Source organism: Oncorhynchus nerka, linkage group LG9b, assembly GCF_034236695.1.
Source record: "Oncorhynchus nerka isolate Pitt River linkage group LG9b, Oner_Uvic_2.0, whole genome shotgun sequence".
NCBI classification, from domain to species: Eukaryota; Metazoa; Chordata; class Actinopteri; order Salmoniformes; family Salmonidae; genus Oncorhynchus; species Oncorhynchus nerka.
Window position 1 is genome coordinate 15,317,638 of NC_088424.1, and position 144,179 is coordinate 15,461,816.

Consider the following 144,179-nt stretch of genomic DNA (forward strand, 5'->3'; position numbering starts at 1 on the left):
ATATGGCACACTTTCTCTCTCTCTCTCTCTCTCTCTCTCTCTGTCTCTCTCTCTCTCTCTCTCTCTCTCTCTGTCTCTCTGTCTCTCTCTCTCTCTCTCTCTCTCTCTCTCTCTCTCTCTCTCTCTCTCTCTCTCTCTCTCTCTCTCTGTCTCTCTCTCTCTCTCTGTCTCTCTGTCTCTCTCTCTCTCTCTCTCTCTCTGTCTCTCTCTCTGTCTCTCTCTCTCTCTCTCTCTCTCTCTCTCTCTCTCTCTCCTTCCCTCCCTGTCTTCCCCTGTCTTCCTCTATCTCACTCGTCCTCTCCTGTCTTTCACTCCTGCCCTGTGAGAGAGCTCTTTTGTCCCCACTCCTCTCTATCTAGCCCTCATCCCCCCCCCTCTCTCTCTAGCCCTCCTTCCTCTCAATTAATAATAATATATAATATAATATAAAGCAAGTGAGATTAGATAAGATATAAAGTGAATTTATAAAGTGAAATAAACAATAAAAATTAACAGTAAACATTACACATACAGAAGTTTCAAAACAATAAAGACATTACAAATGTCATATTATATATATACAGTGTTTTAACAATGTACAAATGGTTAAAGGACACAAGATAAAATAAATAAGCATACATATGGGTTGTATTTACAATGGTGTTTGTTCTTCACTGGTTGCCCTTTTCTAGTGGCAACAGGTCACAAATATTGCTGCTGTGATGGCACACTGTGGAATTTCATCCAGTAGATATGGGAGTTTATCAAAATTGGATTTGTTTTCGAATTCTTTGTGGATCTGTGTAATCTGAGGGAAATATGTCTCTCTAATATGGTCATACATTGGGCAGGATGTTAGGAAGTGCAGCTCAGTTTCCACCTCATTTTGTGGGCAGTGAGCATATAGCCTGTCTTCTCTTGAGAGCCATGTGTGCCTACGGTGGCCTTTCTCAATAGCAAGGCTATGCTCACTGAGTCTGTACATAGTCAAAGCTTTCCTTAATTTTGGGTCAGTCACAGTGGTCAGGTATTCTGCCGTTGTGTACTCTCTGTGCAGGGCCAAGTCGCATTCTAGTTTGCTCTGTTTTTTTGTTAATTCTTTCCAATGTGTCAAGTAATTATCTTTTTGTTTTCTCATGATTTGGTTGGGTCTAATTGTGCTGCTGTCACCTCTCTCTCTCTCTCTAGCCCTCCTTCCTCTCTCTCTCTCTCTCTCTCTCTAGCCCTCCTTCCTCTCTCTCTCTCTCTCTCTAGCCCTCCTTCCTCTCTTCCACTCTCTAGCCCTCCTTCCTCTCTCTTTCTCTCTCTAGCCCTCCTTCCTCTCTCTCTAGCCCTCCTTCCTCTCTCTCTCTAGCCCTCCTTCCTCTCTCTCTCTAGCCTTCCCCTCTCTCTCTAGCCCTCCTTCCCCTCTCTCTCTCTCTAGCCCTCCTTCCTCTCTCTCTAGCCCTCATTCCTCTCTCTCTCTCTCTCTCTCTCTCAATTCAATTCAATTCAATTCAAGGGGCTTTATTGGCATGGGAAACATGTGTTTAACATTGCCAAAGCAAGTGAGGTAGATAATATACAAAAGTGAAATAAACAATGAAAATTAACAGTAAACATTACACATAAAGAAGTTTCAAAACAATAAAGACATTACAAATGTCATATTATATTTATATATATACAGTGTTGTACAAATGTACATCTCTCTCTCGCTAACCCTCCTCTCTCTCTCTAGCCCTCCTTCCTCTCTCTATCTAGCCCTCCTTCCTCTCTCTCTCTAGCCCTCCTAACTCTCTCTCTCTCTCTCGCTAGCCCTCCTCTCTCTCTAGCCCTCCTTCCTCTCTCTCTCTAGCCCTCCTTCCCCTCTCTCTCTCTCTCCCTCTCTCTCTAAGTCCCCTTCCTCTCTCTAGCCCTCCTCCCTCTCTCTCTCTCTCTCTCCCCCATCCCTCTAGCCCCCTTCCTCTCTCTCTCTCTCTCTCTCCCCCCCCCATCCCTCTAGCCCTCCTTCCCCTCTCTCTCTCTCTCCCTCTCTCTCTAAGTCCCCTTCCTCTCTCTCTCTCTAGCCCCTCCTTCCCCCTCCTCTCTCTCTCTCTCTCTCCCCCCATCCCTCTAGCCCTTCCTCTCTCTCTCTCTAGCCCTGCTTCCTCTCTCTCTCTACCCCTCCTTTCTCTCTCCCTTTCTCTCTCTCTCAGTTCAATTTAAATTCAAGGGGCTTTATTGGCATGGGAAACGTGTTAACATGTGTTAACATTGTGTTAACATTGTAGATAATATACAAAAGTGAAATAAACAATAAAAATGAACAGTAAACATTACACATACAGAAGTTTCAAAACAAAATACATTACAAATGTCATATTACGTATATATACAGTGTTGTAACGATGTACAAATGGTTAAGGGTACTCTCTGTCACCGAGGGCCAGCTGTCAGACTGTGATCAAACAAGGAAAATGATGTTCCAATTCAATGATAGACATTTATATCATTATACAGTGCACTTCAGAGTATGGTTTTGTGCAAGTAAGCCGGTAGAGATGTATTTTATTGTGCTTCACTGGCCATTGAGCCCCATTCGATCTGTTAGCTAAAAAAAGATACAACCGAGAAAGAGATGTCGCTGAGTAAGACCGGCTTTAGAGAGGAAGGTGTGAGAGGAACGAAGGACTAAAGAACTGAAGTGTGTGATTACACAGCCGGCTGGCGAGAGAACCAGTGGGACGCTTTCTCACTGACGCATCCGCTCTAACGTGTACTGCCCTTAAAAATACACGGACATCACACTTACATAACCACACAAAGGGATACGCCGCCAAGAGAGGGGCATGAGAAGAAGAGAGAGAGAGAGAGAGAGACAGACAGATGGTAGGAGAAAGAGACAGACAGACAGACAGACAGACAGACAGACAGACAGACAGACAGACAGACAGACAGACAGACAGACAGACAGACAGACAGACAGACAGACAGACAGACAGAAGGGGGATTGGAAAAAGATACAAATCTGTCAAACTGAAATGTAGAAAACTCTTCAGGTATCCAAGACAGGTGATAAGGCAAGAGAGTATGAGTTTCTATGCATATCCCAATGTTGGGATAGTTACTACTTTGATATATTATGAAACGAATCATGTTGTTAATTTTAGAATAAAATATGTAATTTGCAACACATATTTAAGGAAAATTGAAATTTGCACTGTAAAAACCTAACATGAGGAACATGAATGACGTTTACTCTCACTTGTGAGCCAAAAATAACTATCTGAAAGCCACGCCCCCAATAGGCCATGCCTTTGGATTACTCAAACGTGTTCATTTAACCATCAGTTGGGTTTTTAAACACTTTCATGCTGGGTTGATCCAGCAGCTGGGTCCTTTTTATAGCTACAATATGTAACCTTTTGGGCGACCTGACCAAATTGACATAGAAAGGTGAGTAATAGATATGCAATTCCCATTTAAAGCAAGTCTAAGAAGTGGTAGATCTGTTCTATGTGTGATATTTTTATGCTTCCCGTTCTGAAGTTTTGTTTTTGTGTCTTTTACTTTCGGTTTTGTACACCAGCTTCAAACAGCTGAATATACACTCTTTTTGGTTATGAAAAATATATATCACAGCAGTTTAGAGGTGTACAATGATTCTCCACAAACGACTGCTTGTTTTGTCACAAACTGAAATAAAGCAAACTATTAGAATTTTTGAAACCAGGAAATGTCAGAGTGATTTCTGCAAAGTGCATCTTTAATGTCATCCATAGGTTATTTTCAGGTGCTGTGGCCCCTCTGTCTCGCTCTCTCTCGTTCTGACTCTCCGCCTCCTCTTCCTCCTCATTTTGGATGATCTCCGTTACTGCAATTTTACTGGACGCTCCTCTGCTGAACGCTTTCAAATAGGTATTGTGGGCCACCCGTGAGAGTAAATGTCATTACTTTTCATCATGTTTGTACACTGCAAGTTGACATTTCCCAAAAATATTTTTGCACATGACATATTTTAATATACAATTAATAACATTATTGTTTCAATATCATGTCAAAGTGGTAACTATCCAAACATTGGGACACATACTGTAGGTACTCGAGGAACTCAACTTGTGTACACCTCATTATGCTACAGAAGTGTCACTGCTCAACCTTAACATGTGTTGACAATACAACAGGACAGATTAACCAGGATGACATTTACTCTCACGGTTGGCCAAAAAGAAATATAGCAACTAAGCCACATGTCCAATCGTCTGATCTGACCTTTGGTTGTTGAGCTATGATCCACAACTAAGTGGCCCAACTGTCTGGGCCAAAAATAATCTAACGTGTCCACTATTTACCCAGCACTTGGTTGTTTTTAACCCATAATTTTTGTTTTGTGTACTTTACACATGCATGGATAAGTCCACATGTCCAATGTAGCCTCAGCTAATGTATTTTCTGTATTGCATTTAATCATTCAAAAATATGTTATATTGCGTAAAACGTCCCTAAAGACGAACTTGATCTAGGAATTTACCCCAGTAGACCAGACAAGTGAGTAAGGATGGCCTGGTGCCCCAGGGAACAGCTCACCAACCACCCAAGCCTAACTACCCATCATTAGGGGCTATTGCTGATCTCAGAACGGTTTTAGCGTCCTCATCGCCAAAACAAGGCCGTTTCTTGAGTCTGTGGCACACGTCACCAGAGGAATGAAGTCCGTTTCATTGGCCCGATCAACGGTTGGTTTGATGCAACATGCTGTGGGGAAGCTCCGTCGCAGTCACGAGCTCCGTGGTGTCCTCCAGCAGTCGGTGCCTCTCTCTTTCTCTCCCTCTCCCCCCTCTTTCTTTCTTTCTTTCTCTCTCTCTCTCTCTCTCTTTCGTTCTGACTCCCCGCCTCCTTCTCCTCATTCGACTGAGTGGCAGCGCCGGGAGAGCATCATTAACTTGAACTAGACTTGACGGTCTCCCTTACTGTCGTTTTACCGGGCTCTCCTCCGCTGAAAGCTGCCTCATGGGCTGTCATCGCCGGTAATACCATAAAGTGACGTTATTTTCCATTAATGTCACCTGTTGATTTTCTGGAATTTTGTAAATTCATGTTTTGGCTACTAATCATGTTTCTATTGCCTTTCCTCAGGTGACTGCACATTGTTAACGGAACTGTCTACGAGGAGGCGCAGATCATTTGTGTGAAATTGCTCCAGTGGTTGATTTATCTACACCGCGTCCAAAAAGGCCTGCAAGCTGCCCAGAGAAGAGACGGGACTGCTCTCCCCCTCCACACACACACACACACACACTCCCTCTCATTCCGTGCAGCACAGCGCAGAGACAGGACGCAGCGAACCAACCACGACAGTATAGCGAAGCCCAACGCAACTGAGAAGTTTTGACGAGCGCCTGTTATCGGGGCAGCGGGAGTGGATGTCTCCCGTTGTTTAGGACTTAACTCAATCACACGACACCCATCTCTCGGATTTGCACTTGGCCGTGTGGCTGTACTACTATATGATGGATTTCGCGGTGGTTATAGCTCTGGTGCTTTGCGCCCTGACGGTGCCGGGATTCGGGGATACCGGGAGCGGAAAAGCTCAGAGTTGTTCGGATATCCGACAGTTCTACAACGGCAATGGTTTTAGTCTGAAAGGAGTGCCCCAGTCGGAAATATCAGGTAGGTTAGCCAATCTCTGTCACTAAAATGATGCTTTGCGCACCGAATTGACTTTGTTTGTGTACGAAATATATGTAACGCCCCTGACCACCTGACCACCAGCAACTATGGATTCTTAACCGTTCTGAGAAATAGCTAACCTGGTAGTAAGTACCTGTCTGATAAAAATGATGTTCCAATAACAGAACCCCAAAAGTCCCATCCTCTGCAAATACACTAGGTTACTTAGGTTCACTCAGGTTTGCAGGTTCAATTGATAGTTATTGTGCCTCGGATTCCTTGTCACGCCCTTAGAAACGGTTGGCTATGTTCAGTAGTGTTATTAAGCGAGGATATGAATTGTCGTATATGGCAGTGGCACAAGTTAAACATGCGACATTTAAAACTATGTACATTAAATATTGTCCTTGACATTTTGTAGCCCACTGAAAATATTTCAGTGTGGCAGAACATTTCAGTTTCAAATTGAACCACACCTTGGATTAATATAAAGAGTAAGTCAACAAGCCCTCATTGACTTCCTATTGCAATCGGTGCCAGCAGTACTTCTTCTGATCTAGCCAGTATTGATCATGAATATCCTTCATCTTGCTGAGGAAAAAAAAATCTCTCTCGCTCGCTCTCTCGCTCTCTCTCTCTCTCTCTCGCTCTCTCTCTCTTTCTCTTCCCAGGAAACTCCCGCTAGCCAGACGATCACTTGACCACAAGCATAACCGCGCAAATATGATGATACACACACTAACCTCACACACTGACTGTGTGTGTATTGCACTGTGATGTCAGAGCTAGCTCTTTTCAAAGACACAGTCACAAGTCAGCATTCAGCACAGCTGATTATATGTGTGCCTTCCCAGGAATTCACCATGCATGGGCTGTCACAAATGGCACTTTATTCCCTATATAGTACACTACTTTTGACCAGAGTCCTATGGGTCCTGGTCAAAAGTAGTGCGCTATATATGGAGTAGGGTGCCATTTGGGACGTGACCATGGTGGTTAGTTACCACACTGTGCTGGCTCCGCAGTCCACACTCTAGCCACATTGAGAAAGCGATCACTAAATAATATACAGTAGGTTAAAGTCAGATACCATAGGGAGTAATACTTATATTCGATGCACTGGCCAACTATTTACAATTCAAAGACAATGTGCTTGCAATAATAGTGAATTGATAATTAACAACATGGGTGTTGTTAACCCCTGTCTATATCTCTTCCAAACACCGGCTTCGAGGGCATTATCACTTTTTTTACAACGGGTTACCATATTCAAATAATGATTAACATATTTTCATAAAAAAATGTTATGTTGATTAATTTATTCAAACTATTTCCTACTTCCACAAGATATAGTCCCGACACAAATCTAGGGTTGCTACCCAAGCCTGTATCTATGGAAGCGACCCAGTCGTTCAGTCTTTTTGTTCTGTATCTATGGAAGCGACCCAGTCGTTCAGTCTTTTTGTTCTGTATCTATGGAAGCGACCCAGTCGTTCAGTCTTTTTTCTGTTCTGTATCTATGTCTTTTGTTCTGTATCTAGCGACCCAGTCTTTTTGTTCTGTATCTATGTCTTTTCTTTTTGTTCTGTATCTATGGAAGCGACCCAGTCGTTCAGTCTTTTTGTTCTGTATCTATGGAAGCGACCCAGTCGTTCAGTCTTTTTGTTCTGTATCTATGGAAGCGACCCAGTCGTTCAGTCTTTTTGTTCTGTATCTATGGAAGCGACCCAGTCGTTCAGTCTTTTTGTTCTGTATCTATGGAAGTCGACCTGTATCTATGGAGCAGTCTGTTCAGTCTTTTCTTTTTTGTTCTGTATCTATGGAAGCGACCCAGTCGTTCAGTCTTTTTGTTCTGTATCTATGGACCCAGTCGACTTTTTGTTCCAGTCGTTCAGTCTTTTTGTTCTGTATCTATGGAAGCGACCCAGTCGTTCAGTCTTTTTGTTCTGTATCTATGGAAGCGACCCAGTCGTTCAGTCTTTTTGTTCTGTATCTATGGACTCGACCCAGTCGTTCAGTCTTTTTGTTCTGTATTTATGGAAGCGACCCAGTCGTTCAGTCTTTTTGTTCTGTATCTATGGAAGCGACCCAGTCGTTCAGTCTTTTTGTTCTGTATCTATGGAAGCGACCCAGTCGTTCAGTCTTTTTGTTCTGTATCAGTCGTTCAGTCTTTTTGTTCTGTATCTATGGAAGTCGTTCACCCAGTCGTTCAGTCTTTTTGTTCTGTATTTATGGAAGCTTTTTGTTCCAGTCGTTCAGTCTTTTTGTTCTGTATCTATGGAGTCTTTTTGTTCTGTATCTATGGACCCAGTCGTTCAGTCTTTTTGTTCTGTATCTATGGAGTCTTTTTGTTCTGTATCTATGGAAGCGACCCAGTCGTTCAGTCTTTTTGTTCTGTATCTATGGACTCGACCCAGTCGTTCAGTCTTTTTGTTCTGTATTTATGGAAGCGACCCAGTCGTTCAGTCTTTTTTCAGTCGATCAAGTTTATAAATTGCCTGGCTGGGCTGGTGAGACAGTGGATTGCGCAGTCAGATGGAACAGAGTAAACAGGCATTTTAACGTCATAGATTTAGCCGGTGGTAACTTGTGGAATAGACACCGGCTGGAATGTGCTTTTAACCAATCAGCATTCAGGATTAGATCCAAATTTAGGCTATTGGTACATATAGTATTCCATAGATACCGATACCCATAAGTTTACAGTAGTATTAGCATTATAGAGGTAATATTATGTACTTTCTTCCAATGCTAATATATTTTCAAGTACTTCTCTTCCTGAAAATATCTTTACCGCTATGCTCAATCCATAGTCTAATGCAAAAGTTTATCACTATGGGGCTGCGTTTCAAGCTCATAAAAGACACACCCTCCTCCACTTACCCTCGTTTTATGCCCTTGGGGGAATCCCCGCGGCCATCTTTGTCGTTGGACAAATGATTAGCCAAGCAAAGGAAGTTGGCAACGTAAACCCCTCAGCCCTCGTTTTTGATCGAGTTTGCGAGTGTAGAATTGTGTTCACTCCGGGGCCTGAAACTCCCCATAATTCAACTCGCGATGATTGTACATCCGCCAAGAAAAGTCTGCCAAAACTTAAAGCCAACGTTAATATGGAGAAGTCAACATACAATTGTAAGTAAAAACAAATGTAAATAAGTTAGAAATTGTGCTACTAATTACACGTGACGGCACAAACACGTATCATAAAATGAATGCTGTTTTTCTTTGGTTAGCTTTTGGAAACGTTAACTTGCTCACATAACTTTCCCTGACGTCACAATTATACATTGTCATTTTCAATTGACCTGATATAGTAGGATGGCTAACATTCACTGTCTGCGGATGCCTTTGTCTTCTAGCCAAAATATGCAACGCAATCATAATTGACTGTAGCGCATATAAGACACACACAGCAGTTCCATGATGACTGAAAACACAACCGCGGGATGAACGAGTGACACATTCCCGGGCACGAGCGGCCCGTTTTTTAAATGAATTCATTCTTCCCCCGCCCCTTGCCCTGCAAGTGTCAACTCGTCAGACGTCATGATACGTCCTCAGAATTCTCTACTTAATTTGAGGGCTGAGGGGAGAAGGTGTGTTTTTTTTCTAAGTGCTTGGAATGCAGCCACTATGTGATTGTGATTGCTTACAGGAGTCATGTGATGTGATAGATAAAATGGGATGGTGAAGTGATTGCAATGTTGCTGTGTTGACATGTGGAGAGAGATGTAATGTGGTGAACGTGTCAGCGGTCATGCATCATAAAGCCGGGAGGTCGCTGTGCTAATGGGACAGTCTTAATCAAGTTGATTAACCGTGTAAATCAATGGGCGGATTTAACACCAGTGACAACCCCTTTTTCTTTGAAATGTCTAATCCATAGGATGTCGAGAACAAATCTGTCTTGACAGTATGTGATTTATTTCTTATTTTTGGTGCTGTGGACTTTACTCTAGTCTGAGGTCAGAGAGAGAGAGAGAGAGAGATGAGATGAGAGAGAGAGAGAGCGAGATTGTGGGAGAGAGAATGAGGGAGAGAGGGGAGAGATGAGAGGAAGAGAAAGAAAGGAGGAGAGAAACTGCAAAAGAGTGGGCAAGGGAAGGAGAGAGAAACAAAGAGAAGAGTAGGAGTGAGAAAGACAAACAGAGAGAGAGAGAGAGAATGGGAGAGATAGTTTATATCAGTGCCCTCCATGCTAACACAAATAATGTCTTTCTCTGGCATATTAAACAGCTCAGTGAAGTAGTCTCCCAATTATGAGACACCTGAATGTTGCATCATGGCCATTCTTTCTTCCCAGGCAGGACAGTAAGACTGTGGGCTTGATCAGACTAATGTATTGTCTGAGGCTGGTTCAAGGTTGCACACCAAGTCCATCATTGTGATTCACTCTGGGAGAGAGAGGAGAAGGAGTGGTTCAAATCAAATCAAATGTATTTATAAAGCCCTTCTTACATCAGCTGATATCTCAAAGTGCTGAACAGAATCCCAGCCTAAACCCCCAAACAGCAACCAATGCAGGTGTAGAAGCACAGTGGCTAGGAAAAACTCCCTAGAAAGGCCAGAACCTAGGAAGAAACCTTCACACAGGACACCGGATAAGACAGGAGAAATACTCCAGATATAACAGACTGACCCTAGCCCCCCGACACATAAACTACTGCAGCATAAATACTGGAGGCTGAGACAGGAGGGGTCAAGAGACACTGTTGCCCCATCCTATGATACCCCTGGACAGGGCCAACCAGGCAGGATATAACCCCACCAACTTTGCCAAAGTACAGAGGCAGAGAATCCCAGTGGAGAGAGGGGAACCGGCCAGGCAGAGACAGCAAGGGCGGTTTGTTGCTCCAGTGCCTTTCCATTCACCTTCACACCCCTGGGCCAGACTACACTCAATCATATGACCCACTGAAGAGATGAGTCTTCAGTAAAGACTTAAAGATTGAGACCGAGTCTGGTTATAGGAGCTGGTGGCTGGGTCTCAATACTGTGATATGGACGCCTTTGCTTTTACTGTTTCTTGTTTGTCATCATTAGTACCTGGAGTTTTTCCTGGTCAGGTCATGGGGTAGGAACAGGGAAATCTCCTGTCCTTATTCTTTATCTCTGGTTGGTGAAGGGACTGGAATAGGTTTCCACCATGTTGCTTAGACCTGGCAGGTGTTGTCAGATCATTGATTGTGGAGTAAAGGACACAAGGAAAGGAGGGTAGTTAATACTATTCAGACACAGCCGCTCTCCTTCTCAGTTTTGATTGGAAGAGGCATCGTCAGATGACAGGATAGGCAGCATAGTCGTGAGCAGTGGGTTAGCAGATGTTTTGAGGAGTCCACTTTCCATTACGGACCTAGTAAAAACACTGAAATACACATGTAAGTAATACTGTAAATAATAATTACATATCAATAAATCCTACTTTAGTGTGTATTTCTAGTGTTACTAGCCTACTGTGTAAGATTTATGTCATGTAAAGTGCACATTATCATGCCTGATTATCATCACAGATGTTCACTGTGTTTACTGTGAGGGGAGGTAATGATTTTGTGTGGATCATTCCTCATCACACAGATACGCACACACACACACACACACACACACACACACACACACACACACACACACACACACACACACACACACACACCCTGTCCCTCTTTCTCATTACCCTCATGATGGCTTAACGATTGTTTTGTCTTTGAGAAGATGACATTATGACGTTTATCAAACTGATCGACGAAAATTAATGAGATTTCAGACCTTGATTCATCAAAGCTGTCATTGGGTGTCTGGTCTATTTTGTTTAGCCCTTAGTCACCTCTGGTGTTACTTGATGTAACCTTGTCTTTGTTGTTTTTATGCCATTCTTCAAGCACTTATGCCCTGACTATCACTAAACTAAAATGTTTGGAAGGCTAAATGCAATTGTCAGCTTTTCAGGATAGCGCCCCCTAGCCTTGGGAGAGGTGTGTGTGTGTGTGTGTGTGTGTGTGTGTGTGTGTGTGTGTGTGTGTGTGTGCGCATGCCTTTGTGAGCAACAAGATGTCATAGTTTCCCTATGAAATTCAACGTATTATGGAAGAATAGCTATTTTTGACGCATTAGTTCTGCATGGTTACAGGGTTAATTCCACATGTTTACAGGGTTAAAACAGAAACAACTTAAAAAGCTTAACAGTTTAGGTATTCTTTCCAAGTGGTTACGGTTAGAGCTATGGTTTGGGGAAGGCTTAACAGAATTGTTCAACTTCATATTCATCATCTCCGGCACCACCCCAACATCAATGTAAGGACAGACGCTGGGAGACAAGAAGCAAGTACAGGGAGTGAACATTTAATAAACAACGGACATGAAACAGAACACGGACAGAGTCTGGACAGGGGAAACAAAACGACAATAACGCTGACACGGGGATGAAACAGAGGAACAGACAGATATAGGGAAGGCATTCAAAACTTGAAGGAGTCCAGGTGAGTCCAATGAGCGCTGATGCGTGTAATGATGGTGACAGGTGTGTGTAATAATGGGCAACCTGGCTCCCTCGAGCGTCAGAGAGGGGGAGTGGGGGCAGGCGTGACAGTGCCCCCCCCCCGGGGTGCCGCGCTGCGTCCCACCTGGCAAGCCTGACGGGCCGGCCGAGGCATGGGCGCTGGACAAGCCGGCTGATGCGTAGAAGCCCGACGAGCCGGCTAAGGCGTGGGATCCTGACGAGCCGGCTGAGGCTTGGGAGCGTGACAAGCCGGCTGAGACATAATGTGGGGTGGGAGCCTGACAAGCCAGTTGAGGCGTAGGAGCCTGATGAGCCGGCAGAGGCGTGGGAGCCAGACGAGTCTGCAGAGGCATGACATGGGGTGGGAGCCTGCCGAGCCACCGAGGCAAGGAGACCTCTCGAGCAAGCTAAGGCATGGGAATCCCGATGAGCCAGCTGAGGCTGTTCAATCGGTGGTGGCACCCGGACCCGACGTCACCAACAAAATCAAACAAAAACTCCCTGGTGCTTCAAATTGTGGTGTCAGCATTCTGTAAGGACAGACGCTGGGAGACTAGAAGCAAGTACAGGGAGTGAACATTTAATAAACAACCGACATGAAGCAGAACACGGACAGTCTGGACAGGGGAAACAAAACGACAATATCACTGACACAGGAATGTAACAGAGGGACAGACAGATATAGGGAAGGCAATCAGAAGGAGTCCAGGTGAATCCAATGAGCGCTGATGCACGTAATGATGGTGAAAGGTGTGCGTAATGATTGGCAGCCTGGCGCCCTCGAGCGCCAGAGAGAGGGAGCGGGAGCAGGCGTGACTATCAACATATGTAAAAATGTCTTGTTTCTATGTTTTTTAGTAAAAAAAAGATAGAGAAAGATAACTGTTTCCAATGACATCATCAACCAATTTGTACAAAATCACAAGATGCACACTGATGATGTAATTGGAAACACATAGCTAGTTTCCCTTTAACCTTTTACTGCAGTGGGCTAAATTTAGGGTCACACAAGGTCAAACAAAAGTATAAACCTCCTCACAAGAAGACACCTGTACCATGTCAGATATAGAGTAGAACTGTATTATATTTTGAGTTTGCATCCCAGTATTACACTTTCTATACATGACAGAAGACTGAAATATAACAAAACCGTTTGACATAGAAACACCGGACTTTCGGAGGTAAAAAATAAATACATGTTTATTAATGATGAAATCCTGAAAAATATTATGAACATTCCATCCATGAGGTCCACTAGAGGGCACTTCTGGTCAAGGGCTACAACAAAATGATACAAAACGACGTGTTTGGTATCATCAATATTCATCGTATTTCCACGGCGTTCTAGAGCATTGTGAACTGCTGTAGTGCAGTGGAGTAAACAGCGCTCTCCGAGCATCATGAGTTCGTGCCCGAAGCAAGGCCTTTTTTGTTGTTGTAAGCGACTAGGAAGTCATATATTGACGTTCTTAGGACCTTTTCAAACGTCCGAAATCGCCGTCTATTTCCAGTGACCAGCCTGTCCGTGCGTGTTTGTGTATGCACGTGGCGTGTGTACGCGTATGCACGCTTGCGCAAGCTCGTGTGTGTGTGTGTGTCCGTGGTGTGAAGCATGAAGGAACAACACACACACTCCCAGTGGGCAGCTCAATTTCACCTCTTAGACTGGGGGCTAATGATATGCTAATAGTGTCTGTGTGTCTGCTGCCCTTACACACTGCACTCAGCCCAGAGGTTAAATACAGACATTTGGAACACTGCACACTGGCGCAACAATGAGGACCAGCTGACGACTCAAAACTAGTCAACTACAACATGCTATGAGGCAAATGCTATTAAGTATTGTAGCCTACGGATGTTGTAGAGCTTTTAAACTACTGTAAAATGTATTTTGAAGGAAGATTTCCTCAACTGACTCTCCCTTCTCTTTTGTGAGTGAAGATTGCTTACACTCTTTGACAAAAAAGGTGCTAAGTAGAGCCATGTAGGGGGAACTCTCTTGGTGCCAGATAGAACAAATGATTTACAATGTGTATTCACTAGATGACTGAAAGGGGGCTCTGTTCAGGTGTCACCGTCCACCATTATGTTACTCCTCATAAGGAACAGCCTCCATAGGAATTCATGGGAATTTACAGTATTTCAATGTAATGGTTCAAAAACACATGCATTTAAGTATGTTGTTGTTGTTGTGGGGACTGAAACATAAGAACTCTATATAAAACATTTTCCATTTTTATTGAGAAATTATGAGCATCTGTTTTGTGAATACAATACTATGTATTGTTTAAAAAAAAGTTTATTAAGTGTCTGTAAGGAAAAACAAAAAAACAAATTTATCTTCCCAAACCTGTAGCTATTGAAATGAAACCATGTAGCTTCGCTCTACACGACAAAGCAAACACAGTGTTGATTACTAGAATGTAAAGCTGGAGAAGTTTATGCATAATCCCATATTAACATGTTTTCAATACTGCTGACCTATTTAAGATCAATCTGATTTGAAGTTACTCCCCCATGAAGCCAGTAAAGTCTTGATCAATAAAGTACAATAAACCTAGGAACAGGTCCATTTTACATTCGCATAGTTTAGCAGACACTCTTATCCAGAGCGACTAGGGTTCAGTGCCTTCCTCAAGGGCACAGGCAGATCTTTCACCTAGTCAGGTCTGGGATTTGAACCGGCAACCTTTCAGTCACCGGCACCAACGCTCTTAATCGCTAGGCTACCTGCCACCGTCACACACGGACTGAAAAACACTGTTCACCGGGGCCCTTGTTGTATCGTGTCGCGTGGTACTTGGCTGGCTGCTAATGTTTTATACCACTGACTGTAACTCCTGAATCAACAGTAGAAATGTTACACAGATAATTCAACACTGGGTAAATCTGGGCCAATTTGTTGTCTACCATATAACACGCGGCTGGTTCAATCATACTCCCTCCTATTCTACCACTCTCACAGGCTTGAAATATCACAGAAAGCACGCTACAATAAAAAAAAGCTTATTCAGACTCAGAAGGGGTTGTTCTCTGTAGAACCCTTCACGCTTTCCAAAGAATCGCCAAAGAACACTTTCTTCCAAACAGGGTTCTTAGGATGTTAAAGGTTAAAGGTTAAAACAAACTTTACCTTACAAAGAGCCCTCGCCTTCCAAAAATGGCTCCTCAGATGAAAACAGAGTAAAACCCTATCCGTCTGCAAAGAACCCTTTTTCCCTAAGTGTACTTGATTTCAAGATAAGGATTAATGAGGACCATTTGAAGGTTAATGTTAGCATATGGCAATGTGTTCGGCTATAGACATCTGATAGATAGATGTGTGTTAGATAAAAGGACTTGTGCTATCTCACTGTCTGTCTGTTTTGTCTGTCTCACTGTCTGTCTAGCAATAAATCCTTCAGCAGTTCAAAGTCTGTGAGCTGGGAGTTGATGTGTGTGAACATGGGTGTTTGAGCATGTGTGTGTGTGTGTGTGTGTGTGTGTGTGTGTGTGTGTTTGAGCGTGTGTGAGCGTGCGTATTGTTGTCAGTCTCGTACTAAATCCTCAGTTGAAAGTCAGCATGCTGCTGTGCATTGGTGTGTGTGTGTGTGTGTGTTGAGACTGTCTGGTGGACGTGCAGGAGTTGTTAAAATGCTGGTGTCAATAGTCAAGTCTCTTGAAGCATTAAGCCGTGATGGTGTGCCGGGAGCATGAAACAGACCACTGTGTGTTTGATGTTCTCCAGAGGGGAACACAGGAGGTTGGGGAGCCCTGCTCTGCTTGGCCCTGTACCTTGGCCAGGCTCTGGCCTGGATATTGGGGAAGAGAAGACAGGAGGAAAAGAGAAGGGGGAAGAGGAAGAGGAGGTGGACGATCCTTGATTGGTCCAGCTCTATGTTCCACATTGGCGAAGAGAGAGGATAGGGGGAATAGATGAAGAGGAGGGATGAAGAAATGTTGTTTGGCATTGCTCTGGTGTTCTTTAACAAAATAAATAGGTTATGGAGGTGGTACATTTAATTTAATAAGTTGGTCAAGTTGTTTTTTAGTAGGTCATACCAAGGATTATTTAGCTAGTTGATTTGGAATTTGAAGACCCCTTAAGGTATCACAAAAATATATAAAACAAATATTGGGTTAAACATTGAATTTGGCATTACTGCTATTAGCCAATAGAAACACACTGAATAAGGGATTCACTACATAGGCAAAAAATAATCATCTAAAGGAAGTTTGTTCTGAAGTGTCCTATATCTGAGAGATACAGTGCATTCGGTAAGTATTCAGACCCCTTGCCTTTTCCCCACATTTTGTTACGTTACAGCTTTATGCTAAGGGTAAAAAAAAACAACCCTCATCAATCTACACACACAATACCCCATATGACAAATCAAAAAACAGGTTTTTAGAAATGCTTGCAAATGTATTAAGAATTGAAAACAGAAATACCTTATTTACATACGTTTTCAGACCCTTTGCTATGAGACTCGCAATTGATCTCCATTGATCAACCTTGAGATGTTGATCCAACTTGATTGGAGTCCACCTGTGATAAATTCAGTTGATTGGACTTGATTTGGAAAGGCACACACCTGTCTATATAAGGTCCCACAGTGACAGTGGATGTCAGAGCAAAAACCAAGCCAGGATGTCGAAGGAATTGTCCATAGAGCTCCGCGACAAGATTTAGTTGAGGCACAGATCTCGGGAAGGGTACCCAAGCATTTATGCAGCATTGAAGGTCCCCAAGAACACAATGGCCTCCACCATTCTTAAATGGAAGAAGTTTGGAACCACCAAGACTCTTCCGAGAGCTGGCCGCCCGGCCAAACTGAATCGGGGGTGAAGGGCCTTGGTCAGGGAGGTGACCAAGAACCCAATGGTCACTCTGACAGAGCTCTAGAGTTCCTCTGTGGAGATGGGAGAACCTTCCAGAAGGACAACCATCTCTGCAGCACTCAGCCAATAAGGCCTTTATAGTGGAGTGGACAGACGGAAGCCCCTCCTTAGTAAAAGGCACATGACAGCCCGCTTGAAGTTTGCCAAAAGGCACCTAAAGGACTTTCAGACCATGAGAAACAAGATTATTTGGTCTGTTGAAACCAAGATTGAACTCGTAGGCCTGAATGCCAAGCGTCACGGCTGGAGGAAACCTGGCAGCAGCCCTACGGTGAAGCATGGTGGGGGCAGCATCATGCTGTGTGGATGTTTTTCAGCGGCAGTGACTCCGGGGATGAGTCAGGATCGAGGGAAATATGAACTGAGCAAAGTACAGAAAGATCCTTGTTGAAAATCTTCTCCAGAACACTCAGGACCTCAGACTGGGGCGAAGGTTGCCCTTCCAACAGGACAATGACCCTAAGCACACAGCCAAGTCAATGTAAGAGTGGCTTTGGGACAAGTCTCTGAATGTCCTTGAGTGGCCCAGCCAGAGCCCGGACTTGAACCCGATCGAACATCTCTGGAGAGACCTGAAAATAGTGACGCTCCCCATCCAATCTGACAGAACTTGAGAGGATCTGCAGAGAAGAATGGGAAAAACTCCCCAAATACAGGTGTAGCCAAGCTTGTAGCGTCATACCCCAGAAAACTCAAGGCTTTAATCACTGCCAAAGGTGCTTTAACAAAGTACTGAGTAATGGGTCTGAATACTTGATATTTAATTTTAACATTTTTAATAAATTAGCAAAAATGTCTAAAAACTAGTTTTTGCTACGTCATTATGGGGTATTGTGTATAGATTGACTCAAGAAAAGAACGAAACAATTTTAGAATAAGGCTATAACAAAAATGTAGAAAAAGTCAAGGGGCCTGAATACTTTCCAAAGGCACCGTATAAGAAAGATCAAGAAACTATTTATATATTTTTTGACATGTATTTATCCCCTTATATTAAGCACTAAACTATCTCCATTTATACTTCCATTAATTTCTTTAACCGGTCTTTTGAGGCTTCTGGGCATCCTAGAGCAAAATGAAGGACACCATCGTGTAGGCCAAACGCTACAGATGTTTTGTGAGAAGACCGATTTTTTCGGGTGGTCTGACAAACACCCCTCTAGCTACCTTTCACCGCAGATGCGGAAGGGCGATACCGGCGGATGCGGTGGATTGAGACGCAGCCCATGCAACAACATAAAAAAACAGATATCTAGAGCTTAAACAGACAGAGCTTGCTGGGGATTTGTTATTATGTTAATTAGATTCCCACAGGCCGTGGAAATGGTAGGCTAAAGGTTAACTGACAAGTGGCCTGTGCAAAGCTGGACACCTCAAGGTCTGCTACTGTTCTCCTCTATTGGTTTTCTCTTCTATTCTCCTTCAATCTCATTGGCCCCTGTTGTTCTTCAGATGTGAGAGGGGGAGTTCACCGATACAGTTATGCCCCCCCTAGATGCAGACACACACACACACACCACTCACACACACACACACACACACACACACACACACACACACACACACACACAAAGCACAGAACAGCCCCCTGCAAGGTCACAGCAGTTCAGAGGAGAGCTGCCCAGCATGTCTCACTTTGTGTGTGTGTGTGTGTGTGTGTGTGTTTGTGGTTGGGTATCAGCGTGTTTGTATGTGTGTCAGTGACTGTGCCAGGGTGTGTGACTGTGACTGCATGTGTGTGTGTCTGCGGGGGTGGCAATGTGTCTCAGCTTTTTTCTTCAGAGGAATGGGTTCTGTCAAACGCAGAATTGTAACCCCTCATTACAGCAAGAGGGCTTGTGTCAACCCTGCTCCTCTCTGGCAAAGGGTTTGTGTGTGTGTGTGTGTGTGTGTGTGTGTGTGTGTGTGTGTGTGTGGTTTGCTTTAACAAGGATAATAAAACAAAGAAAATGTAGACAAGTGGGGACATTTCACCGGTCCCCACAAGGGAAAAGGCTTTTTAGGTTTCGGGGGTTAGGATTAGAGTTAGAATTAGGTTTAGGGGTTAGGTTTAGGATTAGGAGTTAGGGTTAGTTTTAGGGTTAGGATTAGGGTGAGGCAACCTTCAGGGGCTGACATTTTCCATAAAGTTGAGATGTGGGGGAAGCAGTAACTAGGTTCCAGGCAGGTTTAGCTTGCCTTGGCTCTCTCTCTCTCTCTCTCCCTCTGTTGCCCTAGAGAGTGCCTTGGCTCTCTCTCTCTCTCTCTCTCTCTCTCTCTCTCTCCCTCTTGGCTCTCCTCTCTCTCTTGCCCCCTCTGTTGCCCTAGAGAGTGCATTGGCTCTCTCTCTCTCTCTCTCTCTCTCTCTCTCTCTCTCTCTGTTGCCCTGCCCTAGAGAGTGCATTGGCTCTCTCTCTCTCTCTCTCTCTCTCTCTCTCTCCCTATGTTGCCCTGGAGAGTGCATTGGCTCTCTCTCTCTCTCTCTCTCTCTCTCTCTCTCTCTCTCTCTCTCTCTCTGTTGCCCTAGAGAGTGCCTTGGCTCTCTCTCTCGATCTCTCTCTCTCTCTCTCTCCCTTTGTTGCCTCCTTGGCTCTCTCTCTCTCTCTCTCTCTCCCCTCTGTTGCCCTGGAGAGTCCTCTCTCTCTCTCTCTCTCTCTCTGTTGCCCTTGCCTTGGCTCTCTCTCTCTCTCTCTCGATCTCTCTCTCTCTCTCTCTCCCTCTGTTGCCTTGCCCTAGAGAGTGCCCTGGAGAGTGCATTGGCTCTCTCTCTCTCTCTCTCCCTCTCCTCTCCGCATTGGCTCTCTCCCCTCTCTTCACTGTGCTGCTCTCTCTCTCTCTCTCCTCTGTTGCCTTGCCCTAGAGAGTGCTCTCTCTCTCTCTCTCTTTCTCTCTGTCTGTTCTGCTCTCTCACCTTCTCTCCATTCCCCCATTCCCTCTCTCATACAGACTGAAGAAATTGAATCAGATCCTAGGTAATTGTTCTGGGGACAATAATGTTGCCAGTGTGATTGATGATCTATCCTCTCTTTTTTGATTTTCTTCTACCTGGCTACATGCAGGTCTGTATTGAACACTTTATGTTGTAGCTACCTGAATGAAAACGGGGCTAGATTGTGTGTAAATAAGACTATGTGCCATATTCACGTAGTGTCTCAGAGTAAGAGTCCTGATCTCGGATCAGTTTCTCGTTTCAGATTGATAAGATCACACATGGACAGCGGGGACGTGATCCTAGATCAGGACTCCTACTTTACCCCTGATTCCATAGTCTAGACAGAGCTTGTATACAAACTGTTCTATTATGTAGATTGCATGTAGAACTCGACAGATTACATCATACATGCCCGCACGCACAGACACACACAGAGCATATGTTTTACTATCCTTGTGGGGACCTACAATGTATTTCCATTCAAAATTCCATTCAAATTTTTTTTTTTTTTTTTAACAAGTGTTGTGTTCGAGATGACCTAAAGCGAGACCGGTTCAAGAATAAGACCGGAGCAAATCGAGTCCGATTCAAGACTAAGACCGGGGGGTGGTAAATCTAGTTAGCTAAGTCAGTCATTGGCTAGGCCATCAATAAGCTAGATAAAGGCATCTGCCATTTGACTGAATTAGGGCAACATTTTGGAGTGACAGTGGAATCAACCAATCACATTTTGACTTAATGGGTGGGACCGTTTTTACAAAAACCTAGCAGAGCTGGTTAGAGCTGGTTAGACTGTTTACATGTTATCTAGAACGTTCTTGACTAACTGTAACTTTTTTTTCCTACGTTTACTGACACTGGTCATATTCAGCGGGTGTTGCCTGTTTGTAAATTCATCAGTTATTCTGAGTAACCTCAGTGACCACAGTGAATTTGCGAACATAAGAGATATGCTAACTGGATAGCAGTCGTTCAAGATCTTGCCAGCTAGCTAACCAAATGACACCTGCATCTCTAGCTGTGTATAGTTACCGAAAAACGATATGAGGGGAAAAAGTCACCCACTCCTTCAATGGCACCTTCCTAGCAGATAGCTGGGTATGGTCTAATGTTCCCAAACGGCCCACCCAGCAAAGGAAAGGCACCCTGTGCGAAAAATACAATGTTTTACTATAGTTTTTATGAGGTGTCTTATAGATTTTTCAGATGATTTTCACATCATACTTTTGTCAATGGAATAAAGACAAAATATGTTATGATCTAAGTCCACAACCATGCTTAACCCACATCTATCTGATCGAGGGGCCTGTGTCCACCCAGGCCCATCCATGTCTACGCCCCTGATGCAAATGGTGACAATTGCGCATCACAAATAGCCAACACTTCGGGATATAAACTTTTCAAATGTTAAATTGGTTTGCATTTACTGGTAGATATCATAAGTTGAAACGTCTTTCCTACCCTACCGGCTGCTGATGTCATAATTCTGTGAGCTGCTCCATGCCAAAACCAGCTGAGAGCTGCTCACTCTTGCTGCCTGCTGATGATTTTCCACTGAAACTAGGCGGTGTGAAACTAGGTGAATATGTTTCACATGCTTTGTGTTTGTGTAGGCTACTTTGTGCATGATTTCTCTATTGTACGACGTAATTGATAAGTCGTACATCTCCACTACACTACTTTGATACGCATCAGTAGGGATTAACAAGTGAGTATACGCAATGCCCACTGAAAATAAAGTGGGTACACGGTTTATACCTGCATATACCTTCCTCTACACCACTGACCCTTTGTGTTTCACAATAAGTGCACTCTCCTACATGAGACCTGTCACACACTCAAGGCCTCTAGGTTGGCCACTGCAGCAAACATGTCTATAATAGATAGAAAGGCTGTTAAGATATTCATGTTTCAAGAAAGGTGTGTATATATTTGGGCCGGAGAAGCAGTTTTATGCAGAGACATAATGGAAGCTTATAATTGAGTTTTTTCTTCGCTGGTCACGAGAAGCAATTATGAGGCTTCACTGTCTGAGACTGAGTCAAGACCCAGTACAAATGTATCCGACTAACCTCTAACCATAATAATAATCTTAACCCCTAAACCTAACCATAAACCTAACCCTAGTTCTAACCCTAACACTGATTCTAACCCCTAAACCTAACCCTAGTTCTAACCCTAACACTGATTCTAACACTGATTCTAACCCCTAAGCCATAAAATAGCCTTTGTCCTCATGGGGACCTGGGAAATGTTCCGAGGGAGAATTTTCCTTATTTTACTATCCTTGTCGGGACTTTTGGGGATTTCCAGTACCCATGAGGATAGTAATACACACATACACACACACACACACACACACACACACACACACGGCCATCATTAGAGGAGTTGTAAAGTGCAGACTCTCTCCGTTCCTAACCACTACTGCCCCCTCCTCTCTAAGACGACCCACGTCATTCCCTCAGTGTACTCTCTTTATTTAGTGTTGGTGTGTATGCCAAGCAGCTCTCCTCATTTTATTGAGTGCAGCCACTGTGATCCACCTCCCCCCCCCCCCCTTATGGTCAGTTTAATCAAATACCTTCACTGTACATCAAGTGTTGATGAATATTGTAGTTGTGTGTGTTCAATTAAATTACCAGGTGGCTATTGTAGACGAGAATAGATGATTTACCTGGCTAAAAGTTTTTTATTTTTTAAATCATTTGCAGGATGAAATCTCTTGAGATGCACCATCTCGTTTTCAAGAGTTTCCAAATGAAAAGCAAACAAACAATACCTAGTAACAAAAATAATATGACAATATGATGCTAAAAGAGTAAATGAATAAAGAAATGTGGGTCTCCAGGGGCAGGATTTAAGAACCTGGGTATAGTATACTGGAGGGCATGTGTTCCTGCTGTGTGATGGATGAGAGGAACAGGTTCGGACAGACAAACCCTCTGGCACAGGAACATACAGACATATAGTACAGAACTAGTGCATATAGACCTGTCTGAATGGACATCATTTATGTCTTCAAATGGACATTTCAAGAGATGTTCTTTCATGTGTCAGTTACAACTTTTTTTTGACACCGGAGGTCATTCTATTTTAATCTTTGCCTTTCACTTTCTGTCTCTCTTCAAACAGTCTCTCCTTAAAGGCCCAATGCAGCAATTTCTTTGTGTCACTATCAAATCATTTCTGAGTAACAATTAAGTACCTTACTGTAATAGATTTCCATTCAAATGTTTTTTTTTTTGCAAAAAACTATTTCTCAAGCAGGGATTTTGCTAGGACTGTCTGGGAGTGGTCTGATTGGGGAGGGGGAAACTGAAAACCAGTTATCAAATCAAATGTATTTATTTATTTAGCTGATATCTCAAAGTGCTGTACAGAAACCCAGCCTAAAACCCCAAACAGCAAGCAATGCAGGTGTAGAAGCACCAAAACCTAGAGAGGAACCAGGGTATGAGGGATGGCCAGTCCTCTTCTGGCTGTGCCGGGTGGATTTTCATAACAAAACATGGCCAAGATGTTCAAATGTTCATAAATGACCAGCATGATAAAATAATAATAATCACAGTAGTTGTCGAGGGTGCAGCAAGCCAGGAGTAAATGTCAGTTGGCTTTTCATAGCCGATCATTAAGAGTATCTCTACCGCTCCTGCTGTCTCTAGAGAGTTTAAAAGAGCAGGTCTGGGACAGGTAGCACGTCCGGTGAACAGGTCGGGGTTCAACAGCCGCAGGCAGAACAGTTGAAACTGGAGCAGCAGCACGGCCAGGTGGACTGGGGACAGCAAGGAGTCATCATGCCAGGTAGTCCTGAGGCATGGTCCTAGGGCTCAGGTCCTCCGAGAGAGAGAAAGAAAGAGAGAATTAGAGAGAACATACTTAAATTCACACAGGACACCGGATAAGACAGGAGAAGTACTCCAGATATAACAAACTGACCCTAGCCCCCCGACACATAAACTACTGCAGCATAAACTACTGCAGCATAAATACTGGAGGCTGAGACAGGAGGGGTCAGAGAGGTTTGGAAATCTCTTTGTTATTGTTTTATTAACCAATTTACCGCATGGTGATGTCACCTGGGAAAGCGTAAACTCCCACCCATGCTAACCTGCTGATTAGAAGGGCCTGTGTAGATTGTATTTTTAATCAGCCACTATCAGGAAATATCACTGATCAAATGTTGTCACACTATTAACATGCTACTTATAACAGTTGTTGTAGGATATGTTACGAAACACAGGAGAAACTGAATTTTGACTGCACTGGGCCTTTAACCAGTCATGCATTAGGGGGTGCTATTAAAATTTTGGGATGAAAAACGTTCCCGTTTTAAACAAGATATTTTGTCACGAAAAGATGCTTGACTATGCATATAATTGACAGCTTTGGAAAGAAAACACTCTGACGTTTCCAAATCTGCAAAGATATTATCTGAGAGTGCCACAGAACTGATGCTACAGGCGAAACCAAGATGAAATTCAAACAGGAAATGCCCCAGATTTTGAATGCGCTTTGTTTTCCGATGTCTCCTTATATGGCTGTGAATGCGCAAGGAATGGGCCTACACTTTCTGTCGTTTCCCCCAAGGTGTCTGCAGCATTGTGACGTATTTGTAGGCATATCATTGGAAGATTGACCATAAGAGACTACATTTACCAGGTGTCCGCTTGGTGTCCCCCGTCGAAATTATTGCGTAATCTCCAGCTGCATGCATTTTCCCATGTGGTTTAGAGGAGAAACCAAACTTCCACGAATGACATATCATCGAATAGATATGTGAAAAACACCTTGAGGATTGATTCTAAATAACGTTTGCCATGTTTCTGTCGATATTATGGAGTTAATTTGGAAAAAAGTTTGACGTTATAATGACTGAATTTTCGGGGGGTTTTCTTAGCCAAACGTGATGAACAAAACGGAGCGGTTTCTCCTACACAAATAATATTTTTGGAAAAACTGAACATTTGCTATCTAACTGAGAGTCTCCTCATTGAAAACATCTGAAGTTCTTCAAAGGTAAATTATTTTATTTTAATGCATTTCTTGTTTTTGTGAAAATGTTGCCTGCTGAATGCTAGGCTTAATGCTATGCTAGCTATCAATACTCTTACACAAATGCTTGTTTAGCTATGGTTGAAAAGCATATTTTGAAAATCTGAGATGACAGTGTTGTTAACAAAAGGCTAAGCTTGAGAGCCAATATATTTATTTAATTTCATTTGCGATTTTCATGAATAGTTAACGTTGTGTTATGCTAATGAGCTTGAGGCTATACTTAAGATCCCGGATACGGGATTGCTCGTCGCAACAGGTTAACATATATCCAAAGTGTGGATCTGGGTCTTGGAACCCAATGTATAATTCTGGTATGGATAGTCTAATTCTGGTATGGATGGTCACAGGGTTGTAGACATTATTCAGGATACAGAGAAAGACAGATAGCTGACGGCATGCCTTCAAAAGCACTAAAAGGGTCCTCTCCCCTTTCCCCACTCCACTTCCCTAAGTAAGAGGCGAGCATTGATCTAATGAACGTGAAATGCAACAAGCTCTCACAGTCTCACGTCAGAATTAGACTTAGATTCCGAAGTTGTTCCAAACGTCAAATTTCAACGTTTTTACGGTCAGGTTTAGGCAATAACTCTGAATTGTTAAGGTTACGTTTAACTTTAGGCATTGACTCCCAAATCTTAAGGTTAGGCATTAACCACAAATGGTTAAGGTAAGGGTTAACGTTTGGGACAGGCTTAAAACAAAAATCTCAAAAACAACTTTCTATCACTTTTTTCCAACACAACCTTTTTGCCCCAGATGCCAAGCCACCATCCGCGTCCACAACATCCTAGCAAAACAGAAACCTAGTTGAAGGTAACAGCGCTCACTGTTGCCCCTAGTGGCTGATTTCCACGTCACCTCCCGACGTCCTCAGACATGGATGGACGTCTAATACACGGGTGACCTGGCTGGCAAATGACAATGACTTATTCAGTGTTCATACAGTATCTTCTACTGTAACGCAGGGCATCTCAGCCTCTCTCTCTCTCTCCCAACCTCCCTCCCTCCCAGTTCATCTCAATTTTCATCTCATCTCCCCCCTGCAGAATTGTCTCTCATAAATATTTGAGAGAACTCAGGCTTTGTGCACAGCTGGGTGGCCTGTGTGTTTTTGGTATCAGTGCGTGTGTGTTCGATGTGAATGTGTTGATTTCTACTTTCTTAATTTCTATGCCTGTGTGTACATGCAATATGTTTGTAATATACCATGTGACTGTAGTGTGCATCTCTGTGCCACGTCACAGGTATGTACGCAGTATATATGCCATTGGCATGGTGTTAGAGCATCTAGGGAATGTGTGTGTGAGCGCGCCATTTGTGTGCAGTCGTGCGTCTTGTTGTGTTGCCAGCTCTGGATCGGGAGTAGCTGCTATATGTCGCTCAGCCAACCCTGCCCAATATGTGTATGTCTTAGAGGCCTAGGCTTTACTAAGAGCCTGTCTCTGTAAATCTTTGATGCTCTCGCTGCCTCCTCCCGAGACACATGGAGTGAGGGAGGAAGGTAGAGAGAGGGAGTGAGGAAGGTAGAGAGAGGGAGTGAGGAAGGTAGAGAGAGGGATGGAGGAAGGTAGAGAGAGGGATGGAGGAAGGTAGAGAGAGGGATGGAGGAAGGTAGAGAGAGGGATGGAGGAAGAGAACGAGTTGCGGCTCTGGCTCATGGTTTGGAGACAGCCTTTCACTACCAAGCTTTCTTTGGGTCCTTCTCTTTATCACCCTCTTCTCTCTGTGTCCCTCCCTCCACCCCTCTCTCCCTCTCTCTGAATTTTTAATCTCCACTCGCTCTTATCTTTCACATAATCCCTCCAGTTTTATCTTTCTCTCTTTCGCCAATTGTTCTTTTCTCTTACATTCTGTCCATCCCTCCTTTCTCAATCCTCCTTACCCTAGAGAGTACTGTATATCTCCCTTATAGCCCTCTCTCTCTCTCACCCTATCCTAATGATATTCCCTTTCTGTCTGCTTTTCTCTGATCCAGGATGAAATACTATTCTAGTTCTCTGACTATTCTGTGGGGCTATCTTAACTCTGAACTGTGTATGTGAAAGTGTGTGTGCGTGCACATACCTGTGTGTGTAAATCTTATTTCATCTCCTCTTCTCCCTCGGACTATAAACCAGTGCAGTCCTTTTCACCCTCGTCCCAACAACCCAACCCAACACCCCAACCCCCCAACCCAACACCCCAACCCAACACTCCAACCCAACACCCCATCCCAACCCCCCATCCCAACACCCCAACCCAACCCAACACCCCAATCCAACACCCCAACCCAACCCAACACCCCAACCCAATCCAACACCCCAACACCCCAACCCAACCCAACACAACACCCCAATCCAACACCCCACCCGACAGCCCATCCCAACAACCCAGGCCTGAGGACATCACTCAGATAAATTGAAATCCAGAGCTGTGCTAGAGGCAGAGAATAGAAAGATGAAAGGGCCTGCTGGTCTCACTGTCTGACGGCTGCACTGATGGATGGCTGGGTCTAGAAGGTCTTGGCATACTACTGAGATTTACTGGCGACTTTGCTGTAGGACTACTGTACTGTACTGTTTGGAGGTACCCGACCATACAGGCCTGCAGGCTCAGTGGCTAGGTTGGTTGAGAATTACAGTTTGGATGAGTAATAGATGTCTCCATTACTCTATCTCTCTATATGGGGTGGCAGGTAGCCTAGTGGTTAGAGCGTTGGGCCAGTAACCGAAAGGTTGCTAGATTGAATTCCCGAGCTGACAAGGTAAAAATCTGACGTTCTGCCCCCGAGCAAGGCAGTTAACTCCACTGTTCCTAGGACGTCATTGTAAATAAGAATTTGTTCTTAACTGACTTGCCTTGTTAATAAAGGTAAAAATATATATATACAGTTGAAGTCGGAAGTTTACATACACTTAGGTTGGAGTCATTAAAACTCATTTTTCAACCACTCCACAGATTTCTTGTTAACAAACTATAGTTTTGGCAAGTCGGTTAGGACATCTACTTTGTGCATGACACAAGTCATTTTTCCACCAATTGTTTACAGACAGATTATTTCACTTATAATTCACTGTATTACAATTCCAGTGGGTCAGAAGTTTACATCCACTAAGTTGACTGTGCCTTTTAAACAGCTGGAAAATTCAAGAAAATTCTGATAGGCTAATTGAAATCATTTGAGTCAATGTACCTGTGGATGTATTTCAAGGCCTACCTTCAAACTCAGTGCCTCTTTGCTTGACATCATGGGAAAATCAAAAGAAATCAGCCAAGATTTCAGATTTAGTTTTTGACCTCCACAAGTCTGGTTCATCCTTGGGAGCAATTTCCAAACACTTGAAGGTACCACGTTCATCTGTATAAACAATCGTACGCAAGTATAAACACCATGGGACCACGCAGCCTTCATACCTCTCAGGAAGGAGATGCGTTCTGTCTCCTAGAGATGAACCTACTTTGGTGCAAAAAGTGCACATCAATCACAGAACAACAGCAAAGGACCTTGTGAAGATGCTGGAGGAAACCGGTACATAGGTATCTATATCCACAGTAAAAGAGTCCTATATCGACATAACCTGAAAGGCTGCTCACAAGGAAGAAACCACTGCTCCAAAACCACCATAAAAAAGCCAGACTAAGGTTTTCAACTGCACATCAAATCAAATATATTTATATAGCCCTTCGTACATCAGCTGATATCTCAAAGTGCTGCACAGAAACCCAGCCTAAAACCCCAAACAGCAAGCAATGCAGGTGTAGAAGCACGGTGGCTAGGAAAAACTCCCTAGAAAGGCCAAAACCTAGGAAGAAACCTAGAGAGGAACCCGGCTATGTGGGGTGGCCAGTCCTCTTCTGGCTCTGCCGGGTGGAGATTATAACAGAACATGGCCAAGATGTTCAAATGTTCATAAATGACCAGCATGGTCCAATAATAATAAGGCAGAATAGTTTAAACTGGAGCGACAGCATGGCCAGGTGGACTGGGGACATCAAGGAGTCATCATGTCAGGCATGGGGACAAAAATCATACTTTTTGGAGAAATGTCCTCTGGTCTGATGAAACAAAAATATAACTGTTTGGCCATAATGACCATCGTTATGTTTGGACGAAAAAGGGGGAGGCTTGTAATCTGAAGGACACCATCCCAACCGTGAAGCACGGGGGTGGCAGCATCATGTCGTGGGGGTGCTTTGCTGCAGGAGGGACTGGTGCACTTCACAAAATAGATGGCATCATGAATTAGGAAAATTATGTGGATATATTGAAGCAACATCTCAAGACATCAGTCACCAAGTTAAAGCTTGGTCGCAAATGGGTTTTCCAAATGGACAATGACGCCAAGCATACTTCCAAAGTTGTGGCAAAATGGCTTAAGGCAACAAAGTCAAGGTATTGGAGTGGCCATCACAAAGCCCTGACCTCAATCCTATAGAACATTTGTGGGCAGAACTGAAAAATCTTGTGTGAGCAAGTAGGCCTACAAACCTGACTCAGTTACACCAGTTCTGTCAGGAGGAATGGGCCAATTTAAAGGCAATGCTACCAAATACTAATTGAGTGTATGTAAACTTCTGACCCACTGGGAATGTGATGAAAGAAATAAAAGCTGAAATAAATCATTCTCTCTATTCTTATTCTGACATTTCACATTCTTAAAATAAAGTGGTGATCCTATCTGACCTAAGACAGGGCATTTTTATTAGAATTAAATGTCAGGAATTGTGAAAAGTTTAAATGTATTTGGCTAAGGAGTACTATGTACTATTTGGCTATGTACATTTCCGACTTCAACTGTGGGCCAAACTGTGGGCCAAATACCAGCAACAGTGTGTGAAAACCGTGTGAAGACTTACAGAAAACATTTGACCTCTGTCATTGCCAACAAAGGGTATATAAACAAAGTATTGAGATAAACTTTTGTTATTGACCAAATACTTATTTTCCACACTAATTTGTAAATAAATTAATTAAAAATCCTACAATGTGATTTTCTGTTTTTTTCTCTCTCTCATTTTGTCTGTCATAGTTGAAGTGTACCTATGATGAAAATTACAGGCCTCTCATCATTTTAAGTGGGAGAACTTGCACAATTGCTGGCTAACTAAATACTTTTTTGCCCCACTGTATATATATAGTATATATACAGTATACATCTGTCCCTGTCTTTCACTTCTCTCCTTGTCTTTCTACTCACCCCACCCCCCTGTTCTTATCAAAAGTTTAAGGAGGTTTCTGTTCACCAACGGCTGATACCTCTACCCTTTCAAATCCCTCTCTCTCTCCTGTTCTATTTCTCTCTCTCTCCCTCTCTTGCTCTCGCTCTCGCTCTTCATCTCTCTCGCTCAGTCTCCCTCTCCCTTGGCTTTGTTCACTTGATTAAGCCCAGCTGTCACCCTCATCCGAAACCGTTCTTGTTGCATTGTTACATAAATTAGCTGTGGTTCTCAGGCTCCTAGCTAGCACTGTTGATTCGGCCTGACGTCACTCTCCCTTGTTTATGCATTTGACACACAGCTCATTTGCTTTCCACTGCACTTCGTCTCGGGCCAGCCAGTGTGTGAGTGTGTGTGTGTGTGTGCATGCGTGCGTGTGTGTGGATGTGTCTAACTGTGTTGTGTGGCGTACACCAGCCATTAAACTCAAGTCAATCATGTCCTCCTTCTCCAAACACGTCTCTTCCCTCCATTGCTTCTCCCAGAGTTGATTATTATCTTTCATATTTTGACAGGCCAATAAAATCAAACCCTGACTAAAGGATTGGTCTGGGTGGGTAGGAATAGATTTGGCTGGCGCTTCTGCTGCTGCTGTGTTTTGCCTTCTCAAATCTTCCAGGCAGGTTAGTGTATGTGTTTGTGCGTGTGCGATAGATAGATAGAGCGAGGGAGAGTGTTTATGCCCCCTGTGTGTGTGTAAAAAGTGTCTCGGAGTGTGTGTCTGTCTTTAGGGTGCCAATGCCTACAAGAAGACATCACAGTTTGACCAATTTGACTTCCGATTCCGACGTTTGTCCGTTGCTATCGCCTACGCCTCGCGGCTGGCTAAGTTTAGGTTTAAGTTAAGGGTTAAAGTTTTGGATAAAAAATAATTAAACAAGGGCCTATTGCTGGCTTAGGCCCACCCGACACCGCTGTACAAAACGCCCAAATCTACTTGATGGTAATAGCGCTCACTGCTGCCCCTAGTGGAGGAGTTGAAGGCATCTCTCAATGTCCTGGACGGACGTCGAATTTTGAAGTTGATCTTGTGCGACCTGGTTGGCCAATGCAGTGTGTGTGCATGTGCGTGAGTGCATTGTGTGTGTGTGTGTGTGTGTGTGTGTGTGTGTGTGTGTGTGTGTGTGTGTGTGTCCACAGCAGGGTGCCAAGACACTTAGCGCATGGTGCATGGGCCAGGGTGGACGTGGCTGTGACATTGAGGTGACGGCAGTGTAAATCATTTGTTGCTCTCCCAGGCTGGGGTAAGAAGTTTGACCTCTGGAGAGAGAGAGAGAGAGAGAGAGAGAGAGAGACGTTGGGTCTGTGTAGGGAGAAAGAAAGTAAGACTAGCCAGGGCCAGGAGATTGTCCTGACCACATGACTCGACAAGGAAAAACTCTGTACCCTAGTGTTGCTGATCAAGTTACATGGCCAGGGAAAAACTCCTGGCACTAGCATGAGTTACTGTCCCTCTGAACAGTCCGTATGAACCTAAAGCAGTGTGATTTTATTTTTCTGCTTTATTACACAGCGTCTGTTTCTCATTGTCTCTGGGTGGGTGTGAGCAGCATGCGGATGCCGCAGTGTTGTTGTAGACTACAGCGTTAGGCAGACAACCAAAGAAAACCTTCATTAAGTAGGACACTGCTACAAAGCGATGCGAAACCAAGACGTCTAGTGAAGATACTCCCCACAATGAACAACAACAAAAAAATACTCTACCTCTCTTTCCCTACCATTTTTCACCAAACCTTTCTTTACCTTTCCCTCAGTCCGCTCTCGTTTCTTCAGTTTTTAACGGACACACGCGCTTATTGTATTTGACGGCCTCAGAGTCTCCGTTGTCTTTCCTCTGACAGACGACACGCAGCCGCTGTTAGGAGCGGGAGGGTTGAACGCTAGCTACCCTAGGGCTGTCTCTTCACGCTGCAGGCTTCAATGTGAAGAGACATCTCGTGGGAACACAGCGCCTAATGCGCCGTTATACAACTAAATATACAGCAGACACAGACCCTAGATGACACTTAGACGCTCTCTGGTATATGCTGCTGCCATTAGATAATGATTCATTTCACAGTCCAGACCGATGTTCAGTGCTCTTCGATGCTGGCATGGGCCCACTTCCGCTCTCTGTCTGTCTCAGATTATGTTATTAGAGAGAGAGAGAGAGACTGTGTCTGTGTTAGAGGTCGTTGGATTATGATTTTTCAACGCCGATACCGATTATTGGAGGACCAAAAAAGCCGATACAGATTAATCAGCCAATTTTTTAATTTTTTTATTTGTAATAATAACAATTACAACAATACTGAATTAACACTTATTTTAACTTAATATAAAACATCAATAAAATCAATTTAGCCTCAAATAAATAATGAAACATGTTCAATTTGGTTTAAATAATGCAAAAACAAAGTGTTGGAGAAGAAAGTAATATGTGCCATGTAGAAATATGTGACATGTGAAAATATGAGCCATGCAAAATATGTACCATGTGAAAATATGTGCCATGTAAAATATGTGCCATGTGAAAATATGTGCCATGTGAAACATTTGTCATGTAAAATATTTGCCACGTACACATATGCGCCATGTAAAATATGTGCCATGTGAAAATATTTGCCATGTAAAATACGTGCCATGTAAAATATGTGCCATGTAAAATATTTGCCATGTGGAAATATGTGCCATGTAAAATATGTGCCATGTAAAATATTTGCCGTGTGGAAATATGTGCCATGTAAAATATGTGCCATGTAAAATATGTGCCATGAAATATGTAAAAATATGTGTCATGTAAAAAAGCTAACGTTTAAGTTCCTTGCTCAGAACATGAGAACATATGAAACTTGTTGGTTTCTTTTAACATGAGACTTCAATATTCCAAGGTAAGAGGTTTTAGGTTGTAGTTAATATAGTATTTATAGGACTATTTCTCTCTATACCATTTATATTTCATATACCTTTGACTATTGGATGTTCTTATAGGCACTATAGTATTGCCAGTGTAACAGTATAGCTTCCGTCCCCCTCCTCGCCCCTACCTGGGCTCAAACCAGGAACACATCGACAACAGCCACACTCGAAGCTTCGTCACCCATCGCTCCACAAAAGCCGCGTAACAGGCAGGCTACTCGTGGAGTGGAATGGTTAGAGCGTTGGACTAGTTAACTGTGCGGTTGCAAGATTGGAACCCCTGAGCTGACAAGGTAATAATCTGTCGTTCTGCCCCTGAACAAGGCAGTTAACACACAGTTCCTAGGCAGTCATTGTAAATAAGAATTTGTTCTTAACTGACTTGCCTAGTTAAATAAAAGGTATAAAAACTATATTTAAAAACATTTGAATTTAAAAAATAATCGGAAATCAGCGCCCAAAAATACAGATTTCCGATTGCTATGAAAACTTGAAATCGACCCTAATTAATCGGCCATTCCAATGAATCGGTCAACCTCTAGTCTGTGTCTGTGTCTGTGTGTCTTTGTCAGAGTGTGTCCCTGGCTTTGTCAGTGTGTGTGTTTGTGTGTGTCTGTAAGAGGGAGAGAGTGAGCGAGAGACGAAGAGAGGGAGAGCGTGAGCGAGAGACGAAGAGAGGGAGAGCGTGAGCGAGAGCGAGAGACGAAGAGAGGGAGAGAGTGAGCGAGAGACGAAGAGAGGGAGAGCGTGAGCGAGAGACGAAGAGAGGGAGAGCGTGAGCGAGAGACGAAGACAGGGAGAGAGTGAGCGAGAGACGAAGAGAGGGAGAGAGTGAGCGAGAGACGAAGAGAGGGAGAGAGTGAGCGAGAGACGAAGAGAGGGAGAGAGTGAGCATGAGCGAGAGACGAAGAGAGGGAGAGCGTGAGCATGAGCGAGAGACGAAGAGAGGGAGAGAGTGAGCGAGAGAGGGAGAGAGTGAGCGACGAAGAGAGGGAGAGCGTGAGCGAGAGACGAAGAGAGGGAGAGCGTGAGCGAGAGACGAAGAGAGGGAGAGAGTGAGCTAGAGACGAAGAGAGTGAGCGAGAGACGAAGAGAGGGAGAGAGTGAGCGAGAGACGAAGAGAGGGAGAGCGTGAGCGAGAGACGAAGAGAGGGAGAGAGGGAGCGAGAGACGAAGAGAGGGAGAGAGTGGGCGAGAGACGAAGAGAGGGAGAGAGTGAGCGAGAGACGACGAGAGGGAGAGAGTGAGCGAGAGACGACGAGAGGGAGAGAGTGAGCGAGAGACGAAGAGAGGGAGAGAGTGAGCGAGAGACGAAGAGAGGGAGAGAGTGAGCGAGAGACGAAGAGCGGGAGAGCGAGAGACGAAGAGAGGGAGAGTCTCCCTGGAGTTCTCACGGTATTGTCCAGTCTGATTATTCTCAAGTTGGATGGCAGTGGAGATCAGTTAGTGTTTTTCTTAACTGCCCCCCAGGGGATGAATAGAGTTTGTCTTGTATTATACTGTACTGCACTATATAATGTGCTTATGTTGTTGTAGTACATTTTTGTCAGTGTAGCACAGACAGGCAGTGAAGGTCTGCAGGCGCATTCCCATCTCAGTAAGCTCATTCTACTTAAGAAAAAGGAAACAAGGAAAGAAAACACACACACACACTGCGTTGGGTCAGGGAAATTGCCAGGCCACTCAGTCCATCCAGTGTTTACCATCGGATTAGACGCTCCATTTTCATAATAGCATTTTCCTGGGAACGCCACGGCTATAATCTGTGTCTAAAACACATACTTCACCCACCGCAGACGCACCCGAGGGTGCAGAAGTACCTACCTCATCTAATGGGAAGTAGCAACATGGGGTTTAGATGGCTAAGTGTCCTTTTATTGGTGTTTCTGGGCCCAAACGGATATTGGTTTGTTGGGTTGTAATGAGGTTTTAATGAAGAAATCTGTTTTGTATGTGCATGTGTGTGTGTTCATGTGTGGTGTGTGTGGATGTGTGTGTACGTACTTGGTGTGTGTGTGTTTTGTATGTGCTGTGTGTATGTGTGTGCCTGTGTGTGTGTTTTGTATGTGGAGTGTGTGTGTGTGTGTGGATGGGGTGTGTGTGTGGATGGGGTGTGGGTGGTGTGTGAATACGGTGTGTGTGGGTGTTATAAGCACATACGGTCCCCCTTTTCTGAGTGTGACTTACTGAGTACAGCATTTCTACTCTCTAATGAAAAGTGTCCTTTCTGTAAAGAGAAAGTCAGTGCTGCTGTAAAGAAACTCCAGAGGACTTTTAGGTAATAAAGACATCTGTCTTGGCTTGGTTGGTGTAGTTAAGGACTACTGCTGTTACAGTGATACAGTGGTGTAGAGCTGCTGGGAAGGAAAGTTACAAGTCACTTCGATGGCTGTACTGTTAATGAGACTCCCTGGGCCCAGAAAGTTAAAGGAAGAGCTGTTCTTTTTTTGTTAGGACAAGACTGTTAAGGAATCACCCCTTTTTTTTCTCAATTTTCGCCTAAAGTAACATACCCAATGTAACGGCAGATTTCCTCCTCTTCGTCTGAAGAGCAGGGATCGGACCAAAACGCAGCGTGGTAAGTCTCCATATCGTTTATCATAAAACATAAACTGAACACTAAGAAATACAAAACAATAAATGTGAACATGAATGAAAACCAAACCGAAACAGTCCCATGTGGCAACAAACACAGAAACAACCCCACAAACCAACAGTGAAACCCAGGCTACCAAAGTATGATTCTCAATCAGAGACAACTAACGACACCTGCCTCTGTTTGAGAACCATACTAGGCCGAAACAGAAACCTAAACATAGAAACACAAAACATAGACTGCCCACCCCAACTCACGCCCTGACCATACTACATAAAGACGAAACAAAGGAAAATAAAGGTCAGAACGTGACACACAAATCTAACTGCCTGTAGTTCAGGCCCTGATGCAAGGATATGCATATTATTGATACCATTTGAGAGGAAACACTTTGAAGTTTCTGGAAATGTGAAATTAATGTAGGAGAATATAACACATTAGATCTGGTAAAAGATAATACAAAGAAAAAAACAACAGTTTTTTGTATTTTTTTGTACCATCATTTTTGAAATGCAAGAGAAAGGCCATAATGTATTATTCCAGCCCAAGTGCAATTAGATTTTGGGCACTAGATGGCAGCAGTGTACGTGCAAAGTTTTAGACTGAACTAATGAACCGTTGCATTTCTGTTCAAAATGCTGTATCAAGACTACCCAAATGTGCCTAATTGGTTTATTAATAACTTTTCAAGTTGATAACTGTGCACTCTCCTCAAACAATAGCATGGTATTCTTTCACTGTAATAGCTACTGTAAATTGGACAGTGCAGTTAGATTAAAAAGAAAAGCTTTCTACCAATATCAGATATGTCTATGTCCTGGGGAATTTTCTTGTTTCTTACAACCTTCTGCTAATCGCATTAGCCTACGTTAGCTCAACTGTCTCGCGCGGGACCCACAGATCCTGTAGAGGTTTTAAAATCTGTTCTCTCTAACTCTCGTTTCTGTCTTTCATCGCGTTTCTCCCACATATTCTCTCTGACTTTTTACCTTTCTGATTCTCTGTTCTACTCTCTCTCTCTCTCCCCCCTATTGCTCTCTCTCTCATGGGCGTGGCCTGCTGTAAGCCAGTGCCCTTTCTCCCCTCTCCTCCCGTCTCTCTCTGTCCCCATCTCCCTCTGTTAGTCTTTGATCTCCAGTCCTTCACTCAGCACCACTGCTTCACCACTGTACAACAAAAAGGTTTCTCTCCAATTTAGAAGCTGCAGGTGGGAACAGACCTGTGCTTTATGGCTGGCCTTGTTATATGAGCACTGCTATATTATTCACACAGCAGGAGTGTTAAACTCAGGTGGAGCTATTGTATGCCAGCGCATTTTGTACCCTCATTATTTCTGGGCTGTTGGGGAAAAATGCATGTAACACTGTAGTTATGATGGCAAAACTGGAAAATTAGATGTTTAATGCAAAATGTCACGCTATGCCAATTTGCCTTTCTTACAATTGACCTCCTCTTGCATGGCTGTAAAGTTCAAACACTTAGGGGAAGTGTTACAAGGAGATACATTGTGACCCTACACATTGAAGAAGGCTGTAAAGTTCAAACACTTAGGGGAAGTGTTACAAGGAGATACATTGTGACCCTACACATTGAAGAAGGCTGTAAAGCCGAAACGTCTGTGTCCTCGATCCCCGATGCAGCGAGAAAATAAATCAAATGAAGTAAGCTTTATGCAAAAACCTTTTTTAGTGCGGACCCGTTACACCTTTTGTTTTGTTCCACGGGTTTTACGCACCAGCCTCTGGGAGAACGCCACTGTCCCCTTTTCATCAGATACAACGTGAACCAACACAAATTCTCCTCAACTCCTGTGTTAGTCTTTTGTATAGTAGCTTGACAAAGTGAATGAATGCGTTTTTAAAAAATGAATTGAAGTTAATTGAATGAATGAATGTTTGTAAATACCCAGAATACTCGCTGTGTGGCTGTGGATGATGGGGTTGATGGTCACTGTGTCTCCAGGACCTGTAATTGGTCTGAGCGTGTGCTGACATGCCGGTGTCTGTTTCCCAGTTGACACACTGCTCTTTGTACAGTTTCATCAACACATGTTAAGCTTTCCTCACTTCAAATGAACATGGAAATAATCCCAGTGCATTAAAGGTCCAATGCAGCCATTTTGATCTCAATATCAAGTCATTTCCGGGTAACAATTAAGTACCTTACTGTGATTCTTTTCAATTTAAATGGTCAAAAATAAACAAAAATAGCTTCTTATCAAAAAGCAATTTCTAAAGCAAGAATTTTGCTAGGACTATCTGGGCGTGGTCTGAGTGGGGAGGGGAAAACTGAAAACCAGCTGTTATTGGCAGAGAGGTTTGGAACTCTTCCTTATTGGTCTATTAACGAATTTACCACCTGGTGATGTCACCAGGCAGACCAAAACTCCATCCCACCAAAACAGGCTGAAATTTCAAGCAGTCTTTTCAAACAGCTTTTTACACTGAAAGAGGATTGTCATAATTTTCACAATTCCACAGTATTATTCCAACCTCATAGTGTGGAACTGTAAAGCAAAGGAAAGTTGTATTCTTGACTGCACTGGGCCTTTAAGTCATTTCATGTAGCCCATAGTGGCATTGATTGATGAACATTGTATAGAAAGTCTGGCTAGTTATCAACAAAGCATCAGTGAAGTCAGAGTTATGCCATCCAGTCTGGACATGTAGAAAGAGGCTGCTGTTTGAAGACATGTTCATTACTGTACTGTAGACACAAAGAGAAACACACACACACACACACACACACACACACACACACACACACACACACACGCATACTTGTGCCTGTGGGCATATTTTTGTGTTCATTGAAATCAAGTGCAACAATACAACCTAAGTAACCTAAACAAAAGAGATCGACCACAGCAATCTCTCACTGGTCACGAGACTGTATGAACTTCCTGGTTGACTTTCGAATCACCATCCCATCCTGCTCTCCCATAGACTCCCAAAGATAAAATCCCCCTAAAGATCAACTGTTGCATGATCTGACATGCTCTTTCTGGCATGGCTTGTCGTGTCTGACAGATAAGAAGTGAATTAAACGTGCTATTCTGTCCATTCAGTGTCATTCTCTGATGCCAGTGTGGCATGATCTCAGGGAGTGACTGGCGAGCCACGGTTGGAGAGTTTGACACACAAAGGAGGGCTTTGTGGCTGGCTGTGATGCAGGGGGAAGAGTGCAATGATGTCAGAGGAATACACGCCTGTTGTGTGTAGCTACACGCAACGGGCGATTCTCACGCCCACTCAAAACACACTTTCACTCTGCATCTCAGAGTGGTTGGGATGAAGATGATGATGATGATGATGATAATGAGGATGATGATGGTGATTTCATTATGACAAGGATTAACAAGATAGAGTTTAGAATACTAATGATGATGATATCAGTTTGACATGGATTAGGAAGAGTACTTTTCCCACCCTGCACTGTGAATGTTTACACGGTGTGTTCAATACAGACATGAAATACGTAGAATTGTTTGTGTGTTATTAGTTTAAGCAGACTGTGTTTGTATATTGTTGTGACCTAGATGAAGTTCAGATCAAATTTTATGACCAATTTATGCGGAAAACCGGGTATCTCCAAAGGGTTCACAATACAGTGGCAAGAAAAAGTATGCTTGGAACATCGAATCACAATAAAATCTTAGTATCGAATCACAATGCATGTCGTATCGACACCTAAGTATCGTGAAGTAGAGGCTCCTCAGAGGAGGAAGGGGAGGACCATCCTCCTCAGTGAATTTCATAAGAATAAAAAAGTGATATATGCTATATTCACGTCACCAAAGCATTTATTAAAACACACTGTTTTGCAATGAAGGTCTACAATAGCCTCAACAGCACTCCGTAGGGTAGCACCATGGTGTAGCCAGAGGACAGCTAGCTTCTGTCCTCCTCTGGATACATTGACTTCAATACAAAACCTAGGAGGCTCCTGGTTCTCACCCTCTTCCATAGACTTACACAGTATTATGACAACTTCTGGAGGACGTCCTCCAACCTATCAGAAATCTTGCAGCGTGAACTGACATGCTGTTCACCAGAGAATGAATCTAGTACTGGCTAGCACTGCAGTGCATATGTGGTGAGTAGTTGACTCAAACAAAGAGAAAGACAATAGCTTAACAATACTGAACAAATTAATATCTTCAAAAAGGAGGAGAGAGTTAGAGAGCTAGCTATATTTTGTTGTATTTTTTAAACTTTCACTTAGCTAGCAAATGCAGCTACATAGTTAGGCCTACTCAAACACCCGGCTCAAATAGAGAGGGATGCTATGTTAGCTACCTGGCTATGCCTATCCAACACTGGAACTCTTCCAAGTCAAGGTAAGCTTTTGGTTTTATTAATTTATTGCCACCCGGGGCCCGACAGTGTAACTGCTTGCTGTACACTGTACTGCATGATTGTAGCGGGTTTACTAACGCGTTAGTCCTAGTAACTATGTTGACTATGACGTTAGCTAACATGGTGACAACGATGTAGGCTGTGTGTGCTGTTAGCAGTTATGGTATGAAGGTTTGGCTTGGAAAGCTTTTCCCCCTGGTCACAGACAGCTGTTGTGTTGTGTACTGAAGTCCAAAAGTGAAGGGAAATGGTGATAGGAGCAGAGCGTAGATGTCAGAAGGAATTATACAATGAGCAAAGTGATCATGCTGTTGTATATAGCTGCTTGAAAGTGAACTGTGTTTGCGGGTGATCAGGGCTATATTCATTCGGCCAATTCTGTTGAAAAACGTTTCTGAAACGGAAGGAAACGATACGAAATGGGGATAAACATACCTGAAACTGTCCGATAGAAACTCTCGTCTGCAAATGTCTGGACTAATGATTACACCGTAGATCAGCTAGATGAAGGCAAGAGTGTCCAAGGCGGTATTGAATGTGTCAACGTCTGGCACCTTGACTACTCCAATTTGTCTGGCAACCTGTTCATCTATGTTCTAAACTGTCATTTGTAGGCTAGGTTGTGGCAACATCATGATGGGTATAGGACGAATTCGAGAATCATGTAGTAGCCTAAACCAATGTTACATTGACCAGGGTGAATGGAATATGAATGACCGTCATCCAATATGCTGTAATAGAAATAAGGCCGTGCTCATAGAGAAATATATAATACTCCCTCATCTTAAACTGCGCCGACCGCCACTGGCATCGTGGTTATATCGTATCACGAGGTTCCTGGTAATTCCCAGCCCTACTGTCTATTCTACTTCTCCTCTTTCTCTCCCTTACTCTCTCTCACACTATTTTTCTCTCTCTCTCTCTCTCTCTGTCGCTCACTCACTCTCTTTAGGTAAGGATAACCATCTACCCTTTCAGCAGAGGCCAGCTCTCTTTCTTTCATACTTTCTCCTTTCCCTCTTTCTCGCTCCGCTACCGCTCTCTCTCCTCTCTCCATCTCTTCCTCTCAGTAGAGAAAGTACAGAGGTAGATAACCATCTACCCTTTCAGCAGAAGCCATCTCTCAGTAATGAGTGTTTGGAGCATGGTAGTGATGGTGGAGAATACCACCTTTGTCCTCTCCACTGTAGTGCGTTCTAACAGCTCAGGAAAGGGGAGGTTATTTTCTGATTAATATTTGGGCAGCAGCGAGATAAGTTTGTCTAATTTTAATGTGTTGGTTGGATGAGACGGCGTGCTGTATTAACAAGGCTGATTGGTCTATAGATGAGCCTCTCGTGTAATCATTTTACAGGTCATTTTCAGAGGACAGGCTAGCATTGTTAGCATGGTTGCGCAGGTTTTGTCAGGTAGGCAGTAATGAATTAGCCTCATGGCTAACGCCTCATTCACCAGACACCATTGGAATATCAGTTATGTTTCATGAGCTAAAATAAAATATCAGATTTTCTTTTACATATGCACAGAAAGCTTATTTCTCTCAACATTTGTGCACACATTTGTTTACATCCATGTTAGTGAGCATTTCTCCTTTGCCAATATAATCCATCCACCTGACAGGTGTGGGATATGAAGAAGCTGATTAAACAGCATGATCATTACACAGGTGCACCTTGTGCTGGGGACAAAGAAAAAGGCCACTCTAAAATGTGCAGTTTTGTCACAAAACACAATGCCACAGATGTCTCATGTTGAGGGCGTGTGCAATTAGCATGCTGACTGCAGGAATGTCCACCAGAGATGTTGCCGGAGAATTGAATGTTCAGTCCAGGACCTCCAGGACCTCCACACCTGGCTTCTTCACCTGCGGGATCCTCTGAGACCAGTCACCCAGACAGCGGATTAAACTGAGGAGTATTTCTGTCTGTAATAGAGCCCTTTTGTGGGGAACATTTTTGGGTGGGCCCAGTGGGTGGACCCGCTCCCAGTGGGTGAGCCTATGCCCTCCCAGGCCCACCCATGGCTGCGCCCCTGTCAGGTCATGTGAAATCCATAGATTAGGGCCTAATTTATTTATTTCAATTGACCGATTTCCTTTTATGAATTGTAATTCAGTGAAATTGTTGCATGTTGCGTTTGTATTTTTGTTCAGTATAGTTACTTCATGCATACATGGCCAGGAGTTTTTCCTGATCACACACGGTCAGGAAGAACTCCTGGCCATAGTCATAGTCAAACAAACATAGCAGTGGCACACAAATGCCTCTGTTAGCTCGCTAGCAAGCATCTCACATTTTTTACCAGTGAGATCTATCTATCATATGTATTTCTATAGGGAGCAGGATCTGAGTCAGAAAGACAACCAGACGCTTTGACACTGCGAGCACGTCCTAGCATTTACTCTGCCGGAGGAAGGCAGCCACCTGGCTGTCAAAGTGCTAGATCAGACAGCTTGACAGGTACAATGAGTAAGGGGGAGGGAGAAAGAGAATGAGGGGGTTAAGAGAATGCAAAGCAAAAGAAACCCACAACAAAGGTACAGACCGAGATAATTCTATGTTTGGGAAAGATGGACATGAAACAAGCTGGAATAAAGGGACATACTGTATAGGGATACAGAAAGAGAAAGAGAGGACGGTTTGGAGACACAAATGCAAAAGAACGAGAAACAAAGTTAGCAGAAAGAGCATGTCACAAGGGAATGAAAGCAATTGTGAACAGAGGAGAACAAGGGAAATGAACGAGAGAGCGAGGGAAGAGCGGGCGGGAAAGAGCTGTGTTGTCATCCAGGTTCAGAATGAGTGCAGATTTGACAGAAGCGTTTAGTTTTTTTTCATCCTATGTTTTCATCCTTCCTCCGAAGAGAGCTCGGAGAAAAGCGTCTTTCAGCACGCCGTTGAAAGGGCGGATTAGCGAGAGACTAGGCCAAAGAAGAATGCAAACATTCTTCTGCACACCTTGTGCATTTACCTTGTCATGGTGTCTCAATAAAGTTGGATTCGTGTGGGCCGCAGGCCAATCTTTTGAACTCTACAGACTCGACAGAGATTTTCTATGGTTTTGTTTTTGAACACGGCTTTCTTTAGCCTCAGCTTTTCCCTATCTCCAAGTTGATGGAGAGGTCTTTGGCCCATGATCCTCGTGTGTGTGTGTGTGTGAGTCCCCCTGAATATGAACTAAATGTGGCTCTCTGAGGTTCTTCCCCTTTGACCCTGTGGTTCTGTGGATGATGTGGTCCCTGTGGGCATCCTGAAGAATGATAGGCTGCGGTTACAGCTGATAAATGTGTGACGAATGCTAGGATTGCGCTGCGCAGGACATTATTGTCACGCCGTACATAAATTGCAACTTTCGCTGCCAGCGGGATGGAAACGCATGACATGTTGCGCCGTTACGATCATTCAAGTGTGTGTGAGGGTTGGGAATTGCCAAGGGGCCTCACGATACAATATTATCACGATACTTAGATGACGATATGATATGCATTACGATTCTCGCGACTCTGTATGTAATGCGATTTGATATTGCGATTTGATGTTCCAAACATATTGCTCACTATATGTCTGCTGCAGAGGGACCATAGAGCATGAGAACATGAGTTGTGTTCAGTCATGGGGGAAAAAAGGGCTGAAAACCTGTTGGCTCACTATTTATAAAGGAGTTGGAGGATAAGCTATGAAGGTAAAATACCAGAGTTTTGCCTTAACAAATGGTTGAGTGGTCAGGACTCAGGGGGAGGATTTTCCCTGTGGAATGTGTGCAGGCTTTTTCTTCCAGGCAGGGCACACGGGTCTGGCTCTGACAGGTCAAAAGAAAGTTGAACCAACCCCGCTTGAGCTGGTGCTGCTGGGCTGGCTTGCTGCTGCTTCCAGGGAGGTTGGTTGGAGCTTGTTTTCACTCAAAGATAACTCAAACACCACAAAAACATTTGGGAGGAGGACTTATGGTCACTGAAGAGATTTCTGAGCAAACAACTGCAATGTATGTGCAGACTTGAGCTATGTAGGCCTAAACCTCATACTAAAAATAAGGAGGACAAACATACCAAAACAACAGTGAGCGTAGTGTACGATTCACATTGGTGCTCCCATATCAGAGAAAGGAATTGCAATGTTGAGAGCAATATCAATGGACTTTCCCATATGATGATGTCACTCTATGCCTTACACGATCACACTAAACCAGGGGTCTCCAACCCTGTTCCCTCCAACCCCAGTTGGAACTAACCTGGTTCAGCTCATCAAACCAGCTAATTATTACAATCAGGTGCGCTTCATTAGGGTTGGAGTGAAAACCTACAGGATGGTAGCTCTCCAGGAACAAGGTTGGAGAGCCCTGCACCAAACGATCTAAACAACAACCCTATCCCATCCAATCCCCCTACTGCTACCAAAGGTCAAATGACTCATCTTCCCAATTTTGCCTGGTATTTGCTCTGTGACCGTGGGGGAAGCTGGGAGTTGCGGTCTCTGAAACATGATTTTGAATTACTGGTCAAGCTCCACGCTGCTCTGCAATGAACATGAAGTGTTGTGGCTTACATTAGCTTGTGGCCTACATTGAACAATGGGCAGCGGTGGTGGCCTAGTATTCGGAAGTAGCTGCTGTACTGTGATGTTGTGTGCTGTTTTGGGGTTTGTGTCATTGTGGTTTGGATAGAAAACATGGTGTTTTACATTCTAAATGATCACTCTCTTTCTCTGTCTTTCTTTCTCTCTCTGTTTACCTCTCACTCGTTCTCCCTTTTATTCTGTATCTTTCTATCTCTCATCTCTCTGTCCCCCTCTCTCCCTACCTCTTTTTTTTTACTCTGTCTCTTCCTCTCTCTGCCTGTCTCTGTCTCAATCAGTGTGACTAATAGAAACCCGGAGGACTAGCCTGTCCTGACCCGTTTAGAAATGAGACCCCCCAGCCTGCTCCTCGTATGCAACACACTCACAACATTTGAACAACATTATTTTCAGTGTGAAACATGATTTCCCATGTCAGTGAGTCTCTCTCAACCGGAGGACGCTGCATGTTAGGATTCATCCTCTAGGACTGCTATGTCGAGGAAGCCACAGTACAACTGTACACAGGCGCATTTAAGACCGTCAAAGCGGTCTACGTTGGTAGTACCAAGACCGTTAGAGCCACTCATTTATTCATGTTTTGTTGTTTTCCCTGTTTAGAAATTGATTTAGGTGTGGGTTGTTGTATTCTGAACAGAGCTGCAAGAGTACCAAACACTGACATCCCTGCTACCAGACTACCCAACACTGACATCCCTGCTACCAGACTACCCAACACTGACATCCCTGCTACCAGACTACCAAACACTGACATCCCTGCTCCCAGACTACCAAACACTGACATCCCTGCTACCAGACTACCCAACACTGACATCCCTGCTACCAGACTACCCAACACTGACATCCCTGCTACCAGACTACCCAACACTGACATCCCTGCTACCAGACTACCCAACACTGACATCCCTGCTACCAGACTACCCAACACTGACATCCCTGCTACCAGACTACCCAACACTGACATCCCTGCTACCAGACTACCCAACACTGACATCCCTGCTACCAGACTACCCAACACTGACATCCCTGCTCCCAGACTACTGACATCCCTGCTACCAGACTACCCAACACTGACAGACTCCCAACACTGACATCCCTGCTACCAGACTACCCAACACTGACATCCCTGCTACCAGACTACCCAACACTGACATCCCTGCTACCAGACTACCCAACACTGACATCCCTGACATCCCTGACATCCCTGCTAGACTATCCAACACTGACATCCCTGCTCCCAGACACTGACATCCCTGCTACCAGACTACCCAACACTGACATCCCTGCTACCAGACTACCCAACACTGACATCCCTGCTACCAGACTACCCAACACTGACATCCCTGCTACCAGACTACCCAACACTGACATCCCTGCTCCCAGACTACCCAACACTGACATCCCTGCTACCAGACTACCCAACACTGACATCCCTGCTAGACCAGACTACCCAACACTGACATCCCTGCTACCAGACTACCCAACACTGACATCCCTGCTACCAGACTACCCAACACTGACATCCCTGCTACCAGACTACCCAACACTGACATCCCTGCTACCAGACTAGACATCCCTGCTACCAGACTACCCACACTGACATCCCTGCTACCAGACTACCCAACACTGACATCCCTGCCCCAACACCCTGCATCCCTGCTACCAGACTACCAGACTCCCTGCTCCCAGACTACCCAACACTGACATCCCTGCTACCAGACTACCCAACACTGACATCCCTGCTACCAGACTACCCAACACTGACATCCCTGCTACCAGACTACCCAACACTGACATCCCTGCTACCAGACTACCCAACACTGACATCCCTGCTACCAGACTACCCAACACTGACATCCCTGCTCCAGACTACCCAACACTGACATCCCTGCTACCAGACTACCCAACACTGACATCCCTGCTACCAGACTACCCAACACTGACATCCCTGCTACCAGACTACCCAGACTGACATCCCTGCTACCAGACTACCCAACACTGACATCCCTGCTACCAGACATCATCCTGCTACCAGACTACCCAACACTGACATCCCTGCTCCCAGACTACCCAACACTGACATCCCTGCTACCAGACTACCCAACACTGACATCCCTGCTACCAGACTACCCAACACTGACATCCCTGCTACCAGACTACCCAACACTGACATCCCTGCTACCAGACTACCCAACACTGACATCCCTGCTCCCAGACTACCCAACACTGACATCCCTGCTACCAGACTACCCAACACTGACATCCCTGCTACCAGACTACCCAACACTGACATCCCTGCTACCAGACTACCCAACACTGACATCCCTGCTCCCTGCCAGACTACCCAACACTGACATCCCTGCTACCAGACTACCCAACACTGACATCCCTGCTACCAGACTACCCAGACATCCCTGCTACCAGACTACCCAACACTGACATCCCTGCTACCAGACTACCCAACACTGACATCCCTGCTACCAGACTATCCAACACTGACATCCCTGCTCCCAGACTACCCAACACTGACATCCCTGCTACCAGACTACCCAACACTGACATCCCTGCTACCAGACTACCCAACACTGACATCCCTGCTACCAGACTACCCAACACTGACATCCCTGCTACCAGACTACCCAACACTGACAGCACTGCTACTTACAATATATTGACCCAACTCAAACCAAATACTGCCGCAAAGCATGACTTTCCATTTCCAGGTCTCCTTTGGGAAAGAGGCCTGATTGACAATGGGGCTTCCTGGTGTGGTTAAATAAAAGTTCAATAATATCCGTTATATACACGGATCAAAAATATAAATGCAACATGCAAAGTGTTGGCCCCATGTTTTACGAGCTGAAAATGTCCATACAGACAAAAAGCTTATTTCTCTCAACTTTTTGTCTGAGACCAGCCACCCAGACAGCTGATGAAACTGAGGAGTATTCTGTCTGGTTCACCAGCGGGTGGGCCTATGCCCTCCCAGGCCCACCCATGGCTGCACCCCTGCCCAGTCATGTGAAATCCAGGGCCTAATACATGTATTTCAATTGATTGATTTCCTCATATAAACTGTGGACACAAATTAGTGGATTCGCTATTTCAGCCACACCCGTTACTGACAGGTGTATAAAATCGAGCACCCAGCCATGTAATCTCCAAAGACAAACATTCACAGTAGAATGGCCTTACAGAAGAGCTCAGTGACTTTCATACGATGACATCTTTCCAACAAGTCACTTTATAAGATTTCTGCCCAGCTTGAGCTGCCCCAGTCAACTGTAAGTGCTTTTATTGTGAAGTGGAAACATCTAGGAGCAACAACAACTCAGCCGCGAAGTGGTAGGACAATCAAGCTCACAGAATGGGACCGCCGAGTGCTGAAGCGCGTAAAAATCGTCTGTCCTCGGTTGCAACACTCACTACCTAGTTCCAAACAGCCTCTGGAAGCAACTTCAGCACAATAACTGTTCGTTGGGAGCATCATGAAATTGGTTTCCATGGCAGAGCAGCTGCACACAACCTTAAGATCACCATGCACAATGCCAAGCGTCGGCTGGAGTGATGTAAAGCTCGCCGCCATTGGACTCTGGAGCAGTGGAAACGTGTTCTCTGGAGTGATGAATCACGCTTCACCAGTCCGACGAAAGAATCTGGGTTTGGCAAATGCCAGGAGAACGCTACCTGCCCCAGGTTCGGAGTAGGCCCCTAAGTTCAAGTGAAGGGAAATCTTAACACTACAGCATACAATGACATTCTAGACGATTCTGTACTTCCAACTTTGTGGCAACACTTTGGGGAAGGCCCTTTCCTGTTTCAGCATTACAATGCCCATTTTCACAAAGCGAGGTCAATACAGAAATGGTTTATCGAGATCAGTGTGGAAGAACTTGACTGGCCTGCACAGAGCCCTGACCTCAACCCAATCAAACACCATTGGGGTGAATTGGAACGCCGACTGAGAGTGCCCGACCTCAATAATACTTGTGGCTGAATGGAAGCAAGTCCCTGCTGCAATGTTCCAACATCTAGTGGAAAGCCTTCCCAGAAGAGTGGAGGCTGTTATAGCAGCGAAGGGGGGGACCAAATCAGGTCACCCTACCAAACTTCCCTGCTAAAACATACCGTAGGTCTGTCTGATCCCTTTTCTTCTTGTCACAGCCTAAATGCCAATCACAAACGAGGGAATTAATGCAAATGTGGATGAAATCGATTTTCGCACATGCTGTCAAGAGGCTACATTCTGGAATAGGGACAGGAGTAACAGCAACCTCATTTTGTTGACAACATTGTACATAAAACAATGCTACCGCGGTGCTCTTTTTACAGTTGTATAAACTCAGCAGAGAACGTACTCGCTCCTCATTCAGCTCCACTCTAATCTTGAGGGGCGTTTCTTTAATATGCGCATCCAATGCCCTTTATCCCTTACGTAACTAGACCATTCATATGCTTCAATGAACTGCGTTTCACAATGCTGTGGCAAGAAAGGACAATTATAGCGGGTCTGCTCGTAATGTTACATTTCAGGCGCAGATGCTTCTATTTCAAAACGGTTTGGAGCACAGTTGAAAAGGTAACGCACTCACTATACAATGGATTCATTCCACAAATGAAACTGGTGCTTTTCAATGCGTGAGATATAAGAGGTGTGGCGTGTAGGCGTGAGAAGATGGTCCAATACATGCGTCTCGCTTCTCTGACAGACTGTCCCCAGTCATGTGACAGGGGTGTTCAGTATGAAGCGTGTCAACCTGTGAGTCATGCTGTCTGAAGACCAGAGAACCATTCACGCCATATGGCAGGAGGAAAACAGAAACGCGGTCATCCCAGGCGGTTGTTGCTTTTTAAATGACCTAAGACAGACCGAAACTGTTACCAGTCACACACACCCACACACAGAGATAACACTGACACACACACTTGCCCAGTCATGTCTATGACCCAGAGGTTTGTTTATGAAGGGGCTAACTAGTACAGGATGGTGATTCGTCTGTTTTGGTGATGTTGTAGAGACCTAGGAAGCTGTGTTGCCACCGTGTCTTCTTGGTTCATCAAAAATACAATACGACAACACACTAGGTGACCTCATGTAGATGTTTTCATGCTGCTGTGCGTTGTGACTGGTTCCTGTTGTGTTTAGACACTAGACATACTGTCAATTTGACCCAGATCAGGGCTGTACGTTTAGACAAAACACCCAAACGCATGTGTGTCAAACACTTTAGAAGCCTGAGGAGCCCATTGACTGTGCACATGCTGTACACACACACATCTGTAACAGTGTTGCCTGCGCGGTGATGTTCACAGTCCCAGCTCATAGACCCATTGGTTATTCATCGGGTGACATTACCACTGGGATGTGTGTGTGTCTGTCACATGCCTGTCATGGAAGGCAGCCATGCATGTTTCTACAGGCTACAGCAACTTAATTACAAAACCTGTTATAATCCATCATATTCCTGATAATTCTGCCTCCTGTGTTTGAGCCAGTGTGTGTGTGTGCGTGTGTGCGTGTGTGTGTGTGTGTGAGTGAGCAAGTGAAGCGTATTGTGTGTGTGTGTGTGTGTGTGTGTGTGTGTGTGTGTGTGTGTGTGTGTGTGTGTGTGTGTGTGTGAGCAAGTGAAGCGTAAGACGAAGGTGAAGCAGCTAGCGAGGTACTGCTCCTTGTCAGCAGTCATGGACAGCCTTGCTGTACGGGGAACAAGGTGCTATCTCTTTCCCTAGGTGTCCAGATATCCCTTTCCGGAAATCTTTGAATCATTATTGTATGATTTTTGGATTCAAATAAAGTATGTCAAATGTGTATGTTCCGGTACGTGGTGTGTGTGGGTGGCCTGTGAGAAGGTGGATTGGTTTAGGTTGTACATAGCCCAGAGGTCAGCCAGCCCAGCCAGTCATGTGTTATGACCTGCTGCTATTGCTGCTGGAGGGAGGAAGCTATTTCTGTTGCCAACCTCTAGATCACATTACAATACCAACCTGGTGATCAGACACATGCACCAAGGGGATATTATTGCCTGGGTGGGCTGAAGTGGCGTGTGGGTGTGTGTTTGTGTGTGTGAGAGAGAGAGAGAAACAGAAAAAAATAGAGTCCAGTACACTAACCTCTCCACACTATATCCCAGTGATTTCCAAATGCCTATTCTGAACCCACTTATGAGTGACAGACAGTTTCTCTTGGGCCGCGGCTAAGGTCTAGGGACTGAGTTGTGGTTAAAATATATTTTTATTTCTATTACGTAGGTTACAGTCGCATTGGACAGTCTTTAGGTAAATCCCAGGATTATTGGACAGTCTTTAGGTAAATCCCAGGATTATTGGACAGAACTCTAGGTGGGTCACTGTGCAACAAGCTCAGTAACCACTGCTGTGACTTTCTGTCAACCCTGTGGAGTTTTCACCTGGCTTGTTTTATAATCCTCAGCAGGACACAGTGATTCTACTTCTGCGTTGGTTGCTGTTTGGAGTCCTAGGCTGTGTTTCTGTATAGCACTTTGTGACATCGGCGGATGTAAAAAGGGCTTTATAAATTTGATTGATTGATGGTGTCATCATCTCATCCCTGGTGATGTTGGGTAGTTCCCCTAGCAGTGACGTCAATGTGCCCAGCTGCGGATTACACACACACTGGCAAAAAATGTTGGGAAAGTTACCGGAATTTTACATTCAATTTTTGTTTTGTTTTAACCTTTATTTAACTAGGCAAGTCAGTTAAGAACAAATTATTATTTTTCAATTATGGCCTAGAAACAGTGGGTTAACTGCCTTGTTCAGGGGCAGAATGACAGATTTTTACCTTGTCAGCTCGGGGATTCAATCTTTCAGTTACTAGTCCAACGCACTAACCACTAGGCTACCTGCTGTCACAGTTTTGAGAGTATTACCAAATATTTTTATGAGTAAACAAAGATAGGCCACAGCCTGTCGTTTCCAATGGGAACAAATTAGTCATAGTGGGGAGAACAAGCAAGGAGGTGGGCAGAGTCAAGCATGAGCTAACGGGATCCTATTGGTGCATTTTTGTATACATTTGCATATTTCTGTTACTGAACGCCTACTCTGTGAAGTGCGCATTTGCAAAAACTCAATTAACTTTTGCATTCCCTCTAAACTCAATTTAAAAAAAAACTTTAGCAAAGGGTATTCTAGAAAACTTAGTCCCCTCTGTTCGTAACAAATTATAGTTTTGGGAACAGAAAACTGTATTATCAATGAGAAGATTGTCGGCCGAAATCCATCTCGTTCCACCTTCTCCCACTGCCGGCCACTGGGCTTCCTCTCACTACCATATTTGATAGTGAGAGGAAACACTAAGTGGAGGCTTCACAGTCCAGTGAAATATATGTCCAATTTTTCTATCTGAGGTATTACTGCTGAACTGATTCAAAACTTAAGTGCTATGGCTTTTCAACCTCTGCCATATCGTGGATTCAGAGCTACCTATCTAATAGGTTTTCTTTAATGGAGGCATCTCTGTCAAACATGTAAATTGTGGTGTACTGCAGGGCAGCTCTCTAGGCCCTCTACTCTTTTCTATTTCTACCTGCCACTGGCATTAAACAAAGCATGTGTGTCCATGTATGCTGATGATTCAACCGTATACACATCAGCAACCACAGCTAATGAAGTCACTGAAACCCTTAACAAAGAGTTGCAGTCAGTTTTGGAATGGGTGGCCAGTAATAAACTGGTGCTGAACATCTCTAAAACTAAGAGCATTGTATTTGGTACAAATCATTCCTAAAGTTATAGACCTCAGCTGAATCTGGTAATGAATGGTGTGGCTGTTGAACAAGTTGAGGAGACTAAATTACTTGGCATTACCTTAGATTGTAAACTGTCATGGTCAAACATATAGATTCAATGGTTGCAAAGATGGGGAGAGGTCTAGCCATAATAAAGAGATGCTCTGCTTTTTGACAAAGAAAAAGCAAGTTCTGCAGGCTCTAGTTTAGTCTAATCTTGATTATTGTCCAGTTGTGTGGTCCAATGCTGCAAGGAAAGACCTAGTTAAGCTGCAGCTGGCCCAGAACAGAGCAGCATGTTTTGATCTTAATTGTAATCAGAGGGCTGATATAAATACTATACATGCCAGTCTCTCATTGCTAAGAGTTGAAACATAAAATGTTTTGAAAATCCCAAATTGTTTGCATAGTAAACTTACACACAACTCTGACATACACACGTATTCCACCAGACATTTTCATAGTCCCCAAATCCAGAACAAATTCAAGAAAATGTACAGTATTATATAGAGCCCTTATTGCATGGAACTTCTATCTCATATTGCTAAAATAAACAGCAAACCTGGTTTAAAAAAACAGATAAAGCAACACCGCACAACGCCTCTCCTTTATTTGACCTAGATAGTTTGTGTATGCATTGATATGTAGGCTACGTGTGCCTTTTAAAAATGTATGTAGTTCTGTCCTTGAGCTGTTCTTGTCTGTAGTTCTATGTTTCATGTCTTGTGTGGACTCCAGGAAGAGTAGCTGCTGCTATTGCAACAGCTAATGGGGATCTTAATAAAATACTAAATAACAACTGTCCTTCAACAAAGCCAAAGGATTTTTCGGTAATCAGCGTCTGGGACAGTCTGTTTCAACAGGTCATTTTGTTGTTGTAAATCTCTGAGTAATTTGTCACAACGGGGCATCAGAGATAGGACACATTGAAGGACAGCTCTGACAAATTGCTCTTCCTGTAATTTGTATATTCTAGCAAAAAGGCAGACTGTTTGTGAAGGCGCAAGGCAACCCTTTCTAAATGTAGGCTATAGCCAGTGTCACTCCTTCAACTTTGTGTAATTTGTTCAATATGGAAGTTCTATATTGACAAGTATTATTCAAATCGTTTTTAGACAGCCTACTTGACTGGCCGTCTTAGACGGTGGTCCTTTCAAACGGGTCATTATTTCATTGTGGATCTCCCTTGGGCACCGCCTCCATCTCTTTTCTCTCTATCCCTCTCCCTTCCCTTCCTCTCTCTCTTTTCTCTCTATCCCTCTCCCTTCCCTTCCTCCCTCTCTTTTCTCTCTATCCCTCTCCCTTCCCTTCCTCTCTCTATTTTCTCTCTATCCCTCTCCCTTCCCTTCCTCTCTCTCTTTTTCCCCTGACTCTTGTGTTCACCTCTGTCACAGCAGCCCAGACCGATAATTGAAACAATCCGGCAATGAACCCCTTTGATTCTCTCTTTATTTCTCTCTTTTATTCCCCCCAACATCCTCCCATTCTTTAAAAGCCCTGTCTATCTGTTTCTGGACGGGTTTATTGGAGTGTGCGCAACATTATTTAGCCCCCCCCCAATTGGTTTTTAATAGTGGTTTTCCTCCCTGGTGGCCTATGATAAGTTAATGGCCTGAGAATTGTTCCCTGTTTAGTGACTCTTATGTGTGTGTGCCTGTGTGCGTGTGTGTGCAAGGAGGAAGTGGCTCGGGGGGAACAAGGAAACTTAAGTGCTTCATAACATCCCTCCTCTCGCTCACGCCCCCTCTAACACCCTCTCCCGGGGGGCTAAGGGGTGAGGTGGGGAGACACAAGGACATGGGAGGCTGCTGTGCTGGGGTGTGTAGGAAGGGTCAGACCAGGTCAAGTTTGTGTGTCTGTGCGAGTGTGTGTGTGTGTGTGTGTTTGTTGTCGTTACTCTGAACATAAATAACGTGCATGGCTGGCACAACGTCTTTGTGCTTATTCCTCCAACATTTGCATTTAAATATTTAAGAAGAAAGGTCACTTTTATAGAGCCATTCTATATACCCATCCCTTATCCTCATTTTCCCTGTGCTTTCCGACAGGATCATTCCACAGCTTTCAAAAGAATATAACTTGTCCGCAACCAATACCTCCCAATACCTCCCAAGCACAATACCTCCCAATACCTCCCAATACCTCCCAAGCACAATACCTCCCAATACCTCCCAAGCACTATACCTCCCAATACCTCCCAAGCACTATACCTCCCAATACCTCCCAAGCACTATACCTCCCAATGCCCTTTGAAAGCACTATCAATACCTCCCAATACCTCCCAAGCACTATTCCTCCCAATACCTCCCAAGCACTATACCTCCCAATACCTCCCAAGCACTATACCTCCCAATGCCCTTTGAAAGCACTATCAATACCTCCCAATACCTCCCAACACTATTCCTCCCAATACCTCCCAAGCACTATACCTCCCAATACCACCCAAGCACTATTCCTCCCAATACCTCCCAAGCACTATACCTCCCAATACCTCCCAAGCACTATACCTCCCAATGCCCTTTGAAAGCACTATCAATACCTCCCAATACCTCCCAAGCACTATTCCGCCCAATACCTCCCAAGCACTATACCTCCCAATACCTCCCAAGCACTATACCTCCCAATACCTCCCAAGCACTATACCTCCCAATACCTCCCAAGCACTATACCTCCCAATGCCCTTTGAAAGCACTATCAATACCTCCCAATACCTCCCAAGCACTATACCTCCCAATACCTCCCAATACCTCCCAAGCACTATACCTCCCAATGCCCTTTGAAAGCACTATCAATACCTCCCAATACCATCTTAAAAGCCGTGTGACTCTACGACAGAAAAGTATGTGTTCTTCAGTCAGAATACTGTTGTGATTGCTGTCCTCTGGGAAGGAAATGGAGTGTGAGTGATGACTGGTGAGGAGGGGACAGAGAGTACCGTTAAGGAACGCTGCTTCTTCAATCTGCTCTACCGTCTGATTGAAAGTGATTTGGTTGGCTTGCCCACGCACAGGCACGGGCACGGACAAATGCACTCACACACACTCATACAAACGTACACACACTCCTACACACCTTTGAGTGTATGAGTGTAATGCGGAGGTCTGTTCTGCTTCGCAACAAACCGACTGGAGAAACAACACTATTACAGATGAGCTGTGCAAGGTGGAGGTTTAGGAGGCTGTGTGTGTGTGTGTGTGTGAGAATGTGTGCCAGCTCACTTAGTTCAGATGTCCTTCAGACAGCAGGCAGCAGGCAATAGAGCAGGCAAACACATACCCACGCACACACAGACCCCCCCAACCGCACACAGCTTCACACACATGAGTCAGAGGAATGAGTGTATGAGTCCGCCGTGGTCTTGATGTAATTGCGGTGACATGGTAAGATGAGGGCTGCTCAGTGTCACTCTACCTTCCATACTGAGGCAATCTCCTCGCCAGTACCTCGAGAGGAAAATAACAGCTAATTCATACACTGACATAGGACTGAAGAGACACTCCGGGACTATATACACACACCGTGGCAACAACAACACATTCGCTCACATGAACACACAAGTCACACACGCACACAAGCACACACACACACACAGTCTTGTTTATTAACTAACCTTGTTGGGACACACAATTGATTCCCATTCAAAATCCTATAACCCTAACACTAATTCTAACCTTAACCGTAAACCCCCTAGAAATAGTCTTTTGTCACCGGTTGGTCAAATTTGATTTTGTTTACACTCACGGCGCAGCACACACAGTCATAAATGTAGAAGCACACACACACACCGATTAATGGCAGGCTACAGCTAAATAAGGGCAAAATGATTGGCCTTAACAGTTGAGGTCCCGCACAGCAGATCAGTATCTTTGATCAGTAAAACTGTTGGGCTATCATTCTGATATTCCCCTCTGTGGGCCAAACATACTCTTCTATAGATGCCAGCCTGGTCACTGGAAATAGAAGGCGATTTCAGACGTCTGAAAAGGCCCCGAGAACGTCGATATACTGTATACCTTCCTCAGTGCTCATCACAACAACAAAAAACCATTGCCCAGCACTGGTGATGCTCGGAGCCGGAGCACTCTGTTTAGGCCACCGCGCCACCACAGTTCACAATGCTCTAGCAAGGCGCGGGAATACTTGATGATAGTTGATTGGAAAACAGCGTGTTGTTTTTAAATGATTTCCTTTTACGCCTCTCCCAAACCGAACTTAACCCTTTGAGTTGTTTCAGTTTAAACCCTGTCAACCACGCGGAATTAACCCGGTAACCATGCGGAATGAATGCGCCAAAAATAGACGTTTGTCAGTAATAGGGGAACTATGAGATCTGGTATCAGCAAGATACAGCATTTGCATCCTAAATGGACACTATTGGACACCTGAAATGGACACTATTGGACACCTGAAAGAAAATCACTACCACAAGCACTTAGTGTGTGTTTTCTACGTCATATTCACTGTGTAACGTTGTGTAATAGACTATCATTGATCAGTGTGCAGCCAGGTGTTACTCAATCGACAGGCAGTCTCTGCGTGTCGGTCCCGGTGTGAGTGTGTGTGTGTGTGTGTGTGCGTGTGCGTGCGTGCGCACGCGCGTGTGTAGAGCTTTCTGTATACACTATGAGTCACAGAACAAAAGATTTCCAGTCATTTAAGAGTTGTTGGTGAGCCAGACCTCTGTCTACTTTAGCGAGAGAGAGAGAGCAACATGATGTGAATACAAAATGGTTTTCTTTGTTAGATACAGCCCACACTCTCTGTCTCACCTTGGCAGGACTAGAGCAGTGATCAGAGAGGGAGAGAGAGAGAGAGAGAGAGAGAGGTTTGTGTGCCAGAGGCTTAATACAGCCTCTTAAGAAAGGGAATGTAATTAAACAGTGAAAGGATGTTGACATGCTCCATCTGACAGTATGCATAGCGTGTGGGTGGATGTGAACACGTTCGGAATGTGATAAAGAATCTATTCAGTTGAACCTCTTAAATATTGTATCTATTTTTGATTGGCTGATAACTGTTCCCAATCTCCACACTGTGTGAGGCCTATGTGTGAATGTTTGCAGAAGGTTTATTGCCTGAGGCCAAATAACAGCAACGTGTATAATACGTCATATACAATTGAAGTCGGAAGTTTAGCTACACCTCAGCCAAATACATTTAAACTCAGTTTTTCACAATTCCTGACATTTAATCCAAGTAAAAATTCCCTATTTTAGGTCAGTTAGGATCACCACTTTATTTCAAGAATGTGAAAAGTCAGAATAATAGTAGAGAGAATGATTTATTTCAGCTTCTATTTCTTTCATCACATTCCCAGTGGGTCAGAGGTTTACACACACTCAATTAGTATTTGGTAGCATTGCCTTTAAATTGTTTAACTTGGGTCAAATGTTTCGGGTAGCCTTCCACAAGCTTCCCACAATAAGTTGGGTGAATTTTGCCCATTCCGCCTGACAGAGCTGGTGTAACTGAGTCAGGTTTGTAGGCCTCCTTGCTCGCATACACTTGTTCAGTTCTGCCCACAAGTTTTCTATAAGATTGAGGTCAGGGCTTTGCGATGGCCACTCCAATACCTTGACTTTGTTGTCCTTAAGCCATTTTGCCACAACTTTGGAAGTATGCTTGGGGTCATTTGCGACCAAGCTTTAACTTCCTGACTGATGTCTTGAGATGTTGCTTCAACATATCCCCATATTTTTCCTTTCACGTGATGCCATCTATTTTGTGAAGTGCACCAGTCCCTCCTGCAGCAAAGCACCCCCACAACATGATGCTGCCACCCCCGTGCTTCACGGTTGGGATGGTGTTCTTCAGCTTGCAAGCATCCTCCTTTTTCCTCCAAACATAATGATGGTCATTATGGCCAAACAGTTCTATTTTTGTTTCATCAGACCAGAGGACATTTCTCCAAAAAGTACGATCTTTGTCCCCATGTGCAGTTGCAAACCGTAGTCTGTCTTTTTTATGGCGGTTTTGGAGCAGTGGCTTCGTCCTTGCTGAGCGGCCATTCAGGTTATGTCCATTTTGTACTCGTTTTTACTGTGGATATAGATACTTTTGTATCTGCTTCCTCCAGCATCTTCACAAGGTCCTTCACTGTTGTTCTGGGATTGATTTGCACTTTTCACACCAAAGTATGTTCATCTCTAGGAGACAGAACACGTCTCCTTCCTGAGCAGTATGACAGCTGCGTGGTCCCATGGTGTTTATACTTGCGTACTATTGTTTGTACAAATGAACGTGGTACTTTCAGGCATTTGAAAATGGCTCCCAAGGATGAACCAGACTTGTGGAGGTCAACAATTTTCTTTCTTTGGTCTTGGCTGATTTCTTTTGATTTTCCCATGACGTCAAGCAAAGAGGCACTGAGTTTGAAGGTAGGCCTTGAAATACATCCACAGGTACACCTCCAAGTAACTCAGATGATGTCATTTAGCCTATCAGAAGCTTCTAAAGCCAAGACCTAATTTTCTGGAATTTTCCAAGCTGTTTAAAGGCACAGTCAACTTAGTGTATGTAGACTCCTGACCCACTGGAATTGTGATACAGTGAATTATAAGTTAAATAATCTGTCTGTTAACAATTGTTGGAAAAATTACTTGTGTCATGCACAAAGTAGATGTCCTAACCGACTTGCCAAAACTATAGTTTGTTAATAAGAAATTTGTGGAGTTGTTGAAAAATGAGTTTTAATGACTCCAACCTACGTGTATGTAAACTTCCGACTTCAACTGTACGTCCATACCTTTTTCATGTAAAGAACAATGTATTAATTTCAAGGTTGTAGTGGAAGCTTTTCTTGACCGTATATCCCCGTTGACATGAGTGCCTGACCCTATCCCATCCATCCATCCATCCATCTCACTGCGATGCTTCCAGAGATGAAGCATCTCAGAGTAGCATTTCACCTTTTAGATCACAATGAATAATATTGTAACGACAGGTCCTAGATCAGCACTCTTACTCTGAGACACTTTGCGGCTACGGGCCCTGATCTTGGTGTTCGGTATGCTGTTTCTGCTTCATCGTCTAGGGCTCGTGAATAGTAAACAAGGGCTCGTCCATAGTAAACAAGGGCTCGTCCATAGTAAACAAGGGCTCGTCCATAGTAAACAAGGGCTCGTCCATAGTAAACAAGGGCTCGTCCATAGTAAACAAGGGCTCGTCCATAGTAAACAAGGGCTCGTCCATAGTAAACAAGGGCTCGTCCATAGCGTCTGTATCGCAGTACAACTTGCTGTCGCTTCAGTAAGGCTCTTGCCGTGCTGTATGTCCTTAGATATAACGGAAATGTTTTGTGTTGATCTGTGGACGGTACCAGATAATCAATCAATCAGTCAATGACACGGACAAGACTAAGCAACTACAGTGTGGCCAAACCGTACCTGTCAAACCTGTGATGCTAAGTGACCTATAGTGTTAATCGACTCTCTGCTCTCTCTCTCCCTCCACTAGGAGAGCACCTGAGGATCTGTCCCCAGGGCTACACGTGTTGCACCAGTGTCATGGAGGACAGCCTATCCAATCTGAGTCGCACCGAGATGCAGGGCCTGATCAGAGACGCTGGACGAGCCCTGCAAGCCTCCCTCAACGGACAGTACAAGGCCTTCGACGGTGAGTGGGGGAGATTGATCAAGGTGGGGGGTGCAGAAGGAGGGAAAGAGACAGATGGAGGGACTGGTCAAGCATCCCTTATTGGCTTTACAAGGCATTAGACCCTGAGTAGGAGAAAGGGAGGGAAGAACAGACAGAGATTGAGAGGGAGAAGAAACCCTGTGTCTCTTTCCCTCCACATCTCTGCTATCTCAATCAGGCCTGTGTCATCTCTGTTCTCGTTAATGAATTTCTCCATCGGTCTGATTGGCTCGGATCACTGTGTGTTAGTTAACCAAGATGTCGGAAGGTCTGTGTGTGTGTGTGTGTGTGTGACAGTGAGAGAGGGGCTGTTTGACTACATGTATATGTTTGTATGTGTTTGCCTCTATGTGTGTCAGACTGAGTGTGTGTGATTGCTTTGCGTTCATGTGCTTGTACGTCGCGGTATGTGTCTGTATATAAATACAACCAGCTGGTTGTCAGTACATCACTGTGAGCTATTTACTGTGGAACCATTCAATTTATTTCAGCGGAAGTGTTTTTCCTAGCGCACTCTTTGAGTAATGCTGGTACGTGTTGTTCTTGGTCCTCAAGTCCAGACAGGACAGCTGGGCTGTCTCCCCTTCCACTCCCTCCATCCCTCCATTCTAACCCGCTCTCCATACACAACACACTTGACAAATCATCCCTTGCTTTTCCTCTCCTCCGCCTACTCGAGTCTCAACTGTCACTCTACTATCAAGCCACATAGGGTTTCTCTTAACCGCCTTGTGTCCTGTCCTATGGAGGGAACCCCCCCACACACACACACTCGCTCCAGAGTATTCCTGTGTGTGAGAAGATAATATTGCTTTAATCCTCCCTGATTGATGAGGAATCTCACACACACACTCATGGTCCTGCGGCATAACTGACTGATCAATGCAGAGTAAAGAGGTTCCATAATATCAAGCCATCTAAAGTACACGAGAGAGAGAGAGAGAGAGAGAGAGAGAGAGAGAGAGAGAGAGAGAGAGAGAGAGAGAGAGAGAGAGAGAGAGAGAGAGAGCATGTACAGTATACCGAAGTATGATATCATTCCATATTAAATACATTGATATCCTACCATTTTATATACATTCATATGATTACTGTATGTTTAATGAACAGTTGTGTATTTATTTTTAGTGAAGGTAAATTTCAAGCTGTTCTGTGATTCAGGGGTCCGACTGAACCCAGATTAAAGTGATTAGAACGTACAGTGATTGGGACATTGATGATGTGATTATTTACGTTTAATGTTACAGTACAATCTGTTCCAGTCGACAGGAAGTGACTAAGCATCAGCCTCTGCTCCACTCGTTCCTCTGGTTGATTGATCTGTCATATGGATCTGTTTGTCAGCCTGACCTTTCTGGGCCCATCCTGATTAGTGGATGAGTGACATCTGTGTACAGGGCATTCTCTCTCTCTCTCTCCCTCTCTCTCTCTCTGTCTCTCTCTCTGTCTCTCTCTGTCTGTCTCTCTGTCTCTCTATATGTCTGTCTCTCTGTCTGTCTCTCTGTCTTTCTCTGTCTCTTTCTCTCTTTCTAGCTCTCTCTTCATCCTCTTTGTACCCAGGGTGGTATAGCAATGCCAGAGCAGCATCCGTCTCATTTCATGGACAACCTGTCCAAAACGTACAAATACGCACACACACACCAACATGGCCCATCCAAGACACACAAACACGTTTATGTGCTTGAGAAGTATCATGCAGGAAACAACTCTTCCACAATCACACAGCCCTGATAAACTACACAAAGCACACAGAAATGCTCCGTCAAGCATCACTCACTCAGCTACGTAAACAGACTAACGAAGTGCTTCAAACACACACACACACACACACACACACACACACACACACACACACACACACACACACACACACACACACACACACACGTACAGTCGTGGCCAAAAGTGACACAATGAGACACGAATATAAATTTACATACAGTTTGCTGCTTCAGTGTCTAGATATTTTTGTCAGATGTTACTATGGAATACTGAAGTATAATTACAAGTAGTGTCAAAGGCTTTTATTGACAATTACATGAAATTGATACAAAGAGTCAATTTGCAGTGTTGACCCTTCTTTTTCAAGATCTCTGCAATCTGCCCTGGTATGCTGTCAATTATCTTCTGGGCCACATCCTGACTGATGGCAGCCCATTCTTGCATAATCAATGCTTGGAGTTTGTAAGAATTTGTGGGGTTTTGTTTGTCCACCCACCTCTTGAGGATTGACCACAAGTTCTCAATGGGATTAAGGTCTGTGGAGTTTCCTGGCCATGGACCCAAAATATCGATGTTTTGTTCTCCGAGCCACTTGGTTATCACTTTTGCCTTATGGCAAGGTGCTCCATCATGCTGGAAAAGGCATTGTTCGTCACCAAACTGTTCCTGGATGGTTGAGAGAAGTTGCTCTCAGAGGATGTGTTTGGTACCATTCTTTATTCATGGCTGTGTTCTTAGGCAAAATTGGCTGAGAAGCAACCCCACACATGAATGGTCTCAGGATGCTTTACTGTTGGCATGACACAGGACTGATGGTAGCACTCACCTTGTCTTCTCCAGACAAGCTTTTTTTCCGGATGCCCCAAACAATCGGAAAGGAGATCCATCAGAGAAAATGACTTTACCCCAGTCCTCAGCAGTCCAATCCCTATACCTTTTGCAGAATATCAGTCTGTCCCTGATGTTTTTCCTGTAGAGAAGTGGCATCTTTGCTGCCCTTCTTGACACCAGGCCATTCTCCAAAAGTCTTTGCCTCACTGTACGTGCAGATGCACTCACACCTGCATGCTGCCATTCCTGAGCAAGCTCTGCACTGGTGGTGCCCCAATCCCTCAGCTGAATCAACTTTAGGAGACGGTCCTGTCGCTTGCTGGACTTGCTTGGGCGCCCTGAAGCCTTGAACCTCTCTCCTTGAAATTCTTGATGATCCGATAAATGGTTGATTTAGGTGCAATCTTACTGGCAGCAACATCCTTTTTTGTGCCCTTTTTGTGCAAAGCAATGGTGACGGCATATGTTTCCTTGCAGGTAACCATGATTGACAGAGGAAGAACAATGATTCCAAGCACCACCCTCCTTTTGAAGCTTCCAGTCTGTTATTCGAACTCAATCAGCACGACAGAGTGATATCCATCCTTGTCCTCGTCAACACTCACACCTTTGTTAACGAGAGAATCACTGACATGATGTCAGCTGGTCCTTTTGTGGCAGGGCTGAAATGCAGCGAAAATGTTTTTTGGGGGATTCAGTTCATTTGCATGGCAAAGAGGGACTTTTAAATTAATTGCAATTCATCTGATCACTCTTAATAACATTCTGAAGTATATGAAAATTGCCATCATACAAACTTAGGCAGCAGACTTTGTGAAAATTAACATTTGTGTCATTCTCTAAAACGTTTGGCCACGACTGTATGCATGCAAACACACAAACATTTGCGTGAAAACCCAAATGCATGTGCAAACACACAAGCATGCACCTGCACAAAGACAAACTTTCAAAATATCAATTTTATTGATATAAAATAGACAATAGCCTTACTATACTTATGAATCTTATCTTTCTACTACTTTGCCAAAATAAATCAGAGATCAGAGAAGGCCATCTCGGGAGCCAACTCCAACCGTCGGTAATGGCTTCCAGTTTCCCCATCTCTTCATCAGAAAAGAGCCACTCCTCACTCTCCTGGAAAACGCCATCTTGGGTCTCATCTCCGTGTGCTTGTGGAAAAGACATTGTTCTCCTGCTCAGGCATGTGCTGATTGTGGTAGCGGAAGCTGCCTATGTTTAGGGACTTCCAGTATCACTCACAATGCAAGATCTCTGAGACACCTGACCCAAAGGCACACAAAGATCCATTTGTAGATGTACCTAAATTCATTCAAAATAAGCAATTAACCAACTCATGTTAAGAATTTACTTTTTGATTCTTACCATTGATGATGGCAGGAAGATACTGATACTGTCTCTGTGCCACTCATTGTCCAGACTGGTTTAATCCCTGGGTGTTGAAGCTCATTGTTGGATATTGAAAATCTTGCATAGCAGAAGCAAGTCACATGTCTAGGCTTGGGGGTTGTTGCCACCAAAACTGAGTTCCAAATCAATATTGCCTATCAACCGAACATTCTAAAATTCAAGTTGCTCTTCTCAATTGTGATATTATCATAACTGTCATCTTATGAATTAAATCACCATGGAATGAGTTTTTAAATCTACACTGTTGCTCTTATCAACCACACATTCTACCAACTTTGCTTTGCATGATTTTGTATTTTTAGGATTCTGAATTGCCATGGCAATGTAAAAGAGAAATTAATTGGTGTGATGTGTATCATCATGTAAAATCATTTTTACATTGGATCCACCATATAAATATTTTGATTTCTAAATTGATGGAAGCCACTAACACCACAGCTAGCGCATAACGTTCTGAGAACCATATGTGTCTTAGATCTTGGTGAAAGAGTTTTTGCCCTATGGTTATTTTGCGTACAACCTTCCCACAACTTTCTAGGAATGGTGCAGAGTAGTTGCTTGTCTTTTGGAACATTCTCAGCACATTTAAGGAACTCGAAAAAGTATATTTTTCTTGGTATTTCATTACTTTAACAGAAGGTTTCCAAAGTGTTCAAACATGGTTACATTTCATTTCAATGATGGTAATGTTCTAGGAACGTTATCCAACTGGTTTGACATAGTGTTCAAAGAACGTTAAGAAAAATCGTGGGAATTTCAGTACTTCAGCATAACGTTTCCTACAGGTTTCCTCATGGTTCTATTTAAAGTCATGTTCTCAAATTGTTCAGAGAATGTTAAGAAAGCATATTTTTATGATTAGATTTATGATTTTTTTTTGTTCAATACCAAACATACATATACATACAAATGACAAAATACAGATGCACACAAACATCCACAACATCACCCCTGCCCAGACCCACCTGCTCACACCCACATCTCCAGCACCCGTATCACTCTTCACCACATGGCCTCAAAATGCGCCATTTTGTTTCTCTCCATCACCAACACGCTTTCAACATTTAGATAATCAAGCATTTTACATTTTCATTGTGTTAACAATGGAGGATTGGTTGATTTCCAGTTTTTTAGAATACGTTCTTTCAAGATGATTGACGAGAAAAGTATCGTCCAACCCGTCGGGTATCTCACTGCACCGTCATATGCCATGTCTTTGTCACGGATGAATAGGAGTGGAAGGTAGGAGTCAGGTGCAGAGAGCAGAGGGTTCAAGAAAAAATAGGTCATTTATCCCGGCACAAACGGTCGTGCCCAAACACAGGGCTGAACACACTGACCAACCCAAAACACAGGGCTGAATACACTGACCAACCCAAAACACAGGGCGGAAAACACCGACCAACCCAAAACACAGGGCGGAAAACACCGACCAACCCAAAACACAGGGTAAAACGGTCCAGACCACAAAACCACCTCCAACACTAAACGTGAACACAAAATAATCCCGCACAAACTAGAGCGGACCTAACAAGCTTAAATAGACTAGAAAATCAAGAAAACACAAATATGAACAGGTGCAACTAATACGACTAAATGAACAGAAAAGGAAAAAGGGATCGGTGGCGGCTAGTAGGCCGGTGAAGACGACCGCCGAGCACCGCCCGAACAGGCAGGGGAGCCACCTTCGGCGGGAGTCGTGACAGTCTTGAAATATTTATTTATTTATTTTTACTTATTTAACCTTTATTTAACTAGGCAAGTCAGTTAAAGAACACATTCTTATTTACAATGACGGCCTATGCAGGCAGACGGACTAAAAGTACATTTACAATGTATTCTGACAGTCAACTTTCTAACTCTGCCCATAACTTTTGAACTTTATAGCATTCCCAGAAGGCATGGATTATTGAGTCAGTGTTAGTTTTACACTTAAGACATGACTATGCCGTTGTGCTGTAGAATTTGTCTCTTGTATAATACATTCTATACATTAGTTTATACTGGATTAAGCATGCATTTTTCTAAACTGTAATTTCGTTAGTTATGTTCCAACATTCCCTCCACATTCCCTCCAATTATAAGTTATCAGTTCCAGCAGTTTCCAGCAGAGATTGTCAGTTGGATAGGCTCTCTTCAAGGTTTTGTCAATCTTACCTATCATATAAATACAATTGTATTGTCCAAAATATTTCAATTTCAAATGTCTTGATATGAAACTATTAAGTTGCATGTATTTGAAAATATCTTACAGTCCAAAATAGCTTTTTATTTCTGTCATGGAAATATATTGATTTCCTATTACCAAGTCATTTGCATTTTTTTATGCCTTTGGACCCATTTATCGGCTAGCCTCTGGATTGATCCACTGGGTTGTGTTTTTAGGGCGTATAATTAATTACATTTTCTTCCATATTGTTTTAGTGTTTTTAACTATGAAGTTGTTAATGTTCTTAGCTTTATTCTGAGAAAATCGACACTTTAAAAAGGTTCTGGGGATACAACTCCAAGTCTGAAAGGTTAAAGCCATCCTCTGACATAGGAAGATGTAAAACTTTACTTTTTATTCTATGAGTTTTATTTGCTCATATAAAGTCTGTTATGACCGAATATACTTTTTTAAAGAATGTCTTCAGTGGGATAATTGGTATTACCGAGACTAATTATATAAACTTTTGGAGCCATTCCCTTCTGAAGAGGTTTATTCTACATGTAAGATTTATGGGAAGATTGTTCCATTTAATTAGATCTGATTTCACATGGTTGAGTAATGGGATAAAGTTATCTTCATGTATTTGTTTGTTGTCACTTATTAAGCATCTTAAGTATTTTATATTTTTTGTGGTCCACTTAAAGTATTTCTGTAGATCATGAGTTATTCATTAGTATTACTCACATTCATTTGAAATCATTTTAGAGTATTCTGAAAATATTTTTAGCAAGGAGGGCATTGTGTTTTCAATATTGGTCAGGTATATCAGAAGATCATGTGCAAATAAGTTTAGTTTATTGTCATGTTTACCAATTCTGATACCTGTTACGTTTGGGTCTATCAGCACACGATTCAATTGCCAGTGCAAACGAGGGGGGAGAGAAGACATCCCTGTCTTGTGCCCCTTTCTAAAGCAATTTCATCAGATATACAGTACACTACCTTTCAAAAGTTTGGGGTCACTTAGAAATGTCCTTGTTTTTGAAAGAAAAGTAAATGTTTTGTCTATTAAAATAACATGAAATTGATCAGAAATAAAGTGTAGACCTTGTTAATATGAAATATCTACATTGGCGTAAAGAGGCCCATTATCAGCAACCATCACTCCTGTGTTCCAATGGCACATAGTGTTAGCTAATCCAAGTTTATCATTTTAAAAGGCTAATTGATCATTAGAAAACCCTTTTGCAATTATCTTAGCACAGCTGAAAACTGTTGTTCTGATTTAAGAAGCAATAAAACCGGCCTTCTTTAGACTAGTTGAGTAACTGGAGCATCAGAATTTGTGGTTTCGGTTACAGGCTCAAAATGTCCAGAAACAAATAACTTTCTTCTGGAACTCGTCAGTCTATTCTTGTTCCGAGAAATTAAGACTATTACATGCGAGAAATTGCCAAGAAACTGAAGATCTCGTACAATGCTGTGTACTACTCCCTTCACCGAACAGTGCAAACTGGCTCTAACCAGAATAGAAAGAGGAGTGGGAGGCCCCGGTGCACAACTGAGCAAGAGGACAAGCACATTAGAGTGTCTAGTTTGAGAAACAGACGCCTCACAACTGGCAGCTTCATTAAATAGTACCCGCAAAACACCAGTCTCAATGTCAAGAGTGAAGAGGCGAGTTCCTCTGTCCAGTGTCTGTGTTGTTTTGCCCATCTTAATCTTTTATTTTTATTGGCCAGTCTGAGATATGGCTTTTTCTTTGCAACTCTGCCTAGAAGCCCAGCATCCCGGAGTCGCCTCTTCACTCCAGTTGTTAGAATCACCTTTGGCAGAAATGACAGATGTGAGTCTTTTGAACACCTGGAGTGTACAATATTTGCACATTATTCTTTAAAAAGATATTCAAGCTCTGTCAAGTTGGTTGTTGCTAGACAGCCATTTTCAAGTCTTGCTATAAATTTTCAAGACGATTTAAGTCAAAACTCTAACTAGGCCACTCGGGAACATTCAATGTGGTCTTGGTAAGCAACTCCAGTGTATATTTGGCCTTGTATTTTAGGTTAATGTCCTGCTGAAAGAGGAATTTGTCTCCCAGTGTTTGTTGGAAAGCTCTGTGTTGTCTGTTCACACTGCTATGCTTTATCTTGGCCAGGTCGCAGTTGTAAATGAGAACTTGTTCTCAACTAGCCTACCTGGTTAAATAAAGGTGAAATAAAAATAAAATGAATAAAAATCTTTGAAAGACAGGGTCCTGAAAAAGGGACATATGTGTAGGGTACAGAGATGAGGTAGTAATTCAAAATTATGTTAAACACTATTATTGAACACAGAGTGAGTTCATGCAACTTATTATGTGACTTTACTCCTGGCTTACCACAACAAATGGGATGAATACTTAATGACTCAAGACATTTCAGTAAAAAAAAAAAAACATTTTGCTTTGGCATTATGTGTGGGCCAGTCATACACTATTTCAATCTGATGCATTTTAAATTCAGGCTGTAACACAACAAAATGTGGAAAAAGTTAAGGATTGTGAATGCTTTCTGAAGGCACTGTATGTATTAAGTCTTGCCAAGACTTTTGCCATTCTGTGTTGTTATTTTATAGTCACAATGTATTAAACGTATGGGTCTGTAATCAGCAGGGAACTCTTCATATTTTCCTGTTTTTAATATAGCTGAAATAACTGTATAACACATGGAAGTAGAAAGCACTGAATTGAGTGACATGTGTTGTGTAAATAGGGTGCTTTTTGTGTACATTGGGTGCTTTTCTCTGTGCTAATGTTTTGTGTCAGATTACTGACTTGTTGGAAAGGTGGCATCCGATGTCACTGACCTCGTTCGTAAGGCCATTCTACTGCCAATGTTTGTCTATGGAGATTGCATGGCGGTGGGCTCGATTTTATACACCTGTCAGCAACGGGTGTGGCTGAAATAGCCAAATCCACTAATTTGAAGGGGTGTACACATTTTTTGGAATATACTGTACAGTGCATTCGGGAATTATCCCATAATGACAAAGGGAAAACCATTTTGAGAAATGTTTTTTAGAAATACCTTATTTAAGTAAGTACTCAAACTCTTTGCATGAGACGCGAAATTCAGCTCAGGTCCATCCTGTTTCCATTGATCATCCTTGAGATGTTTCTACAACTTGATTGGCATGCACCTGTGGTAAATTCAATTTATTGGACATGATTTGGAAAGGAACACACTTGTCTATGTAAGGTCCCACAGTTGACAGCAAAAACCAAGCGATGAAGTCGAAGGAATTATCCGTAGAGTTCCGAGACAGGATTGTGTCGAGGCACAGATCTAGGGAAGGGTACCAAAACATTTCTGCATCATTGAATGTCACCAAGAACACAGTGGCCTCCATCATTCTTAAATGGAAGAAGTTTGAAACCACGCTTCCTAGAGTTGGCCGCCTAGCCAAAATGAGCAATCGGGGGAGAAAGGCCTTGGTCAGGGAGGTGACCAAGAACCCAATGGTAACTCTGACAGAGCACCAAAGTTCCTTTGTGGAGATGTAAGAAACCTTACAGAAGGACAACCATCTCTGCAGTACTCCACCAATCAGTAGCCAGACGGAAGATACTCCTCAGTAAAAGGCACATGACAGCCCGCTTGGCTCGGAGTGCTGCATTGTGCCCGACTCCCTGAGTGGTGCGTGCTCTGAAGCACCTCTCACTCACTGGCTCTCCATCACTCGATCGGGTCTTTCTCACAGGCTACAAGTGAAGACATAGACATCGGTGACACAACTGCGCGCGTCCTTATCCAATTCAGAGGTGCATATTGAAGATATTGGAAGAACTGTCCACATTTAGTTTTCGTCAGCCAACAACATGAGTAGACCTAACGAACAGCAAATGCACTAGCCTATGTCAATCTACTATCCCTCATAGTACAAAAGTTGATCTATTCTGTGCGTTTGTACAGATGAACGTGGTACCTTCAGACATTTGGAAATTGCTCTCAAGGATGGACCAGACTTGTGGAAGTCTACAATATGTTTTCTGAGGTGTTGGCTGATTTCTTTTGATTTTCCCATGATGTCAAGCAAAGAGGCACTGAGTTTGAAGGTAGGCCTTGAAATACAACAGGTACACCTCCAATTGACTAAAATGATGTTAATTAGCCTATCAGAAGCTCTCTAAAGCCATGACCTAATTTTAAAGGCACAGTCAATTTAGTGGATGTAGACTTCTGGAATTGTGGTACAGTGAATTATAAGTGAAATAATCTGCCTGTAAACAAATGTTGGGAAAATGACTTGTGTCATGCACAAAGTAGATGTCCTAACTTGCCAAAACTATAGTTTGTTTACAAGAAATGTGTGGAGTGGTTGAAAAACGAGTTTTAATGACTCCAACTTAAATGTATGTAAACTTCCAACTTCAACTGTAAGTGGTCGTTTGTCAGAAAATGTTCCTTAATTAAGGGGGTGTAAATGAACAGATGTGAATAAGAGTTCATGTTGCTACAACTGTATGTGTGAAATTTGTTTTGATTTAGAATGTACCGTTATCATGCACCTGTCTCGAAACAGGTGCAGGGAGGACGCTTTTTCTGTGCACTTAAAATGGCGAATGGAGGACGCTTTTCCTGTGCACTTAAAATGGCGAATGGAGGGCGCTTTTCCTGTGCACTTAAAATGGCGAATGGAGGGCGCTTTTCCTGTGCACTTAAAATGGCGAATGGAGGACGCTTTTCCTGTGCACTTAAAATGGCGAATGGAGGACGCTTTTCCTGTGGCTCATTTTCATGCCGGCCAGGTCGGCTATACTCCTGTTTTACAGAGATACAATGTGCTTTATATAAGGAAAGTTGATAATTAAATATAGTAGGTCTAGCCTATCGAAAGCTGATGATATCCTCCTGTGTGTAATAGAGGCCGTCACTCTGTTTTCTCCTAATTACATAGCCTATAGAAATGTTGAGCAACATGAGCTTATAGGCTCTCATGAAGTGTTTGATTCGATTTTCGATTACATTTGCACTGATGTCAGAGTGATTAAATGGACAATATAGTGCTGAGTAGCAGACCGTTAGCAAGTTTGGTTGGCTAGTAATGACCATTAGCAGCATCAGAGCTTGGAGATGTCTAATTACCGTGACTAAACAGTCACATGAAATGTAACTGCCTTCATGACTGGTGACTGCCAGTGTGGCGGTAATACGGTCACCACAACAGCCCTAACCTACACCCCTGCTGTTACTGCAGTACTTGGCAGCATAGACCTTTCCAACCCAGCGCCTCTTTAAATTTTAAATTTCTCCTTTTCTGAAATGTAACTCTTGCAAGAAAACCACATCTGCTGACAATCTCTTTAAGTGTTCACATTCCATGTAATAATAAGTTGGATTTGTTTTGTTCTTCACTTGTATACAATCAAAGTTAAACTGTTCCGTCTATCACTGAAGAACCTGACAAAACATTTGAGTAGCGTTCGGAGAATGATCTAAGAATCTTATTTAAACAACAGACATTCCGTTCTCAGCATCAACAAACTCTCTCTCTCCTCTATCTTGATAATTGTGTTCAGGTGGGTTGGCTGCAACCAGTAATTGGCCACACCTGATCTTAATGAGTGCTTGTTTCCTTTGAAATTTGGTCTGTTTGAATAGACTAAAATGAACAGCTTTGTATGAGTAAAAAAACAAAACACGGCATGCTAGCTCCACCCTGGTGGCGCCGTGAACTAATTCCACGGATAGAGAACAGAAGATCACAGGTTTGAATCTCATTGAAGCTGTGCCGCCACAACAAATAAATGTGTTTGGAAGATTAATGCCTAAGCAACCGATTTTTTCATGTGCCATATCTGTGCCTGGAGTTTAAACAGTTTACCCAAACTGAGCTGGAAGTGTTAGTAAAAGTCTTATTGTAACACGTCTGTACTGGTGCATCAAAGCTGGGACCCGAGAGACTGAAAAACTGCTCCTATCTCAAGGCCATCACTAGCTGGTCTCCACCTAGTACCCTGCCCTGAACTTAATCACTGTCACTAGCTGGCTACCACCCAGTTACTCCGCCCTGCACCTTAAAGACGGCTGCCTTTATATACACTGCTCAAAAAAATAAAGGGAACACTAAAATAACACATCCTAGATCTGAATGAATGAAATATTCTTATTAAATACTTTTTTCTTTAAAATAGTTGAATGTGCTGACAACAAAATCACACAAATATGATCAATGGAAATCAAATTTATCAACCCATGGAGGTCTGGATTTGGAGTCACACTCAAAATTAAAGTGGAAAATCACACTACAGGCTGATCCAACTTTGATGTAATGTCCTTAAAACAAGTCAAAATGAGGCTCAGTAGTGTGTGAGGCCTCCACATGCCTGTATGACCTCCCTACAACGCATGGGCATGCTCCTGATGGCGGATGGTCTCCTGAGGGATCTCCTCCCAGACCTGGACTAAAGCATCCGCCAACTCCTGGAGAGTGTGCAATGCTGTCATCAAGGAAAATGGTGGCTATTTGAAGAATCTCAAATATGAAATATATTTTGATTTGTTTAACACTTTTTTGGTTACTACATGATTCCATTTGTTATTTTATAGTTTTGATGTCTTCACTATTATTCTACATTGTAAAAAATTGTCAAAATAAAGAAAAACCCTTGAATGTGTTCTAAAACTTTTGACCGGTACTGTATATATATGTTTATATTTATACTCCGGACTCCGACATTGCTCGTAGTAATATTTATATTTTTCTTAATTCCATTGTTTTTGCTTATAGATTTGTGTGTGTTGTTGTGTGTTGTTAGATATTACTGCATTGTTGGAGCTAGGAACACAAGCATTTAGCTACACCCACAATAATGTCTGCTAAATATGTGTGTGACCAATACATTTGATTTGATTTATTTAATTACCTTCAAATAACTGATCATTTCCGTTCTCAGAACGTTAATAAAACCTCCCAGGAAAACTTTCAGGGAACCATAGTAAAACGTTTGCAGAACCTCTCTGCAACCTAAAAATGTAAGTTCAATGGGAAACCAAAAACATACGTTCCCACAACTTCCAAGGAACGAAATGTTCTAGCTGGGACAGTGGCAGAATATTAACACAGAAATAACACGTACACACAGCCCTATTAAAGGCCACTCAAGCGATCAGTAGCTCAAAGCAGGAGCGGGGTTTCATCAGTCCACTAACACTGTAGATTTCTTATTGGGATTGCAGTGTACTGCATACACCAGATGAGTGATGGATGTCATCATTTTGGTTTGGTTTGCAGGTCAAGTCAAGGTCGTTTTCTCTCTGTTGATTGTTTTTGTGTCGTGTTCATGTAGTGGTTAAAGTGTACAGCCCTGTCCATTCTCTCTCATTACTTCCAGTCATGCGATCTCTCCCTTTTTGTGTGCCCTCTCTCTGCTTGTTTCTCCCCAATGGATTGTGTGTGCGTGCCACTATTCGCAAAACATTAAAATGCATCATTACTAGACATCCTCAACCTCCCTAACCTCCCCTTTCTCCCCTCTTCTTCCTTCATTCCTAACTAGCATACTTTTCCCTTCTCTGTGAAAAAGAGTGTTTGACCCTACCTGAACCGAAACAGTGACCAGACCCATCCCCTCCACCCTCCTTCCCACCCCCTCATCTATCTCACTTCCCTGAGCATCAGAAGTAGAAGACAGCAGGATGGGAGGGGGGGGGGGATCACAGAGGGATGGAGGGATGAGAGCGGAGAGAGAGAAAAAGAGAGACGGTCAGATGTAAACCATCTGTTGTTGAGTTTCTTTTATTATGAGATTAGAAGTGGAGCGTGTTAATTGGAGTGTGATAAGCCACATTAGATACAGTATCACAGCTCATCACTTCCCTGTCTTCTCCTAGTTACCTCTGTGGACACATCAGACTGTCTGGATAGACATTTGATTTGATTTGGCTATTTTGAATAGATTACAATGTTACACCAGGCAACAGATACAGATACCAAAATAGCATAGGACCTCTGCATCTATATTTATGTAGCCAACGTTTGGGAGGAAAGACCACACCCAAAACATTCTCAATCCCTCCCCTCTAATAATTGCCTGCATTTATACTTTTTCTACCACTAACCTGTGTGTTTGCTTCCTGCGTTATACCAGAAGTCGCAAGCTTTCGTAGTTCGCTACTCTTGCCTGCCCGACAGCTTTTGCGATTGCCATTTCTATGGCTAATTTGACCAACTAGCCACTTCAACCGCTAGGTCTTTGTTTTCACAGTTTCTGCTTAGTTATTCAATAATGATTAGTTTGTTTGTTACTCATCACCTCCGCCATGGAACAGCTCTCTCCTTCCGGTGAAGACCTGTTCTAGGATACTCAGTTACAGCGCTCAGCCAGACCGAGCCAGCCAGTCCAACCATCCACTGGCTCCCCCACTAAACAAAACCGACTTCAACACCGGCGCCCCCGTCACTCCAGACAGACACTGGGAGCCAACGAAATCTCCACGATCCACCCGAAAAAAAGCCATGCACCGCCGGCTTCTTCTGAGCACCACTTCTGAGCACCTGGGACCCCAGGCCCAGATACCCAGCCAGACCTTCCAGACCCATCCGCCAGCCCCGTGAATCCCTGTCGTCTCAAAGCGACTCCCAGCCTCCTCCACTTGACTCTCTTGCCAACGCCGCACATCCCCGGTGTTGCCTGACAAGCGCCACAAGGCCCACCACACCAGCTACCTTGGCTAACTCCTCTTGCTACTCTCGAGGGCGATTTGCGGCCTACAGCGGCAACAAGTGCAAGCCACTAGCCATCACAGACTGGATGGTGGTCGGCCTCAAGAGGTTCCTCTGCGAGCAAGCAATCAATTTATACCGGGGAGCGGTGCTGTTTTCGTTCTACAACAGGTCCATCTGCGGAGAGGGCCCCACAAGCACATGCAGCATTGAACAACGGACTGCCGACGATGTCATCATGCCCTACAATCCCATTCGCCGTGAAGTCACCTACCAGTCTCCAGATGGCAGCGCCGCAGTGTCTGTTTCACTTGCTAGCCTAGCTGTTTCCACCAATAACTCCACAGCTCCCTCTACCGGTCCGGGATGCAGGATCACTTCCTGACGATTCTGGAACTGCTCCCCCTGCTGGCCAGGAGATTGCAGACAACACATCGGTGTCTGTCTTCCCCCATGCTTTCTCCCCTCTCCATATTGTCTTCTCTGTTGTCCGTTCCTGCTGCCTCTTCTGGCTCTGCTCCCCCTGCTGGGTCAGAAGGTGCAGTCATCTCGTTCTCATGCCTGGAGGCCAAAACTCCATCCTTCCTCACCCCCAGCACAACACGCAACACACTCCAACCCCAGAGCAAACACCCCCCTGCGCATCGCGCAACACCCCACTGCAATCATTAAATCTACCTCTCTTCCTTCCAATCTCTCTCGGGTACAGTTCCTGACACCACCACCGTTCCAGCCTTCCTCTCTCCATCCCCTGCCTATCCCAGATCTCTCTGTCCCTAAACTCTCTATATCCAATATTCCCCTCAACCCTTCTTCACAGGCACCCTCCACACCTGAACCCACTACCGCCGCCATTTCAACCACAGCCGACTTCTTCAACATGGAAGTGAACCACACATCAACAGCTTCACTATCCCAACCATCTCCCAGCTCACCTACGTCTTTGACCCAGCCTTCACCAGTCTTCAACCCAGCCCAATCTTCCACACAGCCTTGTCGGTGTTCGACACCAGCCTCGGCCCCGGCCCCACCAGTCTTTGTCCCAACCTTTAACCCAGCCTCAGTAGCCGTAGACCTAGCCTTTAGCAGTCTTCAACCCAGCCTCATCGTTGTTCAACACCAGCCTCCTCAGCCTTCAAACCAGCCCCATTGGCCAACGACCCAGCACGTCATCCTTCATGCCCACAGCCTCCGAATTAGCCTCCAACGCAAGCCCACAGGCTCGGATTAGCCTCGGACACGACCTCTAAGTTAACAACCTATTCCCTGCTCTTGGCAGGCCACACCGCAAAGCAACTTCCTCTGCTCCACGTACCAACCATATCCTGTCCGTTTGTGATCACACTCCTTGGTCCTTTAACCTCCCAACGTCCTCCTCACACTTCACTGAAGCCTGTCCATCCTGTTCACCCGGTTCACATCCGATAAGCAACGACGTGTCTCTCCATTCCCCCACACAGCTCACCACCATCCCTCAGCCGGCCCCTGTCTCAGCCTCCAAAGCCTTCTTTTTGATGGCTTCATACCAAATCTTCCATCATCTGGTGCCCTTGCTTGCAACCTGCCAGAGAACCACACCCCTCCACCAAAAGTTCCTGCTCTTCATTGTCCTACGGACAACCACGCACCTCCACCTCCACTGGCGCTCTTCATCGTCCCACGGATAAAAACACCTGTACCTACCTCGATCATTACGATCCCCCCTTCACCAAGCTACCTCAACTACCACCCCATTCCCTTACAAAAAAATCCTTAAAACTATTGTGTTAAAGGTGTGGTCTATATCTAGTGAATATACACAAAATAAATCAAAAGACTTGCTTCCATTGTGGACCTCTATTGGTAGGCAAGGGCCCCCTTTGACTTGTCCAGCTGTACCCTACCATTTCTGGACTGTCCATTGGACTGGACAGAGTCTTAGCTGTACCCTACCATTACTGGACTGTCCATCGGACTGGACAGAGTCTTAGCTGTACCCTACCATTACTGGACTGTCCATTGGACTGGACAGAGTCTTAGCTGTGCCCTCCCATTACTGGACTGTCCATTGGACTGGACAGAGTCTTAGCTGTGCCCTCCCATTACTGGACTGTCCATTGGACTGGACAGAGTCTTAGCTGTGCCCTCCCATTACTGGACTGTCCATTGGACTGGACAGAGCCTTAGCTGTGCCCTACCATTACTGGACTGTCCATTGGACTGGACAGAGTCTTAGCTGTGCCCTCCCATTACTGGACTGTCCATTGGACTGGACAGAGTCTTAGCTGTGCCCTACCATTACTGGACTGTCCATTGGACTGGACAGAGTCTTAGCTGTGCCCTACCATTACTGGACTGTCCATTGGACTGGACAGAGTCTTAGCTGTGCCCTACCATTACTGGACTGTCCATTGGACTGGACAGAGTCTTAGCTGTGCCCTACCATTACTGGACTGTCCATTGGACTGGACAGAGTCTTAGCTGTGCCCTACCATTACTGGACTGTCCATTGGACTGGACAGAGTCTTAGCTGTGCCCTCCCATGATAACAATAACTCATTTGTCTTTTTGAATGTGCAGAGGGCATGAATTGTGTGTATCATGAAACGTATGAGGTTTGAGGACTTCAGTGACTTTTACTCCGAGCAATTCATCATCTGGTAGTAGTTTAGTATTTTTGCTTGCTGTGGTGATGGTTAAGTAGTTAAGTGACAGAAGTGTTGATGGAGGAATGTACAAGTGCATAAGATTACAAGTGGCCTAGTCGGTTGTTTCCACATCATTTCAACCAAACAATTCAATGTGATGACATTGAATCAACTAAAACTAACATTGACATGACGTCTGTGCCCAGTGAGGAAGTGTATAACTTATGTCCTAGTCCCGTTTGGAGTCTCTCCTCATCAGTGTGTGATTAGCAGGGTGTGGGCCTGTGCCATGTGGCTAAGTGTAGGGTGTTACCGTCCCAGCCGGGATAGGCAGGCAGGCTGTACTGTAGACCCAAAGGACTGTGGAGGTCTAACTCTAACCCATCGAGTTAAGAGCAGAGCACATCTGTTTCAGAAGACGCTATTCCACACTGCAAGTGTGACTCTCACCAAGAGGAAATATAGATGTGCTTCTCACAGCAGGAAAATCATTTTGCAGCAACAGTAGATGTGAATTATTATGTGGACGATTTGCATTTCCTGCCGTGACAACGGAGGGATCAAATTAAGATAGCAGATCTGTATTAACTCGCCAAGTTTCAGAGAACTGTAACATGTAAAATGTCTGTGTGTGCGCTCCTCCTTCCTCTGCCTGAGTCACCTGTGTGTGTGTGTGTGTGTGTGTGTGTGTGTGTGTGTGTGTGTGTGTGTTTGTGTGTGTGTCTGCATGCGTGTGTTTACAACAGATCCACCCTCCTTTGTATCACCATAAACACAAATCGAGAGACATAAACAATTCGTCAGGCTTGGGCACATATATCTGTTGAATAGATTTGCACCGAAGCATCAGCTTAGCCAAAACCTCTAATTCTTCATAAATGAGGGGTTTATCATAGTTTCCCTTCTCATGGACTCCTCATATGGTCCTATGGAAAAGACTGTGGAGCCGTGGAGGCAGAAGAGCGTGTGTGTGTGGAGAGAGAGCAGTGGGTGCTACCAGCTGCCAGCTGCTAACAATGGAAAGAAATGGACAGCAGGGGTCAGCTTCCACTGCCCACAGAGGAAAGTGGGTTGGAGCTCTGTGACGAAAGAGAGAGAAATAAATCACGATAGAGGGCGAGTGTGTGTGTGAGGATGAGAGGGAGTCAGAAAGTGACAGGCGAGGCCGAGTGACAAACACCTGAAGAGACCAAACGAACATTGGCGGCTGAAAGTCAACGAGAGAGAGAGGTGGAGGAGTAGAGGTCAAAGAGGACGTCAAGGAAAGATACCTAAGGGAGAGGTGTTGGATGGCGGGCAGCTGTGCCAGACAGAAGGTGCTGTTATCCTGGCAGGTGGTGGAGGGGCTGATGGTGTCATGCCAGGCATGTGAGAGTGAGTGAGAGAGTGAGAGTGAGAGAGAGAGAGAGAGAGAGAGAGACCCTGCCACTTTGAACAGCAGCCCTTCACACACACTCGTCAGACACAACACTCCAGTATCACTAGCCAGTGGGTTATTGCCTTGTATATGTCAGCCTATTTGATTTGGTTTGCCTGCGATGCAGATTACTCCTCATTTAAGTAGATGTGATCACAGAGCTCTGGCTGACGGGCACACTCAGTTCTACACTTAGAATAAAGGGTGACTCCGTGAACCCTGGAGATGTTCAATGCTTCCAGCGCGTTCCACAGCTCTCGACACGACAACCAATGGCTGCGTGCCACTGTGTGATCGACTAACAAACTGCTATAGCATATGATGTGGCTAGCTGACACTTAAAATAACCACACAGGCGTTCTAAGATCTGTCAGGCGTCGGCAACGTCTAAGCTCTGCAACACGGCCCTTATTAAAGAAGGTTCAGAATGGAACCCCTCGCGTTACGTAAAGGTCCAGTTTTGAACCTTTTACACAGGGGTTTCCCTGAACACCCATTTCAGAGTTCTTCGAGGAACCTTTTTGAACTGGAAGGATTCCCCGTGTGACTTTTACATTCATGATATGTCGATATCGATTCATGAAGGTTATAATTTAGAAATGCCTCTCGGGCTTAGTTCAGCTGTCTTACCCCGATCAGAGCCCCCAATATCAGCTTGTTTTATTCCTTTGTTTGTAAAAAAAAATAAAATGTAGACCTAGTTGTGAACAAACACAGTACAGCCTCAAAAGATGGTTCAAAGTATGCTGATATCACGGATGGTCAGCAATTGCATCCGTAGTTCTGTCTGTGAATTTCAGAGGGCTTACATTTCCAGCCCCATCCCCCAGTATTTTTTTTAACGAAACAGTGATGGGGTAACCACTGTGATATGGTTTAAACTGCAGATTGCCCCGTTAAGAAACTCCGTTTCAAATTGGGTTGGCTGGGATTGAATGTCCCTAAGAAGTTGTTTTCATGGTTGTCTGAGCAAAACAGTGGGCTTTCATCTAATGACGAAGTCGTTATATAGTTCTAGGATTATACCACCTAAAAGCAGAAAGAATCATATCATAATCTGTTATGATTTATAAGGAGTTCAATTAGGTTTAATACATGAATTGTATCTTGGGACCATCAGTAAACATTAGGATTGTCCACATTACGTGATTTTTTTCCCCCCTAAATTAGCATGCCGTTTATTTTGGCACCAACACATTTGATTAATTCTCAGACAAATGTCCTGCTTTCAGGGTCACCTCTGCTGATGTCATAAGTGCCAAGGACATATGCTCCATTATGCCGCCTGATTGGCTCGTGGTCTCAGCATGCAAATCACGTCGGGCAGCAGCCAGTGTTACAGCTTTCTTAATACACCAAGCACATTACTTACTGCGAAAAGAGGATGGCGGGAGGGAGAGGAGGGACGCAGGCGGGAGACAGAGAGAGGAAAAGGAGGAGAGAAGAATATGGAGAGAGGAAAAGGAGGAGAGAGGAATATGGAGAGAGGGACGGGAGACGGTTAGGAGAAGAGGGAAGAACGGAGAGACAGGAGAGAGAGGAAAGAGGTAGAGGAGAAGGAGAGAGTTGGCAGAAGGAGAAGAGCGAGGGGGAAAGGGATGGACAGCGAGCAATAAAGGGGGAGAGAGATGGAAAAATATGACATTTTGGAGAGGGACAGTGAAAGAAAGAGGGAGTGGAGGAGGGGAAAACAGATGAAAAAAGAGGTGGGAGTGGATAGAGGGAAGAGGAGGGAGTGGAAAGAGGGAAGAGGAGGGAGTGGAAAGAGGGAAGAGGAGGGAGTGGATATGGGGAAGAGGATGGAGTGGATAGGGGGAAGAGGAGGGAGTGGATAGAGGGAAGAGGAGGGAGTGGATAGAGGGAAGAGGTGGGAGTGGATATGGGGAAGAGGAGGGAGTAGATAGGGGGAAGAGGAGGGAGTAGATAGGGGGAAGAGGAGGGAGTGGATAGGGGGAAGAGGAGGGAGTGGATAGGGGGAAGAGGAGGGAGTGGATAGAGGGAAGAGGAGGGAGTAGATAGGGGAAGAGGAGGGAGTGGATAGGGGGAAGAGGAGGGAGTGGATAGAGGGAAGAGGAGGGAGTGGATAGAGGGAAGAGGAGGGAGTGGATAGGGGGAAGAGGAGGGAGTGGATAGAGGGAAGAGGAGGGAGTGGATAGGGGGAAGAGGAGGGAGTGGATAGAGGGAAGAGGAGGGAGTAGATAGAGGGAAATAGAGACAGACAGAGTGAGAAACATAGTTTAAGAGATAGAGAGAGAGACTGAGGCATCGGAGTGTGGTGTTTCAGAACAGCTCTCCATCCATCACAACACTTATCAGCGGTGCGGTTAGCGCCATTAGCAGAGGAGTGCAACGGCCCCTTAAGAAGCATTTAGACCGCATTAAAGACCACTATATTAAACAGACACACACACACGCTGAGAGACACCATTCATCAACTGATGTCTGCAGGCTAACATCTCCCTGTTGTCTCGCTCTCTCTCTATTTATCTCTCTCCGTCTCTCACCACAACATCCTCTTCCACTGTCTGACTATGGCCTTGGGAATGTGGTCCATTGTTTAGGCAATAGGAATATACAGCTGGAGGTAGTTGAGACTCATTGAGATGTATGATTTTGACAGAATTATGAGGGCGTTGAAGCATCAAGGGTCATTATGGTAGGCTGTTGTGATGGAGTGTTTTGTAACAGAATAGGTTACATTTGGCCCCAACCAAGGCCCAGGGTAAATTTGTTGGTTGTGTTTGTTGTGCATGAGTGAGAGAGAGAGAGAGAGAGAGAGAGAGAGAGAGAGAGAGGCATCAATGAACGGCCAAGCTAGCCAGGGCTAAAGCAACCACATGCATCCCATCCAACTCTCCCTCCTCTCTTCCCTTGATCTCCTCGCTGACTCACTCAGTCCATCTCTCTCCCTCCTCTCTTCCCTCGATCTCCTCGCTGACTCACTCAGTCCATCTCCCTCCCTCCTCTCTTCCCTCGATCTCCTCGCTGCCTCACTCAGTCCATCTCCCTCCCTCCTCTCTTCCCTCGATCTCCTCGCTGACTCACTCAGTCCATCTCCCTTCCCTCCTTCCCTCAGCCAAGGAGCATACTGTTAATCTGATCATTCACTTGTCAAACTAGACAAATGCAATTAGGAGTACAGGATACATTGGCGCCGAGGCCTCGACAGTTCACTCCCTCTCTCCATTTATCTCTCTCTCCCTCTGTGTCTCCATTTCCTGTCTCACCACAAATTAATGCACAGGCTATCCGTGTCCAGAACCATACAGAGCTATTACAGTGTGTGCGTGTGCGTAGGTGCGCGCATGTGTGTGCAAATGTGTATGCCAGTTTGCTACAGCGGGAAAGCAATCCTGCAGCAATAAGAAATTTGAATGATTATGTGGATTATAATTCATGGACATTTTTGTAGGGTTTGAAAACCTAGTCTGAAATGTTCAACTGGAAATCGCATAGTTCAGAAGAGTTTTTAAACCTCAAATACACGATACGTTTTAAATGTCCTTCATCGCAGGAAAGTTCCGCTGCAACAGGGTGATCCGATGATGATCCTACATCTGTACATGTGTGTGTGTGTGTGGTGAGATGGAGAGGTTTCAGATGACCCTCATTAGTGCTGTTCTGTATAGGACAGAGTCGGGAGAAGGGCCTGACAACAGATACAGCTAGTCTGTTTCTTATCCAGGGAATGGCCTGAGAATGACCCAGGAGGATAACATGCCTTGTGCTGTCCTATTTTTACACGAGGTTACACACACAAACACAGGCACGCACACACCCCTCTGGATATAGCTCTGGTGGTGGTAATGTCATACGGTATCATGATGTCAGAGTGGTGAGTGATCAGATTGGGATCATCAGGTTATCACATCAGGATCACTATGTATAAGGCTCCTGTGGGGGACAGTAATCCAGGATCATTAGGATGAATAGCAGTGGTGCAGTACACTGAGCCCCCTGGGTCAGAAACTGATTCAAAATCAGTTGTTTGTAGCCAGGCCACAGTAAGCACTCTGAGGGAGAAACTGATTCAGGATCAGCCTGCAATGAGCAGACGTGGTACAGGGTAGGCCCAGTAAGCTTTCAGTAGGAGTAATTGGTAGTGGGAGGAGGATCAACATCAACTCTTAAACACAAAGGCACTGAATCCCACATCAATACCAGGGCTTATCTTGTGCGGGGTGAGAGGAGAGAGAAGGGAATGGAGGAGAGAACGAGAGAATCAACAGGATTATGGAGAAGGATAGAACGCGTAAACTACTGAGAACACTGTGTGTGTGTGTGTCTGTGGGTGCATGTTTTTGTGGACTATGCAAAGTGGCTGGTATTGAGTATGTGGTTTCCAGTAGTCAGGTATGAAGGGTGAATATTTCAAACAGAGAAAGGGAGTTAGTTACACTACCGTTCCAAAGTTTGGGGTCACTTAGAAATGTCTTTTTTTTAAAAAAAAAACAGAAAAATTGTCCTTTAAAATAACATCAAATTGTACAGTGTAGACATTGTTCCAGAAGAAAGTATTTGTTTCTGGCCATTTTGAGCCTGTAATCGAACCCACAAATGCGGATGCTCCTTATACACCAGCATCCCAAAGTCGCCTCTTCACTCTTGACATTGAGACTGGTGTTTTGCGGGTACTATTTAATGAAGCTGCCAGTTGTGAGGCGTCTGTTTCTCAAACTAGACACTCTAATGTGCTTGTCCTCTTGCTCAGTTGTGCACCGGGGCCTCCCACTCCTCTTTCTATTCTGGTTAGAGCCAGTTTGCACTGTTCGGTGAAGGGAGTAGTACACAGCATTGTACGAGATCTTCAGTTTCTTGGCAATTTCTCGCATGGAATAGCCTTAATTTCTCAGAACAAGAATAGACTGACGAGTTTCAGAAGAAAGTTATTTGTTTCTGGACATTTTGAGCCTGTAATTGAACCCACAAATGCTGATGCTCCAGTTACTCAACTAGTCTAAAGAAGGCCGGTTTTATTGCTTCTTTAATCAGACCCACAGTTTCAGCTGTGCTAACATAATTGCAAAAGGGTTTTCTAATGATCAATTAGCCTTTTAAAATGATAAACTTGGATTAGCTAATACAACGTGCCATTGGAACCCAGGAGTGATGGTTGCTGATAATGGGCCTCTGTACACCTATGTAGATATTCCATTACAAAATCTGCCATTTCCGCTACAATACTCATTTACAACATTAACAATGTCTACACTGTATTTCTGATCAATTTGATGTTATTGTAATGGACAAAAAAGTATGCTTTTCTTTAAAAACAAGGACATTTTTAAGTGACCTGAAACTTTTGAACGGTATACTGAACAAAAATATAAACGCAGCATGTAAAGTGTTGGTCCCATGTTTCATGAGCTGAAATAAAAGATCCCAGACATTTTCCAAACGCATTAAACGTTTATTTCTCTCAAATGCTGCAGAAAAATTTGGTTACTTTCATGTTATTGAGCATTCCTCCTTTGCCAAGATAATCCATCCACCGGTCAAGTGTGGCATAAGAAGAAGCTGATTGAACAGCGTGATTGTTACACAATGCACCTTGTGCTGGGGACAATAAATGACCACTCTAAAATGTGCAGTTTTGTCACACACTAACGCCACTGATGTCTCAAGTTTTGAGGGAGTGTGGAGTTGGCATGCTGACTGGATGAATGTCCACCAGAGCTGAATGTTCATTTCTCTACCATTAGCCACCTCCAATGTTGTTTTATAAATGTTGGCAGTACATCCAACCAGCCTCAAAACCATAGACCGTATGTAACCACACCAGAACCTCCACATCCGGCTTCTTCACCTGCGGGATGGTCTGAGACGAGCCACCCTGACAGCTGATGAAACTGTGGGTTTGCACAACCAAAGAATTTCTGCAAAAACTGTCATAAACTGTCTCATGGAAGCTCATCTGCGTGCTCATCATCCTCACCAGGGTCTTGAACTGACTGTAGTTCGCCTGGTTCACTAACTACTTCTCCGACAGAGTTCAGTGTGTCAAATCTGATGGCCTGTTGTCCGGGCCTCTGGCAGTCTCTATGGGGGTGCCACAGGGTTCAATTCTTGGGCCGACTCTTCTCTGTATATATCAATGACGTCGCTCTTGCTGCTGGTGAGTCCCTGATCCACCTCTACGCAGATGACACCATTCTGTATACTTCTGGCCCTTCTTTGGACACTGTGTTAACAACCCTCCAGACGAGCTTCAATGCCATACAACACTCCTTCCGTGGCCTCCAACTGCTCTTAAATACAATTAAAACTAAATGCATGCTCTTCAACCGATCGCTGCCCGCACCTGCCCGCCCGTCCAGCATCACTACTCTGAACGGTTCTGACTTAGAATATGTGGACAACTACAAATACCTAGGTGTCTGGTTAAACTGTAAACTCTCCTTCCAGACTCACATCAAACATCTCCAATCCAAAGTTAATTCTAGAATTGGCTTCCTATCCTTCACTCATACTGCCAAACATACCCTTGTAAAAGTGACCATCCTACCGATCCTCGACTTTGGCGATGTCATTTACAAAATAGCCTAGAACACTTTACTCAATAAATTGGATGCAGTCTATCACAGTGCCATCCGTTTTGTCACCAAAGCCCCATATACTACCCACCACTGCGACCTGTACACTCTTGTTGGCTGGCCCTCGCTTCATACTCGTCGCCAAACCCAGTGGCTCCAGGTCATCTACAAGACCCTGCTAGGTAAAGTCCCGCCTTATCTCTGCTCGCTGGTCACCATATCTGCACCCACCCGTAGCACACGTTCCAGCAGGTATATCTCACTTGTCACCCCCAAAGCCAATTCCTCCTTTAGTCGCCTCTCCTTCCAGTTCTCTGCTGCCAATGACTGGAACGAACTGCAAAAATCACTGAAGCTGGAGACTCATATCACACTCACTAGCTTTAAGCACCAGCTGTCAGAGCAGCTCACAGATCACTGCACCTGTACATATGCCATCTATAAATAGCCCATCTATCTACCTCATCCCCATACTGTATTTATTTATTTATCCTGCTCCTTTGCACCCCAGTATTTCTACTTTGCACACTCATCTACTGTCAAATCTACCATTCCATTGTTTTAATTGCTATATTGTATTTACTTCGCCACCATGGCCTATTTATTGCCTTTACCTCCCTTATCTCACTTCATTTGCTCACATTGTATATAGACTTATTTTTCTACTGTATTATTGACTGTATGTTTGTTTTACTCCTTGTGTAACTCTGTGTTGTTCTATGTGTCGAACTGCTTTGCTTTATCTTGGCCAGGTCGCAGTTGTAAATGAGAACTTGTTCTCAACTTGCCTACCTGGTTAAATAAAGGTGAAATAAAAAGTTGTAAGCAACTTCAGTGGGCAACTGCTCCCCTTCGATGGCCATTGGAACACTGTAGAAATGGGCCCTTCAAGGGTTAATCCTGGTTTCAACCCCTCTTTCCTTTTAACAGGTAAGTTGACTGAGAACACATTCTCATTTACAGCAATGATCTGGGGAATAGTTACTGGGGAGAGGAGGGGGAATGAATGAGCCAGTTGGAAGCTGGGGATGATTAGGTGCCAGATTGGGAATGTATCCAGGACACCAGGGTTAACATCCCTACTCTTACGATAAGTGCCATGGGATCTTTAGTGACCACAGAGAGTCAGGACACCCGTTCAGCGTCCCATCCAAAAGACGGCACCCTACACAGGGTAATGTCCCCAATCACTGCCCTGGGGCATTGGGATATTTCATTTTAGACCAGAGGAAAGGGTGCCTCCTACTGGCCCTCCAACACCACTTCCAGCAGCATCTGATCTTCCATCCAAGGACCGACCAGGACCAACCATGCATAGCTTCAGAGGCAAGCCCGCAGTGGGATGCAAGGTGTGTGTGTGTGTGTGTGTGTGTGTGTGTGTGTGTGTGTGTGTGTGTGAGAGAGAGAGAATATATTTAACCTTTACTTTGCTAGTTATGTTAACCGTTTGCCGTCCAGTGTACATATGCTAGCTACCATTGGTATAGCCTATTATTTCACATCAGCAGAGTTATTTAGCATGTTAGGTGCTTGGAACAGTGCACTTGAACTTATATGCTGTATTTCTGTATATAACACAGCTGTCAGCTAAGCTTTTCAATCTAACAGTATTTGGCGCTAGCTATTCCTGTTATGTATAGAGAGCTTGTCGGGACAATGCTTTCGTACTGGATCTATCTTTTTTCAGTTTCACTCCGTATTCATTGACTTCCCGTATGACTTCAACAAACCACTGGAGGTAGGAGGCTATTTTCTGACCCATGTCACTTGGCTGGCTGTCTAATTTTGGTTAGAGACACCTCAAGGAGGACAGTACACTACAGATTGAGGACCTTTTTGATGAAGAATGTGTTCTTAAATTATCCTGTTTTGTATTCCTGTTTTGCATGTTGTAGTTGATGTGTATCATTGTATTTACAGGGCTCATTTACAAAAGAGACCTTGGTCTCAACATGGCTCCCTATCAAAGTAAAGGTACATAATCACAATGTTCTATTGGTGGCCTGACCAATGTGCTTCATCAAACGAAACACTTCCTGCTTCCTGTTTTACAGCGCCACAGAACAAAGTCCCATAGAAGAAATACGAGGTGCCATACATGAAATGGGCAGCAAATGGCGCTAAATTACAAAGTGCGTACAAAACATGACTGAGAGGCAGAACAAGCAGTCTGAAATTGGCCTGGACGTACCAAAATGTAGAAGTGTGTGAGCAGGTGCATGTGCGGGTTATTATATGCATGTGAAATAATATTCCTAATTGTACATTATACCTGGGTTATTGTGTTAGCATATGCCCAGTAAAGAGCAGCGTATAGCTTTACAGCGCCTACCTGTAGGCCCTCTCCTATCCCTCTGGTCACCACAACCCGGTGCTCTGTCACTGGGGATGATTATCTCTCAACCCCCCCCGGAGGTCATGGTGCTGATGAGGGAGAGGTGGAGGGGGAAAGGTTGAGAGGGGGATGAAGGGGAGTTGGAGGGCTAGATTGTGGTCCCTCTGGGGTCCCTTAGAAACAAAATGGAAGAGCAAGGTCATACACACACACATGTTCGTGCCCGGGCACACACACACACACACGCACACACTGTGTCATGTTAATGATGGTCATTAGTCACCAGGGCTGAAGGGCACTGGCTGGGGACTGGCTGCCCTATGGAACAGTAGGAGATTACTAAACACTCGCCCTGTCTTGGAAAGAAATGTCTAGGATTTCTTACATGCCCGTGTGTAAATCTTATCTGAAGGGATACCATGTATTGTCTGACTGCTATTTACTCTGTTGTATAAAAAATATACATGACTTTGAGCCAAAGCATGGCTGTTCTGTATTTTTCTATTTTAGCCAGTGTGTCTTCCAAGCCAGCTAAGACAACCGTAAAACCCCAGCAACAGTCTGCTCGTGTCACAGGCTGTCAGTCTGTAAGTACTGTTTACTCTTGGACAGGGCTCTCCAACAGGTCTCGCAGCCTACCTATGAGGAGCTCGCCAAACCATTCTGAAAGTGCATGGAATGTACACGTGTTCCACCACAAACTGTCATAAACAAATCTCACGAGTATCAGACACAGCCAAGCACCCAGCTACTATCTAATCGACGCAACACTGGCATCATCCCACCCCTGTTCAGCCACTATTGGCTTAAAAAGCCAAACCTAACACAATATCTGCCAATTCAGTTCCAACAATATTTCCCCTGTCTGTCTGTGTGGTGCATTTTGTCGATCACTCTGTGTACAGCCAGTTGATGTGATAACCGTCTTGTGGGTTGACAGAAAAACGATCCCCAAAACCTTAAATGTTACCTGCAAAGTAGACTTTCCTGGCAGAAGTATATCATGAGTAAGTATATCATTTGAATGTATTATTTGTTATTTGGTAACTTTGCCATGAAATGAGCAGCAGCTGTACAGAACCATCACTAGACCGGCACGGTAGATGCACATTCCTCAGTTGCTAGATGTGCAATTAAAGGGAAATTACAATCAAGAATCAAAAGTCTTCTGATGTGATTTGAGCGAGGACATGGACTCAGAACATCACATTTCTGTTGTTTCTCTATGAGCAATTGGAATTTTAGTAAGACGGAGAACATCATTTGTGAAAATATAAAACAGAATCTGCAGGGAAAATCAACGATTTTATAGAGGCCTCTTTAGAGTTGTTTATTAACCATTATTTTACGAGGTATATTTGCAGAAAATTCTCTTGTACACTAAGGACCCGGAGAGGAGTTGACAACATAGTGCACTACTTTCTCTTTTACACTAAGGACCCGGGAAGAGTTACAGGGGAGAGGAGAAGAGATGAATGTGCCTATTTGAAAGCTATATACAGTATATATATATTTTTTCATTTAAAAAATAGCTCTCATGCTACAAAAGGAGACCCCTGCCCTAGGATAAACACACAGACAGTGTCAGTCTCTCTGAGATTTTAGTGTGTGTGTGTGTGCGTGCGTATGCTCTTAGAGTTCAGTGTGTGTACGTGTGTGCGCATCTATGTGAGTGTGTGTGTGCGTGTCTGCCTGCGTGTGTGTGTGTGTGTGACAGCAGAGCGGCACTCACGGCTAATCCTAACAGACACAGAGTTCTGGAGAAGTCTGTCTGACTGGCATTGGGTCAGGTGGCAGGGGAACGATCTGTCATCCAGACAGAACCACTGCGACCAAGCGCTGCTGGAATATCAGGCCTTTTTGTGTTGTTTTTTTTTTTCCCTGAGCGTTCAGGTAGCTGCTGGGGATACCGTATGTTGTTGTTGTAGGTCTTCTCGCGGTGTCTGTGTCTCAGTCGCCCACCTGTCCCACTGTGTAGGCATTTGGTTGAATTCAAAACTAAAGCCTTTAGCGATGCTTACTGCTAGCTTAGAATCCGCTACACATCAGTTGCATTATACAGCAACGTTTGCATTGCCTTAAAAAGCTCAACTTTGTCCCCCAGCTAGCCCTGAAATGTCACCATAACAAAGCCCATTATCAGTCAAGACATCCAGTAAACACTCTGTTCGCCTCTAGTCATTATGTCTCTCTGTTAGTAGTGTTGGCTTTAATGAGGATACTTGATACTTTCCCAAAAATCTAACTTTTCCCCCCATTTAATGTCTAGTAATAATGAGTAGGACTATAGGAGAATAGTGACACATCATCAGACAAGGCCATGCTTAGATAATGCTGAGCAATTGATGACCATTATATTCTATCATTTATTCAACACTGTCGTATCATCTTCAGGCAGTGTGTCTGCGTGTGTACTGGATGTGTGGTGAATGTATGCTGTGTGTGTGTGTGTGTATGACCCCATAGGGACCACAATCTAACAGGGGTGAGTGTTTGAGTGTGTGAGTGAGAGAGACAGAGAGAGAGCGAGAGAGAGAGAGAGAGAGAGAGAGAGAGAGAGAGAGAGAGAGAGAGAGAGAGAGAGAGAGAACAAAACATTACTATAGGTGAGGTAATGTTTTTCCACTCCTAAATTGTCCAGTGTTGGAGATCACGTGCCCAGTGGAGCCACTTCTTGTTGTTTTTTAGCTGATAGGAGTGGAACCCAGTGTGGTTGTCTGCCGCAATAGTCTGCCGCTCCGAGATGCTGTTCTGCACTCCACCGTTGTTCTGCGCCGTTATTTGCCTGTTTGTGGCCCCGCCTGTGAGCTTGCACAATTCTTGCCACTCTCCTTTGACCTCTCATAAACTAGCTGTTTTCGCCCACAGGACTGCTGCTGACTAGATGTTTTTTTTGTTTGTTGAGCCATTCTCGGTAAACCCTACACACTGGCCCAGGAGGCTGGCTGTTTCGGAGATACGCCTGGCACCATGCTCAAAGTCACTTAGGTCACTCATTTTGCCCATTCTAATGTTCAATCGAGCAGTAAGTGAATGCCTCAATGCCTGTCTGCCTGCCTTATATAGCAAGCCACAGCCACCTGACTCACTGTCTGTTGGAGCGATCCATTTTTGTGAATGGGTGGTGTACGTAACAAATGGGCCAATGAGTGTGTGTATGTACACTGATCATACAAAACATTAGGAACACCTGCTCTTTCCATGACATAGACTGACCAGGTGATTCCAGGATAAAGCTGTGATCCCTTATTGATGTCACCTGTTAAATCTTCTTCAATAAGTCTAGATGAAGGGGAGGAGATATTTAAGCCTTGCGACAATTGACACCTGGATTGTGTATGTGTGACATTGAGAGGGCAAGACAAAATGTTTAAGTGCCTTTGAACAGACTAGGTTAGTAGGTGCCAGGCGCACCGCTTGGAGTGTCAAGAACTGCAATGCTGCTGGGTTTTTCACGCTCAACAGTTTTGCTATGTGTATCAAGAATGGTCCACCACCCAAAGGGCATCCAGCCAACTTGACACAATTGTAGGAAGCATCGGAGTCAACATGGGCCAGCATCCCTGTGGAATGCTTGTAGAGTCTATGCTGTTCTGAGGGCAAAAGGGGTGTCAATATTAGGAAGGTGTTCCTAATGTGTTGTACACTCGCTGTATTGTATGCAAACAAAAAAGGGAAATTATATTATTTTATACCAATACAATTGCTCAGAGAAAGATTTTGTTTAACAATTAATAAAAACAATTCTCAAAAAGGTAGGGGTCAAAAAGATTGTGACCCCTGTTTTCCATACATGTCAGTACCTCACCTTGCAAGGATACCAGTACTGAGCCTGTTCTAAAAAGGTTTTATGAGATTTGGAGAACACATTGGGAGGGATCTTGCACCATTCCTCCATACAGAATCCTTCCAGATCCTTGATCTTTTTCATCTGCCCTTATGGACTGCCTTCTTCAATTCAAACCACAGGTTTTCAATGGGCATCATGTCTGCAGTCTGAGTCGGCCATAGGCAAAATGTTGATTTTTGTGGCCAATTAACCATTTCTTTGTGGATTTAGATGTGTGCTTGGGGTTATTGTCTTTCTAGAAGATCCACTTGTGGCCTAGTTTCAGCCTCCTGGCAGAAGCAACTCGATTGGAGTGGATTTTAACAAGTGACATCAATAAGGGATCACAGCTTTCACCAGGATTCACTTGGTCAGGCTATGTCTTAGAAAGAGCAGGTGTTCATAATGTTTTGTACACTCAGTGTAGTTCAGTATGTGAATTCTTTGTTTTATATTGTAATTTTTGCTCATATTTATCAATAATTTTGGACACCACTGTTTTATTTTTATTTATTTAAACTTTATTTAACCAGGCAAGTCAATTAAGAACTAATTATTATTTACAATGATGGCCTATCAACCTACAACCTAAGCTTGATGCCCTCAATCTCACACAAATGATCAATGAACCTACCAGGTACAACCCCAAAGCTGTAAACACGGGCACCCTCATAGATATCATCTTAAAACCAACTTGCCCTCTAAATTACACCTCTGCTGTTTTCAACCAAGATCTCAGTGATCACTGCCTACATCCGTAATGGGTCTACGGTCAAACGACCTCCCCTCATCCCTGTCAAACGCTCCCTGAAACAATTCAGCGAGCAGGCCTTTCTAATCGACCTGGCTCTGGTATCCTAGAAGGATATTGACCTCATCCCGTCAGTAGAGGATGCCTGATTATTCTTTAAAAATGCAAGAAATTTAGAACCAGGAACAAATATAGACCTTGGTTCTCGCCAGACCTGCCTGCCCTTGACCAGCACAAAAACATCCTGTGGCGTTCTGCATTAGCATCGAACAGCCCCCGTGATATGCAACTTTTCAGGGAAGTTAGGAACCAATATACACAGGCAGTTAGGAAAGCCAAGACTAGCTTTTTCAAGCAGAAAATTGCTTCCTGCAATACAAACTCCAAAAAGTTCTGGAACACTGTAAAGTCCATGGAGAATAAGAACACCTCCTCCCAGCTGCCCACTGCACTGAGGATAGGAAACTCTGTCACCACCGATAAATCCACTATAATTGAGAACCTCAATAAGCATTTTTCTACGGCTGGCCATGCTTTCCATCTGTCTACCCCTATCCCGGTCAACAGCCCTGCACCTCCCACAGCAACTTGCCCAAGCCTCCGCATTTCTCCTTCTCCCAAATCCAGTTAGCTGATGTTCTGAAAGAGCTGCAAAATCTGGACCCCTAAAAATCAGCCGGGCTAGACGATCTGGACCCTTTCTTTCTAAAATTAAGAAACCTTTGTTTGCAATTACAGAGAGCATACGTTTCCTGTAGTTCTTGACCAGGTTTGCACACACTGCAGCAGGGATTTTGGCCCACTCCTCCATACAGACCTTCTCAAGATCCTTCAGGTTTTGGGGCTGTCGCTGGGCAACACAGACTTTCAGCTCCCTCCTAAGATTTTCTATTGGGTTCAGGTCTGGAGACTGGCTAGGCCACTCCAGGACCTTGAGAATCTTCTTATGGAGTCACTCCTTAGTTGCCCTGGCTGTGTGTTTCGGGTCATTGTCATGCTGGAAGACCCAGCCACGACCCATCTTCAATGCTCTTACTGAGGGAAGGAGGTTAGAATTGGCTTCCTATTTCGCAACTAAGCATCCTTCACTCATACTGCCAAAAATACCCTCGTAAAACTGACCATCCTACCGATCCTCGACTTCGGCGATGTCATTTACGAAATAGCCTCCAACACTTTACTAAATAAATTGGATGCAGTCTATCACAGTGCCATCCGTTTTGTAACCAAAGCCCAATATACTACCCACCACTGCGACCTGTACGCTCTCGTTGGCTGTCCCTCGCTTCATACTCGTCGCCATACCCACTGGCTCCAGGTCATCTACAAGACCCTGCTAGGGTTAGGGTTAAAGCCCCACCTTATCTCAATTCGCTGGTCACCATAGCAGCACCCACCCGTAGCACGTGCTCCAGCAGGTATATCTCACTTGTCACCCCCAAAGCCAATTCCTCTTTTTGGCCGCCTCTCCTTCCAGTTCTCTGCCGCCAATGACTGGAACGAACTACAAAAATCACTGAAACTGGAGACTTATATCTCCCTCACTAGCTTTAAGCATCCGCTGTCAGAGCAGCTCACAGATCACTGCACCTGTACATAGCCCATCTGTAAATAGCCCAAACAACTCCCTCTTCCCCTACTGACTTGATTTATTTATCGTGCTCCTTTGCATCCCAGTATTTCTACTTTGCACATTCATCTTCTGCACATCTACCATTCCAGTGTTTCATTTCTATATTGTATTTACCTTACCACCATGGCCTATTTATTGCCTTACCTCCCTTATCTCACCTCATTTGCACACATTGTACATAGACTTGTTTTTCTACTGTATTATTGACTGTATGTTTGTTTACTCCATGTGTAACTCTGTGTTGTTGTATGTGTCGAACTGCTTTGCTTTATCTTGGCCAGGTCGCAGTTGTAATTGAGAACTTGTTCTCAACTTGCCTACCTGGTTAAATAAAGGTGACATTTTAAAAAATGAGGCAGAATGAATCCTGTGAGGATGAGGCCTGGGATTCAAAATAAGAATGTTGAACAAAACGCACATCACGACAAAGAGAGACCTAAGACAGCAACACAAAATGGTAGCAACACAAACATGGCACAAACATGGCACAGACAACATATACATATATACAGTTGATGTCAGAAGTTTACATACACTTATGTTGGAGTCATTAAAACTCGTTTTTCAACCACTCCACAAATTTCTTGTTTACAAACTATAGTTTGGAACGTCAGTTAGGCCATCTACTTTGTGCATGACACAAGTACTTTTTCCAGCGATTGTTTACAGACAGATTATTTCACTTATAATTCACTGTATCACAATTCCAGAGGGTCAGAAGTTTACATACACTAAGTTGACTGTGCCTTTAAACAGCTTGGAACATTCCAGAAAATAATGTAATGGCTTTAGAAGCTTCTGATAGGCTAATTGACATCATTTGAGTCAATTGGAGATGTACTTGTGCATGTATTTCAAGGCCTACCTTCAAACTCAGTGCCTCTTTGCTTGACATCATGGGAAAATCAAAAGAAATCAGACAAGACCTCAAAAAAAATTGTAGACCTCCATAAGTCACAAAATAGATGGCATCAAGAGGAAAGGAAAGAAAATTATGTGGATATATGGAAGCAACATCTCAAGACATCAGTCAGGAAGTTAAAGTTTGGTCGCAAATGGGTCTTCCAAATGTACAATGACCCCAAGCACACTTCCAAAGTTGTGGCAAAATGGCTTAAGCACAACAATGTCAAGGTATTGGATTGGCCATCACAAAGCCCTGACCTCAATCCTATAGAACATTTGTGGGCAGAACTGAAAAAGCTTGTGCAAGCAAGGAGGCTTACAAACCTGACTCAGTTACACCAGCTCTGTCAGGAGGAATGAGCCAAAATTCACCCAATTTATCGTGGGAAGCTTATGAAAGGCTATCCGAAACGTTTGACCCAATGTTAAACAATTTAAAGGCAATGCTACCAAATACTAACTGAGTGCATGTAAACTTCTGACCCACTGGGAATGTGTTGAAAGAAAGAAAAGCTGAAATAAATAATTCTCTCTACTATTATTCTGACATTTCACATTCTTAAAATAAAGTGATGATCCTAACTGACCTAATACAGGGATTTTTTTTTTAACTAGGCAAGTCAGTTAAGAACAAATTCTTATTTTCAATGACGGCCTAGGAACAGTGGGTTAACTGCCTGTTCAGGGGTAGAACGACAGATTTGTACCTTGTCAGCTCAGTGGTTTGAACTTGCAACCTTCCGGTTACTAGTCCAACACTCTAACCACTAGGCTACCCTGATGCACTTTTTACTAGGAGTAAATGTCAGGAATTGTGAAAAATTTAGTTGAAATGTATTTGGCTAAGGTGTATGTAAACTTCCGACTTCAACTGCATATATAATAGAGAGGGAGAGAGAAAGACAGAGAGAGACACACACAGAGAGAGACAGTACTGCTGAGTTACGGGAATTCTCTAACCCATACTTGGGGGTTTCATAGAGGCTCAGTGATTCCTCTCCTCAGCTGCTCCCCATCTGGGGTGTATGGCGGGCCGGAGGAGATAAGAACGCCTTCAAAGAAAACGACACAGTCAGACACACGCACACGCATTAAAGACAATGCAATGAAAATGTATTCTTGAACAGTGCAGTCGCTGCGCAGCCTGTTATTGTGTAGTGTGGTTTTGGTCAGAGCCATGGTACTGACAGATTGGAGAGTCCCATTCCAGCAGGACTGGGTTTATCTGCTGTCGATTTTGCTCTCTGCTTTTTGTTTGTGTGTGTCTCTGCAGGCCTGTATGTGCCTGTGTCTGTTGGTGCCAGTTTATGCTGCATGCCTGTTTTTTCTACTGTCTCTGTATCCCACTCATTGTGTTGTATGTGTTTGGCGTACAGTATCTTCCACTGCACATCCTATCCTTATCCTGAGAATACATTTGAAACACTTCCTCTCCGGGTTCATCTCTGTGGCATCTTTTCATACGCAGTACAAAGCCATGAGACGCAGACAGAGAAGTGGTGTAAAGTTTCGGAGAAGTCGGTGCAGAGCCCCAGTCCTCACAGCTAAACTACACTAAACGGCAGGGAGCTGTATCATAGGCAACACCGCTCTTTGAGTCTGACCTTTGTCCTACTGTTGTTTGTCGCAAGGGGGATTCTGGGAAAGAAAATACATAAAAGGGAAATTATACCCTTTCATTTTTGCATTTACTCTGCTTCCAAACCCCCTGTGAAGAGATGACTGTGTCATGTAAAGAGGGTGAGAGAGAAAACAGAACAAGGAGGAAAACATCGATCAACAGCTCAGCTAAGAACCACTAAAGATATGCACATCAAAGTAAAGCACTACCACTGCCTGAACGTGACGTCTGTAGAGAACATAGACTGCCTATCTAAATCCTCCTACTAGGACGGCTAGTAGCCTAGTTCACTGGTTCTCAATCCTGGTCCTGGGGACCCAAAGGTGTTGCACATTTTTGTTTTTGCCCTAGCACTACACAGCTGATTCAAATGATCAACTCATCAAAAGGCAAAAACTAAAATGTGCCCCCTTTGTGTCCCCATGACCAAGGTTGAGAAGCACTGGCCTAATTGTTTAGAGCATTGGGCCAGTAACCAAAATGTTTCTGGTTTGAATCCCCAAGATGACTAGGTCAAAAATCTATCAATGTGCCCGTGAGCAAGGCACTTAATCCTAGTTGCTCTGGATATAAGTGTCTGCTAAAGTGTAAATGTAATCCCACCAGATTGGACTTCCTGTTTTACACTTCCTGTTTCCTGTCACATTCCAGATTACCTCCTGGAGCTGCTGAACCGTTCTGAGGTTGTCCTGCAAGAGTCCTACCCCCCAGTGCTAGGTTTCCTGTACACCCAGAACACCCGCGTGTTCTCTGACCTGTACACGGAGCTGAGACGGTACTACCGCGGTTCCAACATCAACATAGAGGAGGCGCTCAACGAGTTCTGGGCCCGCCTGCTGGAGAGGCTGTTCAAGGGAGCCAACGGACAATACGTCATAGGTACGTAAACATTACACATTGAACTTAAATATGATCTTTGAAATATTTCACTTTTAAAATCTCCATTGAAATCAAATTCTGCTTTTTTCCCCCCCAACTTATCCAAACATTAAGTAGAATAATAATAAAAGGATTTCATCAATCTGACTCCAATGTTATGTGAATAAATGCAACCGGCCCTGTGCGTCTCTGGAGGATCGAGCAAGATAGCGAATAATTGCATCAGTGACTCAGTATGTCTATAATGAACATGTGCCTGTCTTGCACGTTATGCAATTATTAAGAGGCTGGGTACAAACAGCTAATCCCTGCGACCAATGTTCCAGCATGAATTGTTTGCGGCTAGCAGCTCAGAGATGTTAAGTTGGTACCCAAGCATGTGCTCTGTGTGGAGTGGAGTTAATTTAACAACCATCAAATTATAAGCATATAGCCAATCAAATAATGACTCTGTGAAAGGAGGAATGGATTTACCAATAGAATGTATTAGTCACAAAATAATTGACACTCAAACAATTACAGTGCACATGAAACACCACTCAGAATAAATGACTATAACCAATAGGCTCAGACTTTTAGTTAACCAGGCAAGTCAGGTAAGAACAAATTCTTATTTACAATGACAGTCTACTGGTTAACTGCCTTGTTCAGGGGCAGAACGACAGATGTTTACCTTGACACCTCGGGGGTTTGATTTAGCAACCTTTCGGTTACTGGCCTAACGCTCTAACCACTAGGCTACCTGCAGACTTAAAGTGGTTCCACTTGTCTTCAGTTCAGAATATTCTGTAAGACACACAACAACAAAAAGGACACGTGTCTGAAATACACAGGAGCTTAGTAGCAAGTTCTCAAGGTATGAGCCAATTCACGGCTCTTTAAACCACATTTCAAATAGCTCAAGTGGGAACCCAACCTGAATGAACATTTCTTTCTAACATTAACTTAACACTTTGCTAGTGAAAGCAAAAGAGAGCAAAACACCAGGCAGATTCTAATCGAATCATCTCAATTTGAATGTTATGACCAAACAACACAAATGTGCCTGACAACCAGTCAACCCGACATACCATTTCAATTCCAGTCAGACATCGGCCAGAAGACACAATGCCATAAGACATATTAACATGTGCAGCCCTTGGAACAAACCCAAACCCAACTTAATTCACACGGTAACACAGTAATTTGTTTTGAGTTTTCATCAGTCATCACACCTCTCCTAGAGCCAATGTCGGGACGTCTCTTTCCCGAGATTGCCACGGCCAAGGTGTTGACTCTCTCCTATGAGATGCAAATATACAGCCGTCCATCCAGACAATGCCAAATTGTATGAACGTGCCGCTGTCTATCACTGGCCTTCGTCATCGTTCACATTTGTTCACTCTCTATTTTTCCGACCCCACAAACTCTTGCGTTGAAATTGAATAACCTCAACCCTGGTAAATATTGTCATGATTTTCATCTTGTTTGCTGTCAACTTTTATTCTATGTGAGGTTGTTATATTGCTTTAGCTGTTATGATGAGTGAAGTATGAAGGGTGTTTCACTAATAAAGTTGTTTTGATTGTAGGTGATGACTACCTGGAGTGTGTGTCCAAGCAGTCAGAGACGCTGCGACCCTTCGGTGACACCCCCCGCGACCTCAAGTTGAAGGTGACACGTACATTTGTGGCGGCACGCTCCTTTGTCCAGGGACTGGTGATCAGCGGGGAGGTGGTTCGCAAGGTGTCACAGGTAAGACAGATTATGTTTCTCCCTCTTATGTTTGCCAGTGTCTTTGTCTCTCTCTCTCTCTCTCTCTCTCTCTCTCTCTCTCTCTCTCTCTCTCTCTCTCTCTCGCGCTGTCCCTCTCTCATCCTGTCAATTAAACCTACCGTACATCAATCTGCCACTTTATACACCAAGTATCTGGAGCTTTGAGATACGTTTTGAGAAACGTTCTACCAAACTAATGCCACGGCATGAGAGAAGAATCCCCGGTGCCTCTTCTTCTAATGTAAACAAAGCACCCACAATACAGGCAGCTAAATGGACGGCTCAAATCCTCCATGAATCCTACAGCATCCGGCATTTATTTTGTCGTGTTGTCTGTGGCTTCGGACCTTTGTAGCGGCTGTGCGTCACACTGTGTACAGTAGTTCTCTGGCGGCTCTGTACTGCTTCTCTAGAACAGTGTGTGGTAAACACACTCAGTCACGGGGCCCATTAACAGCCTATAAATAGGGCTGTGCGTCTCATTACTGGTCAATTAATCTCTGATAGAGTTACGGCGCATCAGAGGAGGGAGAAATCTAAGAGCAGAACACTAGGTCGTTCACACATACAGTGTGTACAGGAGAGAAGGGAGAGAGTGAGCCACAGCTCTGGACAATGTCAATGGAGCTACCTGAGGTAGAGGAAGGGGAGGTAGGAGAGTAGAGGAATGGGTTGAGAGTAGAGCAATGGAGGAGAGAGGAAGGTGAGGAAGGTGAGGAGGAGAAAGGGGAGATTTATGCATTATGTGGAGTTTCGAGTCTGATTGGACCAGCCAGGGAGGCAGCGGGCTGAGCAGAATGCCAGATGGCATGCTGGGATATGGGTATGCCCCCCCTCTCTCTCCTCCCTGTAGTTCCAATCAGACTGTAGTTGGGATTGTGTGGTTAGGAGAAAGGGAAACAGAGAGAGAAAGAGCGGGTAGAGAGGGTTTAGATGAGGTAGAGAAGAAAGAGCGAATGGAAGACAACGGTAACAGAGGAGGGAGAGTCGGAGTGAGAGGGACACTCATGTACACACATGTTGACCTTGGCTGTGACAAGAGATCACTGTGAGATGTACACCTTATCTCCCCCCCTCCCCTGCCATCAAATCACACCGTATCCCAGAGTACTGTCTGTGTGCCTGTGTTAATGCGTGCCAGAATACTCCCTGACCTCATTGAGAATAGCAACGGTTGCCCTGCGCCCCGGCATTAGTGCAAGGATGACATTTTGTCATTTGTAAGAGCCACACTAATTACTTACGCATTTTCCCCAGCCAATGTCATTTAATGGACACATCGCTGCAGCAGCAACACGGCTATAGTCAGGAAATATGGATCAGATCAAGCAGCTCTGGGGGAGAGGAGGAGAAGGGAGGGGAATAGGTGTGTGGGGGTGAGATAGCTAGCAACTGCTTATCAGCCTGACACCCTGCGGGCTGGCAGTGCTCTGTAGTCCAGCCTAGCAGGTCTGGAGAGTGGATCCACAGGGTATACGTCATAAATAGAAATGCCAGCTTAGCGTCTGGCTGTCTGCCCATGCTAATACTATTCCTTGTTCCCCTGCTAGGCTAGGCTACACTAACTGTTGCCATGCTAATGCCTGGCCTTTTCCCCTTAAGCCCATGCTAACTCTAATGCCCACTTACAGTATGCCTGTGGCATGGCTAGGCTAACTTCTGCCATGCTTTCCCTTATTCCCCCGGCTACGCTAGGCTACACTACGCTAGCTGTGGCCATGGTAATTCTGGGCCTTATTCCCTTATGCTCGCGGCTTCGCTTCGCGAGGCTTCGCTACCTGTGGCCACTGTAATTCTAGGCTTTATTCCCTTATGCTTGCAGCTAAGCAATGCTACGTTGTGCGCTTAATTGAGTTACCCGAAGGTCCCTCTGTGTGGGCTGTGTGTCTTATCCCCTCTATAGGGACACACTTAGAGAGGTGCATCACGCTAACACGCTAACCTTCACATCAGCACAATACCCTCACCTTGCCTTATGGAGAGGACAATTATATAGTAGTGAACACACTTTTAGTAGGCTATACCTCCTCATGACTGTTGCAAAGAGATGACCTCAAACAGTTTATAAAAGCCTCATTTCACTTTAATAACTGCACTTTCCGTATTTCAGAATAGGAGAGTGTGAACTGTGTCTTTCCCTATTGCGGTAATATCAACAAATGTCATTGGTGCGCTGATTATAACACTGATTATAACACTCCCCTTGCACTATGCATGACGGGGGGACATTTTTCACCATCGCATCAATATTGACCCCCTACAGAAGAGCGGATGTTTCTCGGTAGTAGTGCTCTGATTTTAACCTTACTCTTGTCTTGTGTGTGGAGGGGGCCATTTCTCATGGGTGCGTTGACATTAACTGCTGTAGCAGGAGCTGATTGCCTGAGCCCAGGGCTATACTTTATGGTGCCTCTCCTTTCCAACCGCCTGCAGATGTGTGTGTGTGTGTGTGTGTAATCTGTGAGTGTGGGTTAGTGTGCACACATAAAGGAACGGGAAAGATTGAGAGAGAGAGAGAGACAAAGAGAGGCTCAGAGGTAGTTCTCTCTCTCCTCCCTGTGTGTGTTCCCTACCTTCCAACATCACCACCAGTTTTCAGGGACGCTCTCTGTCCTGATGGTACAGTACAGTAGGAAGTAGGCCACAGCACGCGCCACATATATCACTACGAGGCTTGGAGTCTAGTACGGCTAACGCAGGGGGAAGAGGCTACTCATATATCTTCATTAATTACACAATGAGAGAGAGAGAGAGAGAGGCCAGCCTATTCCCAGGACCTCTGACATGTATACAGTATATGGAGATGTAGTGTAGTCAGGGTCACAGTGGTAAGGTTGAATAATGTACTGTTTACATGTAGTACTGATAATGTCATTGGTGTGGCACGTGCGCGCACACACACACACACACACACACACACACACACACACTTGCTCTTAATTCACAATTCTCCAAAGGTTACCTAATTAGTGTAAGGTCGGTGTGTAGAACTGTGTAGTTTGTGTCTGTGTCGGTTAGCCAGGCCCAGCATCTCTCTCTCTCTCTCTCTCTCTCTCTCTCTCTCTCTGCTTGGTGTGCATCCAAAGAATTACAGGGAGGGAAACTGTGAGCATTAACCTCAAGCACACAGGGCATGGATGATTTGCTCACTCCATTAAGCCTATTGTCTATGGTTTGGGATGTCAGAGCTACAGTATGCTAGCCTGAACCCAGATTTGTTTGTGTCCCTCTCATTGCCTCATTGTTTGGCATGACAATTAATGAAAAGGAGTTGACAAAGACAGCACAAACAGATCTGGGATCAGGCTAAACAGTATAGCGTCGCTGTCTGATGAAAACCTCTCATCTTTGACAGTTGACATTTTTTATTTTTTATTGAAGGCAATGACTCCCTTCCATGTACTCTGAATATTTCAAGACTCTAGGACCAAGAAAATGTATGGAAAATAGCTTCTGACGTTTCAGAATTGTATGTTCTGTAATGGGAAAATATTTGTCCATTTCCTGAAAAGTCTCTGTTTTGGAGATAAGAGTTTTCCATCAGACGGTGACGATAATAGGCTTCTCTGGCTGCAGTCGTGCTACAAAGCCCTCACTTCATTGAATGTGTGCAGGATGATAACATTAACTCAAATGAAGGAAAAATCCTTCCTTTCAAATATTCTGTCTCTTCCTTTGTGTCTACTCCCTGACTCTAGGTCTTCGTGTTCTCTCTCCCGTCTCTCCGTTTGCTTTCTGGGACTTTATTATAGTCAACTCTTTCCTTCGGGCTCCACATACGCCCCCCCCCCCCAAAAAACATCTCTCTCTCATCAAAACAGTGATTGCCTGACTCATTTCTTTGCCTAACGAGCGGAGGAGGAAAGGAGTGAAGGAGGGGGGACGCGGGGGCGTGCTGTCGAGTCAGGATGTGAAACCAACACTATTTTATGTCATCACCAGAACCCTGCATTCCCATTGATTCATATTGACTGTTTCCTAATCAATAGATAGTCACTGACCTGCTGTCAACATCAATATCATCAACAGTCTATTTTTATGTAAAGTCAACTGTCTCCTGGTACGATATCAGTAGCAGGTTAACAATCCCATTATAATTAGTAGATAAGGAACCTAGCTCATCAGTGCCATCACTGTCAGGTAATCATTAGAGGAAGAGGCTTCTGTCAGTGGTCCTGAGACCATGTTCATTTGTCTAGAACATTGGATACTGTTAGCTAATGTCTGCATGTTTCTGCTAACTACGCTTTCTCTGACTTTGGTATGACACGGGTGGCGGTTTCCAGGAAAAGCATCACACCGCCCCCGATGTCAGCTAAGAGGAGTTTGGTATTCCGAGCTGAGCTCTCAGTCTCCCTCTCACACAGATACACACACACACTTATACTGGAGTTTTGTATGCGTAGCCGGGGCTCTCTTACTAGCAGGGCTTACTGGTATTAACCCAGTTTCAGTCATAATGCACCAAGGCCCTTTCCTGAGGGAACATCCCAGTGGGAAAGCGAGAGAGAGAGAGAGAGAGAGAGAGAGGGAGAGAGAGAGAGAGAGAGGCAGAAGAAAAGAAGGATGGAAGTGAAGACGGATGTGTCATGCAGTGGGGGAAAAAGCTCATTCTCTCGGCTGATCAGTTTCCACGGTAACCAGGTTGACTAAAACCTACAAGCGCGGCGCCAGCGTAAAAGGATGGCCATGGGAAGTGAACTCCCGCTGTATTGTGTGTGTGTGTGTGTGTGTGTGTGTGTGTGTGTGTGTGTGTGTGTGTGTGTGTGTGTGTGTGTGTGTGTGTGTCGTTTGTTCGCCCATCGCCAAGGAAACTCGCGTATTCACAGGATCTTAAGCTGTTCTCCTTTCCACATATCTCAGGACCCATGATAGCGAATGACAATAATGGAACTATTGTAGTAGTGGCAGAAGCAGTAGTAACCGTTGGAATGGCAGGGACAGTCACTGGAGGGCCTGATGCATTTCTTTCAGTCTTGTTTGTCATTGGAACATATATGCTATTGCTCATAGAGATGTTGGAACGGCCAAGGCTTTGTATGAAAAGAAACCATAAGAACTCACAGGGACATTCATTTCATGATTGAAGGGAAACATGTCGGTCTGTATTTAGCCTGGATGCCAGGCTGTTTCTGGCTCTGATTTGTCAATGCTCACAGGGGCATTTGTGTCTTTCCTACACTGTGTAAAGTACCTCAATTAAGTGTATGCATTAATATTGAGAGGTATTTATGATATACAGTACCAGTCAAGAGTGTGTTGGGTCATTGTCCTGTTGAAAAACAAATGATAGTCCCACTAAGCGCAAACCAGATGGGATGGCGTATCACTGCAGAATGCTGTGGTAGCCATGCTGGTTAAGTGTGTCTTGAATTCTAAATAAATCAATGACAGTGTCACCAGTAAAACACCATCACACCTCCTCCATGCTTCACGGTGGGAACCACACATGTAGAGGTCATCCGTTCAACTCCTCTGCGTCTCACAAAGACACGGCGGTTGGAACCAAAAATCTCACATTTGGGCTCATCAGACCAAAGGACAGATTTCCACCAGTCTATTGTCCATTGCTCATGTTTTTTGGCCCAAGCAAGTCTCTTCTTCTTATTGGTGTCCTTTAGTAGTGGTTTCTTTGCAGCAATTTGACCATGAATGACTGATTCACGCAGTCTCCTCTGAACAGTTGATGTTGAGATGTGTCTGTTACTTGAACTCTGTGAAGCATTTATTTGTGCTGCAATCTGAGGTGCAGTTAACTCTAATGAATTTATCCTCTGCAGCAGAAGTATCTCTAGGTCTTCCTTTCCTGTGGCGGTCCTCATGAGAGGCAGTTTCATCCTAGCGCTTGATGGTTTTTGCGACTGCACTTGAAGAAACTTTCAAAGTTCTTGACATTTTCTAGATTGACTGACCTTCATGTCTTAAAGTAATGATGGACTCTCGTTTCTCTTTGCTTATTTGAGCTGTTCTTGCCATAATATGGACTTTTACCAAATAGGGCTATCTTCTGTATACCCCCCTACCTTGTTACAACACCACTGATTGGCTCTAATGCATTAAGAAGGAAGCAAATTCCACAAACTTTTAACAAGGCACACCTGTTAAATTGAAGTGCAAGAAAACCTTTTGAATGAGTAGGTGTGTCCAAACTTTTGACTGGTACTGTATGTGTCATCTGTTTTGTTGTGTGCTTCCTCTCCCAGGTGCCCCTGAGCCCAGAGTGTGTGCGTGCCATCATGAAGATGACGTACTGTCGCCACTGCCGTGGCGTGCCCTCTGCCAGGCCCTGTGCCAACTACTGTGCAAACGTGCTGAAGGGCTGCCTTGCCAACCACGCCGACCTGGACACAGAGTGGAGAAACCTGGCTGGTGAGACACACACACACACATTTGCACACTCATTTAATTCAATGCCTATAAGCATGCATTCGCATTTTAATATTGTATCCCCCCCCCCTGTCTCTGTAGATGCCATGCTGCAGGTGGCTAACAGGTTTGAGGGTGCATCCAGTGTGAATGTGGTGTTCCTCTCTCTCCCCAAGCGCATCTCAGAGGCTATCACCACCATGATGGAGAACATAGACACCTTTAACACCAAGGTCAGTACAGCAGTCAGCACACTCACACACGCGCACTCACACACGCACACTCACACACAAAACACGCACGCACACGCACAGATATACTACCGCCAGTCCACACTTTATAATATTATTACCGATCAAACTAATACGGTGTTGATCAGGGCTCATAGCCATATCACGTATTCAGAGCCTGATGTTGAATACCTGTGCTGATTTAATGTAATAATGTTCCACATACCTGAACAGGGACTCATAACACAGTCTCAAGGCCAGCCATTAACTTCTCCTTTTAATGGTGTACGAGCACCACTTTTATGTGCCTGTTAAAAAGCATAAGGCGCCATGAAATCTTCTTTTTTTTTTTTGTGAAGGTGGGAAAATATGTAAATAGTGTTGGGGAACAAAGGCTTCTCTGTACTGCGCAGGTGTCGAGGTCAGATTTGGCCTGAGGCTCTGCCATGACCTGGCAGACTAGCCTTCACAACACCAGACAGGATCAGATTACATGATTCTAACCTTAACCACTAGGGAGGAAACCAGCTGACCTGAGATCAGTGTCTAGGGACAGCTTCACCTGCTTATTGACAGTCTTCTATCGATGATCGATGATCTTCTATCGATGATGTATAGGCCTATTCGTCCTACCAGGTTTAGAAAGTCAGTTTGATTCATAAAGTGTTTCAATGTGCAACTACTGCTATTGCAGCTGCTCTGGTTTCATTAGTTATCACGTCAACAGAGTTACAGTTAGGATTGGGAGTAGGACAAATTTGTTCAACATCCGTGAGTAGGGGCACCTTCTACCTCAGGTTGGTACCATACAGTATATCATAGATGTGTGTTTACGTGTTTTATAGAACAGTTATTTATGCAGGAGAGGCAGAGAGCCTCAGAGCTATCCAAAACAGACTAAACAAGAGGCCAGTTTAACTTCATTCTGAAGGAGCGTCGGAGGTGTGTGTGTTCTTGGCATTGAAATTCTTAGGTTACTATATGATGTTAAATCTGAGTCCTCTGGCATTGTATGTAGTGCTAACTACTGTAAGTGGTGCTAACTACTGTAAGTGGTGCTAAGTAGTGCCCAGTACTGTAAGTAGTGCTAAGTACTGTAAGTAGTGCTAACTACTGTAAGTAGTGCTACAGTAGTAGTTCTTAGTGGTGCTAGTAGTGCTAACTACTGTAAGTGGTGCTAGTAGTACTAACTACAGCACTACTAATTAGTAGTGCTGGTACTACTAACTACTGTAAGTGGTGCTAGTAGTCCTAGTAGTGGTAACTACTGTAATTAGTTCTAGTAGTGCCAACTACTGTAAGCAGGCTATTAGTGCTAACTACTGTAAATAGTGTTACAGTAGTAGTGATAGTAGTGCTAACTACTGTAAATAGTGTTACAGTAGTAGTGATAGTAGTGCTAACTACTGTAAGCAGGCTATTAGTGCTAACTACTGTAAGTAGTGTTACAGTAGTAGTGATAGTAGTGCTAGTAGTGCTGTAAGTGGTGCTAGTAGTCCTAGTAGTGGTAACTACTGTAATTAGTTCTAGTAATGCTAACTACTGTAAGCAGGCTATTAGTGCTAACTACTGTAAATAGTGCTAGTGCTACAGTAGTAGTGCTAAATTCTGTAGTTCTACAGTAGTAGTGCTAGTAGTGCTAACTACTGTAAGTAGTTCTACAGTAATAGTGCTAGTAGTGCTAACTACTGTAAGTAGTGCTACAGTAGTAGTGCTAACTATTGTAAGTAGTGCTAGTAGTGTTTACAGTAGTAGTGCTAAATTCTGTAAGTAGTTATACAGTAATAGTGGTAGTAGTGCTAAATTGTCAAATTTTAGTATCATTATTATTATTTATTTTTTCTTGTCTATAAGGCATTGTTTGGTCCATTTGCAAGGTGATTTCATAGGAAGTCAAAAGTCGAAAATGTGAAAAGAAAATCAAAAACTTATCACCCCCTTAAAAAAGTGTTTTCTGGACCATTTTTCGAAATTCTTTTGATTTTTTTGTCAATTACACATGTATAAGAACTGTATGAACATACTTTTGTCATATTTTATTATCATAAAAAAGTGTTTTACTTGTCCATAAGGCATATGTTTGGCCATTTGCAATATGATTTCATAGGAAGTCGAAGTCAAAAGTCACTTTTTTTGTTGCCAAATGCCATAAGAAATGTACAAATGCATTGTGAAAGATTTGAAAGTGCCAAATCAGGATGTTATATCTATTTGCCATGTATGATCAATGGAAGTCGGTTTGCAAACACAAAAGTCAGTGAACCATGTCCAAAAGGCATTTATACTGCCCACATTATATATAGCACTATGTTAAGCCATGAATCAACCTAGATGGTCTATTTGTCATGTATACTGAGGGAGAAGTGGTAACCCATTCCAATCACCAGGTGCACGGCTGTCCATTTGCAATATGTTTCAATGGGCAGTTACCATCACAAATTTGACATGCTCAAAAATTCTGCAGAAATGCAAAATTGACTGGCATGATGAACTCGGGATGGCCGGGCAGTGCTAGTGGTACCTCTCCATCGCTCGATTGTGACATGAGAGAAGTGGGACTCGTTTTTTAACGTTTTTTGAAAAACGTCCAAAATCCTCCATCTCTCATTGGTGTTGATTTCAGAATGTCATTTTGGTGATTTTACCTCACTGTTTAAACATATTGCAAATGGACAAAAGTCAGCCAGCAAGTCACCGTCCATCAGTAAATTAGATCTCATTCTGACACCAAACTGACACCACACCCACTTCTCCAACTCGTTTAGAGGCAAACTATCACATATTTCAGGGCAGGCCCAAAATTCACAGCGCCTTCTGTTCAAACCATAATAAAAACATAAACCACGTAGTTACGTTCTAGCTGCGGGTCCAGTTCTGACATTATATGTAGGCCTAGCTGAGGCAACCCCGAATCCCAAGTTTCGGCTCGATAGGTCATTTGGAGCCTGAGTAACGACCTTAATTGGTGTTGAAAATCCATATTTTCCATATTTGACCCCAATTATGGTACTTCCGGTTGGCACAGGAAGCTAAAAGTAAACACATATCCTCATTGGGGTAGGCTTTTACGGAATCCTGAGTTTTAAGTCTATATATTAAGAACTGACTGATTTACACAGGGTTGAATGCACTATTTCTATCAAACTGCAGGTTGGGCATGGCAAAACACTTTTAGGGTGATTTTAACCACTTCCGGTTGCTTCAGGAAGCTTAGAATCGACACAGGTAGACCTCATAGTGGCCTGATGGATTGTCATCGAAGACAGGTTCATAAGGCATTCATAACCCACATAGGCTACAGGTTGAATTTAGAGGAGCAGGCAATGTATTCCTATGGGGAGAGATGTCATTGTAAACTATTAGATGAAAAAACCCTGTTTTCACTGTTAAGGGTTAAAGCCACATGGTCACGGTTTGCACAGATCGGGAGGACCTCAGGAACGTTCCTGAGGTCAAATTGTGCTTCTAACCTTAACGGTTCTCTCTCTGTCTCCCAAAAGCACTTGAAATTTAGGTCCAGGCTTCATTTTGGGCCTTCTTTTTTTGACGGTCACTGCACTCAGACCAAGCGAGCTACGGTCAAGGTGGGCATCTCGTTGAACTCGGCACAGCCTAGAGATAATGGTAATGCCATTGCAGGCTCTGAGTGTCTTTAAACACCGCACTTTTTCACTCCATCCTTGCTGTGTGTGTGAGAGAGCTTTTCTTTGACATTTGTTGGGAGAAATGACAGATTTACAGCTCATGAGGGTTGCTTATGAAGTTTTGAAAAGATCTGACCTTTTTAACCCTTCGAAACTGCACCTATGACACCATTTTAAGGCACTTCTGGTTGACACAGGAAGCTGAAAGTGAACACATATCCTCCTTGAGGTAGGCACTTGTAGAATTTTGAGTTTTAAGTCTTTATGTTAAGAATTTATTTATTTACAAATTACTTAAAAAATATTTGTCTGAACACGCTGCAACTGGATCTGTAACTTTTTTGGAAAAAAAACAAAAAAATTTGAACATCACCAATTGTACATTGTACGATTTCTCTTAAATTACGATAGATAAATGGCTGGTTCTTTTTTCCCTGACACCGTAGGTTTATGTACTTTGATGTGAAGGGGTCAAATTAGTGCTCTATTTTAGTTTTTGACCTTTAATCCCAGAAAAATGGCCATAACTCAAGTGTTGAGGCCTCGATGCCATCTTGTTTGGGACCAACTCCCCATTATGCCAAACCTATGCTCACCATGTTTCGTCCTCAAAGTCTTTTCCTTTTAGGAGAAAGGTGATGTGTTGTACATTTGCAATATGATTCCATTCGCCCTCTGGCGGGATTTACAGGGACAGCGGAAAAATGAAAAAATGTGAACATTTTATAAAATGGAAACCGAATGTCCGAGAGACTTCGTTCGATGACTTCCCGGAAGATCTGGCCCAGATCTGGTCCGCCGCCAGATTTTAGAAATATTCGCGGACGTCTAGTAAGGGACCGTACATTTGCAATATGGAGTTTCTCATCAACCATATGGCAAATGTCAAAATGTTCCCTTCATGTATGTAAGTAGTGCTAACTATTGTAAGTAGTGCTAGTAGAGCTAACTATTGTAAGTAGTGCTAACTATTGTAAGTAGTGCTAGTAGTGCTAACAACTATACGTGGTGCTAGTAGTGCTAACTACTGTAAGTGGTGCAAAGTAGTGCTAGTACTACTAACTACTGTAAGTAATAGTGCTGGTAGTACTAACTACTGTACGTTGTGCTAACTACTGTAAGTAGTTCTAACTAATGTAAGTATTGCTGGTACTACTAACTACTGTAAGTAGTTCTAACTACCTTAAGTGGTGCTGGTAGTGCTAGTAGTGCTCACTACTGTAAGTAGTGCTACAGTAGTAGTGATAGTAGTGCTAACTATTGTAAGTAGTGCTAGTCGTGCTAACTACTGTAAGTAGTGCTACAGTAATAGTGCTAGTAGTGCTAACTACTGTAAGTAGTGCTACAGTAGTAGTGCTAGTAGTGCTAACTACTGTAAGTAGTGCTACAGTAATAGTGCTAGTAGTGCTAACTACTGTAAGTAGTGCTACAGTAGTAGTGCTAGTAGAGCTAACTATTGTAAGTAGTGCTACAGTAGTAGTGCTAGTAGAGCTAACTATTGTTAGTAGTGCTAACTACTGTAAGTAGTGCTACAGTAGTAGTGCTAGTAGTGCTAACTACTGTAAGTAGTGCTACAGTAATAGTGCTAGTAGTGCTAACTACTGTAAGTAGTGCTACAGTAGTAGTGCTAGTAGAGCTAACTATTGTAAGTAGTGCTACAGTAGTAGTGCTAGTAGAGCTAACTATTGTTAGTAGTGCTAACTACTGTAAGTAGTGCTACAGTAGTAGGGCTAGTAGTGCTAACTACTGTAAGTAGTTCTAACTAATGTAAGTATTGCTGGTACTACTAACTACTGTAAGTAGTTCTAACTACCTTAAGTGGTGCTGGTAGTGCTAGTAGTGCTCACTACTGTAAGTAGTGCTACAGTAATAGTGCTAGTAGTGCTAACTACTGTAAGTAGTGCTACAGTAGTAGTGCTAGTAGTGCTAACTACTGTAAGTAGTGCTACAGTAATAGTGCTAGTAGTGCTAACTACTGTAAGTAGTGCTACAGTAGTAGTGCTAGTAGAGCTAACTATTGTAAGTAGTGCTACAGTAGTAGTGCTAGTAGAGCTAACTATTGTTAGTAGTGCTAACTACTGTAAGTAGTGCTACAGTAGTAGGGCTAGTAGTGTTAACTACTGTAAGTAGTGCTACAGTAGTAGGGCTAGTAGTGTTAACTACTGTAAGTAGTTATACAGTAATAGTGCTAGTAGTGCGAACTACTGTAAGTAGTGCATTAGGGATAGTAGTTTTAACGACAGTAAGTGTTTGTGTTGTGTGAGATGTTAAAGAGATCTGTATTGTTTCGTCATGTATAAGGTGGCTAAGTACTGGGTTTAGAGTTTTCAATTCAGAAGGGGAAGTTTCAGTACTGGAGAGTAAGAGTTTAGAGGACAAAGTTTCATTACGATGCTGAAAGTTGAGTTCAACTGTCATTTTGACAGTAGTTTTTGTCCCTAAATATTCAACCGAATATTTTTCTCACTTTCTCCCTCTATTCTCCCTTTCTCTCCTTCTTACGCTCCCCTTTCTCCCCTTCTTACTCTCCCCTTTCTCTCCTTCTTACTCTCCCCTTTCTTTCCCCTTTCTCTCCTTCTTACTCTCCCCTTTCTCTCCTTCTTACTCTCCCCTTTCTCTCCTTCTTACTCTTCCCTTTCTTTCCCCTTTCTCTCCTTCTTACTCTTCCCTTTCTTTCCCCTTTCTCTCCTTCTTACTCCCCCTTTCTCTCCTTCTTACTCTCCCCTTTCTCTACTTCTTACTCTCCCCTTTCTCTCCCGTTCTCTCTACTCTCAGGTGTTTCAGGCCTGTGGGAACCTGAGGGAGGGAGGAACCAGCAACATTGGGTTGGAGGAGGTGAAGAAGAGGGGGAAGGTTACAGTGCAGGACAGCCCAACCTCTGGGGCCAGACTGGAGAAACTGGTCAGTGATACTGTCGATAGTACTCTCTCTCTCTCTCTCTGTCTCTCTCTCTCTCTCTCTCTCTCTCTCTCTCTCTCTCTCTCTCTCTCTCTCTCTCTCATTTCTCAGTCACTTGAGATATGATACTGTTCCTGTTTAGTCATGTTTATTCTTACTCTGTGAAGAATGCATAAATAGCAAAGCTACAGTCAAGAATGCAGTGAGTCAGATGCATATCAAATGTGAGGGAATGGAAACAAGCATCATTGTTTTCCAACAATAAACAAACTGTTTGTTGCTAATACAGAAGCTGTCTGCAGAAAATGTAAATGCTTGAACAAACTTGATATCGAATAGCTTTTGATAGCAGTTTCCAGTACACAGGTTGTTTTGATTAGGCACCAAACGAAAGAAAAGGGACTGAAACAGGGAGGGTCTACCTGAACACATGTCCAATAAGAAATGCTCATTGTCATTTTCCATTGTAAAACGTTTTGCTACTGTATGTACTAATGACATAATGTCATGGTCCCCAGGTTTCTGATGTGTCGAGAAGGCTGAGGGACATGCAGTCCTACTGGGTCTCGTTACCCAGCACCCTTTGCAGCGACAGGGTGGCCACCAGGGCCCAGGGTGACGACAAGTGCTGGAACGGGATGGCTCGTGCCAGGTATGACCTTAAACCACGTCTGTGTGTGTGTGCGCGCAAGCATGCTATATGTGTGTGTATACTCTATGTATATGTGTGAGTGAGTGTGCATGCTTTCGGGTGTCTCTGTGCGTGTGTGAGTGTGTGCATTTGTGAGTGTGTGTGTATTTGAGTTCTCCCCAGTCATCCTCTCTCCTTGTCTCCCAGGTACCTTCCAGAGGTGATGGGTGACGGCCTGGCTAGTCAGATCAACAACCCTGAGGTAGAGATCGACATCACCAAGCCAGACATGACTATACGCCAACAGATCATGCAGCTCAAGATCATGACCAATCGCCTCAGAAACGCTTTCAATGGCAACGATGTAGACTTTCAGGACACCAGTGAGTACAGACCTAGGATCAGCTAATACAATGTGAATACTGATTCAGGTACAACATCCTCCAGCTATGAAAGAGATTGTGTCATGTTGACATCATACGATTGCCTGGAAATATTTGATATGCTGTTTTAATTGTCTTCAGCTTGTTGTTTTGCGTAGAAAATAAATGGTCCCTTTTATAGCTATTCTGAAAGCTATTGTTCTACACGATAAAGGAGGCCTAGAGAAAGAGAGAATATTTAACCGTGAAGAGCTCACTTTCCTACTTCTGTGACATGTGTTCGATTTAAATAGACAGTGCAATTTCAGTTTTTATAGGATGGAGCTGGAATTAAGTTACGGAGAAAATAACTTGGCCTAAATTGTGATGCCGTTTCTAATAATTGAGGGCAGATTTTTGTGCTGCATTACTGTCAGTCTTATTTCCTTATATCTGGGGCTTGAACCCGAGTGCCCTCTTCCTGCTTCTGAGGTGTCTATCAAATGCCTGATTTAAATGCTGTTTGTAGTTACTAGGAATTATAACAGGATAAGGTATTAGAGAATATATGTCTTCATTTTGGGAGTCCAGCCAATGAAGTATTCTACATGTACAAAGTGGGCTCCAAATGGAAAAGCACCTTTCAGCCAGCAGAGCTTGCATGTATTATCAACTCTTTAAAGAGCAATTCCACCACTTTTTTACTCATATTCATTATCTCCAGCACAATATCAGTGTCTTCATATGTGAAAACGGCGCATTTGTATGTTCTGTGGTTATAAAGGTAAGAAAGGTCCTTAAAAAGTACTTCTCAATGACATCAAAGTGGGATTAAATGTAAAAAACAGGGATTTTCGAAACCATGTAGACACTGGTATGGTGCTGGGACATTATGAATGTAAGATTGAAAAGGGGTGGTATTGCCCTTTTGACTTAGTGCTTACTGGCACATAAGGCAGAGACATTTTCTTGCTATACCATACAGATCAGATTATTTCTCTAAAAATGTATTTTATTTTTCTGCTCTGTCCCCAGGTGATGATGTCAGTGGTTCAGGAAGTGGCATGTGCGCTGACGATAACTGTGCTCGGGGCCCACGCCTCATGGCCCCAAACACAGACAGACCCAAACTCTATGCCTACCCCCCGGAGAACAAGAAGGTTGTGAAAGCCTCAGCCAACCACAATCTCCCCTTCATCGCCCTCTACCTGCTCTCATTGGTCACGTTGTTGCTCCGGCGGTAATTGACAGGGGATTCCAGGGGATTCCACCAATCGGGACTGAGTTTGGTACATGGGGGGCAGGACGAGGGGTGGGAGGAGAGGCGAGGAGACGATGTCGGAGGTTTACCTAGTTAATTTGCCAAAATAAAACTAAAATAAGGAAAAATACTTCCTTTTGGTCTCAGATCAGAACAAAAATGGAGTAATGAGTATTATATTATTCATAGATTTTGGGGTTCTGTTCTTGTCTTTTATTTTACAGTATACGGCACCACTACAGCTGGTCTTTTCACATTTTTCTTTAGTTTTGCTTTCTGGTGTTTGGGTGCTCTAACATATCTGTACCGAAGACATGTTAAGAGTCAGTCTATAGACCATAGCGATATAGAGGATGTAAGTCTTGGTTGACACTGTGTAGGGGGGGGGGGGGGGGCTTTTCAGCCACGTTGAGCCAAACGTCTGTTTTCCCACTCTTTTAAACAGTCTTTATGTCTGAGGACATCATTTATTAAAAACAGAATATCAAACCCCCTGGAGCATCTTTGGGGCGAAAAAGTGTTTCTACCCCAAACTCAAGTGAAATAAAGTATTGATGAGTTTTAAGGAGGATAAGCTGGCCCCAGGGGTTTTGGTAAGACCCTGAAAACGTCTTAGCGTTAAACCCACACAACATCACAGGGCACAACAGTGAGAAAATGAAAGAGCTTTGCATCAGCAGTTTTTTTCCCCTCCTCTGCTTGGTAATGTAAGCTGTAATATTAGTCGTGATCATATTCACAACGACTTGATCCTCTGCTGTGGGAGTAACATGACCCTTCCATCCCTCTATCCATCTTTCCTCCCATCCCTCCACCCCTCGTTCTATCTCTCCCAAAGCAGATATGTCTCTCTAGGCTTTAGTTGGATTGGGGAATTTGTTGGAAACATAAAACATATTTGTGTCAATGTGACCACAGTAGTCCTCAGTATCGACACTATATTGGCAGTATATGGTAGAACCTGTATTTAGGTTGAAGTTTGTGCTCTATCTTACAGAAAGAAGGGAAACTAGGAGAGGGATGGGTGTGTGTTTGTTCTGTCTTCGGGTAATGGAGCTCAGTTAGCATTATAATGTGTTACTTTGTAGCTAATGACTGAGTTGTTATGGTACCAATGACCAATATTTTCAGACTGAGCCAGTCAGCTACAGTGGAGGGGTTATACTGCACTCGAACCACATGTTGCAAAGCAGACTGTTTGCATGTCTGAACGACTGCTTCTTTGCTTGGACTAGTTGACTTAGCGATTGGAACTCCGTGACGCTGACTTGTTTGTCTCCAACCCCCCCCTCTCTGTCTTTTCCGTTGCATCCCAGCTCCCTCCGTCCCCGATCTTGCTCCCTTCCGTCTTATCTCCCACGTTCTTCTCCCTCTTCTCCCTCACACTCCCACCTCTCTTTTATCTCTCCCTCCCAGGCTGTCCTTCATGGCATACTATTCATTCGCAAATGACGACCTTCTGTGCTCTCCGAAGCTTTGACGTGACAGCGTGGCTTCATGACAATGACACAGTGCTTCATTATACTGCAAAAGTGTGTGGTCGCTTGACAAAGAATGTCTATTTGGGCTTATTCGACAAGATGGAAACGGATAGAAACGTTTTGCAATAAGAACTGATTCCGTGTTTTACTCCGCATGATATTAAAAGCATTCAACAGCCATAGATTCTTACACAATGTTGCAGGCATTTCCATTAGACTGAATGGGCCCCCTGAGGGTCAGATGGAGAGCTTTTGATACGGACTGTGCTCGTCAATAGCCAACATCGAATGAGGAGATTGGGGAGAGTTAGGGCTCCAGAGATATGGTCACACACTATAATTGAGGGTCTTCAGTCTATGGCCGTACACCAGAACCGGGGAAGCTAAGCGACCCGTCCGCTAGGCCTGTACTTCGGCTTCTGAGGCAGAAAATGCTGAGAATTCAGGAGGAACACACAGGAAATAACATGACCCCATTCAGAACCATAGAGTTCAGAGCACTCACGCAGGAGGACTGCAGCTGTTATCAAAGCCGGTCCCGGTGGAGTCAGGAGTTTTTGCATCCAGGTTTTCCTTCCAGCCTTCACACAATTCTATTCCATTGATCTGATATGCACTTCATTATTCAATCAATTGGCTCAATTGAACATAATTAAGTAAAGGTTGGGTGAAAACCTAAGAGTCCTCTCGGACTGACTATGAACCTTGGTCTCAGAACACATGTATTGAATAGGTGAAAACGCCTAGAAACAAGCATTATGATAGTGACACTGGGTAGTGATCTGATGAACAGGTTATTATGTGAGTAGGCATAGGGTTCCCTGGAGCGTACCATGTGAACTGCCCCACAGTGACATTCCAATGCAAAAACACAGTTAACCACTCACTCACGCCGACTTCACTCACTTTTAATGGCCACGCCTCTCAATGCCACTGAACAAAATTTGCACAGCACCCCCCCTCCCCCAGCACCCTTCATCCCCCTCTCCTGTCCTCCTCTAACCCCTCTCCCGCTCTCGTCTGTATAATTCAAAATCCCCCTCTTTATAAACGCTGCACTTTTATGACGTAAGAGGCCTAGGAAGTCGATAAGATGGTATTGTCTGCACAAAGACTGAGATCAGAGATCACAAGATGACGGATCGATAGGTGAGTCGACACTCTCCATAAACGTCTATCGATGAGTGTTTGTGTATGCAGATAAATATGGACCACTGAGATGGCTGCAGTTTGAGACGGGTGAAATAGCATAATGTATAACTTGAACCTGGGTTCAACTACTATTTGAAATCTTTCAAACACTTTGTGTTTGCTCTACCCTGCTTTTGTGTTTGCAGATGGGTGGGGGTTGCAGTTTTAGGACTATTCTATTGGTCCATTAAGCCAGGCCAGCTCAATCAAGCACAGATAAAGTATTTGAAATCATTTCAAATAGTATTCGAACCCAGGTCTGATATAACCAGGGGTCCTGGACATGTTTATTTCCCCTTTATGAGTTGAATGTGGCAGGCATTTCTGAAAGGTGCCAATTTGAAAGAAAACCATTGGAATTTAATTTTTAATTTTTGGGGTTCTATTTGTTTTCAGAAAAAAACCTATGGAGTTTTTGTGTTTATGGTGACGATAGATGCAAGAAAAAACAGGTTGAATAAATATGTGTAATTTGCTGTTGTTTGTTCCTGGAACCTTGTGTCAATTATATGCCTTGTAAGATTTTAAAGATGCCCTGTGTCATGTTCATTTTGTGGTGGATGTTTGTGTGATTGATGAACGAATGAATGAACTTTATCAACCCGCAGAAGGGAAATTCCAAGACAGGACAAACCAACAGGAGAGCAGTCAAAGAGAGAAAAGCAGGGTTCACACAGACACAACAAAAATCTGTATGTTTAATAGTCAACAATGCATTTTATTCTGGGCTTTTTTTTTAGGGAGTTTGCCAGCCTCACTCTAAACTATACTGAACAAAAATATAAATGCAACATGTAAAGTGTTGGTCCCATGTTTCATGAGCTGAAATAAAAGAGAAGAACTTTCCATAAGCAGAAAAAGCTTATTTCTGTCAAATTTTGTGCACAAATGTATTTACATCTATGTTAGTGAGCATTTCTCCTTTGCCAAGATAATCCATCCACCTGACGAGTGGCATATCAATAAACTGATTGAACAGCATAATGACTCTAAAATGTGCAGCAGTTTTGCCACACAACACAATGCAACAGATGTCTCAAGTTTTGAGGGAGCGTGCAATTGGCATGCTGACTGTATGTCCACCAGAGCTGTTGCCAGAAAGTAGAATGTTAGAGAATTTGGCTGTTCGTCCATCCGGCTTCACAACCGCAGACCACATGTATCCACGGCAGCCCAGGACCTCCACCTCCAGCTTCTTCACCTGCGGGATGGTCTGAAACGAGCCACCCGGACAGCTGATCAAACTGTGTTTGCACAACTGACGAATTTCTGCACAAACTGTCAGAAACTGTCTCATAGAAGCTCATCTGTGTACTTGTCATCCTCACCAGGATCTTGACCTGACTGTAGTTCGGCGCCATAACTGACTTCAGTGTGCAAATGCTCACCTTCGATGGCCACTGGCCTGCTGGAGCAGTGTGCTGGTCACGGATGAATCCCGGTTTCAACTGTACTGGACAGATGGCAGACAGTGTGTATGGCATCTTGTGGGCAAGCGGTTTGCTGATGTAAACATTGTGAACAGAGTGCCCAATGGTGACGGTGGGGTTATGGTATGCGCAGGCATAAGCTAAGGGCAACAAACACAATTGCCTTTTATCAATGACAATTTGAACGCACAGAGATACCGTGATGAGATCTCGAGGCACATTGTTGTGCCATTCATCCGCCACCATCACCTCATGTTTCATCTTGATGATGCACAGCCCCATGTCGCAAGGATCTGTACACTATTCCTGGAAGCTGAAAATGTCCCAGCCTGCATATTCAACAAGACATGTCACCCATTGAGGATGTTTGGGATACCTTGGATCGACGTGTACGACAGCGCGTTCTAGTTCCTGACAATATCCAGCAACTTCGCACAGCCAGTGAACTGGAGTGGGACAACATTCCACAGGCCACAATCAACAGCCTGTTCAACTCTATGCGAAGGAGATGTGTCGCGCTGCATGAGGCAAATAGTGGTCACACCAGATACTGACTGGTTTTCTCATCCACAACTCTACTTTTTTTTTTAAAGGTATCTGTGACCAACAGATGCATATCTGTTTTCCCAGTCATGTGAAATCCATAGATTAGGGCCTAATTCATTTATTTCATTTGACTGATTTCCTGATATGAACTGTAACTCAGTAAAATCTTTCAAATTCTTGCATGTTGTGTTTATATTTTGTTCAGTGTACATCACCATCTCCTATCAGATTGGGATGAGCACTACAGATCATTTTGCCTGTAACAGGAATCCTTAAGTCCTTTTCCAATCTGTCTGTTCTGTCAGCGACTCAGCGATGTCAGTGAACAGTTTCCATTACCATTACAATACATCTACTATACACCGTGTTGACAGTAAACTGGGTTGGAACGCAGTGTACGTTTCACTGCCTTGCGATGGTGAACTAATAAAACCCATACAGTCTGATTGAATGTGAAATGCACTTTGCCATTTTAATAACACCACAGTCCTCACCTATGACATATTTTGATATCCACAGTAAGGTTACAGACGTGTGTTTACTTGGATGTAAGAGAGAGAGAGAGAATGAGAGAGAGAGAGACAGAGAGAGAATGAGAGAGATATAACACAAACAGTAGAGCTCCACGGGACATCCCAGACAGCCCTCGCCACCACAAAGACAAGCGACCAGAGAGGGAGAGAGGGGCAGAGCAGTTCAACGTCTAGTTTTGCTATACATTTGGTTGAGTTGTCAACTAACGTGAATTTAACGTGAAATCAACCAAAAAAAGTCACCATGTCTTTGGATTTAGGTTCAAAGTTGGGTGGAAAAAATGCGATATGCCCTTACGTTGATGACTTATTGCAAATCGAATCAGTTTTCCAAGTTTATTCAATGTCATCACAGGTTGTATGGGTTGAAATGACGTAGAAACAACATTGATTCAACCCCTTTTGCCCAGTGGGAACAGCAAGAGAGACAGGAACACAACACACGTCAACACACGCATCCGCTCAGTGGATGATGTCAGAGATGACATCTGCTTTAAGGTCTATCTGGTGAACAGGGACTTGCCGGTAGCTACACTGTGTGCTAAGTGGTTTGTCTTATCTGTGTGGATGGACACTTAAGTGGCCAGTCAAGCCACTCGCTTTCCGTTCATCCCCAAGGGAAGTTTTAGCACATTTTATTAGTCGATGATGCTCTGAGAGACTAACAAGTTCTAGTTCATAGAAAATGTATTCTCTGTGTTCCTCTGAGAACCCAGGAGAATACAAAAACGTGTGCTGTTACTCAGTGGAACATTGAAGAGCTTAGATACAGGTTCATGAGCATTTGGACACTTTAGAAAGTTTGATGAACAAATGTCTGAATGTAACCTAACCAGCTCTCTATCTGCTAGTGAGAACATATCAGTCCCTCCCAGGACAGATCCCAGGACAGATCCATTGCTCACAGCAAAGAGAGACATTGTTTGATGTCACAACACCAAAGGAATTTGAACGAGCCAGACACCAGTTGATAGCCTCATTCTGTGGTATAAATAAAGACTTCTAAAACCATTACACGGAGACTTACCACACCAGCGCCATACTCTTTGGTTATTTTTCTCCCAGACAGATGAGACAACCTCTGCGTGACCCTGGCCAGGCCCAAGGGAAAGAGTAATATCCACTCTTCTGTCCACAGGTAGGTGCTAGACAAGACGTAGGGTTGCAACGTTGTAACTTTCCAAACATTCTTAGGTTTTCCAGAAATCGCGTTTTGGAAGATTCCCCGGGAATAAGCAGGACATCCGGAGTCTTCCAACCAGGATTTCCGGAGAACCAGCAAGTTTAGGGAAAGTTACCAGCATTTGCAAACCGAGACAAGAATCACTCATGACAGGATCAAGCTGAATCCTCTAAAGCCTGGAGAGATTATTTGACAGGAATGCATGTCGGCTCAAACCACATTCTGCTACAAAAAGTATTTATATTGTAAGTACAAGTATTTGATACATTGCCGATTTTGCAGGTTTTCCTACTTACAAAGCATGTAGAGGTCTGTAATTTTTTTTTATCATAGGTACACTTCAACTGTGAGAGACGGAATCTAAAACAAAAATCCAGAAAATCACATTTGTAAGTAATCATTTGCATTTTATTGCATGACATAAGTATTTGATACCTTAGAAAAGCAGAACTTAATATTTGGTACAGAAACCTTTGTTTGCAATTACAGAGGTCATACGTTTCCTGTAGTTCTTGACCAGGTTTGCACACACTGCAGCAGGTATGTTGGCCTAGTCCTCCATACAGACCTTCTCCAGATCGTTGAGGTTTCGGGGCTGTCGCTGGGCAATACGGACATTCAGCTCCCTCCAAAGATTTTCTATTAAGTTCAGGTCTGGAGACTGGCTAGGCCACTCCAGGACCTTGAGATGCTTCTTACGGAGCCACTCCTTAGTTACCCTGGCTGTGTGTTTCGGGTCGTTGTCATGCTGGAAGACCCAGCCATGACCCATCTTCAATGCTCTTACTGAGGTAAGGAGGTTGTTGGCCAAGATCTCGCGATACATGGCCCCATCCATCCTCCCCTCAATACGGTGCAGTCGTCCTGTCCCCTTTGCAGAAAAGCGCCCCCATAGAATGATATTTCCACCTCCACACTTCACGGTTGGGATGGTGTTCTTGGGGTTGTACTCATCCTTCTTCTTCCTCCAAACACGGCGAGTGGAGTTTAGACCAAAAAGCTATATTTTTGTCTCATCAGACCACATGACCTTCTCCCATTCCTCCTCTGGATCATCCAGATGGTCATTGGCAAACTTCAGACGGGCCTGGACATGCGCTGGCTTGAGCAGGGGGACCTTGCGTGCGCTGCAGGATTTTAATCCATGACGGCGTAGTGTGTTACTAATGGTTTTCTTTGAGACTGTGGTCCCAGCTCTCTTCAGGTCATTGACCAGGTCCTGCCGTGTAGTTCTGGGCTGATCCCTCACCTTCCTCATGATCATTGATGCCCCACGAGGTGAGATCTTGCATGGAGCCCCAGACCGAGGGTGATTGACCGTCATCTTGAACTTCTTCCTTTTTCTAATAATTGCGCCAACAATTGTTGCCTTCTCACCATCCCAGCCTTGTGCAGGTCTACAATTTATCCCTGATGTCCGTACAGCTCTCTGGTCTTGGCCATTGTGGGTAGGTTGGAGTCTGTTTGATTGAGTGTGTGGACAGGTGTCTTTTATACATGTAACGAGTTCAAACAGGTGCAGTAATGAGTGGAGAACAGGAGGGATTCTTAAAGAAAAACGAACAGTTCTGTGAGAGCCGGAATTCTTACTGGTTGGTAGGTGATCAAATACTTATGTCATGAAATAAAATGCAAATTAATTACTTAAAAATCATACAACGTGATTTTCTGGATTTTTGTTTTAGATTCCGTCTCTCACAGTTGAAGTGTTCCTATGATCAAAATTACAGACCTCTACATGCTTTGTAAGTAGAAAACCTGCAAAATCGGCAGTGTATCAAATCCTTGTTCTCCCCACTGTATATAAGTGATGTTACGGAAAAACAGGTTTATTATTGTTATTTTTGTATGTATTTTTCATTGAGCCTTTTTAAAGTTAACGAGGTCAGTGATTTGCGTAGGCTTCAAGTACTGTACTTTTCAAAGCAAGGTAAGTACTTTAGTCTTACAGGGGAGTTTCAAGATGCTGTGTCCACGTATGAACAAACTATGTGTCTCTTTCTGTCCCTCTACTCAGAAGGACACTGTTCCATTGTGATCGTCATTGCAGTTCATTCGCAACAGGTGTGTGGGGGTGTGGCTACAGCTGTGACCTACTGTATATCAGATGATAAATCTCCAATCATCTGATCTAGGATTAGTTGTGCTTTTTGAAATCATGGGGGGGGGGGGGGGGGGGACTGGTCTTAGATCAGCACTCCTACTCTGAGAATGTCTGTGAATACAGGCCCAGTGTTTGATACGGTTATGAGCTCAATTTATTGTTTCAGTCCTTCATTCGCATCTGTCTTTGAGAGAGGGTTACAGAGATAACAGCCTTGAACTGTAATGCACAGATTCATAACTGACTCAGAAATCCCCTTTTAAACATCCACTTCAGAATCAAGAGATAGGGCCAAAGGAAGCAGTTTGGTTCAACTAAATCTCCTTAAAGGGCCTGTGGACTCACAGCACTGTGTCTCTTGGCTCGGAAGTGTGATATTTCTCCGTTAATATGTCATGTGATAGATGTTTTTTTACAATAACACATGTTTATAAATTACATTTAGGGAATTCCAATGGCCATCTGTAGGTCATTTGGTCTGTCTGTCTGTCTGTCTGTCTGTCTGTCTGTCTGTCTGTCTGTCTGTCTGTCTGTCTGTCTGTCTGTCTGTCTGTCTGTCTGTCTGTCTGTCTGTCTGTCTGTCTGTCTGTCACACACACTCTCTCTCTCTCTCTCTTTCTAGATGACACAGGTCAGTTCAAGCTGTGTTGTTGATTCAGCCCTCAGCTTAAACTGGCGTCAAAGAGAATGAAAATAGCCCAATTCGTTTTCTTTATCAAAGATGTAGTTTTACTCAGTAATTCATCTCTCTGTCCTGTTTCCTAACCATGAGTCATCATTTGATCATCTATGTTTCATGTAATAAATCTACAGCGCTATCTCTGTTCTCGTTTCCAAAAGCAATGCTGTCGACCTTGAGTTGTATCATCTGGGAGGTCAATTAAATCTTGTCTATCATCAAGCCAAGATCTCTGTCCAAAACTTCCACCATATTGGGTCCTAGGTTTTAAACTGTTTCAGTCCTAGTGTAAATGATAACTCAGTCAACCACAGCGACACTGATGCTTTTAGGCTTGTATATACCGCCACCCTGTGGCTGCTTTAGTTCATTACAGCATCCCTGCACAGACAGAGTGTACCTTGAAGAGCCAAATACAATCAAAGCCAATCCATGTGAAGCACTTTTTTTTAATGCTTTACCAACATGAGTGTAGTAAGGGTTCATGTTCAGGGTTGAGAGACACACCGTGGGGGTCAGGGGTCAGACTGGGGGGTGAGGGGTGACTTTGTCCAGTCCAGACACAGCCATTTCAATGGTGTGGATGACCTCAGAGCGAGTCATGGTGTCCTCTTCATTCTACAATAAGAATTACATAACTGTCAATAATGGGGCTTGCAGCTACTTGAAGCTGTTTTATAGGTAGCATAGCTACATTCTTTCTATAGTAGTAAGGTCACTGCCGCCCCTTACTGAAATCCATATAGATCGGATGAAGCCATACATTCTGTAGCACAACACAACAGTACCACCTTTAATATGACACTAGTGAGGTCTCACAGGACAGTCATGTAGAACTTACAATGGTCTCCGAGACCAGTAGCTGGCACAGAATCATTTTTCTGTTTCCTGAGTCAGAGGGAGAATGGAGCGTCATAAATACAGGACATGAACATATACAACATAAAAAATGGTTTTATTATCAACGTTGTTCTCATATTGAAAAGGAGAGATACCATTATTTTACTTCAGAAACAGCTTTACTTACATAACACAGATATGTTACACAGAGCATTATGGGTACTGTAGTCCATCCTACTACAGCTCTCAGTCAGAAGGCCTTGCGAGGTGAGATGTATGTCACTGTAGTGTTGGGAATGTTAACTGTACCTGAAGTTTTTGTAGCGCTCGTCCAGCTTCCTCTGGCAGAGAGGGTAGAGGTCCTGGGTTTAATTGCCCCACATGGTCCTCCAGTTCCTTGGGTTGGGTCACAGAACGTTCCTGGGCCTGGATCAGAATGTCCCTCAAGGAAGGAACCATGACCGTGATGTCATGTATGCATATGAAGGTCCAAGAATGGCTAAAACAGGAGCCTTCACACAGGGAAAGAGAGGGGAGGAGGGAGAGGGAGGACGTGAGAGAGAGAGAGACATGTTATTACTGCCCCAGAGGACTGTTGCCTTACACGTTACTCCTCCCCCCAGTACATTACATGGGACTGGAGGGGAAGGGGGAGAAACAGTGGGAATGAGAGAGGTATGAAAAAAAGAGAAAGGTGTGTGTGTGTCTGTTTGTGTGTGACTGCGCACGTGTCTGTAACAGAGTTGCCTGCGCGGTGATGCTCACAGTCCCAGCTCATACACTCATTGGTTATTCATCGGGTGACATTACCACTGGGATGTGTGTGTGTCTGTCACATGCCTGTCATGGAAGGCAGCCATGCATGTTTCTACAGGCTACAGCAACTTAATTACAAAACCTGTTATAATCCATCATATTCCTGTCTCCTGTGTTTGAGCCAGTGTGTGTGTGTGTGTGTGTGTGTGTGTGTGTGTGTGCCTGGGTCTCAAGTTGTTGGTGGGTACCTAACAGCAACATTTGAGGAGCCTGTGGAAGAATCAGCCCCTCGAATAGGCTGGTCCCCGGTGGCAGTGCTCATTTTCTGTGTGTGTGTGTGTGTGTGTGTGTGTGTGGGGGGGGGGGGGGGGGCGGGCATCTCACTTCCTCATTCCTCTCATTCCCAGACACAACATCTACATTAGTGGCCTCCTCTAGATCCAGAGTCTCAAAGTCCCACTACTCAAAGACATCGGGGGCTGGACAGATACCTGGTGTGATAAAGAGAGAGAAAGTAAGAGAAAGACCAAAAAGGTAAACCATTCCTTTAATGGTATTCCATGAGAAAATGTACTGATTACTCCCCCATGGAAGTGGCAAGCTTCCCTTTCTCTCTGGCTGTTATGATCTGTAACTGCTGTCATTTCTGTTTGTCTAATTCTCAGTGAGAGTGTGCAGCGTCACCTCCTGCCCACTGGGAGGCAGTGAAGCACACCGGGATGAGGAAGACGTCACTGCGTATGGTGCTGCAGGACTGGGGGAATCAACAGCAGAAGCTGCTGTACACGGTCTGGACCAGGGTACTGGGGAACTCCTATATAGGACAGAGACGAGGAAATACTACTATTTAGAATATGATGTTATAATATACTATATGATATCAATATGGAAAATGGTTTGATCATATAGGCCACAGGTATCCTAGTGGTTATGAGCATTGGGCCACTAACCGGAAGGTTGCTGGTTTGAATCCCTGACTAGGTGAAAAATCTGTTGATGTGTCCTTGAGCAAGGCAACACTAGTTTCTCTGGAAAAGAGCATCTGCTAAATAACTCAACTGTAAACATAAAAAACACTGTGCTCAGTTGAATCGTACAATACTGAATGTTATCATTGTACACAGGAGAGGAACAACTACAGGTTCCACGTCAGTAGACTGTACTGCAGGGATCATCAACTAGATTCAGCAGCGGACCGATTTACTAAAATCTTGAGAGGATATTTTCCCACACAGATATGATAGTTGACAAAAAAAACAATCAGGGGCCTCCCGGGTGGCGCAGTGGTCTAGGGCTGCCAGTGGTCTAGGGCTGCCAGTGGTCTAGGGCTGCCAGTGGTCTAGGGCTGCCAGTGGTCTAGGGCTGCCAGTGGTCTAGGGCTGCCAGTGGTCTAGGGCTGCCAGTGGTCTAGGGCTGCCAGTGGTCTAGGGCTGCCTGTGGTCTAGGGCTGCCAGTGGTCTAGGGCTGCCTGTGGTCTAGGGCTGCCAGTGGTCTAGGGCTGCCAGTGGTCTAGGGCTGCCAGTGGTCTAGGGCTGCCAGTGGTCTAGGGCTGCCAGTGATCTTGGGCTGCCAGTGGTCTAGGGCTGCCAGTGGTCTAGGGCTGCCAGTGGTCTAGGGCTGCCAGTGGTCTAGGGCTGCCAGTGATCTTGGGCTGCCAGTGGTCTAGGGCTGCCAGTGGTCTAGGGCTGCCACCAGAGACCCTGGGTTCGCGCCCAGGCTATGTCGCAGCCGGCCGCGACCGGGAGGTCCATGGGGCGACGCACAATTGGCCTAGCGTCGTCCGGGTTAGGGAGGGCTTGGCCGTTAGGGATATCCTTGTCTCATCGTGCACTAGCAACTCCTGTGGTGGGTTGGGTGCAGTGCATGCTAACTAAGGTCACCAGGTGCATGGTGCATGGTGTTTCCTGAGGCTGGCTTCCGGGTTGGATGGGCGCTGTGTTAAGAAGTAGTGCGGCTTGGCTGGGTTGTGTTTCGGAGGACAAATGGCTTTCGACCTTTGTCTCTCCCGAGCCGTACGGGAGTTGTAGCAATGAGACAAGATAGTAACTACTAACAATTGGATACTATGAAAAGGGGGTAAAATAAAAATAAAAAACAATCATTTTAAAACATTATAATCACATATCTCTCTATTATGCGTAGGAATACTTTGGAACAGATTTCCAAAATTCAAATCACTTGGAGCTGATTTGCTGGTGTTTTTACAGTCTTTCGTGTCCAACAAGTAAAAATCAAAGAAAGTCTCCTCCATCATAGAAACGGGATACTTTGGAACAATACCTTGTACCTAGGCTACAGGAAAGGGTTCAAATTGGTTCAAAATCCACTGTGAAATATTGAACATTAAAAATGAATGTTAAAGAGCTATACAGCCTGAGTATCAAACTCCTGTTTCAGATTCAACACTCCACAATTGTCTCGCAAAAGCAGACATTTTGGACAGAGCAGAAAAGACTCAAACTGCTTAAATTCAGGAAGTCATATTTTATTATGAGGAGCTTCCTGACAGACGGGGCAGTGCTGTATCTTGTGGGTGAGTTGTGGCTGTGCCCTCACTACGTGGATGACGGTGGTAGAGAAGGCGTTGCTGTGTGACAGGGTATGTCGTCTCTGAACCCTGGGTATTGAAAATCTGAGATGACAGTGTTGTTAACAAAAGGCTAAGCATGAGAGCTAGCATATTGATTTCATTTCATTTGCGATTTTCATGAATAGTTAACGTTGGGTTATGGTAATGGGCTTGAGGCTGTAGTCATGATCCCGGATCGACGCAAGAAGTTAAATGATCGTGCCCCAGGTTACATGAAAAACCACATTGATATACTGCGAGGAGCACATTTTTCCATACAGGCATTTGTCTATGGAGGCATTTGTCCATGTGCATCTTCAACAATACTAAATGCCTACAATAACACCTTGTTCTATGATCAGTGGTTCTAAGACACGTAGACTTTTATATCGTTACACCCTGTGTATCTTCAACAGTTCTCTTGCCACTACTTCCTATACATATAAAACACCCCGTGCTCAACAACACTTGTGCTGGTAGTCCCAGACTATGATGGGCGATGTTGGACTGGAACACAGAACTGGAAAACCTTTCCCATCACACCCATTTGTGGTAATGACAGATTGGTATCTCAATGCATTCTTAGTCTAAATTACTATAAACTTCGCAGTGTTCAGATCTCCACAATCAACCTGATACCCCAAATAAACAATTTTGGATATGCCTCAATCAATTACGGGCACGGTTGACCACCCACCTGCCTTCCGGCACTCATCCTTTTGGCATTTCAGTTCATCCTCCCAATGGCACATGTTCAAAGTGGATGACCCCTGGTAAATGTCTCTCACTTTAGCAGCCACTGTCCTTTACAGTCCATTATGTCTTTGTCCATTTTCCTACCAGTACACCAGCGTGTTTGGATGGATCTTTCTCCATGCTCACTCCACATGGACTCATGTCGCATTCCTGAGAGAAAAGGCAGTTGATAGCTTTGTCTGGATGCTGTGTACAGGTTGCTGGCTTGGACTCAGGTCTCACGGTAGAAGTGGTGAAGGACCATAATGATTGTCACCATTATTTCAGCTGGTTAGGGGGGGGTTGAGGTTCACACTGTTCTTGGTTCACACTCTTCCATGCATCTAGATACCATCTGTGGTCACCTTCGCCATAACCCTGAGAGAGGACAGACCAGAACAGTTTTAGTTTAGGGCATTTATGAATCAGGAAATCCAGACAAAAAATACTGTATGACTAATTATTACTACTACCAATATTCTTAATACAAATTTCTAACACAAATGTCAAAGAGAATAACAACACATAGTTAAAAAAAAAATCCCAAATTGTCCTATACTCTCCTGGTGATCTCACTGCAGAGTTACAGGTCAAATTGTCCTATACTCTCCTGGTGATCTCACTGCAGAGTTACAGGTCAAATTGTCCTATACTCTCCTGGTGATCTCACTGCAGAGTTACAGGTCAAATTGTCCTATACTCTCCTGGTGATCTCACTGCAGAGTTACAGGTCAAATTGTCCTATACTCTCCTGGTGATCTCACTGCAGAGTTACAGGTCAAATTGTCCTATACTCTCCTGGTGATCTCACTGCAGAGTTACAGGTCAAATTGTCCTATACTCTCCTGGTGATCTCACTGCAGAGTTACAGGTCAAATTGTCCTATACTCTCCTGGTGATCTCACTGCAGAGTTACAGGTCAAATTGTCCTATACTCTCCTGGTGATCTCACTGCAGAGTTACAGGTCAAATTGTCCTATACTCTCCTGGTGATCTCACTGCAGAGTTACAGGTCAAATTGTCCTATACTCTCCTGGTGATCTCACTGCAGAGTTACAGGTCAAATTGTCCTATACTCTCCTGGTGATCTCACTGCAGAGTTACAGGTCAAATTGTCCTATACTCTCCTGGTGATCTCACTGCAGAGTTACAGGTCAAATTGTCCTATACTCTCCTGGTGATCTCACTGCAGAGTTACAGGTCAAATTGTCCTATACTCTCCTGGTGATCTCACTGCAGAGTTACAGGTCAAATTGTCCTATACTCTCCTGGTGATCTCACTGCAGAGTTACAGGTCAAATTGTCCTATACTCTCCTGGTGATCTCACTGCAGAGTTACAGGTCAAATTGTCCTATACTCTCCTGGTGATCTCACTGCAGAGTTACAGGTCAAATTGTCCTATACTCTCCTGGTGATCTCACTGCAGAGTTACAGGTCAAATTGTCCTATACTCTCCTGGTGATCTCACTGCAGAGTTACAGGTCAAATTGTCCTATACTCTCCTGGTGATCTCACTGCAGAGTTACAGGTCAAATTGTCCTATACTCTCCTGGTGATCTCACTGCAGAGTTACAGGTCAAATTGTCCTATACTCTCCTGGTGATCTCACTGCAGAGTTACAGGTCAAGGAGTCAGAGGTCAGGTCAAGGAGTCAGATCCTTAGGGAGAAATCCCGACCATCCAGCAGACCCAGTCTGGTGAGATTTGTTACTGAAGCAAGACAAGAACAAAGAAAACAAAAGAAAACAACAACAGCAATACACATACTGTATATCACTTGAAAACTTAAATCCATTTTGAGTAACTGTCAACCATTACCAACATAAATGTTTTCCTTTTACAGGCAGGCAGGTGAAAAAAATCTATTTTCATATTTACCAAAGGGCCCCAAGGGACTGGTATTTCCCTCTTTGGACACATGACTCACAAAGAATGTGCATGGCATCAATTCAAGTTTTCCATCAAATGCAAAGCATATCAAACACACTGTATCAACACTTAAGCAGAAAAAAACTGCACAACATTACCATTTATTTTTGTAATCACTGCAAAGGGAAGGAAACACGGCCATTACCTCGCTCTCCAACCAAGGTGTATGAATTGAGGAGCAAACTGAGGAGCAACTCTTGGAGGGCAGTAAAAGTGATAAAGATGCTTCTTTGTTTGATAAACCCAGCACATTTCGGCCCCTCATCCTTACTTTCAAATCAAATCTAATTGTATTGGTCGCTTACAATGTTAATTGGGGTTTACAGAATGGAAAATGAAGGAGGCTTTTATATATAAAATAACTTACAGTATGGGTTCCTACTGCTCAGTCTATGTCTGAACACAGTTGGTCAGATTTTTGCAACTCATTCACTAATCAAATCAAATCAAATCAAATGTATTTATATAGCCCTTCTTACATCAGCTGATATATCAAAGTGCTGTACAGAAACCCAGCCTAAAACCCCAAACAGCAAGCAATGCAGGTGTAGAAGCACGGTGGCTAGGAAAAACTCCCTAGAAAGGCCAAAACCTAGGAAGAAATCTAGAGAGGAACCAGGCTATGAAGGGTGGCCAGTCCTATTTTGGCTGTGCCGGGTGGAGATTATAACAGAACATGGCCAAGATGTTCAATTGTTCATAAATGACCAGCATGGTCAAATAATAATAATCACAGTAGTTCTCGAGGGTGCAGCAAGTCAGCACCTCAGGAGTAAATGTCAGTTGGCTTAGAGTATCTCTACCGCTCCTGCTGTCTCTAGAGAGTTGAAAACAGCAGGTCTGGGACAGGTAGCACGTCCGGTGAACAGATCGGGTTCCATAGCGGCAGGCAGAACAGTTGAAACTGGAGCAGCAGCACGGCCAGGTGGACTGGGGACAGCAAGGAGTCATCATGCCAGGTAGTCCTGAGGCATGGTCCTAGGGCTCAGGTCCTCCGAGAGAGAGAAAGAAAGAAAGAGAGAAAGAGAGAAAGAGAGAATTAGAGAGAGCATACTTAAATTCACACAGGACACCGGATAAGACAGGAGAAATACTCCAGATATAACAGACTTACCCTAGCCCCCCGACACATAAACTACTGCAGCATAAATACTGGAGGCTACAGATTCCTCTGCCCAGGTGTTACTGACAATTGCCATATCTTACAAAGCCTAGAAAATTATTTTTACATATCAGCTAACACAATAATATATTACAGAAATCTGGTGCCCGACGGCACAGTCCATGATGTGGCACGCAACCATTGGTTGATGGATGCATCATCTGAGCAGGGGAATTCCCATTGGGCATGTTCTTCTGCCCAGGCGTTGCTGATGCATGCCAGATCTTTCAACACCTAGGTAGTTACTTTACGTATCAGCTCACCACAACATGGTCGCATTCCCCTGCTCAGCCGTTGCCTGCATCAACCAACGGTATGGTGCCATGTCATTGACTGTGTCATTGGCTGATTGCTATGCTAGATTGCTATGACATACACTACAGTATATGGTATGTGTACACCCCTTCAAATGAGTGAATTCGGCTATTTCAGCCACACTCATTGCTGACTGGTGCACCGTCATAGGATGCTACCAACAAGTCAGTTCGTAAAATGTCTGCCCTGCTAGAGCTGCCCCAGTAAACTGTAAGTGCTGTTATTGTGAAGTGAAAACATCTAGGAGCAACAACGGCTCAGCCACGAATTGGTAGGCCACACAAGCTCACAGAATGGGACCGCTAAGTGCTGAAGCACGTAGTGTGTAAAAATGGTCTGTCCTCGGTTGCATCACTCACTTCCGAGTTCCAAACTGCCTCTGAAAGTAACGTCAGCACAATAATTGTTCGTCAGGAGCTTCATGAAATGGGTTTCCATGGCTGAGCAGCCGTGCGCAATGCCAAGAGTTAGCTGGAGTGGTGTAAATCTCGCCGCTATTGGACTCTGGCGCAGTGGACACATTCGCTGGAGTGATGAAACACGCTTCACCATCTGGCAGTCCGACGGACGAATCTGGGTTTGGTGGATGCCAGGAGAACTCTACCTGGCTGAATGCATAGTGCAAACTGTAAAGTTCTGTGGAGGAATAATGGACTGTGGCTGTTTTTCATGGTTCAGACTAGGCCCCTTAGTTCCAAGGATGGAAATCTTAACGCTGCAGCATATAATGATATTCTAGATGATTCAGTGCTTCAAACTTTGTGGCAACAGTTTGGGGAAGGCTCTTTCCTGTTTCAGCATGACAATTCCCCCGTGTACAAAGCGAGGTCCATACAGAAATGGTTTGTCGAGATCGGTATGGAAGAACTTGACTGGCCTGCACAGAGGCCTGACCTCAACCCCATCGAACACCTTTGGGTTGAATTGGAACGCCGACTGAGAGCGGAAAGCCTTCCCAGAAGACTGGAAGCTATTATAGCAGTAAATGAGGGACCAACTCCATATTAATGCCCATGATTTTGGAATGAGATGTTCAACGAGCATGTGTCCACATACATATTTTTAGAAATGTTTAAAAAAATGTTTGCTATTTTATTGAAAATTAAATACAGAAATATCTCATTTACATATAGTATTAACACCTCTTTGCTATGACACTCCAAATTAAGCTCAGGTGCATCCAATTTCCTTTGATCATTCTGGAGATGTCACTACAACATGACTGGAGTCCACCTGTGGCCAATTCAATTGTTTGGACATGGTTTAGAAAGAAACACACCTGTCTATATTAGGTCCCACAGTTGACAGTGCATGTCTAAGCAGAAGCTACACCATGAAGTCCAAGGAACTGGCTGTAGAGCGCCAAGATAGAATTGCGATGAGGGATATATCGGGGGAAGGGTATAGAACAATGTATAGTGTTGAAAGTTTCCAAGAGAACAGTGGTCTCCATCATTGGGAAATTGAAAAAATATGGAACTACCCAAACAGCACTCCTGGATTTCACAAAGAAATCCATGTGAAAGACTCTGAGATCATAAGGCAAAAGATTCTGTGGTCTGATGTTACAAAAATGTTACTCTCGGCTCGGATGTGAAGCGCTACATCTGGGGAAAACCAGGCCCAGCTCATCACCCGTTTAACACCATCCCTACCGTGAAGCATGGTGGTGACAGCATCATGCTATGGGGATGCTTTTCAGCGGCAGGGACTGGGAGACTGGTAAGGATAGAGGGAACAACGAATGGAGCCAAATACAGGCAAATCATTGATGAAAACCTGTAAGGGGGGGGGGGGGGGTGAAGATTTACGTTCCAGCCGGTCAATGACCCCAAGCATACAGCCAAAGCAAAGCTGAAATGGCTTCAGAACAAGAATGTGAAAGTCATTGAGGGGCCCAGCCAAAGCCCATACTTGAATCCCATTGAAAATCCGTGGAAAGATTTGAAGATTGCTTTTACCCCGCCGCTCCCATCTAACTTAACAGAGCTGGAGAATCTTAAAGGAGGAATGGGAGAAAATCCCCAAATCCAGTGGTGTAAAGCTGATAGACATACCCGAAGCTGTTATCGCCGTCAAAGGTGCATCTACAAAGTATTGACTCAGAGGTGTGAATACATACAATATATCCTCCCTCACCAATAAAAAGTTAAGCTCGATAAACGTCTCACATCTACAGTATAGCCAGTATTTAAATTACTGCATCACTATCATTTCAACCTATTTTTCTCTCTAAAATAGCCAAATGTATTAAAAAAAAATTGTGATACTGAATGACTTTGTTCTCAATTCAAAATGAAACCTGTAGCTAGCTAGATACATTTAGTTCCCTCTGCAGCCTGTGGTTTCCTTGGCAACCCACATTCACTTGCCATTGCCCTTGACTGTCTGTGTATCAGACATCTATTGTCTCCAGACACCTTAAATGTGGTCCTGTGGCCTACAATCTTTCACCTGTGCAGGGAACGGTGAAACCATACACTGTCATCTGCGCTAGACATGTAATTGTCGGGGCTGAGTGGTGGTGACTGAGCTTGAGTTACACACACACACACACACACACACACACACACACACACACACACACACACACACACACACACACACACACACACACACACACACACACACACACACACACACACACACACACACACACCTCTTCTCTCATCTCCTCTTGTCCCATTAGAAGTGCCTGACAGGTGGGAGAGGGAACTAGTCTACAGTAGCAGTGTTTTTCATCTAACAACAATCACCTGTACCGCAACTGTCTGACATTATTTTAGGAAGCAACAGCGAATGTTGGAAAACAAGGGAAGAGTTTATTTCCAAAAACACTATATCCACCAATTTATATCCACATTTTTTTTTCATCAGAAATGATTGCTTATCGCCACCTTCATGTGTCTGTAGAATATTACTGTTCTCAGATCTGAAAAAATATATTTTAGGTGTGTGTGAGTATGTGTTTTTTTAGTTGCAAAACGCTATATATCCATTGTTTAGTTGGAATGGAATGTTTGTATCCTGTATATTTGACTGTGATTACAGTTGTGGTTGTCTCACCTAGCCATCTTATCGGACGAATGCACCTAATGGAAGTCGCTCTGAATAAGCATCTGCTAAATGACTAAAACGTCAAATGTAAATGTTTTACAAACAGATCTCATAATACTGCATTAAATGAAAACAAATATATACAACTGATGTCACAAATGTATATTTTGTACAGTTTTTTACAAAAATGTATTTATTTGTTACATTTGACTGTGTAAAACCTAGCAGTACAATTGTTTTCACTGAGAGTGAGGCGGATTAGCATTTCGCCCGAAAAACATTTGTCTTTCTGAAATGAAACCATCAAGAGATAGAGTTGAGACAAATACATGTCTGTCATTGAACAACCCCATGCCATGATTAGATAGTAAAAAAAAACTGCCAATCTCTTTCATTATTTCTTTAAACAACAAAAGCTAATTTACCAACATTTCGGAAGTGGATACATGTATATAGCGTTTGGTAATGAAACTCTTCAAGTTGTATGCACGAGGTGTGGGGAAGTTTTTATGTTGTATATTGTCTGGGATGTTTACTCCCACATAAATTTATATCGTAGGCTACATTGGTGGTGACAGAGCATTTTTTTATACCAAAAATGCAAAGTAGTAACAGAAAGGCAGATGATTTATCCCAGTGTTGTGTTAGACTGGCAGACGGCAGACACACCAGTGAAGCATGTCTGCCTCGGTATGTCATGTGCATTCGCTAATGCACTGTTTACCTTTCTGATGCTTGCAGCTGCCACACCCACCCTGAATATTCGGAATACGGACAGAAGGACACTGTTCTTTTTGAAATAGTCAATAGTTTGAGGTTGCAAGGTTGAGGTTGAGGTTGCAAGTCTCAGTATCTGCAAACATAATTATATTGATTGCATATAAATATTTCTAAAATAAAAAAGGTTTGAAAAGAATACTGCTAGAGAGACAACGCGTGAGATCTGTAAGAGATTGGTTCACATTCCCCAGATGTCAAAACAGTGATCCGTCTATTCACGGATCACTGATTTGACATTTATTGTCTGACAGGGACGGGGATGCTCAGGGCCTGTGTGTGTGTGTGTGTGTGTGTGCACATCCATCTGCTTGTGTATCATCTGTGTGCATGTGCTTCCATCCCTGTGTGTGTGTGTGTGTGTGTGTGTGTGTGTGTGTGTGTGTGTGTGTGTGTGTGTGTGTGTGTGTGTGTGTGTGTGTGTGTGTGTGTGTGTGTGTGTGTTTGTGTGTGTGTGAGTGAGTGTGCGCGCTGTTAGGTAGCCTGTGACACACCGATAATGGCCTGGGCCATGTCCGAAGGCCATGTTTATTGATGTGATGATGCATGCTGGGATAGACGTTCGCTCTTAAAGGTCTATGTGTGTGTGTGTGTGTGTTTGGACTGAATATTACCTCTAATCTTTCCTTTTATCCCTCATAAGCACATCCCTACCCTTATCCAACGAAGAACAATAATCAAACATCGCAAATTATGAACTTCAAAGAAACACCAATCCCTCAATACCTCAGTAAATCAGTGCAGCTGTTAGTGGGTACTATAGCTCGTTGCAGTCAGTCCAGCCCGAAGTGTTTTGTATTTAAATCGTATCCTAATGTTTCATTTGCAGGGTTCTGCAAGGTTGACTTGACCTCAGTTTCTCTCTCTGTCTGTTTCTCCGTCTCTCTCTGTCTGTTTCTCCGTCTCTCTCTGTCTGTTTCTCCGTCTCCCCCTGTGTGTTTCTCCGTCTCTCTGTCCGTTTCTCCGTCTCTCTATCGGTTTCTCCGTCTCTCTCTGTCCGTTTCTCCGTCTCTCTATCGGTTTCTCCGTCTCTCTCTGTCTGTTTCTCCGTCTCTCTCTGTCTGTTTCTCTGTCTCTCTCTGTCTGTTTCTCCGTCTCTCTCTGTCTGTTTCTCCATCTCTCTCTGTCTGTTTCTCCGTCTCTCTCTGTCTGTTTCTCCGTCTCTCTCTGTCTGTTTCTCCGTCTCTCTCTGTCTGTTTCTCCGTCTCTCTCTGTCTGTTCGTTTCTCCGTCTCTGTCTGTCTGTTTCTCCGTCTCTTTCTGTCTGTTTCTCCGTCTCTCTCTGTCTGCTTCTCCGTCTCTTTCTGTCTGTTTCTCCCTCTCTCTCTGTCTGTTTCTCCGTCTCTGTCTGTCTGTTTCTCCGTCTCTCTCTGTCTGTTTCTCCGTCTCTGTCTGTTTCTCCGTCTCTCTTTGTCTGTTTCTCTGTCTCTCTCTGTCTGTTTCTCCGTCTCTCTCTGTCTGTTTCTCCGTCTCTCTCTGTTCGTTTCTCCGTCTCTCTCTGTCTGTTTCTCCGTCTCTCTCTGTCTGTTTCTCCATCTCTCTCTGTCTGTTTCTCCGTCTCTCTCTGTCTGTTTCTCCGTCTCTCTCTGTCTGTTTCTCCGTCTCTCTCTGTCTGTTTCTCCGTCTCTCTCTGTCCGTTTCTCCGTCTCTCTCTGTCTGTTTCTCCGTCTCTCTCTGTCTGTTTCTCCGTCTGTCTGTTCGTTTCTCCGTCTCTCTCTGTCTGTTTCTCCGTCTCTCTCTGTCTGTTTCTCCGTCTCTGTCTGTCTGTTTCTCCGTCTCTCTCTGTCTGTTTCTCCGTCTCTCTCTGTCTGTTTCTCCGTCTCTGTCTGCTTCTCCGTCTCACTCTGTCTGTTTCTCCGTCTTTGTCTGTTCGTTTCTCCGTCTCTCTCTGTCTGTTTCTCCGTCTCTCTCTGTCTGTTTCTCCGTCTCTGTCTGCTTCTCCGTCTCTCTCTGTCTGTTTCTCCGTCTCTCTCTGTCTGTTTCTCCATCTTTGTATGTTCGTTTCTCCGTCTCTCTCCGTCTCTTTCTGTCTGTTTCTCCGTCTCTGTCTGTCTGTTTCTCCGTCTCTCTCTGTCCGTTTCTCCGTCTCTCTCTATCGGGTTCTCCGTCTCTCTCTGTCTGTTTCTCTGTCTCTCTCTGTCTGTTTCTCCGTCTCTCTCTGTCTGTTTCTCCGTCTCTCTCTATCGGTTTCTCCATCTCTCTCTGTCTGTTTCTCCGTCTCTGTCTGTCTGTTTCTCTGTCTCTCTCTGTCCGTTTCTCCGTCTCTCTCTATCGGTTTCTCCATCTCTCTCTGTCTGTTTCTCCGTCTCTGTCTGTCTGTTTCTCTGTCTCTCTCTGTCTGTTTCTCCGTCTCTCTCTGTCTGTTTCTCTGTCTCTCTCTGTCTGTTTCTCCGTCTCTCTCTGTCTCTTTTCTCTCTGTCTGTTTCTCCGTCTCTCTCTGTCTGTTTCTCCGTCTCTCTCTGTCTGTTTCTCCATCTCTCTCTGTCTGTTTCTCCTTCTCTCTCTGTCTGTTTCTCCTTCTCTCTCTGTCTGTTTCTCCGTCTCTCTCTGTCTGTTTCTCCGTTTCTCTCTATCGGTTTCTCTTTCTCTCTCTGTCTGTTTCTCCGTCTCTCTGTCTGTTTCTCCGTCTCTCTCTGTCTGTTTCTCCGTCTCTCTCTGTCCGTTCCTCCGTCTCTCTCTGTCTGTTTCTCCGTCTCTCTCTGTCTGTTTCTCCGTCTCTCTCTGTCTGTTTCTCCGTCTCTCTCTGTCTGTTTCTCCGTCTCTCTCTGTCTGTTTCTCCGTCTCTCTCTGTCTGTTTCTCCGTCTCTCTCTGTCTGTTCCTCCGTCTCTCTCTGTCTGTTTCTCCGTCTCTCTCTGTCTGTTTCTCCGTCTCTCTCTGTCTGTTTCTCCGTCTCTCTCTGTCTGTTTCTCCGTCTCTCTGTCTGTTTCTCCGTCTCTCTCTGTCTGTTTCTCCGTCTCTCTCTGTCTGTTTCTCCGTCTCTCTCTGTCTGTTTCTCCGTCTCTCTCTGTCTGTTTCTCCGTCTCTCTCTGTCTGTTTCTCCGTCTCTCTCTGTCTGTTTCTCCGTCTCTCTCTGTCTGTTTCTCCTGTTCTCTCTCTGTCTGTTTCTCCGTCTCTCTCTGTCTGTTTCTCCGTCTCTCTCTGTCTGTTTCTCCGTCTCTCTCTGTCTGTTTCTCCGTCTCTCTGTCTGTTTCTCCGTCTCTCTCTGTCTGTTTCTCTGTCTCTCTCTGTCTGTTTCTCCGTCTCTCTCTGTCGGTTTCTCCGTCTCTCTCTGTTTCTCCGTCTTTCTCCGTCTCTCTCTGTCTGTTTCTCCGTCTCTCTCTGTCTGTTTCTCCGTCTCTCTCTGTCTGTTTCTCCGTCTCTCTGTCTGTTTCTCCGTCTCTCTGTCTGTTTCTCCGTCTCTCTCTGTCTGTTTCTCCGTCTCTCTCTGTCTGTTTCTCCGTCTCTCTCTCTGTTTCTCCGTCTCTCTGTCTGTTTCTCCGTCTGTTTCTCCGTCTCTCTGTGTCTGTTTCTCCGTCTCTCTCTGTCTGTTTCTCCGTCTCTCTCTGTCTGTTTCTCCGTCTCTCTCTGTCTGTTTCTCCGTCTCTCTCTGTCTGTTTCTCCGTCTCTCTGTCTGTTTCTCCGTCTCTCTCTGTCTGTTTCTCCGTCTCTCTCTGTCTGTTTCTCCGTCTCTCTCTGTCTGTTTCTCCGTCTCTCTCTGTCTGTTTCTCCGTCTCTGTCTGCTTCTCCGTCTCTCTCTGTCTGTTTCTCCGTCTCTCTCTGTCTGTTTCTCCATCTTTGTATGTTCGTTTCTCCGTCTCTCTCCGTCTCTCTCTGTCTGTTTCTCTGTCTCTCTCTGTCTGTTTCTCCGTCTCTCTCTGTCTGTTTCTCCGTCTCTCTCTGTCTGTTCTCAGTCTCTCTCTGTCTGTTTCTCTGTCTCTCTCTGTCTGTTTCTCCGTCTCTCTCTGTCTGTTTCTCCGTCTCTCTCTGTCTGTTTCTCCATCTCTCTCTGTCTGTTTCTCCGTCTCTCTCTGTCTGTTTCTCTGTCTCTCTCTGTCCGTTTCTCCGTCTCTCTCTATCGGTTTCTCCGTCTCTCTCTGTCTGTTTCTCCGTCTCTGTCTGTCTGTTTCTCTGTCTCTCTCTGTCCGTTTCTCCGTCTCTCTCTGTCTGTTTCTCCGTCTCTCTCTGTCTGTTTCTCCGTCTCTCTATCGGTTTCTCTTTTTCTCTCTGTCTGTTTCTCCGTCTCTCTCTGTCTGTTTCTCCGTCTCTCTCTGTCCGTTTCTCCATCTCTCTCTGTCTGTTTCTCCTTCTCTCTCTGTCTGTTTCTCCTTCTCTCTCTGTCTATTTCTCCGTCTCTCTCTGTCTGTTTCTCCGTTTCTCTCTATCGGTTTCTCTTTCTCTCTCTGTCTGTTTCTCCGTCTCTCTGTCTGTTTCTCCGTCTCTCTCTGTCTGTTTCTCCGTCTCTCTCTGTCCGTTCCTCCGTCTCTCTCTGTCTGTTTCTCCGTCTCTCTCTGTCTGTTTCTCCGTCTCTCTCTGTCTGGTTCTCCGTCTCTCTCTGTCTGTTTCTCCGTCTCTCTCTGTCTGGTTCTCCGTCTCTCTCTGTCTGGTTCTCCGTCTCTCTCTGTCTGTTTCTCCGTCTCTCTCTGTCTGTTCGTTTCTCCGTCTCTGTCTGTCTGTTTCTCCGTCTCTCTCTGTCTGTTTCTCCGTCTCTCTCTGTCTGTTTCTCCGTCTCTCTCTGTCTGCTTCTCCGTCTCTTTCTGTCTGTTTCTCCGTCTCTCTCTGTCTGTTTCTCCGTCTCTGTCTGTTTCTCCGTCTCTCTCTGTCTGCTTCTCCGTCTCTTTCTATCTGTTTCTCCCTCTCTCTCTGTCTGTTTCTCCTTTGTCTGTTTCTCCGTCTCTGTCTGTCTGTTTCTCCGTCTCTCTCTGTCTGTTTCTCCGTCTCTCTCTGTCTGTTTCTCCATCTCTCTCTGTCTGTTTCTCCGTCTCTCTCTGTCTGTTTCTCCGTCTCTCTCTGTCTGTTTCTCCGTCTCTCTCTGTCTGTTTCTCCGTCTCTCTCTGTCTGTTCTCCGTCTCCGTCTCTCTCTGTCTGTTTCTCCGTCTCTCTCTGTCTGTTTCTCCGTCTCTGTCTGTTTCTCCGTCTCTCTCTGTCCGTTTCTCTGTCTCTCTCTGTCTGTTTCTCCGTCTCTCTCTGTCTGTTTCTCCGTCTCTCTCTGTCTCTCCGTCTCTCTGTCTGTTTCTCTCTCTCTGTCTGTTTCTCCGTCTCTCTCTGTCTGTTTCTCCGTCTCTCTCTGTCTGTTTCTCCGTCTCTCTCTGTCTGTTTCTCCGTTTCTCTGTCTGTTTCTCCGTCTCTGTCTGTTTCTCCGTCTCTCTCTGTCTGCTTCTCCGTCTGTTTCTCTGTTTCTCCGTCTCTCTCTGTCTGTTTCTCTCTCTGTCTGTTTCTCCGTCTCTCTCTGTCTGTTTCTCCGTCTCTCTCTGTCTGTTTCTCCGTCTCTGTCTGTTTCTCCGTCTCTCTCTGTCTGCTTCTCCGTCTCTTTCTGTCTGTTTCTCCCTCTCTCTCTGTCTGTTTCTCCGTCTCTCTTTGTCTGTTTCTCCGTCTCTCTCTGTCTGTTTCTCCGTCTCTCTCTGTTCGTTTCTCCGTCTCTCTCTGTCTGTTTCTCCATCTCTCTCTGTCTGTTTCTCCGTCTCTCTCTGTCTGTTTCTCCGTCTCTCTCTGTCTGTTTCTCCGTCTCTCTCTGTCTGTTTCTCCGTCTCTCTCTGTCTGTTTCTCCGTCTCTCTCTGTCTGTTTCTCCGTCTCTGTCTGTTTCTCCGTCTGTCTGTTTCTCCGTCTCTCTCTGTCTGTTTCTCCGTCTCTCTCTGTCTGTTTCTCCGTCTCTCTCTGTCTGTTTCTCCGTCTCTCTCTGTCTGTTTCTCCGTCTCTCTTTGTCTGTTTCTCCGTCTCTCTCTGTCTGTTTCTCCGTCTCTCTCTGTCTGTTTCTCCGTCTCTCTCTGTCTGTTTCTCCATTTCTCTCTGTCTGTTTCTCCGTCTCTCTCTGTCTGTTTCTCCGTCTCTCTCTGTCTGTTTCTCCGTCTCTCTCTGTCTGTTTCTCCGTCTCTCTCTGTCTCTTTCTCCGTCTCTCTCTGTCTGTTCGTTTCTCCGTCTCTGTCTGTCTGTTTCTCCATCTCTCTCTGTCTGTTTCTCCGTCTCTGTCTGTTTCTCCGTCTCTCTCTGTCTGCTTCTCCGTCTCTTTCTGTCTGTTTCTCCGTCTCTCTCTGTCTGTTTCTCCGTCTCTCTCTGTCTGTTTCTCCGTCTCTGTCTGTTTCTCCGTCTCTCTGTCTGCTTCTCCGTCTCTTTCTGTCTGTTTCTCCGTCTCTCTCTGTCTGTTTCTCCGTCTCTTTCTGTCTGTTTCTCCGTCTCTCTCTGTCTGTTTCTCCGTCTCTCTCTGTCTGTTTCTCCGTCTCTCTCTGTCTGTTTCTCCGTCTCTCTGTCTGTTTCTCCGTCTCTCTCTGTTCGTTTCTCCGTCTCTCTCTGTCTGTTTCTCCGTCTCTCTCTGTCTGTTTCTCCGTCTGTCTGTTCGTTTCTCCGTCTCTCTCTGTCTGTTTCTCCGTCTCTCTCTGTCTGTTTCTCCGTCTCTCTCTGTCTGTTTCTCCGTCTCTCTCTGTCTGTTTCTCCGTCTCTCTCTGTCTGTTTCTCCGTCTCTCTCTGTCTGTTTCTCCGTCTCTCTCTGTCTGTTTCTCCGTCTCTCTCTGTCTGTTTCTCCGTCTCTCTCTGTCTGTTTCTCCGTCTCTCTCTGTCTGTTTCTCCGTCTCTGTCTGCTTCTCCGTCTCTCTCTGTCTGTTTCTCCGTCTCTCTCTGTCTGTTTCTCCATCTTTGTCTGTTCGTTTCTCCGTCTCTCTCCGTCTCTTTCTGTCTGTTTCTCCGTCTCTGTCTGTCTGTTTCTCCGTCTCTCTCTGTTCGTTTCTCCGTCTCTCTCTGTCTGTTTCTCCGTCTCTCTCTGTCCGTTTCTCCGTCTCTCTCTATCGGGTTCTCCGTCTCTCTCTGTCTGTTTCTCTGTCTCTCTCTGTCTGTTTCTCCGTCTCTCTCTGTCTGTTTCTCCGTCTCTCTCTGTCTGTTTCTCCATCTCTCTCTGTCTGTTTCTCCGTCTCTCTCTGTCTGTTTCTCCGTCTCTCTCTGTCTGTTTCTCCGTCTCTCTCTGTCTGTTTCTCCATCTCTCTCTGTCTGTTTCTCCGTCTCTCTCTGTCTGTTTCTCTGTCTCTCTCTGTCTGTTTCTCCGTCTCTCTCTGTCTGTTTCTCCGTCTCTCTCTGTCTGTTTCTCCGTCTCTCTGTCTGTTTCTCCGTTTTCTCTCTGTCTGTTTCTCCGTCTCTCTCTGTCTGTTTCTCCGTCTCTCTCTGTCTGTTTCTCCATCTCTCTCTGTCTGTTTCTCCGTCTCTCTCTGTCTGTTTCTCCGTCTCTCTCTGTCTGTTTCTCCATCTCTCTCTGTCTGTTTCTCCGTCTCTCTCTGTCTGTTTCTCCGTCTCTCTCTGTTTCTCCGTTTCTCTGTTTCTCCGTCTCTGTCTGTCTGTTTCTCCGTCTCTCTCTGTCTGTTTCTCCGTCTCTCTCTGTCTGTTTCTCCGTCTCTCTCTGTCTGTTTCTCCGTCTCTCTCTGTCTGTTTCTCCGTCTCTCTCTGTCTGTTTCTCCGTCTCTCTCTGTCTGTTTCTCCGTCTCTCTCTGTCTGTTTCTCCGTCTCTCTCTGTCTGTTTCTCCGTCTCTCTCTGTCTGTTTCTCCGTCTCTGTCTGTTTCTCCATCTCTCTCTGTCTGCTTCTCCGTCTCTTTCTGTCTGTTTCTCCGTCTCTCTCTGTCTGTTTCTCCGTCTCTGTCTGTCTGTTTCTCCGTCTCTCTCTGTCTGTTTCTCCGTCTCTCTCTGTCTGTTTCTCCGTCTCTCTCTGTCTGTTTCTCCGTCTCTCTCTGTCTGTTTCTCCGTCTCTCTCTGTCTGTTTCTCCGTCTCTCTCTGTCTGTTTCTCCGTCTCTCTCTGTCTGTTTCTCCGTCTCTCTCTGTCTGTTTCTCCGTCTCTCTCTGTCTGTTTCTCCGTCTCTCTCTGTCTGTTTCTCCGTCTCTCTCTGTCTGTTTCTCCGTCTCTCTCTGTCTGTTTCTCCGTCTCTCTCTGTCTGTTTCTCCGTCTCTCTCTGTCTGTTTCTCCGTCTCTCTCTGTCTGTTTCTCCGTCTCTCTCTGTCCGTTTCTCCGTCTCTCTCTATCGGGTTCTCCGTCTCTCTCTGTCTGTTTCTCTGTCTCTCTCTATCGGGTTCTCCGTCTCTCTCTGTCTGTTCCTCCGTCTCTCTCTGTCTGTTTCTCCGTCTCTCTCTGTCTGTTTCTCCGTCTCTCTCTGTCTGTTTCTCCGTCTCTCTCTGTCTGTTTCTCCGTCTCTCTCTGTCCGTTTCTCCGTCTCTCTCTGTCTGTTTCTCCGTCTCTCTTTATCTGTTTCTC

At 44.2% G+C, this 144,179-nt stretch overlaps 1 protein-coding gene across 1 annotated transcript; it reads left to right on the plus strand.

The window, feature by feature from the left end:
- The first annotated feature begins 4,827 nt into the window (after positions 1-4,827).
- LOC115114338 (glypican-1-like) lies at positions 4,828-117,673 on the plus strand. Its single transcript, XM_065013370.1, has 11 exons — positions 4,828-4,967; positions 5,077-5,610; positions 59,779-59,937; positions 97,098-97,325; positions 98,896-99,059; positions 105,284-105,449; positions 105,549-105,679; positions 112,096-112,221; positions 112,737-112,870; positions 113,057-113,232; positions 114,247-117,673. The coding sequence occupies exons 2-11, from the start codon at positions 5,448-5,450 to the stop codon at positions 114,453-114,455; spliced, it is 1,656 nt and encodes a 551-aa protein (XP_064869442.1). The 5' UTR covers positions 4,828-4,967; positions 5,077-5,447; the 3' UTR covers positions 114,456-117,673.
- The last annotated feature ends 26,506 nt before the right edge of the window (positions 117,674-144,179 follow it).

Excerpts from the sequence above, each read along its gene's own strand:
- LOC115114338 (XM_065013370.1), top strand. The coding sequence starts at position 5,448 with ATGATGGATTTCGCGGTGGTTATAGCTCTGGTGCTTTGCGCCCTGACG. Across the intron at positions 5,611-59,778 it reads GCCCCAGTCGGAAATATCAG|GAGAGCACCTGAGGATCTGT; the intron begins GTAGGTTAGCCA and ends TCCCTCCACTAG. Across the intron at positions 113,233-114,246 it reads TGTAGACTTTCAGGACACCA|GTGATGATGTCAGTGGTTCA; the intron begins GTGAGTACAGAC and ends CTCTGTCCCCAG.